Source organism: Schistocerca nitens, chromosome 12, assembly GCF_023898315.1.
Source record: "Schistocerca nitens isolate TAMUIC-IGC-003100 chromosome 12, iqSchNite1.1, whole genome shotgun sequence".
Classification (NCBI taxonomy): Eukaryota; Metazoa; Arthropoda; class Insecta; order Orthoptera; family Acrididae; genus Schistocerca; species Schistocerca nitens.
The window spans coordinates 22,577,965-22,699,860 of NC_064625.1; the positions used below are offsets into that span (position 1 = coordinate 22,577,965).

The 121,896-nt window shown below is 43.3% G+C and overlaps 1 protein-coding gene and 1 pseudogene across 1 annotated transcript; one reads left to right on the forward strand and one right to left on the reverse strand.

The window, feature by feature from the left end:
* The first annotated feature begins 1,423 nt into the window (after positions 1-1,423).
* Positions 1,424-120,746, forward strand: LOC126215329 (putative carbonic anhydrase 3). The gene is made up of 6 exons (XM_049942010.1): positions 1,424-1,478; positions 40,634-40,675; positions 69,217-69,364; positions 80,583-80,688; positions 102,018-102,245; positions 120,516-120,746. The coding sequence occupies exons 1-6, from the start codon at positions 1,424-1,426 to the stop codon at positions 120,744-120,746; spliced, it is 810 nt and encodes a 269-aa protein (XP_049797967.1).
* On the reverse strand, positions 42,367-42,484 carry LOC126215404 (5S ribosomal RNA; annotated as a pseudogene).
* Positions 120,747-121,896: the final 1,150 nt, after the last annotated feature.

Genomic DNA, 121,896 nt, shown 5'->3' on the forward strand with positions numbered 1-121,896 from the left:
ATAGATTTTCCTTCCTTTCTTGGCATTTCTTATTACACTTGTAGTCATTGATGCAACCACTGACTTATGATCACTGATACCCTCTTCTACACTCACGGAGTCGAAAAGTTCCGGTCTATTTGTTGCTATGAGGTCTAAAACGTTAGCTTCACGGGTTGGTTCTCTAACTATCTGCTCGAAGTAATTCTCGGACAAGGCAGTCAGGATAATGTCACAAGAGTCTCTGTCCCTGGCTCCAGTTCTGATTGTGTGACTATCCCATTCTATACCTGGTAGATTGAAGTCTCCACCTATTACAATAGTATGATCACGAAACTTCTTCACGACGTTCTGCAGGTTCTCTCTGAGGCGCTCAACTACTACGGTTGCTGATGCAGGTGGTCTATAGAAGCATCTGACCCACCTTTGATACTTAACTTAACCCAGATTATTTCACATTCGCATTCGCTAATAACTTCACTGGATATTATTGAATTCTTTACTGCTATAAATACTCCTCCACCATTGGCGTTTATCCTATCCTTGCGGTATATATTCCATTCTGTGTCTAGGATTTCGTTACTGTTCACTTCCGGTTTTAACCAACTTTCCGTTCCTAATACTATATGCGCACTATTTCCTTCAATAAGAGATACTAATTCAGGAACCTTGCCCTTGATACTCCTGCAGTTTACCAATATTACGTTAACTTTTCCTGTTTTTGGTCTCTGAGGACGGACGTTCTTTATCAACGATGATAATGTTCTCTCTGGTAAGCCGTCAGGTATTTTATCGTTTCGCCCAAGGGGGGGGGGGTCCCTCTAACCTAAAAAACCCCCGTGTGCACGCCACACGTACTCTGCTACCCTAGTAGCTGCTTCCGGTGTGTAGTGCACGCCTGACCTGTCTAGGGGGGCCCTACAGTTCTCCACCCAATAACGGAGGTCGATGAATTTGCAACCATTATAGTCGCAGAGTCGTCTGAGCCTCTGGTTTAGACCCTCCACACGGCTCCAAACCAGAGGACCGCGATCGACTCTGGGCACTATGCTGCAGATATTAAGCTCAGCTTGCACTCCGCGTGCCTTATTTTCTGGACAGTCTGTATATAAAAGCTCAGTAGCGTTGGGGACTGCTAACAACTGGCTAATCAATGGACTACTGTTTCGATTCTCGCTATGGGCTGTTTCATCGTTTTATTTATTTTTTGTTCATTTCGAATACCTGCTCCATATAAACATAAAATTCATTAAATATAAACCGAAGGTCCCCTTTCCTCTGTTGGATAACTATGGTTCCCTCTACGGAAATCAGATTAGATGTAAAAGTGCACTTGAATTTCCTAATCTTGCCAGTGTGAAGTAAGTCCTAAATTAAACAACAACTCAGTACGTTATCTCATTGCAGGTCCTGACTACGAGCCGGCGTGACTAATTTCTGCAACATGCCGCCACACCAGTGCATCGCTGTTATAGTATGCACTCTCTTCGCTGTCACAGGTAAGACCCTCATCTGATTGTGATGTCTGTAGAATAGAGGGTAGTACCAATCTGTCTCAGTATAAGTACAATACAAATTACATACCGTTACTAGAATGTAGACTATACAAAGTTCTGTCGAAATTGGACCATCTTGCACTTCGTTTCCTATTTTGGTCGTAGCAAAAATTTACACAGTTGTCAGACACAATGGGAGAGAAGTGTTAACAGAGAAATCAGGCCCAGTAAGATATCTCACCGTTGCTTAGTTTAAATGAAAGGATGAACTTTAAATACGAACAGTTTCGTGGTGTTAACTAAGATGTTTGTTGCATCTACATCTCAAACCACCTTGCAGTGTGTGGCAGAAGGTGTTTCTGATATATCCACATATTCTGAGCTTCCTGACCTTCACTTCTCCATTCATGAATAGTTAGTTCATGCGATGAACAGCTGTCAGCAAATATACATATCAGCTCAAGTTTTCCTGATTTTCTCATTGTCATCATTGCTTTACATCTAACCTTTTCTATTTATCAATAGTGTACGCCATGAGCAGCTGTCAGCAAATACACGTATGAGCTCATGAATTGTACATGGGACAAATGGCTGTTAGACAGTAGCCTCTAAGTGATGGACAAGGCCGCTCTGGTGGCATCTGCGGCAAGAGTTTGTTCAGTACCTACAAAATGCCTTCACATATGTCACATGTCAAAATGCCCCATTGTATCTCCTCTATTTCCCCACCAAACCAACCTGCTGCAAGTTCCAGACTGACTACCAATACCCAAGAATCGGTCAGATGATTGATCTGTAAGCAACTTCTTTTGTGGATGGATCACATTTCCTAAAGATTCTCCAAGTGAATCTCAGTGTGGCATGTGCGTTTCCTACTATTTGTTTTATGAGGTAGTTGCAGTTTAGCTCGCTCTGGATGGTTACACTGGATTCCTCCCAATTCTTTTGGTTGCTGATAACGCCATCTCACAAAAGTATGTGCATCTCTGTGTCCTTCACTGTGAATGCTCAACATCTCACGTTGTTCAATGCCCCTTACATACCTTAACAGTCCTGCTAACAACCTTAAACACGACTAACGCTAATGCACTCACAGAGAATTGCAACTCTAATCATTTACATACCTGCAGGTGTGTGCACGTAGGAAGTTACATTAACATATCACCACATCTTCTGTGTGCTTCACTTTTTATGTCAGCCAATGTATACTGTAAATGACGGAATTAATGAGGATCAGTTGAACGCACTGACTTGATATGGTTGTAATATGTGTCACATCAGAACACGAGTCCTATTTTTGAATTGCTGTGTCTACGCAACCATCCATGAAATGCTAACTCACTGATCATGCATAAGCCAAAAACCAATGTTCAGTTCCATTATAATATTTGTTTTTCTGTAGTTTCAGCTATAATAATAGTATTCTACTTTGATTTAAAACTGTGACACCATAACTCACAAAACAAACATTCATAGATGTATTCAGTAATCAGCTTAAAATGTTGTAGATATATCAGATTAAATATACTTTTTGTTCCTTATACTGTAGTTAAAAATGTTCAAGAATACAGAACTTCTCATAAAATGAGAATAAATACTATATTTACAAAGAAAAGGAGATACGCTAATATCTCTTCCATAGTTCTTAAGTTAAATAGACCATGTGGATGTGGAATAAGTCAAAAAGTCTTGAACATAGTTTCATTTAAGAGGTAATAAACTTGTCAGAAAAGATATAAATATACATATACCCTGAGGAGCACTTGATAATTCTAAGAATATTGTAGCCACACATTATCTGAGAGAAAAATTCGTTTACAACATATTACATTGATCAAATTACTGCCCTGAAGATGCACAGAAGTTATATTTTACATACACTACTGGCCATTAAAATTGCTACATCAAGAACAAATGCAGATGATAAACGGGTATTCATTGAACAAATACATTATACTAGAACTGACATGTGATTACATTTTCACTCAATTTGGGTGCATAGATCCTGAGAAATCAGTACCCAGAACAACCACCTCCGGCCGTAATAACGGCCTTGATACGCCTGGGCATTGAGTCAAACAGAGCTTGGATGGCGTGTACAGGTACAGCTGCCCATGAAGCTTCAACACGATACCACAGTTCATCAAGAGCAGTGACTGGCGTATTGTGACAAGCCAGTTGCTCGGCCACCATTGACCAGACGTTTTCAATTGGTGAGAGATCTCGAGAATGTGCTGGCCAGGGCAGCCAGCAGTCGAACATTTTCTGTATTCCGAAAGGCCCGTTCACGACCTGCAACACGCGCTCGTGCATTATCCTGCTGAAATGTAGGGTTTTGCAGGGATCGAATGAAGGGTAGAACCACGGGTCGTAACACATGTGAAATGTAACGTCCACTGTTCAAAGTGCCGTCAATGCGAACAAGAGGTGACCGAGATGTGTAACCATTGGCACCCCATACCATCACGCCGGGTGATACGCCAGTATGGCGATGACGAATACATGCTTCCAATGTGCGTTCACCGCGATGTCGTCAAACACGGATGCGACCATCATGATGCTGTAAACAGAACCTGGATTCATCCGAAAAAATGACTTTTTGTCATTCGTACAGCCAGGTTCGTCGTTGAGTACACCATCGCAGGCGCTCCTGTCTGTGATGCAGCGTCAAGGGTAACAGCAGCCGTGGTCTCCATGCTGATTGTCCGTGCTGCTGCAAACGTCGTCGAACTGTTCGTGCAGATGGTTGTTGTCTTGCAAACGTCCCCATCTGTTGACTCAGGGATCGAGACGTGGCTGCTCGATCCGTTACAACCATGCGGATAAGATGCCTGTCATCTCGACTGCTAGTGATACGAGGCCGTTGGGATCCAGCACGGCGTTACGTATTACCCTCCTGAACCCACCGATTCCATATTCTGCTAACAGTCATTGACTCTCGACGAACGCGAGCAGCAATGTCGCGATACGATAAACCGCAATCGCGATAGGCTATAATCGGACCTTTATCAAAGTCTGTAACGTGATGGTACGCATTTCTCCTCCTTACACGATGCATCACAACAACGTTTCCCGAGGCAACGCCGGTCAACTGCTGTTGTGTATGAGAAATCGGTTGGAAACTTTCCTCATGTCAGAATGTTGTAGGTGTCGCCACCGGCGCCAACCTTGTGTGAATGCTCTGAAAAGCTAATCATTTGCGTATCACAGGATCTTCTTCCTGTCGGTTAAATTTCGCGTCCGTAGCACGTCATCTTCGTGGTGTAGCAATTTTAATGGCCAGTAGTGTAATACATTACATGATATTGTTGATAATATACACATATCAGTCCATTGTTCTAAGATATTCATCAATGTAAAAGAAGGAGTTTAGGCCGTACTTAAACTGAACCTTAGTAGCAGTTAAATTTTTTATGGCTGTGGGCAAATTATCAAAAATGTGTGTTCCTGAACAATGGACGCTTTTCTGGAGCGAAGTAAGGGAGTTTAAATCTGTGTGATGTTTATTCTTTTTTTAAGTCTTTAATTTGATAAGGATATGTATTATTTACGACAAATTTCATTGAGGAACAGATGTATTAGGAAGGAATAATTAGAATTCCAGGTTCTGGAAACAAGTCTTTGCAAGAGGTTTTTGAGTTAACACCGCAACTAATTCACGTTACATGCTTATGAACTCGGAAAACTTTGGTTTGGCTGATGAATAAGCCTAAAAGTGGATCCCACGTGACAATATGGAATGAATTGTATCACCTATGTCTCACAACATTTCGCACTTTAGATAAAGGTTTGCTTAGGGACATGAGAATTTCTACTGTATGCTACTCCAAACTGAATATTTTTATCAGCTTGCAGTCCAAAAAACGTAAGACTTCCAAAACCTCTTCTATCTGCCTCTTATTATATTTTAGATATACACTGTGAGGCACTCTCTTGTAGATTCTGAACTCATGTAGTCTGTATTTTCAAAGTTATGCCATAAGAAAATGGCTAAGAACCATTAATTGATGTCTGTGAAAATTCCATTAACCTCTTCGATCTTGATATTGAGTTCCATTAGATTACTTGTCTGCCCGTCCACGAAGCCCTGCCGAATTCGAAACTCTGTGCCAAGCAACAGATTGGCCTCTGTGTTCAAAGTACTGTCTAACGACATGCCTTGCACTACACAAGCAAAGACAGGACTACTCAGCAGATGAAAACACTGACTGCAGAGTCCTTGAGCCATACGAGCGTTTGGCAACCCGCATGGTGATAAAAAAACACGAACATTGCGTGTAACAGATAGCCTCCAAAAATATGCTCAAGTTCATTTAAAATGGCAGAATCTCACCTCCAGAAAATTATAAATGAAAAAATTGGTACCAACCTCACGAAAATCACAACCAGAACAGACTGATACCACATCGCAATAATAAATGAAGAGACTGATACTCCACTTGAATAAAACCTATACTGAACAAATTGCTACCGCTGATAACATTATAGGTTTCTACACAAACTTCCTATACACATAGGATTTTAATGCACAACAGATCCATGTGCCCCAAAAGTTCGTGGCCCCTTCCTTTAACCCGCACAACACCAAGGGAGGGAGGTAGTTTATGCCCACCTTTTGAAAATATTATAATATAGTCAGTTACCTTATATGTTAAAATTTTGAAGAAAAATATTTATTGTTTTTAATGAATTCTTATACAAGATTCTATAGACGCTTAAAAATTTTCAGTTAAGCTGTCCCCAAAAATTTAAGTGTGAGTAGTAGATGTCACTTTCCACAATGTATGTTATTCAATATTTTCAGTTCCAAGACCTTAGTTAAACATAAAAAACTCTATAAAAAGTATGTTGTGAGCAAAAGTAAGAAGAGTGAACGAAGTCTGCCTTTTAAAATACTTTTTGTGGCGGTCACAAAGTATCCCCAGCTTGGTAGTACATTTTATTGAAAATGCATTGATATTGCCAAGAGTGTCTGTACTTTTTTGTAAGTATGTTCTTCTCATAAGCCAACAATTAAGGGATTTTGTTTTTTTATTAACTTTCATTAGGGTGACCATAAAGTACATCCTCCCATCCATCCCTTGATAATGCATAGTATGGAAAACACATTGGTATTGCTTTAGTTAACAGTAGCGCTATCACAAGGGGAAGATAGTGACCCGCACGAGACTAGCAAACCTGATACATTTCACAATAAAATACTAACTATGCCTGGCAGACAATAAGTTTCTTGAACTCAGAACAAATTTTAGGATTCTCTAGTGCCTTTGCTATTTTCACCAGATATGTGTGGGACGTCATGTCCTTAATTGCATTAGCTATGTTTATGTTTAGCGATATTACTATCTATTCTTCTGTCCTAAATTACAGTGCTGGCTGATGAAAGACGCGTGCACGGAAGAGGAAACTCCAAAGGTCCCGGTGGTTATCGCTTGAGTGAACTACGTAAGTACACTATTCTACAGTAGAAGACTGCTCTCCACTCTTGTTGTAATCACCCTGCTATTCGTCATCATTCCACGAGCCCATCATTTACATTAAGATTAATTTTAGAAGACACACTGAAAAAAGGTAAGCCGACATTCATGGAATTTGCAAATTTAGCAAAAGCTTTTACAGTGTTAGGTGACATTCTGAAGATAGTGGAGATAAAACACGGAATGTGAAAGTTTGTCTACAACTTGTACAGAAGCAAGACTACATGAAACCAAAGTTTTTGGGAGAAGAGTGAGACTGGGTAGCAGCCTCACCACAACGTTGTTCGTTCTGTGGATTAAGTAAGCAATAAATTAAATCGATGAGAAACAAAGGAAAGGGGATTATAGTTCAAGGAGATGAAATAAAACCTACAAGCACAGGCTGTGACACTCAAAAGAACCTGGAGAGAAAAATAACAGTAGATACAAAGAAAAATGCATCACATTGTAGAGCATCTGAAAGAATTTATATTCCCGTGTCAGTAGTGCCAAGTATAGTCGCCAGAGTGCCGCATGGTCGCATGAAGTGAAAATGGCGACTCCACAGGAGCGCCCGCAAGCAGTAGTGTGGTTTGCAGAAACAAAATCGTCGATTACTGTACAAAGAAGTTATAGACGTGTGTATGAATGTGACCCACCTGATGTGAAAACAATTAAGGAATGGTGCAGGAAGTTTCTGGCAACACGAAGTGTTCTGAAACATTCCGGCAGTTTCAGAAGACATCAGACAAACGTTTCCCAGAAACCCACGTAACTCAATTCGTTAAGCATCTAGGCAACCTGATGTACCTCGATCAACATTGCATCGTTAGTCCACCACTGTCTTCGTATATGTGCTTACAAAGTGCAAATTCTGCAACATCTGACGCCGAACGACATACCACGCCGACAACAATTTCCTGGGGATATGCTGCAGCATATTGATATGGATGCCAGCTTCGTGGAAAGATGTTTATACTCAGATGAGGCAACCTTTCATCTATCAGGAATGGTTAATAGGCATAATGTTCGGATTTGGGGTTCGCAAAATCCGCGCTTTGTCAGTGAACATGTTCGTGATACCCCTAAACTAAACGTCTGGTGCGTGATAATGCACGACAGGATTGTTGGGCCGTTCTTCTTTGCGGAACAAACAGTGAATGGGTCCGTGTATCTGGACATGTTGGAGCAAATTATGTACCCTCAGATACAAGACTTGCAACCCAGCATCATTTTTCAACTAGATGGAGCTCCATCGCATTGGTCAATGGCTGTTCAGAAGTTCCTGGATAAGAAATTTCCCAGTAGTTGGATCGGACACGGAGGACCCACTGCCTGGCCATCACGTTCACCTGACGTTATGCCGCTTGATTTCTTCATGTGGGGATTCGTGATGGACCGTGTGTATGCGACGAAAGTGGACAATATTGCTACGTTGCGACATTGCATCACTAATGCTATTGCAACAATACCAGAGGAAATGTTATAAAGAACTTGGCAAGAAATTGAATATAGACTCGATATTCTTCGTGCCACAAATCGTTCACACGTAGAGATTGACTGGTGATAAACAGATAAATTCTTTGTCATGCTCTACAATGTGGTGCATTTTTAGGTTTGAATGTGACACCTTGTATACAGGGCGGTCCATTGATTGTGACCGGGCCAAATATCTCACGAAATAAACGTCAAACGAAAAAACTACAAAGAACGAAACTTGTCCAGCTTGAAGGGGGAAACCAGATGGCGCTATGGTTGGCCCGCTACATGGCGCTGCCATAGGTGAAACGGATATCAACAGCGTTTTTTTAAAAAAGGAGACCCCCATTTTTTATTACATATTCGTGCAGTACGTAAAGAAATATGAGTGTTTTAGGTGGACCACTTTTTTCACTTTGTGATAGATGGCGCTGTAATAGTCACAAACATATGGCTCACAATTTTAGACGAACAGTTGGTAACAGGTAGGTTTTTTAAATTAAAACAGAGAACGTAGGTACGTTTGAACACTTTATTTCGGTTGTTCCAATGTGATACATGTACCTTTCTGAACTTATCATTTCTGAGAACGCATGCTGTTACAGCATGTTTACCTGTAAATACCACATTAATGCAATAAATGCTCAAAATGATGCCCGTCAACCTCAATGCATTTGGCAATACGTGTAACGACATTCCTCTCAACAGCGAGTAGTTCGCCTTCCGTAATGTTGGCACATGCATTGACAATGCGCTGACGCATGTTGTCAGGCGTTGTCGGTGGATCACGATAGCAAATATCTTTCAACTTTCCCTACAGAAAGAAATCCGGAGACGTCAGATCTGGTGAACGTGCTTCGACGACCAATCCTCCTGTCACGAAATATGCTATTCAATACGGTTTCAACCGCACGCGAGCTATGGGCCGGACATCCTACATGTTGGAAGTACATCGCCATTCTGTCATGCAGTGAAACATCTTGTAGTAACATCGTTAGAACATTACGTAGGAAATCAGCATACATTGCACCATTTAGACTGCCATCGATAAAATAGGGGCCAATTATCCTTCCTCCCACAATGCCGCAGCCTACATTAACCCGCAAATGTCGCTAATGTTCCACTTGTCGCAACCATCGTGGATTTTCCGTTGCCCAATAATGTATATTATGCCGGTTTACGTTACCGCTGTTGGTGAATGTCGCTTCATCGCTAAATAGAACGCGTGCAAAAAATCTGTCATCGTCCCGTAATTTCTCTTGTGCCCAGTGGCAGAACTTCACACGACGTTCAAAGTCGTCGCCATGCAATTTGTGGTGCATAGAAATATGGTATGGGTGCAATCGATGTTGATCTAGCATTCGCAACACCGACGTTTTTGAGATTCGCGATTCTCGCGCTATTTGTCTGTTACTGATGTGCGGATTAGCCGCTAGAGCAGCTAAAACACCTACTTGGGCATCATAATTTGTTGTAGGTCGTGGTTGACGTTTCACATGTGGCTAAACACTTCCTGTTTCCTTAAATAACGTAACTATCCGGCGAACGGTCCGGACACTTGGATGATGTCGTCCAGGATACCGAGCAGCATACGTAGCAGACCCCCGTTGGATATTTTGATCACAATAGCCATATATCAACACGGTTTCGACCTTTCCACAATTGGTACACGGTCCATTTTAACACGGGTAATGTATCACGAAGCAAATAGAAAATGGCGGAATGTTACGTGATACCACGCACTTATACGTTTGTGACTATTACAGCGCCATCTATCAGAAAGGGAAAAAAGTGGTCCAACTAAAACATTCATATTTCTTCACGTACTACACGAATGTGTAATAAAAATGGGGGTTCCTATGTAAAAAAACGCAGTTGATATCCGTTTGACCTATGGCAGCGCCATCTAACGGGCCAACCACAGGGCCATCTGGTTTCCCCCTTCAAGCCAGACGAGTTTCGTTCTTTGTTGTTTTTTCATTTGACCCTTATTTCGTGAGGTACTTGGCCCGGTCACTATCAATGGACCACCCTGTATGTACAAATGTGTGGCATCTTTTCTTTTGGACGTGTCAGAGACTACGTGGTATCTGCAGCTATGAAACATATTATGTAGCAGGACATAGGTGGGGATTCCAGATAGGTGATGCTAGATGGAAGTGTGTCATGGCCAGGGAGCATGCTCAGACAGTCCATGCAGTTGCGATAAACACTGCTTCTGGGTGGTGCAGTGGTCATCGCAGCTGCCTAATAAGCGGGAGGTCCCGGGTTCGAATCCCTGCCCAGCACACATTTTTTCCCCGTCGCCGCTGATTCCACATAAAGTGCCGATGCAGCAGATACCAGTAGCCCCTGTCCTTACTGCCCCCATCCACCTCCAATTTACATAAAAATTACGTGGTTTGTCGATGGCATCGTAGTTAGGTCCTCGGAGACTTTTGCAGAGGCATGCGTCAATAAAATCTTCTCGGTTTACAATCCGCGTCATTTTGAATAAAGCACTCAAGCTTTCGACAGCTGTCTCCGCATTGCCATCAGGAGTTGAAATCAGTGACTGCCAGTGGGCAGCTTGAATACGTTGAAGCGCCAAAGAAATTGGTATAGGCATGCGTATTCAAATACAAAGGTATGTAAACAGGCAGAAGACGGCGTGGCAGTCGGCAACGCCTATACAAGACACCAAGCGTCTGGCACAATTGTTAGATCAGTTACTACTGCTAGAATGGCAGGTTATCAAGATTTAAGTGAGTCCGAACGTGATGTTATAGTCGGCGAAATAGCGATGGGACACAGCATCTCTGAGGTATTGATGAAGTGTGGATTTTTCCGTAGCATCATTTCATCAGTGTGCTGTGAATATCAGAAGTCTGGTAAAACATCAAATCGCTGTGGCCGGAAAGAGACCCTGCAAGAAAGGGACCAACGATGAGTGAAGAGAATTGTTCAACTTGACAAAAGTGCAACCCTTTCGCAAATTGCTGCAGATTTCAATGTTGGGCCCTCAACAAGTGTCAGCTTGCGAACCATTCAACGAAACATCATCGATACGGGGTTTCGGAGCTGAAGGCCCACTCGTGTAGCCTTGATGACTGTACGGCACAAGGCTTTACACATCGCCTGGACCCGCAACACCGACATTCGACTGTTGATGACTGGAACATGTTGCCTGGTCGGGCGAGTCTCGTTTCAAATTGTATCGAGCAGATGGACGTGTACGGGTATGGAGACAACGTCATGAATTCACGGACTCTGCATGTCAGCAGGGGACTGTTCAAGCAGGTGGAGGTTCTGTAATGTTGTGGGATGTGTGCAGTTTGAGTCATATGGGACCCCTGATTTACGTCTTGATACAACAGACAGGTGACACGTACATAAGAATCCTGTCTGATCACCTGCATACGAGGTGTGGCTAGAAAAAAACCGGCCTAGTACTGGTGAAACAATAAAACGAATGCAATAAGGCTGAAAGTCGCGTGGCCTGTCACGTGACTCTCGCTCCGCCTACTGCTCGAGTTTCATCTGCCTCCTGCACTCAGTCTGCCCGTGGCGTCTGTTTTAAGTAGTTGACGCGTTGTCTGTGCGTCGGAAAATGTTGAGTGTACAGAAAGAACAGCGTGTTAACATCAAATTTTGTATCAAACTAGGAAAATCTGCAAGTGAAACGTTTGTAATGTTACAACAAGTGTACGGCGATGATTGTTTATCGCGAACACAAGTGTTTGAGTCGTTTAAACGATTTAAAGATGGCCACGAAGACACCAGTGATGACACTCGCTCTGGCAGACCATTGTCAGCAAAAACTGATGCAAACATTGAAAAAATCGGTAAACTTGTTCGACAAGATCGCCGTTTAACAATCAGAGCAGTGTCTGAGTTAATAGGAGTTGACAAGGAAAGCGAGTACGGAGAAAACGGAACGATTTGTGGAGAAAAAAGTCATGGATCCTTCACCAAGACAATGCCCCAGCTCACAGTGCGTTGACAGTGAAGACGTTTTTGGCAAAACACAACATTCCCATCTTAGATCATCCACCCTACTCACCTGATTTGGCCCCCTGTGACTTTTTTCTTTTCCCTAAAGTCAAGTCAGCTTTGAAAGGAACTAGATTTGAGACTGTTGAAGCAGTAAAAGAAAAAGCGACGGAAGTAATGTATGGACTTACCGAAAATGATCTGCAGCATTGCTATGAACAGTGGAAAATTCGTATGGAGCGGTGTAGAGACCGAGGAGGAGAGTACATTGAAGGAGATAACATGAAATTGTAAATAATTGTAAATAAATGTTTTTTCCAGCATCAGTCCGGTTTTTTTCTAGCCGCACCTCGTACATTGATGTCCATTGTGCATTCCGTCGGACTTGGGCAATTCCAACAGGATAATGCAACACCCCACACGTCCAGAATTGCTACAGGGTGGCTTCAGGAACACTGGTCTGAGTTTAAACACTTTCGCTGGCCAGCAAACTCCGCAATCATGAACATTATTGAGCATATCTGTGATGCCTTCCAACGTGCTGTTCAGAAGGGATCTCCTCTTACGGATTTGTGGAGAGCCCTGTCCGTCACTTCCCTCCAGCACTACTTCAGACATTTTTTTTTCTTTTTTTTAATTTATGGGCCTCCTTCCTCCCCTATAGCCCTTCCTTTTCCTCTCCAAGAATGCCGCCATCCGCTAGTGTCGACGCAGCACGTAAAGCAGGGTGCTGTTTGTAGCAAGATGTATTGCCATAAACCGAAAATAAAAAACCGAGGCACACTCTGCTATGCCTCGGGGGCGACGACACACTACTCAGTAATACACCTCTCGCTGCAGGTGTGAAGCAAGTGATGGTTTAGAAACTAAAAAGAAAGAAATAATGAAGGCAAATGAAAAGCATGGACGGCAGCACACATAAATGAAAACTAAACTGGCGAGATAATCTCATCGCCCATAGAATTAACTAAGTAATAATCCTCTAAGATTATTTACGTGGTTTCTGATTTCCCAATCTTTAGAACTAACCAAAGCGTAAAAAAGACTGAAAATGAAAAAAAAAAATGAACAGATCACACACAAAAGAAAACTAAACTGGCGAGATAATCTCATCGCCCATAGAATTAACTAAGTAATAATCCTCTAAGATTATTTACGTGGTTTCTGATTTCCCAATAATTTCCCATACAAAGTTCACACAATTCCCATGTTATCAATTGTCATATCATTAGTAACATAGAATAGTCTACTCTAGTGATGCCCAGAGGGCCAATGTCAAATCTGGGGTATAGGCAAGTCCAGGGTAGTTTGAAGGCCGAGTGACATAGCTCCAGGGGTAAACTCAGGCAATTCCAGGACGAGGTGCCTTAGTCAACCCGGAACACCTTTTGATACCCATGAACCATTGCAACTTTCAGAAATCTGGCAAAGGTAGTGGTATATTTCCGGTCAGATTCCGCCAGGCGATGCTGGCTCCACAGGTAGTCCATGAAAGAGACAGCATCGGTGAGGGAAAGGTCATAGATCGTGAAAATGGTGTGGCCCAAGAGCCACACCATTGCGTTACGTCATTTAGTCGATTCCATGCCACGTCGTGCTCGCGGAGGCCCTACACGACATCAGGCACGTCTACCAGTCTCTTTGGCTCTTCAGTGCAGGTGTAATGGCAGCGTCTGTAACCTTCCATGTAGGGTCGGAGTGACGCCTGCCAGGTGGGCAGCTCCTAGCGGCTCCGTCCCGCCGTCGGATGGAGTGACGTCGCGTGGCACGAGCGCCGGGCGGCACGTTTGAAACTGCCGCTCCAGCGTCCCTACAAGCGTCAAGCCTACGCCAATACTTCCGCTCAATTTCCGAAGCCCGCCCCCATGCCCTATTAAGCGTGTACCCTTGGCCTCTGATAAAACTGTTGGTTTTATTCTAATTTTGGGTATAAAATTCGATTTGAAAAAACGAAAGTTTTGCCTCTGACCACATAATACTCGGAGTCTGTTATCAAAGGAGCGGCCGCAATTTTATTGAGGCTTCGTAATTATATCAGATTATGTTTGGTTTGTGGGGCTCTCAACTGCGCGGTCTTCAGCGCCCATACGAAGTCCCAATTTTTACACTGTCCAATTTGTGCACAATCAAATCTAGCCACTGTCACGAATGATGATGATGATGATGATGATGATGATGATGATGATGATGATGATAAAATGATGCGAACAACACAAACACTCAGGCCCCGGGCAGAGAATATCGCCAATGCGGCCGAGAATCAAACTGGAGACTCCGTCAGCCAGAGCCATCAACGCTAGCCACTAGTCCATAAGTCCATTTTTACACTGTCCAATTTGTGCACAATCAAATCTAGCCACTGTCACGAATGATGATGATGATGATGATGATGATGATGATGATGATGATGATGATGATGATAAAATGATGGGGACAGCACAAACACTCAGGCCCCGGGCAGAGAATATCGCCAATGCGGCCGAGAATCAAACTGGAGACTCCGTCAGCCAGAGCCATCAACGCTAGCCACTAGTCCATAAGCTGCGGACAATTATATCAGAGACAGCTTTGGGCAACAAGTGAACAGAATCGATAATACCTTGAAAATACACTACTGGCCATTAAAATTGCTAAACCAACAAGAAATGCAGATGATAAACGGGAATTCATTGGACAAATATATTATACTATAACTGATATGTGATCACATTTTCAAGCAATTTGGGTGCATAGTTCCTGAGAAATCAGTACACAGAACAACCACCTCTGACCGTAATAACGGCCTTGATACGCCTGGGCATTGAGTCAAACAGAGCTTGGATGAGCTGTACAGGTATAGCTGCCCATGCATCAAGAGTAGTGACTGGCGTATTGTGACCAGTTGCTCGGTCGCCATTGACCAGACGTTTTCTATTGGTGAGAGATCTGGAGAATGTGCTGGCCAGGGCAGCAGTCGAACATTTTCTGTATCCAGAAAGTTCCGTAAGGGCCTTCAACATGCGGTCGTGCATTATCCTGCTGAAATGTAGGGTTTCGCAGGGACCGAATGACGGGTAGAGCCATGGGTCGTAACACATCTGAAATGTAACGTCCACTGTTCAAAGTTCCGTCAATGCGAACAAGAGGTGACCCAGACGTGTAACCAACTGATGCGACCATCATGATGCTGTAAACAGAACCTGGATTCATCCGAGAAAAAGACGTTTTGCCATTCGTGCAGCCAGGTTCGTCGTTGAGTACACCATCGCAGGCGCTCCTGTCTGTGATGCAGCCTCAAGGGTAACCGCAGCCACGGTCTCCGAGATGATAGTCTGTGCTGCTGCAAACGTTGTCGAACTGTTCGTGCAGATGGTTGTTGTCTTGCAAACGTCCCCATCTGTTGACTCAGGGATCGAGACGTGGCTGCACGATCCGTTACAGCCGTGTGGATAAGATGCCTGTCATCTCGACTGCTAGTGATACGAGGCCGTTGGGATCCAGCACGGCGTTCCGTATTATCCTCCTGAACCCACCGATTCCATATTCTGCTAACAGTCATTGGGTCTCGACCAACGCTAGCAGCAATGTCGCGATACGATAAATCGCAATCGCGATAGGCTACAATCCGACCTTTATCATAGTCGGAAACGTGATGGTACGCATTTCTCCTCCTTACACGAGGCATCACAACAATGTTTCACCAGGCAACACCGGTCAACTGCTGTTTTTGTATGAGAAATCGGTTGGAAACGTTTCTCATGTCGCCAACTTTGTGTGAATGCTCTGAAAAGCTAATCATTTGCATATCACAGCATCTTCTTCCTGTCGGTTAAATTTCGCGTCTGTAGCACGTCATCTTCGTGGTGTAGCAATTTTAATGGCCAGTAGTGTAATTTCGGCCATAAAATACAGTTTGAAAAATCGAAAGTTTTGTCTCTGACCACATAATACTCTGAGTCTATTATCAAAGAAGCGGCCGAAATTTTATTTAGGCTTCTTAATTATATCAGATTATGTTTGGTTTGTGGGGCTCTCAACTGCACAGTCTTCAGCGCCCATACCAAGTCCCAATTTTTACACAGTCCAATTTGTGCAGAATCTAGCCACTGTCACGAATGATGGTGATGATGATTAAATGATGAGGACAACACAAACACTCAGGCCCCGGGCAGAGAATATCCCCAGTCCGGCCGAGAATCGAACTGGAGACCCCGTGACCCAGAGGCAGCAACGCTAGCCACAAGTCCACGAGCTGCGGACAATTATATCAGAGACATCTTTGGACAACAAGTGGACAGAATGGATAACATCTTGAAAATAGGTTGATGAACATCAAGGAATGTAACACAAGGATAATTCATCTCTTCGTTCATCATTCTTCTGATTAGTTTGCTGCAGCCCATCGTGAATTCTCTCCTGGGCTAACAGTAATTCTCTGAACCTATGTCCTCAATTACTTCCTTGATGTTTTACAATCTCTGTCTTTTCGTATAATGTTTATCTTCTACTGCTCCCTGCAGTACCATGGAAACACAGATGTTACATCATCCTCTCCCTCCTTCGTATCAGTGTTTTCTATATATTCCTTTCCTCGCTCAAACTGCGGAGAACCTTCTGATTCCTTACCTTATCAGTCCACCTAATTTGCAACATTCATTCGTAGTAACACATCTCAAACGCTTTGATCATCTTATTTTTCCATATTTTCAAAATCTATGGCTCATTTTCATACTATGCAGCATCCGAAGTTAAATTTTCTTCCTCACATTAAAGCCTATGTTTGAGAATAACAGACTTCTCTTGAGCAGAAATTCCCTCTTTGCCTGTGGTAGTCTGTTTGTTTTTGTCCTCTTTGCTTTGTCTGTCAAATGTCTTATTGCTCCCAAGGTAACAGAATTCCTTTTGCTTCCAAGGTAACAGAATTCCTTAAATTCATCTACTTCGTAGTCCCCAATTTGGGTGTTAAGTTTGTTGCTAATTGCACTTCTTCTGCTTCTCATTACTTTCATCTTTCTTCGGTTTGCTCACAGACCATGTTCTGAACTCATTATTCTTTTAATTCCATTCAATAGTCCCTGTAGTTCTCCTTCACTTTCAGTGAGGATATTGACGTTATCAGCGAATCTTATCACAGACATCCTTTCATCTTGAATTTTAATTCCACCCTTGACTATTTCTTTGATTTCCTCTATTGCGTCTTCGGTGTGTAGACTGCACAGTAGAGCAGAAAAAGACATGATGTTTAACTCGAGAACTGCGTTTTCATGCATCCATTCTCATTGTTCTCTCTTGGCTCTTGTACATGTTGTACACTACGCGTGTTTTTGTATAGCTTACTCCTATTTTCCTCAAAATTTCGAACATCCTGTGCTATTTCTCAATCTCGAACGCTTTTTCCAGATTGAGATATCTTATGAAAATGTCTTGATTTTTCTTCGGTCTTGCTTCCATTATCAGGCACAACATCAGAACTGCCTCTCTGGTGCGGTGCGGTTCCTGAAGTCAAACTTATTGTCCTCCGACAGAATATGAATTTTCTTTTCCACTCTTCTGAATATTATTCTTGACAGCAACTTCATTGCATGAGCTGTTAAGCTGATTGTTCGATAATTCTCGTACTTTCCTGTCCTTGCCATATCGGGATTGAGTGGATGATATTTTTCCGAAAGTCTGGCGGAACGCCTTCCATATCTACTGCTTCTTCTTCTATTACGTCATCACACGGTTCCTCTCCATCATGGAGGCCTCGAGTGCTCTCTTTCCACCTAATCTCTCATTCCTCTGTGTTGAAACGTGGATTTCCCATGGCACTCATGATATTGACGCCCTTGCTTCTAATGTCACCGAAGGTTGTTCTGACTCTTCTATATGGTGAATCTGTCGTTCCGATGACCATTCATTTTCCGATTTCTTCATATTTTTCCTGCTGCCATTTCGCCTTGGCTTCCCAGCTCTTCCTATTTATGTCATTCCAGAGTAATTTACATTCTTGTCTTTCTGTATTCCCCTGAACATTTTTGTACTTCCTTCTTTCGCCTATCAATTGAAGTATTTCATCTGTTACGTGAGGCTTCTTTGCAGTTAACTTTCTAATACCTCTGTTTATCTTCCCGACATTTATGGCGCCTCTTTTTAAAGACATCGCTTCTCTTCAAGTGAACTACCTACTGTCGTATTGCTCGCTGCAGTATCCACACCCTTTGCGAACTTCAAACTATTTCATCATTCATCAGTACTTTAGTATCACACTTCCTTTCGTACTGGTTCCTCCTGACGAGTCTCTTAAACTTTATCTGCCCTTCATCATTGCTAAACTGTGATCCGGGTCTGTATCTGCTCCTGGGTATGCGTTACAATGCAGAGTCTGATTTCAGAATCTTTGATCGGGATGGAGTCCAGGTGGAATCTTTCCGTATTTCCAGACCTTTCCAAACTATGTCTTTTGCTCGTGTGATCTTTGAACAGTGTGTTCGCTATTACTAACTGAAATTTATTGCAGAACTCAATTAGTTGTTCCCCTGTCTCATTCCTACTGCCAAGCCCATATTCTCCTTTAAATAATCCTTCTGTTTGTTCTCCTACAATAATATTCCAATCCCCCACTATTATTATCACCTCCCGTTTCATACTCAGCGTCCCTTTCAGTACCCTCATATACACTGAGTAGCCAAAGAAACTCGTACACCTGCCTAATATCGTGTAGGGCCCCCGCGAGAAAGCAGAAGTGCCGCAGAACGACGTGGCATGGATTGGAATAATGTCTAAAGTAGTGCTGGAGGGAACTGGCACCATGAACCCTTCTCGGATGTCCATAAATCCGCAAGAGTACGACGGGGTGGAGATTTTTTCTGAGTAGCAAGTTGCAAGGCGTCCCAGATATGCTCAATAACGTTCGTGTCTGGGGAGTTTGGTGACTAGCAGAAGTGTTTAAACTCAGAAGAGTGTTCCTGGAGTCACTCTGTAGCAATTCTAAACGTGTGGGGTGTCGCATTGTCCTGCTAAAATTGCCCCAGTCCGTCGGAATGCATAATGGACATGAATGGATGCAGGTCATCACACAGGATGCTTACGTACGTGTCACATATCAGACTCGTATCTCGACGTATCAGGTGTCCCATATCACTCCAACTGCCCACACGCCCCACACCACTACAGAGCCTCCCCCAGCTTGAACAGTCCCCTGCTGACATGCAGTGCTCATAAATTCATGAGGTTGTCTCCATACCTGTACACGTCCATCCGCTCGATACACTTCGAAACAAGACTTGTCCGACGAGGCAACATGTTTCTAGTCACCAACAGTCCAATGTCGGTGTTGATGGGCCCTGGAGAGGCGTAAAGTTTTGTGTCTTGCAGTCATCAAGGGTACACGAGGGAGTCTTCGGCTCCGAAAGCCAATATCGATGATGTCTCGTTGAGTGGTTTGCACGCTGACACTTGTCGATGGCCCAGCATTGAAATCTGCAGCGATTTGCAGAATGGTTGGACTTCTGTCCCGTTGAGCGATTCCCTTCAGTCGTCGTTGGTCCCGTTCTTGTAGGATCTTTTTCCGGCTGCAGCGGTATCGGAGATTTGATGTTTTACCAGATCCCTGATATGCGCAGTACACACGTGAAACGGTAGTACGGGAAAATCCTCACTTTATCGCTACCTCGGGGCTGCTGTGTCCCATCGTTCGTGCGACGTCTATAACACCACGTTCAAACTCACTCACATTTTGACAACCTGCCATTGTAGCAGCAGTAACCGATCTAACAACTGCGCCAGACAGTGGTTGTCTTATATAAGCGTTGCCGACCGCAACGCCGTATTTTGCCAGTTTACATGTATGTGTATTTGAATATGCATGCCTACACCAGTTTCTTTGGCGTTTCAGTTTTATATACATAGTCGAATCTGGTGCGAACAAATCTATGACTACACTGTTCGCAGTAATTCACTCTCTGCCCTATCTTTCTAGTCATAACGAATCCTACTTCTGTTACATCATTTTCTGCTGCTTTTGGTATCATCCTATATTCGTTTAACCAGAAATCCTTATCTCCTGTCCATTTCACTTCACTGCTCCTCACAGTATCTAGACTGAGCCTTTGCCTTTCCATTTTCAAATTTCCTAGCTTCCCTACCACAATCAGATATCTGACATTTCACCTGGGTATTTCTTTCTGTGCTGTGTACAGTCAACATGTGGTTCACACAGAGCTGTTGAAAGAGAATCTTTTTCGCCCATCCTGCTGAAAAAACCCTTTGTCTATGTGATTATACAATGGAATCGTATTCGATGGTAGATGCGACCAGCACATTCTACTCTGACTGAAGATTTCGCTACGAAGAGAGTGTCGGCGAAATTCGTGCCGAAAATGCTGACGGCAGAGAAAAAGCAACTTTGTGTTAAAGTCACAGAAGACACGGACTCCACAAACAGTGACCCCGACTTTGTGAATACCACAGTCACTGGTGACAAGTCGTGGGTGTACAGGTATGACCCGGAAGCCAAATCCCAGTCGTCACAGTGGAAGCATTCCTCGTCACCGAGACCGAAGAAGGCCCGCCAAGTGCGCAGCAATGACAGATTGATGCTGACCGCCTTTTTTGACGCCTGCAGTGTGGTACACCACTGGGTCACACCATCACCGAAGAGTGCTACAGGGATGTTCTCCGTCACCTACGTGATGCTGTGCAGCGCAACAGACCGGACTTGTGGTCAACAGAAAATTGGCGCCTCCATCATGACAACGTTCCAGCACATTCCTCAATTGCTGTGCTTCAACAGGCTCCTTACTCTCTTGATATGGCCCCTTGTGACTCCTGGCTGTTCCCCAAACTCAAGAGGCCACTGAAAGGAATGCGATTTCAGACAAAAGAGGTCATTACGGTAGCAACGACAGTTGAGCTAAACTCCAAGCTTCCAACAATGGCGGCACCACGGGGAGAAGTCTGGGAGTCCCAAGGGAACTAGTTTGAGGGTGATTAGGTGTCCACCACTTCACATAAGCCAATTTTTTCCCCCTGGCTAAAGGTCAGATACTTTCCTAAAAGATCTTATAGTTCGACGACCATGCACCTTGCAACAAATGAAGATCTTTTACCATGCAGCAGGTGATATTTGCAGATCAATGGAGTTTATTTAATGTTCTAAGAATTTTATCTCTTCATCAGGGTACCTTCCATTCAGAAGGCAGATGCACGCAGCGACTGTTATATTGACTTGTAAACAATAGACTTCAGCTATCAGCCGTCCTTTTTAAATTTTATTGGCAGATCTAGATTTCAGTTGGCAACTAGCCATTCTCAATGCTAAGAATACAAGAGGTACATAGTTAGATGATGTCACAAAAAAGTTGCAGTTAATGGCTTAACTCATCTGGTTTGTATATTACATACCACTATCATTTTTGATCAATGCATGTAATGCCTGTTGGTCAGGCTTCGTCCACAGTTCATTGAATACTACTGTTTGTGGAAGGCAGGCTGTATGGAGAACATCGATTGGTTACAATGCGCCATCTATGTGAACTTCGTATAAACCTCAAGTTTAATTACATAAAATGAAACATAAGTAAAACTCTTACACAGTCATCCGACTTATTTCATATTTATCATCAAGTAATAAAGTTTCCATGTTCACTCCTTGTGAGTCCGTTATTATTATTAAAACATTTAAATAGGTCAGGTGGGTAAAACTTTTTTAAATTTCTTAAAAACATTTTTTTTTATTTTGTAAAATACTAGAAGACACGTGCCGTATGCATCTATTACTTGATATGGCTTGAATATATTTATTTTTATATTATATCTCCCTTTATTAAAACATAATAAGTACATTGTTCGTCATATTTACAAAGTAGCTCACACAGGATTATACATAGTTCACATAGATGACGCCTTGTAACCAAGTGATGTGTTCTCCATACAGCCCGCCTTCCGCAAACAGTAGTATTCAATGAACTGTGGATCAAGCCTAACCAACAGGCATTACATGTATTGATCAAAAATGACAATGACAATGGTATGTAATATACAAACCAGATGAGTTAAGCCATTAATTGCAACTTTTTTGTGACATCATCTAACTGTGTACCTCTTGTATTATTAGCACTGAGAATGGCTAGTTGCTAGCTGAAATACAGATGTGCCAATAAAATTTAAAAAGGACGACTGATAGCTGAAATCTATTATTTACAAATTTTATCTCTCTTGAAAATGGAACTTTGTGTCAGTTTCCTGTTGCTTTGATTTATAAATCCATTTAACTTGTAACAAATTTTTGATAATACTCCTTCCTAATTTGATATTACTTACTGTTTATTGGTATGTAGTACATGGTGACTATTATTGAACATGTGAAAAAAACGTAAATTAGTTACAAACTACGGGGTGCACACACTTTATGAAACATGTAAACATCACTGAAGATATTAGGATTTAGGTTATGACATGTTTCATATGCCTGCCGTCATTGGCATTGATGTGATGCAGACGAACAGTGTAAATCTGCGTGACTCATTGAAGTGTCGGAATATCGTTGCTCTCGATGACCTCCTGAATGTCTGTTTTCAGCTCAGCAATGGTTTTGGGGGTTAATGCTGTAACCTTTTCTTTAATATAGCCCCACAAAAGGAGTCGCATGTGTTCAGATTCGGAGACTGGGCCAGCCAATGGAGGCCCATTCCAGTGGCCTTTGCGTACCCCAGAGCCACAAATGCTATTCCCAAAGCGCTCCTCCAGGGCATCAATTACTCTCTTGCTTCGATTGGGTGTAGCTCCATCTTGCATGAACCACATCTTGTCGAAATCAGGGTCAGTTTTGATAATGCGGATGAAATCATCTCCCAAAATCTTCATGTACTGTTTGGCAGTCATCGCGCTGTCAAGGAATGTCGCACCCATTGGTCAGTGACTGGACATGTTGAGCATGAAGAGACTTCTCAGTCCCCCAAATGGCCTAATTTTGCTTACTGACGAGCCCATCCAAATGAAAATGGGCTTCGCCGCTCAACCAAACCATATTCACATACTAATTACGATCATGCCCCGCGGCCTACCATGCAGTTTGAACTTCCTAATGCGAACCGTTCAGAAGCTATGACGATTTTATTTCATATCGTTTAATAATTGTCACCCTCTGTATTAAAAAGATAGCACATAGAAATTAAATATAGTATTGAAAAGATTTTCTCGGTTCCAGTACTTTTAAATTTGAACAAAATATTTGTTCCTAGGCACATAACTATCTCATATATTGGACCATGTTTTCTCATTTGGAAAAATCTTGATTTTTCTGGATAATTTTTGTAACTTGTTCTTAAATAGGAAAAAATTTTCCTAATGTCCTGCAAAATTGTATGTACTTGGGCACGAACCATCTTCTAGCTTCTTAGACCATCGTTAGGCGACAACTGAATGTCGCAAATACAGATATTGGGTGGCTATAATTGATCTGATGATGTTTTGAGTGCAGCAGTGTGGGTTGTATACATCATAGGACACTGAAACATTGTAGGTACCTGTATGTTCACTAATCGGTGCACTCACGTAGTATTCTGAAGAAAGTAATAGTTCACTTCTCTGCCACCAGGTGAAAATACGGCACTGCAAGTAGTCAGAATGTAAGATGTTTCCTGTTTTGACGTCAGTATGGCGTTCGTCACTTGGCGATATTTGTTGATTTCTTTTGTGAAGTGATTGTTGGTGGAAAAGGGTTAAGAGGGTTGAAGTTTTCGGTACGAAACGCAATAGCTAGTGAGAGGAAAACCTGTCCAGTGATGGTAAAGTTATTTTATCAGAACGGCAGCATTAGCCTCGCGAGGATATCGCCGGCAGAAACAGCTGCGAAGAGACCCCTTTCTTAATAAATGGGCTAAAGAAATTTGGAGATACAGGTGATCTAGGTGGTGCAGCAGGGAGAGGGAGGTGGCCTATTCCTATGGCACTTGTTCAAAAAATGGTTCAAATGGCTCTGAGCACTATGGGACTCAACTGCTGTGGTCATAAGTCCCCTAGAACTTAGAACTACTTAAACCTAACTAACCTAAGGACAGCACACAACACCCAGCCATCACGAGGCAGAGAAAATCCCTGACCCCGCCGGGAATCGAACCCGAGAACCCGGGCGTGGGAAGCGAGAACGCTACCGCACGACCACGAGATACGGGCTATGGCACTTGTTGATGGAGCTGCTGTAGCTACAGCCGAACGTGCAGCACATACCGCAGATTCCGCTGCCATTACTCGAGATGTGACAGGGGAATTATCTGTCCACTGGTCAAGGGTTCAAAAGACTTTGGAGTGCATTTTACACTGGTATTCCTACAAGATTCAGAATTTGCACCAAATGAAGCCCCAAGATGGGCTACATCGCTGTGACTTTGCCCTTTGTTTGTTTGGCACCCAATGAAATGAATGACATGTGGCTGGTGGTATTCTTTAGACGGACGAGGCACATTTTACTCTGCACAGAGCCATAAATGCACAAAATTGTATTATATGGAGTTCTGCTCCACCACATGTTGTGCAGGAATTTCCATTGCACTCAAGTTATGTGACTGTGTGGTTTGGTTTCACAAGCTTCTTCATTCTTGTTCCGTTTTCCTTTGATGAGATGACACCTTGCACACTTGTTAAGTGTGGAGTGACATCTGCATGTTATCAGGACCTCCTTATGGAACATGTGGTTCCGGTTTTCCAAGACTGTAACTGTATCCACACCACTACTTTCATGCAAGATAGGACGACTCTACATATCGCTTACCATGTGAAGTTTTTGCTTTGAGAAAACTTCAGTCAGAATCATCTCTAGACTATTTCTAGATGTGTGGCTTTCCAGATCCCCTTATTTAAATACACACATCATAAAAAGTTTTGCATCATCTCGGTTCCGAGAGCTCTGGAACCTGTACAGAAAATTGGAATAGAGATCAAAATAAATATCATTTGCGCCCTTTTTATTGCCCATGAAAGCCACACATTGCATGTTGTACCACCATACAGCGAGACCTTGAGAGGTGGTGCTCCAGTTTTCTGAACACACCGGTACCTCTAATAGCCAGTAGCACGTCCTCTTGCATTGATACATGCCTGTATTCGTCGTGGCATACCATCCACAAGTTCATCAAGGCACTGTTGGTCCAGACTGTCCCACTCCTCAACAGCGATTCGGCATAAATCCCTCAGAGTGGTTGATGGGTCACGTCGTCCATAAACAGCCATTTTCAAACTATCCCAGGCACGTCCGATAGGATTCATGTCTGGAGAACATGCTGGCCACCCTAGTCGAGCGATGTCGTTATCCTGAAGCAAGTCATTCACAAGATGTGCACGATGGGGGCGCGAATTGTCGTCCATGAAGACGAATGCCTCGCCAATATGCTGCCGATATGGTTACACTATCGGTCGGGGGATGGCATTCACTTATCGTACAACCGTTACGTCGCCTTCCGTGACCACCAGAGGTGTACGTCGGCCCCACATAATACCACCCCAAAACAGAAGGGAACCTCCATCTTGCTACACTCGCTGGACAGTGTGTCTAAGACAGTCAGCCTGACCGGATTGCCTCCAAACACGTCTCTGACGATTGTCTAGTTGAAGGCATATGCGACACTTATCGCTGAAGAGAACGTGATACCAATCCTGAGCGGTCCATTCGGCATGTTGTTGGACCAATCTGTACCGCGCTGCATGGTGTCGTGGTTGCAAAGATGGACCTCGCCATGGACGTCAGGAGTGAAGTTGCTCATCATGCAGCCTGTTGCGCAGAGTTTGAGTCGTAACACGACGTCCTGTGGCTGCACGAAAAACATTATTCAACATGGTGGCGTTGCTGTCAGGGTTCCTCCGAGCCATAATCCATAGGTAGCGGTCATCCACTGACGTAGTAGCCCTTGGGCGGCCTGACCGAGGCATGTCACGACAGTTCCTGTCTCTCTGTATCTCCTCCGTGTCCAACATCGCTTTGGTTCACTCCAAGACGCCTGGACACTTCCCTTGATGAGAGTCCTTCCTGGCACAAAGTAACAATGCGGACGCGATCGAACCGCGGTATTGACCGTTTAGGCATGGTTGAACTACAGACGACATAAGCCGTGTACCTCCTTCCTGGTGGAATGACTTGAACTGATCGGCTGTCGGACCCCCCTCCGTCTAATAGGCGCTGCTCATGCATGGTTGGTTTACATCTTTGGGCGGGTTTAATGACATCTCTGAACAGTCAAAGGGACTGTGTCTGTGATACAATATCCACAGTCAACATCTGTCTTCAGGAGTTCTGGGAACGGGGGTGATGCAAAACTTTTTTTGATGTGTGTACTTGTGACTTCTGTTTGTGTGGTCCATGGAAGATTTTATCTATCAGTGATGCATCCAGACTCTTACTAAACTGAAGCATAGCACACGATGGCATATCACACTGATTACACCAGATATGCCACAAGCAACTGTCGAACATGCCATGTTACGGATGCAGCATCTTAATGAGTTGTGGGATCATACTGAATGCATATTGTAACTTGTGACCATACGCTACTATGTGAGCCAGAACCACGGTTATCACAGCACTTCCTTCCCTTTTCCTGCATCCACACGACATTCTGACTACCTACAGCGCAATATTTTTCCCCGTTAGCCGCGAGGGATTAGCCGAGCGGTCTAGGGCACTGCAGTCATGGACTGTGCGGCTGGTCCCGGCGGAGGTTCCGAGTCCTCCGTCGGGCATGGGTGTGTGTTTGTCAGGATAATTTAGGTTAAGTAGTGTGTAAACTTAGAGACTGATGACCTTAGCAGTTAAGTCCCATAATATTTCACACACATTTGAACATTTGTTTTTTCACCCGTCGGCGGGAAGTGAAACTAATATTTTTTCAGCATACTGCGCGAGCGCACCGATTAATGAACATATCTACGACGTATCAGCATCCTGCCATGTATACAGCCTACACTGCAGCACTCGCAACACCGTCAGATTCATTATAACCACGCAATATAATGATGTTGATTCTGAAGGAGTTAAGTCGTCGATTTTTGTTTCCATGGCAACAGTAAAGACGTTAGCACCTGGAGACTTTTACCTAACACTTTCATAAAAACAACATACTGAGATGAGGTAATCCCTGCAACTTTCCAGCACCCATACAGCTATAAACATCCAGCTCTCCATTCGTCGGCGCATCGCCTCATATCTGTTCCATTATCTGAATCTGCATCTCAGATATAACTACAGACTATCATCTCTGGCAATGGCTGCAGCTCTTCCCTGACTGATAAAGTTCTGGGAAAAAAGGAAACGCGTAAAATTGCACCACTTCTGTATGCTGGCCAACAGGAAGTAATTAGCAGTTTTACAAGCTGGTGCAGTCCCATACATTGTCAAGACTTCAGACAACGTATCGGAAAAATTAGTATTGCAACTGCAGTACAAACCTTAAGTTTGTGCTAGTAATAGCACACTACATTTTTATTCTGTAGTAAAGACAAGTTTGGAATTAAGTAGGCTTGGTGGAGATGTTTGTTACTCGGAGATTTATTCCACCTAACTACCATGGAGACTAAACCAAATGCTGTAATATGATTAAAAATAAATTTGATTGTTGTTGGTAGGTATCATTGGCAGTGGTTGGTCACATGAGAGCAGGGATGCAAAAGAAATTACGAGGGTCACTCCAAAAGAAATGCACACTATTTTTATTAAAATCCATCTTTTATTCTACATGTTTGAAAGTTTTACAGTGTGTAGATACATCCTTTAGGAACGATAGTTTATTTCTCCACATAATTTCCATCCCTCTCAACTGCCTTACGCCATCTTGGATCCAGCGCCTGTATACCCGCATGGTAAAATTCTGGACCAACCTGTTGGAGCCACTGTTTGGCAGCGTGCACAAGGAAGTCATCATCTTTAAACGTTGTTCCACGAAGAGAGTCTTTCAGTTTCCCAAAGGGATGATAGTCACATGGAGCCAGGTCAGGACTGTAAGGCGGGTGTTTCAGTGTTGTCCATCGGAGTTTTGTAATCGCTTCCATGGTTTGTTGACTGACACGTGGCCGTGCATTGTCGCGCAACAGCAAAACATCCTGCTTTTGCCGATGTGATCGAACATGACTCAGTGGAGCTTGAAGTTTCTTCATTCTCGTCACATATGCATCAGAATTTATGGTGGTTCCACTTGGCATGATGTCCACAAGAGAGTCCTTCGGAATCGAAAAACACAGTGGCCATAACTTTTCCAGCAGAAGGTGTGGTTTTGAATTATTATTTTTTTTTGGTGAATTTGCATGATGCCACTCCATTGATTGCCTCTTCGTCTCTGGTGAAAAATGATGGAGCCATGTTTCATCACCTGCCACAAATTCATCTCCACCGTTCTCGTACTGTTCCAAAAGTTCGGTGCATACCGTTTTTCTTGTTTCTTTGTGAGCTACTGTCAACATCCTGAGAACCCACCTGGCACAAACTTTTTTTAATGCCAACACTTTCAGTATTCTGCAAACACTTACTTCCCCTATCCCATGCGTCTGTCAGCAGTCACCAATTCGTTAACTCTCTGCACATTGTCTGGAGTGTGCAGTACGAGGCCTGCCGCTGCGAGGACAATCCTCAATATTGCCGTGCCCGCTTTCATCATGTAACCTGCTTGCCCACCGACTAACTGTACTGCGATCTACAGCAGCATCTCCACACACCTTTTTCAACCTCTTGTGGACGTTTCCCACTGTCTCGTTTTCACAGCACAGGAATTCTATGACAGCACGTTGCTTCTGACGAGCGCCAAGTGTAGCAGCCATCTTGAAGACATGCTGTGACGGCGCCACTCACGGGAACAGGTTGAACGAAGTTTGAAAACAAGCGGGAAGGATGTATCTACACACTGTAAAACTTTCACACATGGAGAATGAAAACTGTATTTTTACAAAAATAGTGTGCATTTATTTTGGAGTGACCCTCGTACATTAATTAGGGCGTGCATTGCGCAAACGGCCACCTGACGTTTGTTAAGCGTTGCGAGCATCAGAGACCTGCATACTTCACGAAGACATGTTGCCCTCAAAGATAGTCCACGACGTTCCCGCTATAATCTCTTGTGGGAAGAAACAAATAAACAAAGTAATTTGGAAAGTGGAAAGGTTAGTTGTAACTAAGAAAACGGATATACCATGATAAATTAAATACACTCCTGGAAATGGAAAAAAGAACACATTGACACCGGTGTGTCAGACCCACCATACTTGCTCCGGACACTGCGAAAGGGCTGTACAAGCAATGATCACACGCACGGCACAGCGGACACGCCAGGAACCGCGGTGTTGGCCGTCGAATGGCGCTAGCTGCGCAGCATTTGTGCACCGCCGCCGTCAGTGTCAGCCAGTTTGCCGTGGCATACGGAGCTCCATCGCAGTCTTTAACACTGGTAGCATGCCGCGACAGCGTGGACGTGAACCGTATGTGCAGTTGACGGACTCTGAGCGAGGGCGTATAGTGGGCATGCGGGAGGCCGGGTGGACGTACCGCCGAATTGCTCAACACGTGGGGCGTGAGGTCTCCACAGTACATCGATGTTGTCGCCAGTGGTCGGCGGAAGGTGCACGTGCCCGTCGACCTGGGACCGGACCGCAGCGACGCACGGATGCACGCCAAGACCGTAGGATCCTACGCAGTGCCGTAGGGGACCGCACCGCCACTTCCCAGCAAATTAGGGACACTGTTGCTCCTGGGGTATCGGCGAGGACCATTCGCAACCGTCTCCATGAAGCTGGGCTACGGTCCTGCACACCGTTAGGCCGTCTTCCGCTCACGCCCCAACATCGTGCAGCCCGCCTCCAGTGGTGTCGCGACAGGCGTGAATGGAGGGACGAATGGAGACGTGTCGTCTTCAGCGATGAGAGTCGCTTCTGCCTTGGTGCCAATGATGGTCGTATGCGTGTTTGGCGCCGTGCAGGTGAGCACCACAATCAGGACTGCATACGACCGAGGCACACAGGGCCAACACCCGGCACCATGGTGTGGGGAGCGATCTCCTACACTGGCCGTACACCACTGGTGATCGTCGAGGGGACACTGAATAGTGCACGGTACATCCAAACCGTCATCAAACCCATCGTTCTACCATTCCTAGACCGGCAAGGGAACTTGCTGTTCCAACAGGACAATGCACGTCCGCATGTATCCCGTGCCACCCAACGTGCTCTAGAAGGTGTAAGTCAACTACCCTGGCCAGCAAGATCTCCGGATCTGTCCCCCATTGAGCATGTTTGGGACTGGATGAAGCGTCGTCTCACGCGGTCTGCACGTCCAGCACGAACGCTGGTCCAACTGAGGCGCCAGGTGGAAATGGCATAGCAAGCCGTTCCACAGGACTACATCCAGCATCTCTACGATCGTCTCCATGGGAGAATAGCAGCCTGCATTGCTGCGAAAGGTGGATATACACTGTACTAGTGCCGACATTGTGCATGCTCTGTTGCCTGTGTCTATGTGCCTGTGGTTCTGTCAGTGTGATCATGTGATGTATCTGACCCCAGGAATGTGTCAATAAAGTTTCCCCTTCCTGGGACAATGAATTCACGGTGTTCTTATTTCAATTTACAGGAGTGTATAAACGAGAGGGACATTGTCCTCTAAGAAAGCACATGCTACATCTGCAAGGGATTGCTATTATAGTAGTACTTGGCACCTATTGTTAAATCAGAGAGCACACGAATGACAGTCCCAGACTTATGTGTTTCCTTCCGCCGCATATGATTACACAGCCACCATTCGTGTTCATATTATTCTCCACTATCAGCCAGGCCCTACTACTTACATAAATTTGATATATGTCAGCCACTTCTAGTACAATACATCTGTACTGGAAGCACATCGAATTTGGATACTGGCTTCACTCAGAGTAATCATAAACAGTTAATTTTACACTGCCAGATGGGCCTTTTAATACTGAAACTACAACTGCACTCGTTCGCCTACACAAACGCGAAACAATGAATTCGGATTCTGTTGTCTGCACTCTTCCAGACGGCCATCCTACGTGCAGTACTTTCGAAGACATATCGGAATTTCACACAAGCGCCGAGTCATCTATGAAAACACTTACCTATGACGATGAGGCAGCAACTTGATTGCGGTACGCGGTTCTATCGCCGTTCTAAAGTTTGTCACAGTGTAATGAAATCTTGTACAACGCAAAGTCACTCCCTCACGTACACGTTTATTGGTGTGTATTAATAGCGGAATAAACTGTCGCTATTCAACAGCTGTTCCATATACTCAGAGCAGTGCCTGTAAAGCTTTAGTAGTTTGAAAGTACTTAACGACCGCATACGAGGTCTATTCAAAAATTGCAGAACTTTCTCCACAAAATTTTTCCACGCTTAGCTTTTACTTATTATGCATGGTTTCCTTCGAAATACTCTCCTCCACAATTGATGCACCGCTCCTAAAGCCGTTTCCACTTCCGGGGGCGGTCGTAGTATACGCCCCTTGCTGGATCGCGCGAAGCTCCGTCTGCGTTGCAAATCTTCATCCTGTTTTCAACTTTGGAAACAAAAGTCCGCAAGAGCCAGGTATGGAGAGTACGGGGGAAGTGGCATCACAATGATTTCATTTTTTGTATAATAGTGACGCACCAACAGGGATGAATGTGCGGGTGCGTTATCGTGATTCAAGAGCCATGAATTGTCTCGCCACATTTCAGGCCGTTTCCTCACACTTTCGCGCAGGTGTCGCAACACGTCCAATGGTACCAGTGATTAACAGTTAGTCTCTGTGGCACGAATTTATGATGAATAATAACAGAATAGCAGTGGGAACGAAATGCATACATTCCCTCAGAGAGACGCTCGGTTCTAAATCGATATCAGTGAACACTAAGATGAAAACCTACAACACAGTGATATGCCCAGCAGTAATGTACGGTTCAGAAACATGGAGCATGACTGAGCGAGAAAGGGGAAAAACTATTAACATTTGAAAGAGGAGTAATGAGGAAGATATGGGGACCAGTTTCAGATAACGGAGAATGGAGGAGGAGGAAAAACGAGGAAATCTACCTTCTGGTGCGACAACCAACTGTCCTACAGAAGATAAAGAGCAAAAGAATGCGATGGGTGGGCCATGTAGCCAGTATGCCAGATGGAAGACAGGCGAAGATGGCACTAGCGGGGAAACCAAACGCCAAACGCCCCATTGGACGACCAAGGCAGCGCTGGATGGACGACCTGGCGAAGGACCTAGCAGCCCTGGGGACTGAAGACACCTGCAGGAACCGGACCCAAAACAGGAAGGAATGGAGGCAGTTTTGGAAGCAGCGCGTGGTCTGCAGGGCCTGCGATCGCTGAATATCTATCTATCTATCTAATGCTTCAGAGACAAAGCAAATTATCAGCATGGCTTTGACACTTATCCTGACCTGACGAGCTTTTTTTGGTCTTGGAGAATCTTTCCCGACCCACTGCCCACTGTGAAGACTGCACCTTCGTCTCAACACCATAGCCATGGATCCATGTCTGTCCATCAGTTATGATTCTCTCAAGGAAAATCTCGTCCTCATTTACGCGATCCAAAAGTTTTTCACAGATTACGAGGCGAACTCTTTTTGGTCTCGATTCATGAGCCATGGAACGTACTTCGCAACAACATGATGCTGTGTCAGGATTTCATGACATGATCCAACTCATATGTTACATTCTTCTGCAGTCTCTCGGACAGTCAGTCTTGGATTGGCACGCACGGTTTCCTTGACGACCCTGGCACGAGCGTCGACTGTAAACGTCGAAGGGCGTCCTGAGCGAGGGCCATCTTTAACTTCTGTCCGGCCATTTTTAAGCCGTGTCAACCATTCGCAACACCGACTACGGCTTAAGACTCATCACTGTAGGCTTCCTGCATCATTTGGTGTACCTCTGTAAGGGTTTTCTTGAGTTTGGCGCAAAATTTAATGCCGACATATTGCTCCTCTGACTCTGCCATATCGAAATTCGCAAGTTGTGCGACACAACGTTCTACTCAATACAGCACTGAACAATAACCAACAGCCCGCATCTCGTGGTCGTGCGGTAGCGTTCTCGCTTCCCACGCCCGGGTTCCCGGGTTCGATTCCCGGCGGGGTCAGGGATTTTCTCTGCCTCGTGATGGCTGGGTGTTGTGTGCTGTCCTTAGGTTAGTTAGGTTTAAGTAGTTCTAAGTTCTAGGGGACTTATGACCACAGCAGTTGAGTCCCATAGTGCTCAGAGCCATTTGAACCATTTTTGAATAACCAACAGACATACAACAATGAAACTTCGGGCAGTTACACATTGAACACAGGCGTGCGCAGGAACGTCAACAGCATTTTGCTCCGAGACGCCATTGGCGTGAAATGACGAATGTTCCTGAATTTTTTTAAACATACCTCGTACATTGAATATTTCAACGGAGTGATCAGATGCGGATCTGACCTCAATGACGACCCAAAAATGACTTTCTGGATTGAGTGCGCCAACCTCTAAGCTGGCACCCCTACACCGATGAGTCACTCAATTTTGAAACTAAATCAAACAATATGTAAGTTTCCTCACGTACTGTCCTCAAATACCTTCTTTAGATAATTATTAAATTATATCTTAACCTGAGAGACTATTAGTAATTGGGACTATTTTGTCTCTATGACGATAACTGCCAATATCCCACATCAAAGTCGTACGGGGGTTCTACATCTACATCTATACTCCGCAAGCCACCCGACTGTGTGTGGCGGAGGGTACATTGAGTACTACTATCGGTTCTCCCTTCTATTCCAGTATCGTATTGTTCGTGGAAAGAAAAATTGGCGGTATGCCTCTGCCTGGGCTCTAATCTCTGATTTTATCCTCATAGTCTCTTCGGGAGATATACGTAGGGGAGAGCAATATACTGCTTGACTCCTCGGTAAAGGTATGTTCTCGAAACTTCAACAATCCCGTACCGAGCTACTGAGCGTCTCTCCTGCAAAGTCTTCCACTGGAGTTTATCTATCATCTCCGTAACGCTTTCGCGATTACTAAATGATCCTGTAACGAAGCGCGCTGCTCTCCGTTGGGTCTTCTCTATCTCTTCTATGAACCCTATCTGGTACGGATCCCACACCGCTGAGCAGTATTCAAGCAGTGGGCGAACAAGCGTACTGTAACCTACTTCCTTTGTTTTCGGATTGCATTTCCTTAGGATTCTTCAAATGAATCTCAATCTGGCTTCAGCTTTACCGACGATCAACTTTACATGATCATTCCATTTTAAATCACTCCTAATGCGTACTTCAAAATGGTTCAAATGGCTCTGACCACTATGGGACTCAACATCTGTGGTCATCAGTCCCCTACAACTTAGAACTACTTAAACCTAACTAACCTAAGGACATCACACACATCCATGCCCGAGGCAGGATTCGAACCTGCGACCTTAGCGGTCACGCGGTTCCAGACTGTAGCGCCTAGAACCGCACGGCCACACCGGCCGACCCTAATGCGTACTCCCAGATAATTTTGGAATTAACTGCTTCCAGTTGCTGACCTGCTATATTGTAGCTAAATGTTAAGGGACCTTTCTTTCTATGTATTAGCAGCACATTACACTTGTCTACATTGAGAATGAATTGCCATTCCCTGCACCATGTGTCAATTCGCTGCAGATCCTCCTGCATTTCAGTACAATTTTCCATTCTTACAACCTCTCGATATACCATAGAATCATTCGCAAAAAGCCTCAGTGAACTCCGATGTCATCCACAAGGTCATTTATATATATTGTGAATAGCAACGGTCCTACGACACTCCCCTGCGGTACACCTGGAATCACTCTTACTTCGGAAGACTTCTCTCGATTGAGAATGACAGGCTGCGTTCTGTTATCTAGGAACTCTTCAATCCAATCATACAATTGGTCTGATAGTCCATATGCTCTTACTATGTTTATTAAACGACTGTGGGGAACTGTATCAAACACCTTGCGGAAGTCAAGAAACACGGCATCTGCCTGTAAACCCGTGTCTATGGCCCTCTGAGTCTCGTGGACGAATAGCGCGAGCTGGGTTTCACACGATCGTCTTTTTCGAAACCCATGCTGATTCCTACAGAGTAGATTTCTAGTCGCCAGAAAAGTCATTATACTCGAACATAATACGTGTTCCAAAATTCTACAACTGATCGACGTTAGAGATATAGGTCTATAGTTCTGTACATCTGTTCGACGTCCCTTCTTGAAAACGGGGATGACCTGTGCCCTTTTCCAATCTTTTGGAACGCTACGCTCTTCTAGATACCTACGGTAGACCGCTGCAAGAAGAGAGGCAAGTTCCTCCTGTACTCTGTGTAAAATCGAACTGGTATCCCATCAGGTCCAGAGGTCTTTCCTCTCTTGAGCGATTTTAATTGTTTTGTTTCCCCACAGAAATATCAAACCCGCTCGCTTTGTTACTACCGGAAAGGTATTCCGACGCTGGATTTGTTCTAGAAGCTACTGGAAGCTTTTTACTTTCCCGTGCACTTGGGACTCCGTAATACTTCCCGCCATGTGAACCAGTGTGTCTGCCTGCTCTATGTAATTCAGAGCATTCTCCACAAATAGTTCTGGAGTACGCCTGCCCAATGTCATCGGAGTAATCTCGCTTACATTTGTTTGGATAATAAGGCAAATAAAACAGTTCGTGTCGCTATATGAGCGGCGTGAGTTGCCTAAGTTTAATTACGGGTAAAACCGTTATGCTTTTATTATTATAAATATTGTTCTTGAAGTTTTTAAAAGTAATTGAAAGTGAAAAATGGAGTTGGTACATTTACACAGTACTACGTAACGTAGTTGCTACGTTGCAAGTTGCAGCCTTTGGAAACACTGACTGGTGCGTATGTTGTTGTTGTTGTGGTCTTCAGTCCTGAAACTGGTTTGATGCAGCTCCCCATGCTACTCTATCCTGTGCAAGCTTCTTCATCTCCCAGTACCTACTGCAACCTACATCCTTCTGAATCTGCTTAGTGTATTCATCTCTTGGGCTCCCTCTATGATTTTTACCCTCCACCCTGCCCTCCAATACTAAATTCGTGATCCCTTGATGCCTCAGAACGTGTCCTACGAACTGATCCCTTCTTCTAGTCAAGTTGTACCACAAGCTCCTCTTCTCCCCAATTCTATTCAATACCTCCTCATTAGTTATGTGATCTACCCATCGAATCCTCAGCATTCTTCTGTAGCACCACATTTCGAAAGCTTCTATTCTCTTCTTGTCCAAACTATTTATCGTCCATGTTTCACTTCCATACATGGCTACACTCCATGCAAATACTTTCAGAAACGACTTCCTGACGCTTAAATCTATACTCGATGTTAACAAATTTCTCTTCTTCAGAAACGCTTTCATTGCCATTGCCAGTACACATTTTATATCCTCTCTACATCTACATCTACATCCATACTCCACAAGCCACCTGACGGTGTGTGGCGGGGGGTACCTTGAGTACCTCTATCGGCTCTCCCTTCTATTCCAGTCTCGTATTGTTCGTGGAAAGAAGGATTGTCGGTATGCCTCTGTGTGGGCTCTAATCTCTCTGATTTTATCCTCATGGTCTCTTCGCGAGATATACGTAGGAGGGAGCAATATACTGCTTGACTCCACGGTGAAGGTATCTTCTCTAAACTTCAACAAGCCCGTACCGAGCTACTAAGCGTCTCTCCTGCAGAGTCTTCCACTGGAGTTTATCTATCACCTCCGTAACGCTTTCGCGATTACTAAATGATCCTGTAACGAAGCGCGCTGCTCTCCATTGGATCTTCTCTATCTCTTCTATCAACCCTATCTGGTACGGATCCCACACCGCTGAGCATTATTCAAGCAGTGGGCGAACAAGCGTACTGTAACCTACTTCCTTTGTTTTCGGATTGCATTTCCTTAGGATTCTTCCAATGAATCTCAGTCTGGCATCTGCTTTACCGACGATCACCTTTATGTGATCATTCCATTTTAAATCACTCCTAATGCGTACTCCCAGATAATTTATGAAATTAACTGCTTCCAGTTGCTGACCTGCTATATTGTAGCTAAATGTTAAGGGATCTTTCTTTCTTTGTATTCGCAGCATATTACACTTGCCTACATTGAGAGTCAATTGCCATTCCCTGCACCATGCGTCAATTCGCTGCAGATCCTCCTGCATTTCAGTACAATTTTCCATTGTTACAACCTCTCGATACACCACAGCATCATCTGCAAAAAGCCTCGGTGAACTTCCGATGTCATCCACAAGGTCATTTATATATATTGTGAATAGCAACGGTCCTATGACACTCCCCTGCGGCACACCTGAAATCACTCTTACTTCGGAAGACTTCTCTCGATGGAGAATGACATGCTGCGTTCTGTTATCTAGTAACTCTTCAATCCAATCACACAACTGGTGTGATAGTCCATATGCTCTTACTTTGTTCATTAAATGACTGTGGGGAACTGTATCGAACGCCTTGCGGAAGTCAAGAAACACGGCATCTACCTGTAAACCCGTGTCTATGGCCCTCTGAGTCTCGTGGACGAATAGCGCGAGCTGGGTTTCACACGACCGTCTTTTTCGAAACCCATGCTGATTCCTACAGAGTAGATTTCTAGTCTCCAGAAAAGTCATTATACTCGAACATAATACGTGTTCCAAAATTCTACAACTGATCGACGTTAGAGATATAGGGCTATAGTTCTGTGCATCTGTTCGACGTCCCTTCTTGAAAACGGGGATGACCTGTGCCCTTTTCCAATCTTTTGGAACGCTACGCTCTTCTAGAGACCTACGGTACACCGCTGCAAGAAGGGGGGCAAGTTCCTTCGCGTACTCTGTGTAAAATCGAACTGGTATCCCATCAGGTCCAGCGGCCTTTCCTTTTTAGAGCGATTTTAATTGTTTCTCTATCCCTCTGTCGTCTATTTTAATATATACCATTTTGTCATCTGTGCGACAATCTAGAGAAGGAACTACAGTGCAGTCTTCCTCTGTGAAACAGCTTTGGAAAAAGACATTTAGTATTTCGGCCTTTAGTCTGTCATTCTCTGTTTCAGTAACATTTTGGTCACAGAGTGTCTGGACATTTTGTTTTGATCCACCTACCGCTTTGACATAAGACCAAAATTTCTTAGGATTTTCTGCTAAGTCAGTACTTAGAACTTTTCTTTCGACCATCATCAGTTATTTTGCTCTCATCGACTACTTTAGGTGTCTTATTTCCTAATCTAATTCCTCAGCATCACCCGACTTAATTCGGCTACATTCCATTATCCTCGTTTTGTTTTGTTGATGTTCATCTTATATCCTCCTTTCAAGACACTGTCCATTCCGTTCAACTGTTCTTCCAAGTCCTTTGCTGTCTCTGACAGAATTACAATGTCATCAGCGAACCCAAAAGTTTTTATTTCTCCTCCATGCATTTTAATACCTACTCCGAACTTTCTTTTGTTTCCTTTACTGCTTGCTCAATATACACATTGAATAACATCGGGGAGAGGCTACAACCCTGTCTCACTCCCTTCCCAACCACTGCTTCCCTTTCATGTCCCTCGACTCTTATAACTGCCACCTGGTTTCTGTACAAATTGTAAATAGCCTTTCGCTCCTTGTATTTTACCCCTGCCACCTTTCAACTTTGTCAAAACCTTTCTCTAAGTCAACAAGTGCTAGAAACATAGGTACGCCTTTCCTTAATCTTTTTTCTAAGATAAGTCGTAGGGTCAGTATTGCCTCACGTATTCCAACATTTCTACAGAATCCAAACTGATCTTCCCCGAGGTCGGCTTCTACAATTTTTTCCATTCGTCTGTAAATAATTCGCATTAGTATTTTGCAGCTGTGACTTATTAAACTGACAGTTAGCTATTTTTCACACCTGTCAACACCTGCTTTCTTTGGGACTGGAATTATTATATTCTTCTTGAATTCTGAGGATATTTCGCCTATCCCATAAATCTTGCTCACCAGATGGTAGAATTTTGTCAAGACTGGCTTTCCCAAGGCTGTCAGTAGTTCCAATGGAATGTTGTCTACTCCTGGGGCCTTGTTTCGACTCAGGTGTTTCAGTGCTCTGTCAAACTCTTCACGCAGTATCTTATCTCCCATTTCATCTTCATCTACATCCTCTTCCATTTCCATAATATTGTCCTCAAGTACATCGCCCTTGTATAAACCCTCTATATACTCCTTCCACCTTTCTGCCTTCCCTTCTTTGCTTAGAACTGGGTTTCCATCTGAGCTCTTGATATTCATGTAAGTGGTTCTCTTTTCTCCAAAGGTCTCTTTAATTTTCCTGTAGGCAGTATCTATCTTACCCCTAGTGAGATAAGCCTCTACATCCTTACATTTGTCCTCTAGCCATCCCTGCTTAGCCATATTGCACTTCCTGTCGATCTCATTTTTGAGACGTTTGTATTCCTTTTTGCCTGCTTCATTTACTGGTGCGTATAAAGCTGCGGAAAAAAATATGTTGGTCTGTCAGAGTTAGGTAGTCTGAACATCAGGGAGGTTGGAGATAAGGATGACGGACTCATTCTTTGCTGAAAGTCATGTTTTAGCAGGAAGCAAGGAATATAATGTAGATTGTGAAGTTTTACATACCGTCGTGAAGAGCAGAAAGGCGGCCTTGACGGAAATACTTGACACAGAATACCACCTTGGTATTAAGTGCCTAAACTCAATTTCCTTTTTCCACACAGCTAATTTTTAGTTGTTGCAGAAATATTATACCACAACTGCAAAGTGAACTATATTTATCATCTGATTTCAAATGTAACGATATCCACACAAAAGACTTTATTTTTCGTTTTTTAGTTACATCGAACTGCTTTTGCATGACAGAAAAATGAAAGATTTTGCTTTGTAAACACTCTTGTATCATTTGTATCTTCTGTATAAGCAGTGTCTGCGTAAGTCGCACGTAATTTTATTTGCAGTTGCGATGTTCGCTTGTCACATAACGATGGCCGAAGAAGCCAGAAAACTGAAATGTGAACAAATAATCCTAATTTTCCATAAAATTAGGTGTTTCCTACACGATATTGTTATCACATCTTGCCAAGCACCGACGGCAAATTCACTTAATGTTATGTGTATTAGTCTATTTTCGTCAAATATTATGTGAAAATTGTTGTGTGTGACGTTAGGGTATTTGGAGTTTTGCTGGTAAATCCGAGATCTGGAACGGAATAGTTTGGTTGTAAGCGCATCAGCAATGCTTCTTTTGAATGTACAGCATTACTGCCCAAATTCCAGTAATTATAAGCAGTAATTAGTGACGCATCTTTGTTTCAGTGAAACCATTCAGGGGAGACTTTGGATATGAAGGAGAACATGGTGAGTTATACTTCAGCCTTCCTGCTCGGAAGATCATACGACATATTCAACATTACAGTACATTAGTTCACCTTAGATTGGATTAGACAGAATAGATTACTTTGTTTGTCCCACAAATCAATAACTCCACCTGCGAGCAAAATATCGGAAAAATGCAATGTAGAACACCTATTTGACACACAAAATAATATGTACTTAACATGCACATATTTAAATTTCTATGGCGACTATCATGTCAACACGGGGAAAAAAGTTGTTATTCCTCTTTCCTCGTGAGGAATACGTTACTAGGAACATATGGAATGAGCGCAAAGACTACACACATTATTTTGTATGTGAAAAATGTGTTCTACAGCATTACCACGTGAAACCTCCGTCATTTTCAAATGCAATGAAAGAGAACTATGACGCACAGATGCTTGCGATTTGTGGCATCATGTAAACTAAGTCAGATAGTTTTGTGTAGAAAATTAATACATTTCTAGATGGGCTACTTTCGTAACCCATTAACTGTCTAGAGTTCTAGACTATACTCTGTCTAAACTCATGTTTGAAAGGAGGGGGGGGGGGGGGAAGAAATTGGAATGCTTAGCGCCTACTGTTTCCCACATGAGTTCCTCGCCAGGATCGACCTGTGAAACGTGTGATCTATATTTTAAAATGCCTCCTATTAAGAATAAACACATGTGAACCCAAGTGCTGCAAAAAGGGATTAATTTCTAGGTAAATGCAGGTAAGCATGTACGTTTCTCGTTATATCACGTTGTTTGTAATGTGTAGAATGATAACGCCACGTATGTGACTCTACAAGAAAGATAATCTACTATTTAGCACAATGGATAATGCAAGACTAGGCAAGCATGTCAGGCAAGGCAAGATAATTGAAATCGTAATGAACTATATCACATTCCGTATTCCTCATTCTGGTCAATTCTTTCTTTAGATCTGTTTCCTGCTTAGTGATCATTCAGAAATAAGTGGACGTAGGAGGATGAAAAGCACCAACGTGTGGCTGGAAATTATTTACAGAGACAGTGAGATTCTTTCATCATGGATAGTGACGATTTATTTAGATAAACACATAGGGTAGTCACCAGTAACACTCTGAAGCACATTAATTAAGGGAAATTGATGGTTCCAATAAGAGCAAAGATCATAACAGGCATTAATTGGGGCCGGCCTGAGTGGCCGAGCGGTTCTAGGCGCTACAGTCTGGAACCGCGCGACCGCTACGGTCGCAGGTTCGAATCCCGCCTCAGGCATAGATGTGTGTGATGTCCTTAGATTAATTAGGTTTAAGTAGTTCTAAGTTCTAGGGGACTGATGACCTCAGCAGTTAAGTGCTATAGTGCTCAGAGCCATTTGAACCATTAATAGGGACTCCTAAATTAGTGTTTCCTTGTGGATGTATGGCTGCAAGGGTAACTGAGGTTGGATTCAGGCTGCCATCAGAAATAACAACGTTCTCAAAGAAGAAAGTTGCAAAAGAATAATGCAGTTTTATGCACATTCGACCACATCGTGACCATCTGACCGCCGCATCATCCTCAGCTGAGGATGCGAATAGGAGGGGTGTGTGGCCAGCACACCACTCTCCCGGCCGTTATGATGGTTTTCTTTGACCGCAGCCGCTACTATTCGGTCGAGTAGCTTCTCAGTTGGAATCACGAGGCTGAGTGCGCCCCGAAAAATGGCAACAGCGCATGGCGGCCCGGATGGTCACCCATCCAAGTGCCGGCCACGCCCGACAGCGCTTAGCTTTGGTGATCTGACGAGAACCGGTGCAACCACTGTGGCAAGGCCGTTGCCTTCACTAGTAACACAGGCAGACAGAAAATGGAGAGATCAGTAGCAACCATTATCTTAAGTAGCCGCATATATTTTGTTCAAAATCAGAAAACAATATTCATCACTCGATGCAGAGGTTCGCTTGGGACAGAATCTCATGCACTGCCAAATGCACAGCAGTGTTCTGCAAAAGCTACATCACAAACACATCGATTGCTAGTGGACAAAAGTCGCGTAATTAAACACAAATAATAACCAACCAAAAATGGCATTAACTCTACACAGAACCCTCCATACGGTACATCAGTTGTTAAGAAAACACACTTAATAAAAATTGAGCTCACAGTGCTTAAGGCACACGACATTGGGCATGCTATGTGATAGCATGCTATGTGATAGTCCAAACAAAGCATTGCCATCAGACTAGTCTCACACTCGAAATTAAGTGAAAGGAACGTAATATGGGTTAAAAAAAATGGTTCAAATGGATCTGAGCACTATGGGACTCAACATCTTAGGTCATAAGTCCCCTAGAACTTAGAACTACTTAAACCTAACTAACCTAAGGACATCACACACACCCATGCCCGAGGCAGGATTCGAACCTGCGACCGTAGCGGTCCCGCGGTTCCGGACTGCAGCGCCAGAACCGCACGGCCACCGCGGCCGGCAATATGGGTTATTGAAACGTTTGGATATCATAACTGTTGTTGAAACAGACCGGATTAAACACTCATGCATGTTAAACTAGTACACTCAAACACAGGGTGGGGCAAATAAAACTGGCTGGGAGAACAGTGTTCCTGGGTACAAAGAAACACAGCACAGGAAAGGAAATGCAGTACTAACTCTGGCTACAGCAGATGTTGAAAGTGACCACCATTCGTCTCTAGGCATTTACGGACCTTCTTCAGCAAGTTGCTGAAAGCGGGTCGAAACTGGACTGCTGGAATTGCTGCAACCTCATTCGAAATGTTATCGTGCAATTCTTGAAGACTGTTGTTGTTGTTGTGGTCTTCAGTCCTGAGACTGGTTTGATGCAGCTTTCCATGCTACTCTATCCTGTGCAAGCTTCTTCATCTCCCAGTACCTACTGCTACCTACATCCTTCTGAATCTGCTTAGTGTATTCATCTCTTGGTCTCCCTCTACGATTTTTACCCTCCACGCTGCCCTCCAATATTAAATTGGTGATCCCTTGATGCCTCAGAACATGTCCTACCAACCGATCCCTTCTTCTGGTCAAGTTGTGCCACAAACTTCTCTTCTCCCCAATCCTATTCAATACCTCCTCATTAGTTACGTGATCTACCCACCTTATCTTCAGCATTCTTCTGTAGCACCACATTTCGAAAGCTTCTATTCTCTTCTTGTCCAAACTGGTTATTGTCCACATTTCACTTCCATACATGGCTACACTCCATGCAAATACTTTCAGAAACGACTTCCTGACACTTAAATCTATACTCGATGTTAACAAATTTCTCTTCTTCAGAAACGCTTTCCTTGCCATTGCCAGTATACATTTTATATCCTCTCTACTTCGACCATCATCAGTTATTTTACTCCCTAAATAGCAAAACTCCTTTACTACTTTAAGTGTCTCATTTCCTAATCTAATCCCCTCAGCATCACCCGATTTAATTTGACTACATTCCATTATCCTCGTTTGGCTTTTGTTGATGTTCATCTTATATCCTCCTTTCAAGACACTGTCCATTCCGTTCAACTGCTCTTCCAAGCCCTTTGCTGTCTCTGACAGAATTACAATGTCATCGGCGAACCTCAAAGTTTTTACTTCTTCTCCATGAATTTTAATACCTACTCCGAATTTTTCTTTTGTTTCCTTTACTGCTTGCTCAATATACAGATTGAATAACATCGGGGAGAGGCTACAACCCTGTCTCACTCCTTTCCCAACCACTGCTTCCCTTTCATGCCCCTCGACTCTTATAACTGCCATCTGGTTTCTGTACAAATTGTAAATAGCCTTTCGCTCCCTGTATTTTACCCCTGCCACCTTCAGAATTTGAAAGAGAGTATTCCAGTTAACGTTGTCAAAAGCTTTCTCTAAGTCTACAAATGCTAGAAATGTAGGTTTGCCTTTTCTTAATCTTTCTTCTAAGATAAGTGGTAAGGTTAGTATTGCATCACGTGTTCCAACATTTCTACGGAATCCAAACTGATCTTCCCCGAGGTCGACTTCTCAGTTTTTCCATTCCCGCTAGTATTTTGCAGCTGTGACAAATTAAACTGATAGTTCGGTAATTTTCACATCTGTCAACACCTGCTTTCTTTGGGATTGGAATTATTATATTCTTCTTGAAGTCTGGGGGTATTTCGCATGTCTTATACATCTTGCTCACCAGATGGTAGAGTTTTGTCAGGACTGGCTCTGCCAAGGCCGTCAGTAGTTCTTATGGAATGTTGTCTACTCCCGGGGCATTGTTTCGACTCAGGTCTTTCAGTGCTCTGTCAAACTGTTCACACAGTATCTTATCTCCCATTTCATCTTCATCTACATCCTCTTCCATTTCCATAATATTGTCCTCAAGTACATCGCCCTTGTATAAACCCTCTATATACTCCTTCCACCTTTCTGCCTTCCCTTCTTTGCTTAGAACTGGGTTGCCATCTGAGCTCTTGATATTCATACAAGTGGTTCTCTTCTCTCCAAAGGTCTCTTTAATTTTCCTGTAGGCAGTATCTATCTTACCCCTAGTGAGACAGGCCTCTACATCCTTACATTTGTCCTCTAGCCATCCCCGCTTAGCCATTTTGCACTTCCTGTCGATCTCATTTTTGAGACGTTTGTATTCCTTTTTGCCTGCTTCATTTACTGCATTTTTATATTTTCTCCTTTCATCAATTAAATTCAATATTTCTTCTGTTACCCAAGGATTTCTATTAGCCCTCGTCTTTTTACCTACTTGATCCTCTGCTGCCTTCACTACTTCATCCCTCAGAGCTACCCATTCTTCTTCTACTGTATTTCTTTCCCCCATTCCTGTTAATTGTTCCCTTATGCTCTTCCTGAAACTCTCTACGACCTCTGGTTCTTTCAGTTTATCCAGGTCCCATCTCCTTAAATTCCCACCTTTTTGCAGTTTCTTCAGTTTCAATCCGCAGTTCATAACCAATAGATTGTGGTCAGAATTCACATCTGCCCCTGGAAATGTCTTACAATTTAAAACCTGGTTCCTAAATCTCTGTCTTACCATTATATAATCTATCTGATACCTTTTAGTATCTCCAGGATTCTTCCAGGTATACAACCTTCTTTTATGATTCTTGAACCAAGTGTTAGCTATGATTAAGTTATACTCTGTGCAAAATTCTACAAGGCGGCTTCCTCTTTCATTTCTTCCCCCCAATCCATATTCACCTACTATGTTTCCTTCTCTCCCTTTTCCTACTGACGAATTCCAGTCACCCATGACTATTAAATTTTCGTCTCCCTTCACTACCTGAATAATTTCTTTTATCTCGTCATACATTTCATCAATTTCTTCATCATCTGCAGAGCTAGTTGGCATATAAACTTGTACTACTGTAGTAGGTGTGGGCTTCGTGTCTATCTTGGCCACAATAATGCGTTCACTATGCTGTTTGTAGTAGCTAACCCGCACTCCTATTTTTTTATTCATTATTAAACCTACTCCTGCATTACCCCTATTTGATTTTGTATTTATAACCCTGTAATCACCTGACCAAAAGTCTTGTTCCTCCTGCCACCGAACTTCACTAATTCCCACTATATCTAACTTTAACCTATCCATTTCCCTTTTTAAATTTTCTAACCTACCTGCCCGATTAAGGGATCTGACATTCCACGCTCCGATCCGTAGAACGCCAGTTTTCTTTCTCCTGATAACGACGTCCTCTTGAGTAGTCCCCGTCCGGAGATCCGAATGGGGGACTATTTTACCTCCGGAATATTTTACCCAAGAGGACGCCATCATCATTTAATCATACAGTAAAGCTGCATGTCCTCGGGAAAATTTACGGCTGTAGTTTCCCCTTGCTTTCAGCCGTTCGCAGTACCAGCACAGCAAGGCCGTTTTGGTTAATGTTACAAGGCCAGATCAGTCAATCATCCAGACTGTTGCCCCTGCAACTACTGAAAAAGCTGCTACCCCTCTTCAGGAACCACACGTTTGTCTGGCCTATCAACAGATACCCCTCCGTTGTGGTTGCACCTACGGTACGGCCATCTGTATCGCTGAGGCACGCAAGCCTCCCCACCAACGGCAAGGTCCATGCTTCATGGGGGTCGAAACCGTGATCAAAGTTAAATAAACCCGTATTTTGCAACTGGTTGGCTGTTATTGCTAATCTATAAGTAGGTGTTGCACTCCCAAACAGAACGAGGGAAAAATGACTGTCTATATGCCTCTGTACGAGCCCTAATCTCTCTTATCTTTGTGGTCCTTCCGCGAAATATAAGTTGGCGGCAGTAAAATTGTACTGCAGTCAGCCTCAAATGCTGGTTCTCTAAATTTCCTCAGTAGCGATTCACCAAAAGAACGCCTCGTTTCCTCTAGGGACTCCCACCCGAGTTGCTGAAGGATTTCCGTAACACTCGTGTGATGATCAAACCTTGTTGTTGTTGTGGTCTTCAGTCCTGAGACTGGTTTGATGCAGCTCTCCATGCTACTGTATCCTGTGCAAGCTTCTTCATCTCCCAGTACCTACTGCAACCTACATCCTTCTGAATCTGCTTAGTGTATTCATCTCTTGGTCTCCCTCTACGATTTTTACCCTCGACGCTGCCCTCCAATACTAAATTGGTGATCCCTTGATGCCTCAGAACATGTCCTATCAACCGATCCCTTCTTCTTGTCAAGTTGTGCCACAAGCTCCTCTTCTCCCCAATTCTATTCAATACCTCCTCATTAGTTATGTGATCAACCCATCTAATCTTCAGCATTCTTCTGTAGCACCACATTTCGAAAGCTTCTATTCTCTTCTTGTCCAAACTATCGTCCATGTTTCACTTCCATACATGGCTACACTCCATACAAATACTTTCAAAAACGACTTCCTGACACTTAAATCTATACTCGATGTTAACAAATTTCTCTTCTTCAGAAACGCTTTTTCTTGCCACTGCCAGTGTACATTTTATATTCTCTCTACTTCCACCATTATGTTATTTTGCTCCCCAAATAGCAAAACTCCTTTACTACTTTAAGTGTCTCATTTCCTAATGTAATTCCCTCAGCATCACCCGACTTAATTCGACTACGTTCCATTATCCTCGTTTTGCTTTTGTTGATGCTCATCTTATATCCTCCTTTCAAGACACTGTCCATTCCGTTCAATTGCTCTTCCAAGTCCTTTGCTGTCTCTGACAGAATTACAATGTCATCGGCGAACCTCAAAGTTTTTATTTCTTCTCAATGGATTTTAATACCTACTTCGAATTTTCTTTTGTTTCCTTTACTGCTTGCTCAATATACAGATTGAACAACTTCGGGGAGAGGCTACAACCCTGTCTCACTCCCTTCCCAACCGCTGCTTCCCTTTCATGCCCCTCGACTCTTATAACTGCCATCTGGTTTCTGTAGAAATTGTAGATAGACTTTCGCACCCTGTATTTTACCCCTGCCACCTACCAGTAACAAATCTAGCAGGCCACCTCTGAATTGCTTCTATGTCCTCCCTCAATCCGACTTGATAGAGAAAGAGCTTCAGATGTTGTCAACGTCTCAGAAAACAACTGTGCTGGCCTTAATCTGTTGCCTGGACACTGGTCGGCAAAGATGGAGCGAGAAGATCGATAGTAGGCACTCGATCAAACTCGCCTGTTACGAGAGAGGTCAGAGGCAGACTTGCAAGCAGGAAGCCGCCAACGCCCTATTGACAGCGCGTATTTGGGCCGCCGCCGCTGACCGGAGGGCCTCAGTCAGTGACTAGCTTAGTCACTCTCACTGGCTCGTTCTAGTTGGCATCTTACATTCATTCGCAGAACGGGCTTAGGCTACGACAGGACATAGTGTAATGGCGACATCTGCCACTGAATGTATCAGGATGACCAAATGTAGTGGGAAGACACCTAATGTAGTAGGTGGTTGCCAGAGTTTCCGTATTAAAACTTAGTGAGAACTTTCGAAATGATTTATTTGTTTCCACTACAGTACCCATGGAGAAGAAGTAAAAACTTTGAGGTTTGCCGATGACATTGTAATTCTGTCGAGACCGTAAAGGACTTGGAAGAGCAGTTGAACGGAATGGACAGTGTATTGAAAGGAGGATATAAGATGAACATCAACAAAAGCAAAACGAGGATAATGGAATGTAGTCAAATTAAATCGGGTGATGCAGAGGGGATTAGATTAGGAAATGAGACACTTAAAGTAGTAAAGGAGTTTTGCTATTTAGGGAGTAAAATAACTGATGATGGTCGAAGTAGAGAGGATATAAAATGTAGACTGGCAATGGCAAGGAAATAGTTTCTGAAGAAGAGAAATTTCTTAACATCGAGTATATATTTAAGTGTCAGGAAGTCGTTTCTGAAAGTATTTGTATGGAGTGTAGCCATGTATGGAAGTGAAACATGGACGATAACTAGTTTGGACAAGAAGAGAATAGAAGCTTTCAAAATGTGGTGCTACAGAAGAATGCTGAAGATAAGGTGGGTAGATCACGTAACTAATGAGGAGGTATTGAATAGGATTGGGGAGAAGAGGAGTTTGTGGCACAACTTGACTAGAAGAAGGGATCGGTTGGTAGGACATGTTTTGAGGCATCAAGGGATCACCAATTTAGCATTGGAGGGCAGTGTGGAGGGTAAAAATCGTAGAGGGAGACCAAGAGATGAATACACTAAGCAGATTGAGAAGGATGTAGGCTGCAGTAGGTACTGGGAGATGAAGAAGCTTGCACAGGATAGAGTAGCATGGAGAGCTGCATCAAACCAGTCTCAGGACTGAAGACCACAACAACAACAACAACAGTACCCTGTTCACCTCGGTCCACATCACATGGCCCCAAAATGCTGAGGCCGCTGCCCCAGCGACCTGTGCAAGGCGCTGCTGTGTGTCGGCCATGTAGGACTGCGTCATCAGGGCTGCGCCTGCAGCTGGCTCAGCAGTCTTCTTCCCCGTTGACTCAGCACTGCTCTGCCGGGAGCCGCCGAGCGGCCCGCCGCTTCCTTCCTTGCTGGCATAGCTGAGATTGTGGTGGCCGCAGCCGCCTGTGAGACGGCTGTCCGAATCTGCTGCCCTCACCTCGGAATGTCTCCGGCGTGTGTCGGGAGCCGAGACTACTGCCCGTGGTAGCGAGCCGTAGAGTGGCCCACAGCTGGCTGGCTGCGGACCCCGTGTTGGCCTCAGAGGGCCAAACCAACGACCCACTGGGGACTGGGACACTGGCGCCCTGTCTGTTGCTGTGTGTAGCCCGGAGGTGTGACACGCCCCGCCGTCCAGGAGAGCTGCACACTTGAATCAATCTCGTTAGAAAACGACACCTACTTATACTCAGCTGTGCACCTCTGTATCGCTAATGCGATGCTCCGAGCCATGTACGCACGTCACCAGGGTTGCGCCAGTGGGCCCCTTCTGCCTGTAGCTTGCGACATGCAAACCGCTGCATTTACTGTTTTCAGTGGTTCAATGGCCCTGCGGCCTCCATTCTACTTCGCAACTGCTGGTATGCATAACTCACTGCAATCCGGCCCGCACCTGGCTGTGACTTGCGCTCGGAATATCGCACAAATCTAACTTTCCCTATCCTAAGCGGTGGGGCAGCTTCAATGGTGTTATATTATAGCCAGATTACTGATACTGTCTGCAAGAGGACTATTACGGAAGAGCTTCTACCACAACACATGGACTGTATTGAAAATAAGTAGCTTCCTGATCATGTAATTAATGAAACCTGTTAGTCCATGTGCGCAGTTGTGATGCAGAAAGAGGAAATCAGCCACCAGACATCCTCCTCTCTCTTTCTTTCTGGCACAAAACTCTCCAGTGGCGACGAGGGCACTACAGTAGCGACAAGGATACTACAGTAACTTCACCAACTGTAACAAAAAAGAAAGTTTCATTCTCATCCACTAGTCAATTAATAATCTATCTCATTAAAATTACATACACTATTGAAGATGAGAGGAGAAACATTACCACTGAAGACACTCAGAATTCTTACATCACTCTTAATGCAGACTATTGCAGTTGCTGCTCCATGGAGCCATCTCCACACGTCAACTTTGGATTATGGTCTGACGATGGTCCAGTTTTGGACTGAAATGAATCACCAATAAATGTGATTTGTGTCATCAGGACTGTTTTTATAAGTGCAATTGGCGTTATTAATTACATCTGTTAACTATTTTATGAACTGATACATACATACATACATTAATCCTTGTTCCATAGATCATGAATACGACAGTTTTTGTAATGATGTGGAATGTGACACTTTAACATAAGTTTTCTTTACACGAAATAATTAATTAACCTTTTTTTTACAGTTACTACTCCATATCTAAGAATTCATCTATTGAGTAGAATGAGTTGTCATTCAGAAATTCTTTTAATTTGCTTTTAAATGTTGGTTGGCTATCTGTCAGACTTTTAATACGATTTGGCAAATGACGAAAGATTTTTGTGGCAGCATAATTCACCGCTGTCTGTGCCAAAGTGAAATTTAAACCAAAATAGTGAATATCATCCTTTCTTCTAGGGTTGTAGCTATGCACTTCGCTGTTATTTTTGAATTGGGATGGGCTATTAATGACAAATTTCATAAGTGAATATATGTATTGCGAAGGTACTGTGAATATCCCAAGTTCCTTAAATAAATGTCTGCAAGGTGATCTTGGTTGGGCTCCAGCTATTATTCTGATTACACGCTTTTGTGCAATGAATACTTTCTCTCTTAATGACGAATTGCCCCAAAATATGATGCCATATGAAAGCAGTGAATGAAAATAGGCATAGTAGGCTGATTTATTGATATGTTTATCACAAAAATTTGCAATAACCCTAACAGCATAAGTAGCTGAACCTAACCGTTTCAGCACATCATCGATGTGTTTCTTCCAATTCAATTTCTCGTCAATGCACACACCCAGAAATTTTGAGTACTTTACCTTAGCAACAGATATGGGAATAAAGTCCAAATACTAATGACAGTAGATCAGTAATGAGTAGCATATGATATGCACCAGTCTGACAATAGACAGGTAATTATCAGTGGGGACTGCAAGGGATTTTTATAAGCGAAGTAACGTAACACATTCGTTCAGACCTTCTCCAGAGTCTGCTGGAAAACCAAATTACTTAAAGTGCATAGTGAGAATCATGCGAGTGCATTGTGAGTGCCAGATTTATGGAACGACTCTGATCGACCCATTTCGACATGTCTGGGGTAATAAAAACTACTGCACTGACATTTCGAGCATACATGATGTCTTTCACGTAAGCCAGCAAAAAGAAATCCAGAGCACAGTCTGATGATGGCAGTGGTCCGTTGGTTTGTCCATCACTTCCTATCCATTGCTATGGAAAGGTTCAGTCCTGGAGGTCACGAACATGTTAACTCCAGAGCGGTGGTGAACCATCCTACTGACGATCACATTTGGTAGAATGGAAAGAAACCGAGGGGCAGCAAATTGCTCAGGGGTGTCCAGGCAAACAGTTCCTGTTACTGTTTCCTATGTGGGGGTACTGGTGCAGCTACGCTGCCTTTGATCAGCGCACTTGACACATTTACCTTTTGGCTGTCTCTGATATATTTCTGAAACAATGATAATTAATTGAAACCCTCAGCTGCCAACAGGTATTGTTGATATACCTCGATGCGGGCAGCTGAAAATGTGTGCCCCGACCGGGACTCGAACCCAGGATCTCCTGCTTACATGGCAGACGTTCGATCCATCTGAGCCACCGAGGACACAGATGAAAATCAATGGTGTCTGTTCTTTCGAGAACAGTTACTATCTTCATATGTATATATATAGTTAAAGGCTACCCAGCCATTGACCTTCGTCTGTGCGAATGCGCACAGGTTGGACGAACTCTTACGGGAATCGTCACCTTAGTGTGCGCGAGTAATGAGTGGATGGGCAAAGATCTATTATGTACATTACATATGTAGATTTTGGACAGGTGGGAATGCGGGTCTCACGGGAAGCGCACAAGGGATAAGTCCCTGCAGTTGCGCTATTCATCTGTGTCCTCGGTGGCTCAGATGGACAGAGCATCTGCCAGTTAAGCAGGAGATCCAGGGTTCGAGTCCCGGTGGGGGGACACATTTTCAGCTGTCCCCATCGAGGTATATCAACAACACATGTCGGCAGCTGAGGGTTTCAACTAATTATAATTTATTCTACAGAAGCTGCACGGCCATCAATGGTATCTGTTCTTTCGAGAACAGTTACTATCTTCATATATATGTTTCTGAAACGTCTGGAGACGTTTGGAACCCCAGATACAAATATTGTGCCGATTGATGTTCTCACATGTATGGAACGTTGCTTTGTCAGAGAAAACGAGCTTTCCTAGATGCCGGGGGTTTTGCCTGATCCAAATTCGTGGCGAAGCTGCAAGCCGATCTTTTTCAATGACTAGCCGTTTCACTTCAAGAATTTGTAAGCGTGCAACAGAAGCTGTTTATGCAGCACCTTGTGAACTGCTAAGTGAGGGATGTTTAGCTCTCGTGATGATTGGAAAACTGACTTTGATGGGTTCCTTTGGAAAGTTTCTCTCATCTCCTCTACCATTTCAACACAGATTTGTTTTCTGCCAGAACCTGACTGCCTGTTTACGCTCCAAGTGGCTAGAAATTTGTCACAACAAGTCTTAATCATCTTAATATCTTGTGGCTCCCTTTGAATTTCACGTCGGAAATCTCATTGTACAGAATTGGGTCATTTCGTTCTCACTTACCACATCACACCCTGTACTCTCTGTTGAGGTGTTGGCATTTCTGGTAGTTATTTAACAGTAATTATTTAAGATCTGAAATAAAGAAAAAGAAATCTAATAAATGTAGACAAAACTTATTGAACTGCTTTGCATGATGGAGCCAACAACGAGTATCCACTCTGTCCATTTATACGATGGTGAGTCAAATGAAAACCTAAAATTTGTAATAACAAATCGAAATTTCGTGCCGTTATCCTGTAAGTTGGTAAACGTGCTACCAACAGCGTGCAGAATGGCCTATAGGTGCCAGCACAGTGCAGATGCACACATACCATCGCAGTATCAGTATAAAGATGGCCGCCCCACTTGGGACTTGCACCAGGGAAGAACAGCGTTCTGTTATTCGGTTTTTGCGTAGTGAAGGTGTGAAACCTATTGAAATTCATCGACGAATGAAGGTTCAGCATGTTTTGTCACAGCAGCAAGTTTACGAATGGAGTAGGAAGTTCGCAAATGGTGTGAGTTCAGTGGAAGATGCTCCTCGTCCAGGTCAGGCACAACGAGTTGTGTCTCCACAGAACATTGCAGCAGTTGAAGTCATAGTGAAGGAAAATGGCCGAGTAACACTGAATGACATTGCAGCATGTTTACAGATTAGTCACGGCTCAGCACACCACATTGTGCACGATGTGCTCCAGTTTCACAAAGTGTCTGCAAGATGGGTGCCACGGCAGCTGATTCCTGAAATGAGAGAACGGCGGGTTGATGCTTGCGAAGAACTTCTTCTGCGCTTTGAACGAGAAGGTGATCGCTCCCATGCAAGAATCGTTACTGGGGACGAAACCTGAGTTCATTTCTACCAGCCGGAAACGAAGAGAGCGAGCAAAGAATGGCGTCATTCCTTAATCACCAAAACCAAAGAAGTATCCAACGGCACCATCAGCAGGAAAGGTTGTGCTGACTCTCTTTTGGGACGAAAAAGGCGTCATTTTGGAGCATCACATGCCTAGAGGGACCACTGTCACCAGTGCACCATACACAGATCTCCTAAAAAATCATCTGCGACCTGCAATCAAATCAAGGCGACGTGGATTGCTGTCAGCAGGTGTCCTGCAACATGACAATGCAAGGCCCCACACTGCCCGTACAACAGTTGCAACGATCACAGAACTGCATTTTGAGTGTCTTCCTCATTCACCATACTCACCAGACCTTGCCCCAAGTGATTTCCATATGTTTGGACCACTCAAAGACGCAATGGGAGGAAAGAAGTTCCGTTTTGATGGAGGTACGCCACGCGCTGCATGAGTGGTTGCCCGGACTACCAAAAGAATTTTTTTCTAAAGGCGTTTATGACCTTGTAACCGCTGGAGGACTTGCATTGAGAGTGGGAGAGATTATGTTGAAAAGTGAAACAGATTTGTAACACTTCTGCACAATAAATAATATTTAAAGAAATATTTAAGGTTTTCATTTGACTCACCCTCGTATTAATGTGACCTCCTGTCAAAAGCCCAAATAACCATATTTTGGTGTGCAGACCATTGCGAGGCGTGCATGAAGGGTGTCATTGAGGTTCTGAGAGGCACCGACAGGGATCTGGAGCCAAGCCAACTCCAGTTCAGTTGCCAGCTGCGGTAGGTTTCTCAGTTGAGGAGGTTCAAATCCAGAGGCGTTGGGTGGCCAGGAGAGTACGTAAACTCATTCTGGTGCTCTTAGAACCATGCACGTACAATGCAAGCTGTGTGACACGTTGCATTGTCCTGCTGGTAGATGCTATCATGTCAAAGAAACGCAAACTGCATCTAGGGGTCGAAATGGTCCCAAACGATAAATGTATACTTGTGTTGATCCACTGTGCCCTCAAGAATGGCGAGATCACCCGGGAATGCCACGAAGACATTCCCCAGGGCACAACTGTTGCAGACTTTGACGCTGTACACGCCGATGGCCATCTCTTCGATGGAGCATAAAACGTGAGTCATCTGAAAAGGCCACCTGTCACCACTCGGCGGAGGTCAAGTTGTGATATTGGCGTGCTGATTCCAGCCTTTGTCACTGACGAACAGCAGACAATGGTGCATTAAACATCTACTTTATATATCAAACTTCCTGGCAGATTAAAACTGTGTGCCGGACTGAGACTCAAACTCGGGACCTTTGCCTTTCGCAAGCAAGTTCGCAGGAGAGCTTCTGTAAAGTCTGGAAGGTAGGAGACGAGATACTGGCAGAAGTAAAGCTGTGATGATGGGGCGTGAGTCGTGCTTGGGTAGCTCAGTTGGTACAGCACTTGCCCGCGAAAGGCAAAGGTCCCGAGTTCGAGTCTCGGTCCGGCACACAGTTTTAATCTGCCAGGAAGTTTCATATCAGTGCACACCCCGCTGCACAGTGAAAATTCTCATTCTACTTTATATATCCTCCACTGCTAGTGCTGCCAGCTGCAGTATGTGATTGTTTATTTATTTCTTACATATTCCTATCTCACCATCGTATTCTGCGTATCAAGAGGTTTCATTTGAGCCCAAACTCGATAGGGTAGAGTCAATTTTAGATATTTCCATTTAATCGATATGCAAATCTAATAAATAAATCGCAAGTGCGCACCGAGATTAAAAAGTCGAGGCTGGCGTACACAAACATTCAAGACACGACGGCCACAGGAGTTTTTGTTAGGCAGAGGCAACCAGCCCGCTGGAAAGACCGTAGGAGGGTGGGTTAGCATGCAGCTGTGCCGGCCGGCTGACCCCCCACAGACCAAAACAGTTTTTGCCAGAGAAAAGGGATAATGGCCTGCGTGTTCACCTTAAAAGCAAAACCCATTGTATTGTTTGGGAGAGCTCCAGCATACGCATTTTTTTGATGGACCTAGTGCGCAGTTTCATAGTTCTCACAAGTGGACAGTAAAAGTCTAACGCAGATGCTATATATTTCCGGATTGTTCGGGTTAGCCATTCTCTCATTTGTAAGAGTAACGCTGATTGGTGGACTATTTCTGACGCAATGAGCCAGAGGAGTGAGGAAAAGACAGTGGATGATATACTCTTTCACTTTTTGCGTGGAGGGAAGTCGTTCCGGTGACACTCTTGTAGTGGGAACACGTAGCAGGAGCGAGTGCGCTCGTGCGTGTACGCAGAGAGCGAGGAACAAAGTCTCTACTCAGTACTGCACTGAGAGAGCACCTCTGTCGCTAGCAAAATGTCGCTACTGGCCGAAATTTCAGCATGTACCTTAGATTTCATTTTCGGCAGAAGTCGGGTAAAGAGCGCTTAGTTTATTTATTTTTATTGCACCATTGGCTACCTCAAATAAGTCAGTAATAAATTAACAGACTGAGAATGAGTGATAACTTTTAGGACAAAATCAGTGGCTACAGTGGATTTTTCCTTGCGCTTATTGTCTTCACCATGTGATAAACAAGTATTGGTATATGAGATGTCATGTAATCCCTTAATGTGTGTTTTCTCCTCTTGATGCTATTATATTGGTCTATGACTCAATAGACAACAGTTCAGGCTGTGTGTGTGTGTGTGTATCAGTAACCAAGACAACCAAATTATTGAATGTTTTAAGAGCAACTGTTTCAATAGTCATGACAGTCTACATCATCATGTAAACGTGATAGTGGGCGCAAATCAAAACCAAGTGACAGAGATCGTCGTACGTTAACACGAATTGTGTCAAAACAACGCAAAACTATGGCGGCTAAAGTGTCTACAGAGCTCAGTGGCCATCTTCAAGACCCTGTATCTATCGACACTGTCCGCCAAGAACTCCATAAAGTGACTATTCATGGACGAGCTGCTATACCGAAACCTTTAGTGACGAACACCAACGAATAGAATCGCATAACATGATGCCAGGAGCATAAATCCTGGACGGCTGATCAGCAGAGACACAACGTACGGTCCGACGAGTCAACGTTTTCGTTATTTCCAACATCAGGCCGGGTTTGCTTCTGGAGAACGTCAAAAGAAGCGTACAATTCTGATTGCCTGATTCCAATGGTTAAGCATGGAGGTGGGAGTGTGATGGTGTGGGTATTCTGCTGGTCCCATAATTACTCTCAAAGGCCGTGTTACAGCCAACGATTATGTGAACACTTCTGGTGATCAGGTGCACCCCATGATTCAAATGTTGGTCCCCAACAATGATGCCATATTTCAGGACGATAATGCACCCACTCACACAGCCGGGACAGTACAGTCGTGGTATGAGGAGCCTGCAGCTGAACTGCAGTGTCTTCCCTGTCCAGCACAGTCCCTGGACTTGGACATTATGGAACCCTTGTGGGTGGTATTGGAGTGCGGACTCTGGGGCAGATCTTTGTCTCTCCCTTGTCACTACAAGAGTCAGAAGAGGTTGTGACCAAAGAGTGACATAACACTCCACTGGAGAGTATGCAAACATTATACGCCGTTATCCCAAGAAGACTCGCAGCTGTATTATGGGCAAATGGGGGTCAAAAACTTTATTAATAAACCACTCTGAAGTAAGTACAGGGGTTCACATTAATTTTCAACCCATATATATATATATATATATATATATATATATATATATATATATATATATATAGAGCTGGTTCTTTTGTGTCTTATCTCTTAATTCTGTTTCAGAAGACATAAATATCAAGGATAAGTTCCAGTAAAATTTTTAGATTGTTCTTTTCACTGGAGGTTAAGGTACATAAATTTTGCTTATTTGACCTTGACTGCATTGGACCTGCAAGCTCCCCTTAACAAGAAAACTGTTGTCAATGGTTGAACACAAGGTGGAGTTCATAATTACGTGACAAAGTAGTGTATACAAAGTATAGTTACTGATGAACCTATTTCTGAGTTGCGACAACTGTGGTAGAATCGGTGTAAGAAGATTCCTGACAACTGGCAGCAGCAGAAGGTAGAAACAACAGTCATCTACACTGAAGCATTACATTAGAGACGTGTACAGAATCGCATCACGTGGTTGGTTGATGTAGATGTGCGAAGCGACTGCGCCATGCCCACGGCAGCTGTCAGGTACCTTCTTCCACGGACTCTGCTGTTGACTCATCGCGATGCCTGAGTTGTGCCCTCCGTTTGGCAGGTCCTGTCCACTGGCCGAGTACGTTCCCTGAATGCGGTGGCAGCGCGCAGAGCCCCTTGGATATCGACATGAGTCGAACCGAGTCCCTCGATATCCAGGCACCGCTGCAGGTCCCAGATTTAATGTGGTCTTCATATCAATTTAAGATATTGAATAATGGCCACACAGGTGAGTAACCTCTTCTTCCTAAAGCCTTGTTGACACAGACACGCTGCTGCTGCGTGAAACTGAGTTCAAAAGCCGTGCTGTTAGCCATTGCGTCTGTATTTCTACAACTAGCTCAAAAACCAGAAAAACTTTAAGTAAATGTGGATGAGTAACAATAACAGACCTATAACGTTTGAGTACGTCGTTAGTAGTGTACCGCTTCACCACAGTCACATCGTTTAAATATCTGAATGTAACGCTACAAAGCGATATGCAGCGAAATCAGCATGTGAGAATTGTGGTAGGGAAGGCTAATGGTTAACTTCTGTTTATTTGGAGCATTTTGGGAAAGTGTCTAAACGACACCACACACAGGAATCAAGTGGAACCTGTTCTCGAGTAATGCTGGAGCGTGTGGGATTAGCACCAGGTCGGAATCAGGCGAAGACATGGAAGCAACTCAGAGGCGGGCTCCTAGATTCGAACAACACGCAAGTATTGAGGAGATACTTTGGGAACTCAAATGGGAACCCCTGGAGGAACAACATTCTTTTCGATGAACGCTGTTGAGAAAAATTTAGAGAACCAGCATTTGAAGGTGACTGCAGAACGATTCCACTGCCATGAACATTCATTTTGTGTAAGGACCGCGAAGATACCAGAAATCAGGGCTTGTACAGAGGTATAAGGGCAGTCGTTTTTCCCTAGTTCTACTTGCGAGTCGAACAGGAAAGGAAATCACTACTAGTAGTGGTACATGGTACCTTCTGCCAAGCACCATACGGTGGCTTGCGGAATATGAATGTAGATTTTGATGCAGATGTACATCGGCACGGACTGCAGTTGCGCATGTCATTGCCAAAACTACTTAGTTCCACTACGTTCCATCTTTCACGACACAGAACGTATCAGTTGTGTACACTATGTGATCAAAAGTATCCGGACACCTGGCTGAAAATGGCTTACAAGTTCGTGGCGGCCTCCATCGGTAATGCTGGAATTCAATATGCTGTTGGCCCTCCCTTAGCCTTGATGACAACTTCTACACTCGCAGGCATACGTTCAATCACGTGTTGGAAGGTTTCCTGGGGAATGGCAGCCCATTCTTCACGGAGTTCTGCACTGAGGAGAGGTATAGATGTCGGTCAGTAAAGCCTAGCACCAAGTCGGCTTTCCAAAACATCCCAAAGATGTTCCGTAGCATTGAGGTCAGGACTCTGTGCAGGCCAGTCCATTACAGGGACGTCATTGTCGTGTAACCACTCCGCCACACGCCGCGCGTTATGAACAGGTGATCGAAAGTGTTGAAAGATGCAATCGCCATCCCCAAATTGCTTTTCAAGAGTGGGAAGCAAGAAGGTGCTTAAAACATCAATGTAGGCCTGTGCCGTGAAACTGCGATGCAAAACAGCAAGGGATGGAAGCTCCCTCCATGAAAAACACGAGCGCACCATAACACCACCGCCTCCGAATTTTACTGTTGGCATCACACACGCTGGCAGATGACGTTCACCAGGCATTCGCCATGCCGACACCCTGCCATCGGGTCGCCACATTGTGTACCGTGATTCGTCACTCCACACAACGTTTTCGCACTGTTCAATCGTCCAACGTTTACGCTCCTTACACCAAGCGAGGCGTCGTTTAGCATTTACCAGAGTGTTGTGTGGCTTATGAGCAGCCGCTCGACCATGAAATCCAAGTTTTCTCACCTCCCGCCTAAGAGTCATAGTACTTGCAGTGGATCCTGATGCAGTTTGGAATTCCTGTGAGATGGTGTGGATAGATGTCTGCCTATTACACATTACGACCCTATTCAGCTGTCGGCGGTCTCTGTCAGTCAACAGACGAGGTCGGCATGTACGCTTTTGTACTGTACGTGTCCCTTCTCGTTTCTACTTCACTATCACATCGGAAACAGTGGGCCTAGGGATGTTTAGGAGCGTGGAAATCTCGAGTACAGGCGTATGACACAAGTGACACCCAATCACCTCAAGACGTCTGAAGTCTGTGAGTTCCCGGAGTGTCCCGTTGTGCTCTCTCACGATGTCTAATGACTACTGAGGTCGCTTATGTGGAGTACCTGGCAGTAGGTGGCAGCGCAATACTGCTAATAGGAAAAACGTATGTTTTTGGGGGTGTTCGGGTACTTTTGATCATATGGTGTATGTTAATGGGTTACACCACGAATAGTTTTTTGTAGGACGTTAATGGAAATCATTACAAGAAGAAAGTCTGGCGCAGTGCTGCACCTGAGACAATTCTTCTTGGTATGAGCACTGAACGATTGACGATGTCGGCGTTGCTGACCAAAATATACTCTCTGATCAGAAGGCTCTGGACAACTATTAGTGAATATTAATATAAGGTGTGCGGCTACCCTTCGCCATTAGGACAACTTGAACTTTGCTTAGGACTCTTCAATGAGGTGTGTGAATGTCTACGGAGGAATGGCAACCCATTCATCATCAGTGGCCAAAACTGGAGAAGATAGCGATTTCGGACGCTAGCGTGGGAGCGAAGTCGACGTTGTAACTCACCTGAGAGGTGTTGCATTGTGTTCAGATTGGGGCTCTGGTCAGGCCAGGCCATTTCAGGAATGTTACTGCCTACAAATCATTGCCTCACAGATGCTGCTGCATGACAGGCGCATTGTCATGCTGAAAGAAACAATCATCATATCCGAACTGTTCCTCTGCTGAATGCAGAACACAATGCTGCCAAACATGTTCATATTCTTGCTCATTCTGCCTTTCCTTAAGGACAACAAAAAGACCACTCCTTAACCATGAAAAACGCCCCCATACTGTAACATCATCTCCTCTTTATTCCACTTTTGTCATTGCATGTGACAGCATGTAACATTCTCGAGGGACTGGTTGAACCTGAGCACTTCCGTCACATTGCCACAGGATACAGTGTGGTTCACCAAGGGAAATACTCGTTTCCTGTCATCCACTGACCGTTGGCGTCGCCATTTGCACCACCTCAAACACCGCTTGACGTTGACTGCAGATATGTGCGTGTCATGAGGAGTTGCTCGACCACTGTGCCACATTCTTTTCAGCTCCCTACGCTCAGTCATTGTGTCAGCTGGACTGCTGGCAGCGCTTTGGAACTCAGGAGTGGTTCCTCGCGCTGATGTACTGCTATTTTTTACAATTACCCTCCGGAATGCTCAACGTCCCCTGTCCGTCAGTGTGTGCCCGGTGTCGGCTCAACTGTGGTTGCTCCTTCCCGTTTCCACTTCTCGCTCACATCACCAACAAAAAATGGTTCAAATGGCTCTGAGCACTATGGGACTTAACATCTATGGTCATCAGTCCCCTAGAACTTAGAACTACTTAAACCTAACTAACCTAAGGACGTCACACAACACCCAGTCATCACGAGGCAGAGAAAATCCCTGACACCACCGGGATCACATCACCAACAGCAGAAGACTTTGGCAGCTTTAGAAGGGTTGAGATGTCCCAGACAGATTTATTACTCAGATGACATCCAATGACCAGACCATGTTCCGAGACACTGAGCACTCCTGATCGACCCATTCTGCTGTCTTCGCTCCTCTGATGACAATACGACACTCCCCACCACCTTTTCTACTGGCGAGTCCGTCTCTCATCCCAACTTGAAGCAGTTCTGCCTTCCACAGGGGTGTCTGGAAACTTTTACGCAGGGTTGTAGAATCTTTAAGAAATAATAAAACTTACAAGTTTAATGAAGATTCTTTACAGCAGCTGAGAAGCTCATCTGCAGAAACCAGCACGGTTTTAGGAAACAGCGGTCATGCGAGACACAGCTGGTCCTCTTTGTGCATGATATACAACAGGCTCTAGATACCGGCTCGCAGGTTGATGCCATATTTCTCGACTTTCGAAAGGCATTCGACTCAGTTCCGCACTGTCGCTTGCTCCAAAATGTGCGCGCTTACGGTCTATCCGATGACATAAGCGGTTGGACAGAAAGTTTTCTGACAGACAGAGAGCAGTATGTCATGCTGAATGGGGAGACTTCAACAGAAACAAGTGTAACATCAGGTGTGCCCCAGGGCAGCGTAATAGGTCAGCTTCTTTTTACGATTTGCATAAACGATCTGGTTGATGGTATTGACAGCACCATTAGACTGTTTGCCGATGATGCTGTAGTCTACAGGAAAGTAGTATAACACGAAAGTTGTGAATAAATCAATGAGGGTTTACAGAAAATAAATGTGTGGTGTAATGACTGGCAGCCATCTCTCAATATTAGAGAGTGCAACCTACTGCATATAACATGGTGAAAATCCCCAGTGATGTACGAGCACAAAATAAATGCCCAGTGTTTGGAAGCGGTAACATCCGTCAAGTATCTGGGCGTGACTATTCGAAATGATATCAAATGGAATGATGAGACTACACAAGTAACGGGCAAGGCGAACTCTAGATTGCGGTTTATTGGTAGAATCGTGAAGCGATGCAGTCCTTCAACAAAGGAAATTGCTTAGAATACGTTAGTTCGTCCACTCTTGGAGTACGAGGTGCATTCAAGTTCTAAGGCCTCCGATTTTTCTTCTCCGGACTGGAAAGAGATAGAAACATGCGCATTGTTTTAAAATGAGGCCGCGTTCATTGTCAATACGTCCCAGGGATGGCAGCACCGTACGGCAAATGGAATTTTACCGCCAGCGGCGAGAATGAGAACTGTTTTAAATACTTAAAATGGCGACGTTTTCCTTACTTGAACAGCGTGCAATCATTCGTTTTCTGAATTTGTGTGGTGTGAAACCAATTGAAATTCATCGACAGTTGAAGGAGACATGTGGTGATGGAGTTATGGATGTGTCGAAAGTGCGTTCATGGGTGCGACAGTTTAACGAAGGCAGAACATCGTGTAACAATAAACCGAAACAACCTCGGGCTCGCACAAGCCGGTCTGACGACATGATCGAGAAAGTGGAGAGAATTGTTTTGGGGGATCGCCGAATGACTGTTGAACAGATCGCCTCCAGAGTTGGCATTTCTGTGGGTTCTGTGCACACAATCCTGCATGACGACCTGAAAATGCGAAAACTGTCACCCAGGTGGGTGCCACGAATGCTGACGGACGACCACATGGCTGCCCGTGTGGCATGTTGCCAAGCAATGTTGACACACAACGACAGCATTAATGGGACCTTCGTTTCGTCGGTTGTGACAATGGATGAGACGTGGATGCCATTTTTCAATCCAGAAACAAAGCGCCAGTCAGCTCAATGGAAGCACACAGATTCACCGCCACCAAAAAAATTTCGGGTAACCGCCAGTGCTGAAAATATGATGGTGTCCATGTTCCGGGACAGCGAGGACGTAATACTTACCCACTGCGTTCCAAAGGGCACTACGGTAACAGGTGCATCCTACGAAAATGTTTTGAAGAAAAAATTCCTCCCTGCACTGCAACAAAAACGTCCGGGACGGGCTGCACGTGTGCTGTTTCACCAAGACAACGCACCCGCACATCGAGCTAACGTTACGCAACAGTTTCTTCGTGATAACAACTTTGAAGTGATTCCTCATGCTCCCTACTCACCTGACCTAGCTCCTAGCGACTTTTGGCTTTTTCCAACGATGAAAGACACTCTCTGTGGCCGCACATTCACCAGCCGTGCTGCTATTGCCTCAGCGATTTTCCAGTGGTCAAAACAGACTCCTAAAGAAGCCTTCGCCGCTGCCATGTAATCATGGCGTCAGCGTTGTGAAAAATGTGTACGTCTGCAGGGCGATTACGTCGAGAAGTAACGCCAGTTTCATCGGTTTTGGGGTGAGTAGTTAAATAGAAAAAAAATCGGAGGCCTTAGAACTTGAATGCACCTCGTATTGTTCGTCCGTATGGGACCATTATCAGTTGGGTCTGATTCAAGAGATTGAGAAGGTCCAAAGAAGTGCGACAAGATTCGTGACTGGTACATTTAGCCATCGCGAGAGCTTTACGAATCTCAGAGAAAGTTTGAAGTGGGATACACTTGCAGATAGACGACGGGCTAAACAGAAGGAGCTGCTCACTAAATTCCGAACTCCAATCTTCACCGAGGATGTATATATATTATTACCATCAACTTTCAAATCGCGCAATGGTCAACATTCAAAGATAAGGGAAATTAGAGCTCGTACTGAGGCGTTCAGACAGTCGTTTTTCCCTCGTGTGATCTGCGAGTGGAACACAGGCGGGCAAATATGACTTTGGCGCGAATTCGGCACTCCGTCACACACCGCTTGGTGGCTAGCGGAGTATATATGTAGATGCAGAAACTTTTGCAGATTTTCTTAAGCCAATGTGAATCCGTACTGAAGACTGACTTCAGTGAGCTGTCCAAATGCAGAAGCTGCAGGAAGTGAGGTGGTACAGTGGTCAGTACACTAGACTCGTACTGCCGGAGGGGACTGGGGTTGTGTGACGGGGTTCAAATTCACTTCCAGCAATCCTGATTTAGGTTTTCTGTGGTTTTCCTAAATCGCTCCAGGCACATGTCAGCGTGGTTCCTTTGAGAGGGCACAGCCGACTTCCTTTCCCACCCTTTTGTAATATGAGCTTGTGCTCAGACACCTCGATATCAAAGTGACGTGACACTGTAGTTATCGTTCTGCATCTTCCTTTGCAGAAGCTGCCCAGAGAATACAATAGGATAAAAACAGTGCAAATACGAGGGTCTTTCTCCCAAAGAAATGCACACTATTTCTGTAAAAATACAGTTTTCATTCTGCATGTGTGAAAGTCTTACGGTGTGTAGATACATCCTTTCCGCTTGTTTTCAAACTTAGTTGAACCAGTTCCCTTTAGCGGCGCCTTCACAGCATGTCTTCAAGATGGCTGCTACATTTGACGTTCGTCAGAAGCAATTTGCTGTCATAGAATTCCTGTGCTGTGAAATCGAGACAGTGGGAAACATCCACAAGAGGTTAAAAAAGGTGTACGGAGATGCTGCAGTCGATTGCAGTACAGTTAGTCGGTGCGCAAGCAGGTTACGTGATGAAAGTGGGCACGGCAATATTGAGGATTGTCCTCGCAGCAGCAGGCCTCGTACTGCATACACTCCAGACTCTTGCTTGTGTCACACTAAGCCAAGTGGAACCATTATAAATTCTGATGCACATGTGACGACACTGAAGAAGCGTCAAGCTCGACTGAGTCGTGTTCGACCACATCGGCAAAAGCAGGATGTTTTGCTGATGCACGACACATGTCAGTCAATAAACCATGGAAGCGATCACAAAACTCGGTTGGACAACACTGAAACACCCGCCTTACAGTCCTGACCTGGCTCCATGTGACCATCATCTCTTTGGGAAACTGAAAGGCTCTCTTCATGGAACAAGGTTTGAAGATTATGACTCCCTTGTGCACGCTGCCAAACAATGGCTTCAACATGTTGGTCCAGAATTTTACTGTGCGGGTATACAGGTGCTGGTTCCAAGATGGCGTAAGGCAGTTGAGAGGGATGGAAATTATGTGGAGAAATGAAAATATTGTTCCTAAAGTAAGTATCTACACGCTGTAAAACTTTCAAACATGTAGAATAAAAGATGGATTAAAAGAAATAGTGTGCATTTCTTTTGGAGTGACCCTTGTAGCAAATTTGATATTCACAATGCAAAAAGGTTGATAAGTGGTTGGTTGGTTGATTTTTGGGGAGGGGATCAAACACTGTGGTCATTGGCCCCATTGGATAAGGGTAGGATGGGGAAGGAAGTAGGCTGTGCTCTTTCAAAGGAACCATCCTGGCATGTGCCTGAATCGATTTAAGGATATCAAGGAAAACCTAAATCAGGATGGACAGACCCGTATTTGGACTGTCGTCCTCCTGAATATGAGTCCAGTGTGCTAACCACTGCGCCACCTCGCTTGGTGCTTAACTTCGAGAGGTTCTCTTGAGTAACAAATCGAGCATAGGAACCTGTGTCAGGAAACATCATCCAATGGCGCTGGAGAGTTTTGAAGTTATAGGCGCTGGCGCCTGCTACTAGGCTACCCTGTCGACAACAAATGTGTCTGTGTGCAGACGGACCATAGGCAGAAAGTCTCACAATGTTGTTTGTTGTTGAGTGATCAGGAATGGTTGCCACAATCGCAAGTGAAGAAATGGAGATAGCTACTGCATAGACAATCGTGGACTTTGGAATGTAACTGGATACTACAGGGAATAGGAATAAAAATCTTTACTTGCCAATAAGGACCCTGTGTGTTCTTCATTTTAAATTTCGGAGGACGACAGCGCGAAAACTTCAAGGCAGAAAAGAAACTTGACACATGTCACTGGTAAGAGCATTTTTCCAAGTTTCAAATTTTAATTCTTGTAGTGACATAGTTGGAGATCCCATGTCCAGTAGACAGGCGTGTCATAACATTTAGAGAAACCATCCACTCCGTACTGTCACTCAAAGTATCTAGCTGTAGACAGACAACTCTGCCCACAGATTTCCAAAGTGGGCTGTAGTCGCATCTTTCCAGGTTCTCCACACATAATGACGTTTGTCACATCACAAACTGTGTCCATACTCAGGATCCATAGAGTGAGTCAAATACTTGAGGACATGCTCTATCCACTGATATGTGTCTGCTTTCTGCATGTCTCATAATTCCTGCGCAATCGTCTTCAGAAATTCAGGATGCATTTATGAATGACCTCATATGAAGCATTAGATGATTTTCATGGAAATCGCTTGTAGTTGAGTTGGTACCGTGTTAATTTACAAGTCTCTGGTTCTGTTCTCACAAACAGCATTTTTCCCTGTAATTTAAATTTTGTGTGTACTCGTATTATCAAATCAGTGTGTTAACAAACAAATACGGTGTAATTTTTTTAAAATAAAAGTAAAATATTTTTGTTTTTTATCACTAATGCCATGATAATATGTGGATACACTATCAGTTGCAATTTGGTGCAAAAATGTAAAACATAAAAGAGTAAATAAAGTATTGTTTTTATTTATGCAGAGGGTGTGCCAGAAATGTTGCGACAAACTTTGAGAGGTTGTAGAGGTTGTCTTGAGTAACAAATCGAGCATAGGAACCTGTGTCTGGAAACATCATCCAATGGCGCTACAGAGTGTCGAAGTTATAGGCGCTGGCGCCTGCTACTAGGCTACCCTGTCGACAGCAAATGTGTCTATGTGTGCGGACGAACCATAGGCAGAAAGTCTCGCAATGTTGTTTGTTGTTTAGTGATCAGGATTGGTTGCCACAATCACAAGTGAAGAAATGGAGATAGTTATTGCATAGACAGGCCTTGTCTCTTACAAATACGATGCACTGTTGCCTTGGTGGATCACAGTTTCAGATATAGGTTTCCATCTACAATCAGTTTTTCTCCTGGAACCCTCTTAAATCTCCAGTATTTTTCGGTACAGAGGACAAAAAAAAAACTGCAAATGGAAACTCGTGTCTGAAACTCTCATCCACCATCGCATCCATACGAGACAAGACCTGTCCACGCAGCAGCTATCGCCATCTTCTCCACTTGCATCATGGCAATCAACTACAATCACTGAGTAACAAACAACATTGCAAGACATTCCCCCTATGGTATGTCAGCGTATAAAGTCCCGTTTGCTGGCAAAGGGATGGCCTAGCGGCAAGCGCCGGCGTGTATAACTTGGACGCTCCATAACGACATTGGAGGACGTTTCCAGATTAGGGTTGCTGTCGTCTACTTGTCCCTGACGACATCCTCTACTGCCTCTGGAAGTTCGTCGCAACATTTCTGGGATGCCTCTATACTGCATAGTATTATTGATGTATATCGTTGTTGTATGTATGTTGTATGTTAACCGGGGACCTAGAAACGATGGAGAGGCTCCGTCCGCGCCACAGCCACAGTGGTCCACAACCCCACGACGAATACCATAGTCCAAGTTCACCCCTCGACCGCCCCAGACCGAACCCAGGGTTATTGTGCAGTTCGTCCCCCGATGGACCCCCCAGGGAACGACTCACACCAGACGAGTGTAACCCCTATGTTTACATGCTAGAGTAATGGTGGTGTACACGTACGTGGAGAACTTGTTTGTGCAGCGACCGCCAACATATTGTAGCTGAGGCGGAAAAACCAGTCTGCATTCGTCGAGGCAGATGGAAAACTGCCTAAAACCATCCAAAGACTGGCCAGCTCACTGGACCTCGACACAAGTTCGCCGGGCGGATTTGTGCCGGGGACCAGGCGCTCCTTCCCACTCTGGAAAGCCACGCATTAATGGCCATGTATACAGTTTGTTTCTTAACAGTGAGGGGTGTTGTATGCCTGCATCAAACTGAAATTTATTTCCAAGTGATTATAGAACGCAGAACATAATTAAAAATAGAGGATGCTATTTTGATTGAAAAATTTTGACACAATTCTTGTTAATTAAGATTTTCATTTGATAAAAAGTATGAATAAAATTAAATAAAAATAAAAAGAAGGTATTACTAGCGAGAATCGAACCATCATGTTCGTGTTTACTGAACTAGTAAGCTACTGAGTCAGATATCGCCAATTTCATAATGTATGTCAAATGCTTTCTGTTCAGCAGCACTCGAACATATCCTAATCTCTGTAGGTGATATTTCTGAGGTCTTTTGAAGAATATGTCAGACTGCTTTAGGAAACTGATGTCTGAATACTGTCACGAGTGTGTGGCCTTCTGCTTTACAGTGCAGCTGCAGCCAGTGGATCCAGCCTCTGTGGAGAACACGCTCCTACGAGGTGGTCCGCTGACGGGCGAGTACCAGTTTCTCCAGCTGCACTTCCACTGGGGTGAGAGCGATGATATGGGCAGCGAGCACGCTGTTGATGGCTCCTAGTAAGTGGCAGCGTTAACAGAACCTTCACATACACCGATGAGCCAAAACATAAGACCACTGACCACCGCGACTTTGTATGCCTTGTATGCCTCCTGGTGGCTTTGCAGGCACGTGACGCGGTAACAAGAGTATGTGAGCAGAGTAGACACAGATGGGGGATCACCCTAGCGAAGACATGGACTGCAAATGCTTAAATCCACTGTGACAAATGGTAGGTTATTATTGTATTGAGTCTACGAAGGAGTAGCTCGTAAACGGCGAAGCTGATCGAGGAGTGAGGATCTATGAAAAGAGGTAGAAGGACAGTGAAACTATCACTAGGCGCTAAATGGTTGGATGTCTACTGTGTAACGTGATCTGTGGCATCTCTGCCGAAAGAGCACAATGCTGGTGCACACACAAGTTTTACAGAGTACACCGTTCATCGTGCATTGTTGAACATGGAGCTCCGCAGAGGACCACCCCTACATGTTTACATGTTGACCCAACGACGGTGTCAGTTACGATTGCAGTGGGGCTGGACCATCGGGACTCGGCCGTCGATCAATGGAAACGTGTTGGCTCTTCGGGTGAATAACATTTTTGCTATACTGGGTCGACGGTCGTCTCCAGAAACGCCATCATCGAGATGAACAGTGGCTCGTAACGTGCAGCGCGCCACGGTAACAGGCTGGTGGGAGCAGTATTGTGCCATGGGAGACATTCTCGTGCGCTTGTATGGGACATGTGGTAGTAATCGAAGACACGCTGACAGCTGCAAAGGACCAGCATCCGTTTATGCTTGACGCATTCCCCAATGGCGATGTCATCTTTTAGCATTATAATACCCTCTTAGCCAGAACTGTGCAACAGTACTTTGAGTAACATTATAGTGAACTCACGTTCATGTCTCGACGACCAAATTCACCTGATGAAAATCCTGTGCAACCCATCTGGGTCGCATTCAGGGGCCATCACTGCCTACACAGATATACGGCCCATTATTTACGCGAAGTATGTGACCTGTGTACAGACATTTAATGCCACATACCTCCACAAACCTACCAACAAACAACCGGTCTCTTATACGCAGAATCAGTGATGTTCCAAAGCTATCAAGCAGGTGGTCATTATGTCTTGGCTCATGAGTGTAATAGCAGTGGACGCCTGAATATGGAAATGTTGTGGTCTTCAGTCATAAGACTGGTTTGATGCAGCTCTGCATGCTACTCTATCCTGTGCGAGTCTCTTCGTCTCCAAATAACTACTGCAGCTTATATACTTCTGAATCTGCTTCTTCTATTCATCTCTGGTTCTCCCTCTTAGATTTTTACTCCCCACACTTCACCCCAATACTACATTGACGATTCTGTAAGGCGTCACTGTGTGTTGTATCAACCGACTCCTTCTATTAGTCATGTTATGCAACAATTTTCTTCTTTCCCCAACGTAGTTCAGTCCTCAGTCATTCGATCAATCTATCCAGTCCTAGGTTTTATTGCACGTGATATATGTCAATTTCCAACCAATAGCTCAATACATACTATCAATACTAGGAATAAGAACAATCTACGTAAAGACCTGAAATCACTTACCTTGATCCAGAAAGTGGTCCAATATGCAGGAACACACATTTCCAATAAATTGCCAGCAACCATTAGAAACTTCGTTTCAGATAAAGCACGATTTAAAAAGAGTTTGAAAGACTTTTTGATAGGCAGCTCCTTCTACTCTGTAAATGAATATCTTAACAGGGACAGTTAGTCCAGCTTAAGTAAAAACGTCTGTTAGATTTCTGTTTTGAAGTCAAGATAAGATATTTTGAGCATAAATTTATTAAAAGTACATAACTATATTTCATCCTGACAGTGTATTAATTCTGGAAATATTAGCTGTTCCAGTTTACTGCAATATATTCACCTGTTTTGACATCTCCTGACAGATGACCAGGGCAGTGAGCAGTATATACAAACATTTTATGTTTTTTTATTATACTAGTTTTACTTTGTTTCAAGACATTATTGATTCTGTTCAGCCGTTATTCCAAGTCCTTTGCCACATCAGACACCATTACAGTGTCACTGGCGAAAACCAAATGGCTATAACTATGTATTATTTTTTGTGTGATCAGTACAACTCCTGGTCACACGGACTATATCTAACAACATGCCAAGGATACGAAAGGATATGTGCAATTATCGAGTCAAGAACATTAAAAAGGCATATTCTGCATCCTAGAATTGCTTTTGGCAAAGCATGCACATACACAAGGTCTTAACACATAAAAATAGTCCCATAGGTATCCAGTAGCACAGACCCAATTGTTTGGAAGATGTTCATTTAAAAACGTCCAAACCCTCATACCCCAATGTTCAGGTGCCTGATCATGGTCGAAGATGTAATTAATCTGTGGAACCCAGATCTATCTGTGGCACTAGTTACTGGTCAAGCACGTCTGCGTAATTGTTTGTTGAAACCTTTAGCTCACTGAAGAAAAATGGACCATACATGTTTCAGTGCTGACACCGCTTCAAACTTGTCAGTTACGCTGATGCTCAAACTCGTAGGTAAAAATACAAATCGAACTTATTGGAACTTAGTTTGACGAGTTTTGTTGCTCAGCTACCGACCTGATTATAAAGTTAAAGGATTGATACTATGCAAGAAGTGTCACAATACCCACTTAACATCCATTCATATTCCACTATTGATGCAATTATAACAGTTTTGCCCAGATATAAGTTTTATTTATGTCAGTAACATGTTTGATGTTACACAAATTAGGTAAATTCTTACTTTAAATGTGGTTGGTTGGTTTGTGGGATTAAAGGGACCAGACTGCGATGGTCATCGGTCCCAACTTTAAATCTGGTGTTTTTGCAAAATCTGAATAACAATCTCGCAGATATACAGTTTCTGACAGAAAGATGTGTACACTCTTTGTCAGGCTCTATCGATATTGTCGTTCGATTTGAGTTATGAGTGTGTTCTAGTATGGTCTTTGGTTCAACAGATGTTAGTATTTTCATCTCAGTATTGGGAAAACAAGATGCCTGGAGCACGATTGACATTCGAGCAACGAAACTGTATTGTGAATTCGTTTTTCAAGTTTGATAAAGCCGCTGAAGTGTAACGCCAGTGGAGGCGGGAGTTTGGAACAGAACCGTCAACCCTTCTAATAATCAAATGCATCACTGACAAGTTTGAATTGCATGGAACGATTTGTGATAATCGCAAAGGAAGATCAGTAAGACAGTGTACAGCTAGAAGTCCCGTTTCGTCGGCTCTCGTGTTAGAAACGTTTGTTAATTCTCCACAGAAGTCTGCTACGCAATGTGGACGTGAAGTGGGAGTAAGCAGTAAAAGTGTGCAAAGAATTCTGTAAGCTACAAAGTGGAAAGTTTACATTCCACGATTACTTCACGCGGTTAATGACGACGATCCTGATCACCGAACGCAATTATGTGAATGGTGTCAGCAAATGGTAACTGATGGCGAACAATTTGTGGCGGAGGTAGTGTGGAGTGACGAGGCACCGTTTAAACTTAATGGAACCGTGACTTGGCATAACAGTGTATACTGGGCACCGGAAAAACCGCAGGTTTATGTGGATAAAGCGGTCAATCTACCAGGGGTCATGTGTGGTGTGGACTATCATCTAGGGGCTCAGTAGGACCCTTCCTCTTTGATGCAACTGTCACGGAGAAGTTTGCCTGAAAATGTTATGCACATCGATTTTGTCAGGTGTACGTGCGTTTTATGGAGCTCATGAACAGGCCTTCTACCAACAGGACGGGGCGCCACCACACTACCACCTAGCTGTACAAGCTCTCCTCGATGACAATTTTCCAGGGCACTGAATTGGATGAAGAGGGCCCACTGAGTTCCCTCCAGTGTCACCAGATCTAACACGTACGTACTTTTACTTGTGGGAAGTTGTGAAAGATAATGTCTATCGACGTAAGCCACGCACGCTGCAAGAAGTTCGCCAGGAGATTACAGCGACATGTGCAGCGATCTCCACTGTGACATTGACTGACATATCTGTGGCGCCCGCTCGTCGTTCTGTTACGGTGAACATTTAGAAAATTTAAAGTAACCATGTGCTAAGCTGAAGGTTCTACAACATGTGTGATCATTTATTAACTATAAAATAAATACATAAGTAATACTTTTCGTTCCTTAACCCTTTGTTGCCGGACGGTACTTAAAAGTACCAGTAAGTTTGGACTCTCATTATTTTCTCGTGGTGCAGTTTCGTGATCTGAGAGCTTGTCGGTACGTAACAGTAACTCTGCTCTACTGTTTCATAGATGTTATTGTGCAATACATAGACCTCTCTGGCGGTCAGAGCTTGAAATTGTTTTTCGCGCGCTGCTGTGAAAACAGAAGATTGTATGTGCTTGTTTCCATGGTGTTGCCTGAATTTGTGCGCAATTTATTGAAACTTCCGTTGAGTTTTCCATTGTACGTACTTACCTTCTTTGTTTTTTTTGTAATAGTTTGAAGCATTACGTTACAAGTGAATGAGATAAAGTGGAAAATATAAGGTGGACTTATTAGTACCGTCAGGTTGTGCGAACATTTTATTGTAGCAACAATGCGTCACCTCTCACTAGTTGTTCTGTCCACTTTTTCTCACACAGAAATCCGTAAATACATTTGCCTGTGGAACAATTAGAACAAACAGGAAAGGTTTGCCAGGGAATTAACCTAAAGGAAAATGTCTAAATCAAATCACAGAGAGTCATCTTTAGAACTAACAGTATTTCAATAGAAGGAAAATACAGTAGTGTATTTTGCGTCAAACTTTACAGTAGTATATTTTGCGTCAAACTTCCATGGCACTGAACAGAGCGTAGTGACAAGAAAACAGAAAGATGGAACTAGTATGACTATACCATGTCCAGTTATTTTATGTGATTACAATAAAACATGGGTGGTGTGGATCATGCAGACAGATTACGTTCAACTTATGGTCTTGACAGGCGATCAAAGAAATGGTGGCACCGTCTCTTCTGGGGAGCAATAGAAATTTCTTTTGTCAATGCTTACGTCATTTTCAGTGATCTACATGGGGCACTGCCACTGCTGGAATTCAGGCGTGATGCGGCACTAGGGCTAATGAATGAACAGCAAGTGTCAAATCTCAAAAAGAGAAACTCTGGTAAAGATGAAATAACTCTCCCAAAGAGAAGGAAGGATAACTTTTCTGTTCTGAAGGATGTACGTCTTGGCAACCGAGGACACCATTTTGTAGTGTTCAGTTGTAAAAGAGGACGATGCGAAATGTGTGCGAAAAATAAAATTCAGTCGAGACCACATTCACAATGTAGTACATGTAAAGTGTATTTGTGCTGCAATATGAAAAAGAACTGTTTCCTACAATTTCATGAGGTATCACTAAATATGTGATATGTGTATACTGTCAAAAATGTATAGCTAAGTTACTATGTATTGTGAAGCTGCTCTAGAATAAATTTATGCGAAATTAAAAAAAAATCAGAAATATCATATTTCTGTTAATTAATTTTCTAATGTAAAAAATTTAATATTTATGTGGAATAAGGTACAAGTCATAAAAATTGGAGCATTTTTCTGCGCATGTTGTGATTCTGTCCATGGAATCTGACGGTACTTCTGAGAACCAGGAGAGAAAAAAGTTGTAAAAAATAAAATAAAATTTTACAAAAAATCCTAGCGTCATTTGAGGCCACAATAGCATAAATTCTGCAAAGAAAATGTTAAAAAGTAATTTTTTTCTTATGTCAGGAAACAAAGGGTTAAAGTGTGTGTACATTTTTCTGGCGGTCACTGTATTTTGTAAAATACAAAATATGAAATGTTATATTCAAAATGGTGCTCACATATTTAAGTGGTGTCGAAAATTTGACTTTCTGTAAGAAATTTAATGTAAGGAACTTTGAGTTGCAGTGGTTTGATTAATTGCTCTTTTGTATAAAGGAAGCTTACAGAAAGTGCCTGACGCTGTTTTTCTTGAATATTAAACCTCCATCCTCCCATTGCTGTTCAGTTTCTTGAGGCCATGGCGTTGGAATCTTGACTTCTCCTGGTGTTAGGTGCCTTCTTCGTCACCATCTTTCTTATTTCATTGAATTTGAGTGGTGAATCCTCTTCAAGTTGACTTTCCCAGATATAAGCTTATGCATTACAACAGCGGAATGTCTTTCAGCTACAGAACCCAGACTGACGCAACCACATGCAGAATATTTCATCTCATTAGACTTGGAAGTGACTGACACATTGGGTTTTTATCGCTAAAGGCAGAAAAAGAGATACTGTGATCCAATTGCTCAGATGAGCAATAAAATTTTGTAATTGGTGTGGTACAACCCCCATCAGTTTGGCACACAGATTTTGCAATAATTTGCAAAATGTGAGAAACTGGTGAGTGAATTTTGACACTAATCAAAGCATAAAAAATGAGAGCTAGTTTATGTGTTAAAATCAACTCATCAGCACATTCTTAGAAATATAAAAGGAAATTGAAACTCTCAGAAAGCATATTCTAGTAGACAAATAAACAAACATGAATTAAATGAGAATTGTTCAGTCAGTGCAGATCTTGATCAGTTGTGTGCTTCAGGTAAATTACGTTCAAAATTAAGGTTTGAATGAGATTTTCTAAAATGTTTATAGTTAATGCCTTCTTGTATATTACAATTTGTTTCATAAATGTAAAATTGCTTAGTTTGACTTATAGGACTATTATAATTATGCTTGAAGGCCAATGTTAACCACATGAAAAGTAAATGTGATTTGAGTAAGAGCAGGAATAAATGTGCACATAATATACAGGTTGTTTCACTAAATGTGTTTCCCTCTGAAGTTACAAAGTAATAGGCGACGGAAATATTTATTGCTGTAGGTCACCATAAGAAACTTACACTGTCTGCATAGCTATCAACATAGTTTATTGTGTTATTATCCAAAGATTAACATCAAAAAGATATAATTTTTTAAATGGAACAATAGTTGTTTCTATCATGCACTGAAATCAATAACACCAGCTGTGTTTATATCAATTTAAATTATAGCCCTATCACTTTTAGTTTTGGAGCTATAACCCTTCAGAATTTCAGGGGCAGATACCACACACGCTGCACATAATACGATGCGCCTTCTAAATGTGGTGCGGCCTAGTTGCAACGTCTCCAGTGTCACGAAGCGAGAAGCTTCCTTGATGCGCTGTTCGACTGCCAGCTGTCGCCACACACGGTCGTATACCCGAGAGTTCGAGCCACACAAACAAATGGGGCTCAATATACCACAGTTACTGATATCACATGAAGATGGCATACACGAACAACGAGTATGTTGACATGTTGCTGATGCTCGGTGAGTGCTGACACGATGCCACTGAAGAAGCCATGGCGTACACCATGAGATATCCCAGGAAAAGAGCTCCGACAGCCATTACGTTCTTACATGCCGAACAATGACTTCGGGAAACAGGCAGCTTGGTAATGTGCCGCAGTAACAGACAACGAACTGCAAGAAGTGAGGAGATGGAGGTGTTTGTTTTAGCTGCAGTACATCACGATCCTCATGTCAGCTTATGAGCCATTGCTGCAGTCACTGGTGTCACTCTCATATCTGTGTGGCAATTAGTACACAGCCACAGGTTTCACCCATACCACCTATCACTGACCCAGGAGCTGCATGGGAACGATTTCATTCCCGGTGGGGTTAGGGATTTTCTTTGCCTCGTGATGACTGGATGTTGTCTTCTGTCCTTAGGTTAGTTAGGTTTAAGTAGTTCTAAGTTCTAGGGGACTGATGACCATAGATGTTAAGTCCCATAGTACTCTGAGCCATTTGAACCATTTTTTTGGAACGATTTCTGTGCGAGAGTTACATTCTGTGGCCATGTTGCATTTCACGGTGGAGTCTTTACAAGGTGTTATGTTCTCTGATGAGTCCACATTCACAAATTATGGTGCAGTGAATCGCCATAACATGCACTACTGGGCTGCAGACAATCCTTGGTGGGTACAAACTATCGACCGTCAATGTAGGTGGTCTATTAATGGATGGTGTGGAATCCTTGGGGATGAAATCATCAGTCCACACTACTTCCCAGGTACACTGACAGGTGAGTTATATAGCGCGTTTATAGTCGACAGTTTGGGTGGTCCCCTTGTGTGTGTACACGCGAGAGTCCATATGTGGACGCAGAACAAAGGTCGTCCAGCCCATTCTGCGCGTGCTGTTGTGGAAGAACTAAACAACATGGTTTGCAGGATGTTGGTTGGGGCGCCATGATGCTCATTCATGGAGCGCAAGGTCGCCCAATTTAACACCATTAAGAGTTCTTTTGTTGAGGATATCTAAAGGATCGTGTTTATGTCACTGAGCTCACATCCCCAGAGGATCTAAAACGGCGCATTGAGGACGCATGTTGTTCCATGACACCGGCGATGTTACATCTCGTCCGCAGATCCTTTAGAAGGCGCATTGCATTGTGCAGTTAGGAACATCTCATTTAAATCAACTTCCCACCGCCAGAACATCCATCACCCACCACACAGCCATGTATTATGTACAGCATGTGGTATCTGCCCCTGAAACTTTGAAAGGTTATAGCTCCCAAACTAAAAGTGATAGGAATGTAATTTAAATTGTTGTATACACAGCTTGAATTACTGATTCCAGTGCATGATGCAAACAACTATTGTTCCATTTCAAAAATTGTATCTTTTTGCTGTAACTCTTTGGATAATAACACCATAAACTATGTTCATAACTCCTACCACAATAAATATTTCTGTTGCCTATTACTTCATAACTTACAGAGGCAGAAACATTAAGCGAAACACCCTGTAATTAGACATATAAAATTTGAACTCCTTTGGGAGATCAAATTTTTAAGAAGATCTACATAAATCATGTACACACAAACTTATGGAAGAACATCAGTGTAGCTTACTAGAATAAGCAGCTTTCCTGAAAGCAACAGTGATTAAAGCAATAAATTAGTATACGTGAAAAACTACTATGCTTGTTGAAAACAAGCTATGCATTTTTCTCAATTTTGTGTTCTTTATTCTTGCTAAAATGTTGAAGTAAGGTTTAAATTTGAAATTTCCATCCACTACATTCTAATTACATGATACTTTTATGCACAATCTGTATTTTTACCACACATAAATAAATTCAGAAGACAAAATTTCAGTACACTGCATATTTGTGTTTGCAAGCATTTCAACTGATTAGCACTCCCCTGAGTTACTATGTCTGCGAAAAGCTTTGCTTTAGGGCTTTTTCCACTAATTCACAAGGTATGTCATCATCATACTCCTCTATCCTAGCACACTGCATGTCATTAACTTCAGTTCCTTTACTATTACCGTTAATATTAGATACACTTTCAGCTGGTTTAATGGTCACGTCAAATCTGTGATCATTCCACTCATGGTTACTATTTTGAAACTGAATCTCTACATTACTTAAATTTTGGTTACTATTACTCATATTTTCTTTAAAATAGTTATCAAACCTCTTTTTATACTTTTTCCACCACCCTATATACAGTTACCTGCTTATCGTAGTCAGTCTTTCTCAAAAGGACTTAATAAGAAATTTTCCTAAATTCATCCAGATACTGTCAAGAAACCTTTCACCTTCTGACATACCAACATCTGAATTTACACATAGTGAACTTTGCTCAGTATTTAAATGATCTTCACTTCCATTTCTATCAGAAACATGATCTCAGTTAGGCATTTTTAATTTGACAAACGTCAAATAACACACATTTCCTTAGAATCCCCTACAGAATCTAACAGCCTTACAATGTCTGAGACATCATTTTCTTCATCTCCTAACATTATCTCTTCACTGAACGAGCATAATAACCCACTTCTTCTTCATCTTCAACTGTCACCTCTTCAGCATCTTCATTTGCCAAATTACCTTTCAGGAAAGCGTCAGTTAACTTATTGTCTACTTTGTTCTCAGCTTTCTGCTCAAATATAACTAATTCTCTACAGTCCTCACCTTCTAGTCCACCACCAAATTGTTGACTGAACAACTCATGCAACTCTCCCATCTTTCAAACAATAGTCATCACATTTCGTTTCTTTACTGCTTTAATCGCTTAAGTGTTCTTTCCAAAACTTCTCCAATAGTTTTCATCAGTGGTAACTGTATACATTTGAAAGATATCCACTACACTGGCATCATCATAATTCTGATTTTAACATTGATCACTGTCAGTGGTCCCTGCGTTATCACATCAAACTCTCACATTATAGACCACTAGCGGATAGTCTTGAGTTTTACTAGGCCATTCTTTGCACCATTAGGTTTGAAAGGTTGTTGTGACTGACAGTACTCTTGCCATTGTATATCTCTATTTTCAAACACTTGATTACTATTCTATCTAATATCTAGTCCTGGTTACCTCACATCTGTTCTCTCTCTGACTGGGAATTTCTGTAATTGTTGCCAGCCCTTCTACCTTGGTTATTATTATTGTTGTGATGACTGATATTTCCCAAGTTAGGTCTCCCACAGTGAAAGTTTTGTGTATGTGTTCTCTCATAGATCGCTTATTCAATTTCTCTACATGCCTAAGGGATTGGTCAACAGAATCATCACAGGTGTAAACCAAGCCATAATCAGTCCTTTCAGGTAACCTCCTCTGGCTACCAGTCTGATTATAAAGTGATAGGATCAGTATCTTGTAAAAAGTGTTACAAGGTACAACGAAGAGTCGAATTCCGAAGAGCAGATAGGCGTAACTGCAATGGACTTTACTAGACTGGGTCACATCTGTCTGCTTGGCCTCACTGTTGTGAGCAGTTTGCTCCACATCACATGCTGCATGCATCCCTGATGGCGATTGTCAGTCACGATTTGTAATACCAGTGAGCCTCTATCGATTTTGCACATTGACAGGGATATTAAAAATAGCAGTTATATAAACTATGCATTCCTGAACATTCAATTTTGTATTTTTTGTTTACATTACGTATTACAATTTTTACTGCTCGATTTCTCCAACACTCCTTTGGACTATAGTACTTATTTCCAAAAACTGTTTACTTGCTTGCTATTGTCTTTGATTGTGCTATCAACATATTCTCCAGTGATGCCCTCACATGATGGGCAGTACGAAAAAAAAAATACTAGTAGACTGTAGCAGCAAAGTTAATGTTTGTACCAGTTTATCTTAAAACTCATGATGAGGCAATATCTTTCTTCTAATTTCAGCTATGCTATGGAGATGCATATGGTATTTTCAAGAAAAGCAGCGCGTGGCAAGGAGAATTCCTATAGGGAACATGGTGATGCAGCAGTATTGGCGGTCTTCCTGGAGGTATAAGTGTATCCTATTAGGTGTAGTGTTCTGGTGTTCTTTCTACAGATCCCTAGGGAGGTGATGCTCATCAACATAGAACATCATAAATGTACAAACCTATTTTTATTCAAAGATCATCACAAATCCTGTGTGTGTGTGTGTGTGTGTGTGTGTGCACAGGCTTTGTGATATATATATCTGTGTGTGTGTGTGTGTGTGTGTGTGTGTGTGTGTGCAGGCTTTGTGATGATCTTTGAATAAAAATAGATTTATATATATATACGTGTGTGTGTGTGTTAAACCTACAACTAAATTTGTCATAGTGATAGTATGATTAGATTTGAGAACATATAAATATTTCCATTATGTAAAAAAATAATTCATTGATAATTAGCCTCAAAAATTGTATATTATTATCCAGGTTGGTCATAGAGGTCGGTGGGAGGTGGGGGCTGATATGGAGGTCCAAGAGTGAGAGGAGCAAGGGAAGCAGAAACAGATAAACCTGGGCAGGTATATTCGAAGATCAGAAGCTGGGAGGGCAGTAAGGAGGTAAATATTATTATCAACATCAGTTAGATGTGGAACAGAAGTGTATCTATCAGGTGGTGTAACATTTGTATATCCATTTTGTAAAAAGTTGAGGGAGTTGCTTTTCTCTAAGCTCCACTTGATATTTGAATAACTTACTGCTCTTCTGTTCAGGTACCTGTAAATATTCATTTCTAGTGAGATGTTCATTAATGGTCCCTTAGGAATAAAGTATGGAGTAGGTATAAAAATCCATGGTGAAGGAATAAAAACTTTGAGGTTTGCCGATGACATTGTAATTTTATCAGAGACAGTAAAGAACTTGGAAGAGCAGTTGAACGGAATGGACAGTGTCTTGAAAGGAGGGTATAAGATGAACATCAACAAAAGCAAAACGAGGATAATGGAATGTAGTCGAATTAAGTCGGGTGATGCTGAGGGAATTAGATTAGGAAATGAGACACTTAAAGTAGTAAAGGAGTTTTGCTATTTGGGGAACAAAATAACTGATGATGGTCGAAGTAGAGAGGATATAAAATGTAGACTGGCAATGGCAAGGAAAACGTTCCTGAAGAAGAGAAATTTGTTAACATCGAGTATAGGTTTAAGTGTCAGGAAGTCGTTCCTGAAAGTATTTGTATGGAGTGTAGCCACGTATGGAAGTGAAACATGGACGATAAATAGTTTAGACAAGAAGAGAATAGAAGCTTTCGAAATGTGGTGCTACAGAAGAATGTTTGAAGATTAGATGGGTAATCACATAACTAATGTGAAGGTATTGAATGAAATTGGGGAGAAGAGAAGTTTGTGGCACAACTTGACTAGAAGAAGGGATCGGTAGCACATGTCCTGAGGCATCAAGGGATCACAAGTTTAGCATTGGAGGGCAGCGTGGAGGGCAAAAATCGTGGAGGGAGACCAAGAGATGAATACACTAAGCAGATTCAGAAGGATGTAGGTTGCAGTAGGTACTGGGATATGAAGAAGCTTGCACAGGATAGAGTACCATGGAGAGCTGCATCAAACCAGTTTCACAACTGAAGACCACAACAACAACAACAACAGGAATTAAATATAAAAGTTCATGATTACTTCCTATCTCTTGTATCATATGCTCATTTTAAATAATGTTATTCCCAAAGGTAACTTTAGCTGTACCTACAGAATGTTCTTCAAACTTTGTGTCCCATTTGCTCAGTGTGAAAACTGCCAGACTCATTGTAAGACATTTTGTAAACAACTGCAGTTAAAAACCTTTCTACGAAATAAACTCGATGTGAAATCATGTTATATAAATATTTAAAAAAATTAACTCTGAAAATCCTAGGTTTACATGAAAACATGAATTTAGCTGGGATTGTAGAACACACGCATTCGACTTCACCGATATTCGAAATCAGTCAGCTTAATTTTTTTTTTTTTGCTAATGGAAGTGTATTATTTATTACAAAGGAAGATAGTTACCGAAATTTTATTTTTCAAATATATGCAAAAAATTTAACTATGGAAGGGTTAAATACACTCGATTTACTATTTTAAGTTTCAGATCCACGAGGAAATTATGAATGTACGAGTGATGTTATCACTTACTGCCATAAAGTACCACCAAGATTAGGACGTAAAGAGTAGATTTAAATGCCACAAGAGGGTAACATAAGACAACTGAAGAGATCAGTTTTGTGGACTTCTCCCAATATTGAGACCCTCGATGTAGCCTCTCATAACAGCATGTTTCATACAAATCCTTGGTGGGTTTGTGAGCTTGGAACATGGTTTACTTCCCCTCAGCTATCAAACTACTACCTTTTTCGCAGTTGATGCTTTTGGGAATAAAAACATGTTCTACATAACTTCACAAATCACTCAGCATTATAGACACATCTCTTTCTACCAAGAAAAACATGCAGCCGAAAGCTAACTGCTGCAAAGTAGTATCGACCAATGTGTCTGGGACGGTAAGTGGTAACGGAAATGTGTTATTTACAACACTGACCTACTTTCAGATACTGCGTTCTTGCAGTCCAGCTGCACATTCTCAATGTGTTAAGCTTGCCTGCCTTCGTATGAGACGCAGTTGTTTTTAAGCTGCACTCCCATGTGCCCATGTAATTGAACCTTGCGTGAATACAATAGTAACTCTGAAAAAGGTTGGAACGCCGATAAAGAAAGAAGAAACTAACCTGGTAAAATCAAATATATTACTGAGGGCACTTCTCCTGCAATTACGTTGGTGTACAGACGTTACAACACTTATGCAAAGCTGACAGTATCACTCATCAGCATTGAGGGAGCTTGCAAGACTAAAACCAAATACGATTGAGAAGATAATCCCTCCATATAAAATTAGTTACTAGCAGCTTAAACCACTTTGCTGCCCTGCCACAAAGAAATAAACACAGACCACCAGGATAGTTTTAAAAACAGCATACAATAAGTCACACGATTAGATGGCAATCAGCGACAATCTACAGCAACTCTGAGCTACTACACAATCACAAATTAGCAACATCCAGCTTACTGGTATTGGGTTGACTGACATCATACACACATCAACAACAGTTTTGGATCATCCCTTATTTCGGAATTCAAGGCATAAAAACAAAAACTGACTCTCAGGCATGTGTATATATTCATTCACAGTGTTACAGATCACCGAATGAAAAAACCAAAATCATTTATATAACGACAAAATCGTAGGATTCCCATGGGGGGTTGTGTCCTCGGAGTCTTTCGCGATGGCATACATGAATGAAACGTTCTCGGTTTACCAGCCACGTCATTTCGAATAAAATCCTCGAGCTTTCGATGGCCGTCTCCGCCATCGTCGTCAGGAGTTCAGTGACTGCCGGGGCTGCTACGGTTTCTCGCTTATATAGGCATGATGACATCAGCAGCAGCCAATCAGAGAGACCCAATGTGGCGCGTGAGCTTAAGTCGACCCGGGCAGCTAGCGGAACTATTGCCTGTGGCAGCACTGGCGACGTGAGGTGGCGCCAGGGGCAGGCACCACGTTTGAAACTGCCGCCCCCGCGTCGCGCATCCGTCTCTGCTTTCTTTCGACGTCCAACGCCCGTCCCCATGCCCTGCTGAGTGTGTATCCCTGGTGTCTGTTGAAACTGTTGTTATTTAAACGAATCTCGGTCGCTTCCTTTATAACGGAGTCCCAATATGTAGATGCATAAGCCAACAGTTTTGTATTTTCGAACTGTATTTTATGTCCGTTTATGCATGAGCCAACACTTTTGTATTTTCGAACTGTATTTTATGTCCGTTTATGCATCTACATATTGGGAGTCCGTTATAAAGGAAGCGGCTGAGATTCATTTAAACAACAACATTTTCAACAGACACCAGGGATACACACTCAGCAGGGCATGGGGGCGGGCGTTGGACATCGAAAGAAAGCAGAGACAGATGCGCGACGCGGGAGCGGCAGTTTCAAACGTGGCGCCTGCCCCTGGCGCCACCTCACGTCGCCAGTGCTGCCACAGGCAATAGTTCCGCTAGCTGCCCGGGTCGACTTAAGCTCACGCGCCACATTGGGTCTCTCTGATTGCCTGCGGATGATGTCATCATGCCTATATAAGCGAGAAACCGTAGTAGCCCCGGCAGTCAGTGAACTCCTGACGACGATGGCGGAGATGGTCACTGAAAGCTTGAGGATTTTATTCAAATTGACATGGCTTGAAAGCAGAGAACGTTTTACCCGTAGGGTGTTTTTCACAACATTCCTGAGCAACTTCAGTACGTGGTGGAACGTTCCCTCGCAGGCTTGAGTGCATTGTGGAATACCATCGATGAGGTCTTAGAGCCAGCTCTGGTCCACACTGTCCCACTCTTCAGGGGCGATTAGCATAAGTCGCATGGAGCAGGTGATCTTTGTCGATGTCCTACAAGAGTTCGTTTCAGTGCCTTGGGTTCATCTCCTGGGAACAAGCTGGCCTCTCCATTCTGCTCATGCGAACATAGTGAAGGAGTGTGTTCGCGAGAACAACACGATGAGAAGACACGTTACCACCCATTAAGCTGAAACTGTCACCAGAACGGTCAGACTAGTGTTTGTAGAATTTCATCCCTGAGTGATGTGGGCCTCAACAACCATAAGAGGCATTCCGTGGCGCCATTTAATGCCATTCAACAATAGCACAACACACCACCTTGTTGTACGTCCGGCACACAGTAACTTTGGAAATACCAGGCTGTCTGCAAACACGCTGCCTGCCATTATCAAGGTAGATACACATCCTAGTTTCGTCCGGAAACAACACCCCATACCAGTCCTGGGGCATCCGTTCAGCATGACTTCTTGCACATCTCTAAAGCACTGCGTGGTGCTGTGGTGTACGACATGGTTCTTGCTATCACTGTGTTACAGAGATTCGCACCTTGCAGTCGTCTCCTAATAATTTGATGCGATATATGACATTCTGCAGCTTCTTCGAGAGCCAAATTCCATTCTGGATCGTTCATCCCATGGTTCCTTTGACTCGAAAGTCGTAGATACTGATTGTCCTGTGCACTTCTCGAACGTGGATAACATGCATGGTGTAAGCCCTCAACACTACCTGTCAATTGGAATTATCCCACGCCCGCTTCACATCACTTTGACTCTGGTGCACACGTCGAGCAACTTCCCTGGTTGAGAAGCCGTCTTCATGCAACGCAATGATGCAGACCCAATCACTGGTCGCAGTTGTCGTTAATGGCATGACGATATTCATCCTGAAATGCTGGAATCCATCGTAGTGCGGCATTCTACCCCACTCTTGATAACTGTGTATGTTTTCGAAAAAAGTCAATATTGACCTTCCTAACGCAGTAGCAAGACACCTGTAGGACATCCCAGGGTGATGCAACACTTTAGCTGATGTGTATTGATGCGCCATAAGCGTTGTTCAGTTAACCTATCTCCGTTTACGTTTATGTTGTTGTTGTTGTTGTTGTTGTTGTGGTCTTCAGTCCAGAGACTGGTTTGATGCAGCTCTCCATGCTACTCTATCCTGTGCAAGCTTCTTCATCTCCCAGTACCTACTGCAACCTACATCCTTCTGAATCTGCTTAGTGTATTCATCTCTTGGGCTCCCTCTATGATTTTTACCCTCCACCCTGCCCTCCAATACTAAATTCGTGATCCCTTGATGCCTCAGAACGTGTCCTACCAACTGATCCCTTCTTCTAGTCAAGTTGTGCCACAAACTCCTCCCCAATTCTATTCAATACCTCCTCATTAGTTATGTGATCTACCCATCGAATCCTCAGCATTCTTCTGTAGCACCACATTTCGAAAGCTTCTATTCTCTTCCTGTCTAAACTATTTATCGTCCACGTTTCACTTCCATACATGGCTACTCCCCATACAAATACTTTCAGAAAAGACTTCCTGACACTTAAATCTATACTCGATGTTGACAAATTGCTCTTCTTCAGAAACGCTTTCCCTCCCATTGCCAGTCTACATTTTATATCCTCTCTACTTCGACCATCATCAGTTATTTTGCTCCCCAAATAGCAAAACTCATTTACTACTTTAACTGTCGTATTTCCTAATCTAATACCCTCAGCATCACCCAATTTAATTCGACTACATTCCGTTATCCTCGTTTTGCTTTTGTTGATGTTCATCTTATATTCTCCTTTCAAGACACTGTCCATTCCGTTCAACTGCTCTTCCAAGTCCTTTGCTGTCTCTGACAGAATTACAGTGTCATCGTAGAACCTCAAAGTTTTTATTTGTTCTCCATGTATTTTAATACCTACTCCGAATTTTTCCTTTGTTTCCTTTACTGCCTGCTCAATATACAGATTGAATAACGTCGGGGAGTTTAAGTGTATAGATATAGTAACTATCTAAAATATAGTTTGAAGCATTTATTTACAATCAGACATATTTAACGTCAAATGAACAAAGGCAGAGCTTATGATGTGATTAAAGTGGACTGCCATCTGACATACCCTGATCACCAGAGACGTTATGACCATTACCCATTGCGATGGTCAGATGCCACCTGGAGGCGTTGTGGGCAAGTGGCACGGTAACAGATGTATGTAAGCGAAGCAGACACGGATGGGGGGATCACCCTAACAAAGATATGGGCTGCAAATGGGGAAATCCATTGAGATAAGCGACTTTGGCTAAGGGCAGATTATTATTAGTCAGACACTGAACGTGTATCTCGAAAAAGGTGAAGCTGGTCGAATGTTCACGTGTTACTGTTGGAAGTATCATGGATAAATTTATCTTTAAAAGTGAAAGTGACTAACCAAAATTGTTTGCTTTCTAATTAGTGAAAGTATCAAAGATAAAATCGTTCCAAATTAATTATTCAACCAATCTGTATTTGACTGCGTCTGCGAACTTGTCTCTTGCACTCCTCCATTTTTGCCAGTAATGAAACATGTATTTGACTCAGCAATCAAGTTTAAGAGAATAGTGCCGTTTGTGCAATGGCATTAAGGTGGTACTGAAAAATTAACTTTTGGCTCTGATGTTTACTTAATGAAATTATATTTTGCCTCAGGGTACCCTCCGCCACACACCGTCAGGTGGCTTGCGGAGTATGGATGTAGATGTGGATGTAGAATAATGCCAGTTGTGCAAATGGCATAAAAGTAGTTATTTGAAATACCTTTGCTCTGATAACTATAGTTATACCAAAATCGATATCAAACCATGAACTGCACATATATATTGCATAGAGGCCTCATTTTCTTTGCGTTCTTTCATTGGTGGGTAACTTAACTTTACTACTCATTTTCATATTCAATACAAGCAAAGAATGTGGATTATGATTCAGTCTGTTAGATTTAAACACAATTTATATATTGTTAAAATTTTAAGTCATATACAAAAACTACCATTTCCAACATTTTTGTAGCAGGAATCACTCTTACAAAAGAATTTTACAAAACGCTTACTGCGTCAAACCTTGGACATACAAATACTAACTCTGAACATTAACTAACAAAAACCATTTTGAAATCATTATACATCTTCTTTCATTTACGTTCTAAAGTTTGCTCAGAGTAATTGTGCAGTGCGAGTCCTACCTTAAAGCTGTCACCACATGTCTGCTTCCTCTGGGCACCTAGCTGCGACTCACGAGTTTTTTACTGCACGCGCCCAGCTCTCTTAACCATCAAAGATCCTCCTACTCAAAGATATTATACTCATTCCACCTTGCCGGTGGCAACTACCGACTTTATTTTCTGGATCTACCCTGATCAGACCTTAGCAGATATCTTTCACTGTCGTGAGCATCTACAAACAGAAATAGGACAGTGAAACTACCACTAGGGGCTAAATGATTGCACGTCCACGACTCGCCACAGAACGTGAGGTTCGGAGGCCTGTCTGGTCTCTAACGTAGGACAGATGGTGATCCGTGGCATCTCTCCTGAGAGAGCACAATCCTGGTGCTCGAACAAAAGTTTTGGAGTACACCATTCATAGTACACCGTTGAACATGGAGCTCTGCAGCAGATCACCGCCACGCGTTCACGTGCTGGCCCAACGAAATCGTGAGTTACGATTGCAGTGGGCATGGTGCCATCGGCATTCGACCACCGATCAATGGAAACATGTCGGTTGATCCGGTGAATCACGCTTTTGCTAGAGAAGGTCGCTGGTCGTTTCCACAAACACCATCATCGAGGTGAACGGCGGCTCGAAACGTGCAGCGCGTCACGGACACAGGCTGGTGGGAGCAGTATTATGCTATTGGAGACATTCTCCTGCGCTTGCCTAGGACCTGCGGTAGTAATCGAAGATACGCTGACAGTTGCGAACCCCCTGCATCCCTTTATGCTTGATGTCTTTCATCTCTCAGCAGTATAATTATCCGTGTTTCGGAGCCGGAACCGTGCTACAGTGGTTGCAGGTGCATTATAGTGCTCTCACGCTGGTGCGTGGGAGAACAAATTCGCCTGATGGAAATGCTATGGAACACATCTGGGTTGCTATCGGGGGCCATCACTGCGTACACGAATCGGCAGCCCGTTATTTATGCGAATTACGTGACCTGTGCGTAGACACCTAAAGCTACATACCTCCAAAAACCTACCAACAAGCTGTCGGATGCCAGATGCGCAATATCAGTGATGGATCAGAAGGACAAACAGGCTATGAAAGAGGTGGTCATAATATTTTGGCCCATCAGTGTAAGTCCAACGTAAGCGATGTCTCAATACGTTCGCGGCTACAGAATGGTCTGTCGGTCGTGCTTATAACTTTTGTGACTTGTATGAGATCTGAGCTGGCCGAAGTGGCCGAGCGGTTCTAGGTACCACAGTCTGGAAACGCGCGACCGCTACGGTCGCAGGTTCGAATCCTGCCTCGGGCATGGATGTATGTTAGTTAGGTTTAAGTAGTTCTAAGTTCTAGGGGACTGATGACCTCAGAAGTTTCCCATAGTGCTCAGAGCCATTTGAACCATTTTTTGGAGATCTGACAACCCTTTTGCCGATGATTTTACTATCAAAACTATAATGTTTTACGTCGCTTCCGCCAGTGGCAAAATCTTCTGAAATAATACTACAAGGTGCTTGTCATCTGTGCAAAGACTTGTACAAAAGCAAAAGCCTGTCTTTAAACCTAAAATTTTGTCATTATAACACCGTAATTAGACCGTCAGCTTTGTATGCATCAGAATGTTTAAACATGACGAAGACAGGACCACTACGAAAACTTGAAATAAAAGACCGGAAAATTTTGAGGAAAATCCTTGGCCCTATCAAAGAAAATGGAGAATTCCGCCGAAGACACAACTGTGAATTACACGAGCATACAGAAGACATTGCTACCAGCATGAGGAAGCGGAGAACGATGTTTTTTGGTCATCTGGAAAGAATGAACCCCCAAAGACTTACTGATCGCATACACTCATCAATTTCAAAAACAAAATCATATTCAAAATGGGCAAGCCAAGTTAAAAAGGATTTACAGGAAGCTGAAATTTCATTTGATGACATTCAGGATCGATAAGTTTTCAGAGAAAAAGTCTAAATTACTAAAAACCTTATTTCGCTTACTACGCCAGTTCCACGTCCTGCCTCCAAATGGTCAAAACAGAGAAAAGAAGCATAGTCAGCCTAAATGAAAATCTACTGGCAAAAGAGGAAAACACAATCAGGGAGGAGATAAAAATCTTCGTGATCCATAGCAGGCCGAAACGATAGCAAAAAAAACTCAGTCTATTTATACTCCTATAAAATGTGTTTCTATAATGAACTGTTTTTCTTTCCTTGGACTCGTTCATCTGCGTCTCGCCAAGGGGTGTCTGTCTGAGAAATTGCGTCCAATTTTTAGACTGTGTATTTCGTACTCTTCTGCTGGCTTCGCCTAAACTTTCCATCGACATGTGCGAACCGTGCTATGACGACTCACCATACCTGAAGGGGATCTGCCTCCCCACCTGACGACAATGTTCCTGCCTGTGTATGGTAACACGAATTCTGATTTCAGTACTAAATTAAAACTGAAATATCTCGTCGTCTACAACTCTGATCACCACGTGGTTTTGCGCAGTGGTTAGCACACTGGACTCGCATTCGGGAGGACGACGGTTCAATCCCGTCTCCGGCCATCCTGATTTAGGTTTTCCGTGATTTCCCTAAATCCCTCCAGGCAAATGCCGGGATGGTTCCTTTGAAAGGGCACGGCCGATTTCCTTCCCCATCCTTCCCTCACCCGAGCTTGCGCTCCGTCTCTAATGACCTCGTTGTCGACGGGACGTTAAACACTAATCTCCTCCTCCTCCACCACGTGGTTTTCACCAAAGGGTCTTTAATAAGTGACCACACCCACACACCTTCTGCTCCAATCTCTTTCTCCTGTTACTCGATTCACACAAGTACTTCCACAATGATCAAGGTCAGTGGTTGCACATACAGAGTGCGTTCCATAAGTAATGCGACCAACTTTTTTCTGACGCAACGGTACGCCACAGCGTGTTGTAACCGGCTGGGCTAAGTGGAGGGGGTTGTTAGCTTCAAAACGCTATTTGTCTCAATCGGGTGCGAGCTGCCGGAGAGCCAGGACGTGCGTTTCCGTCAACCCCGCTTTGAGTTTATGTAACACGGCACAGTGGATCATTCAGTAGAGCAACGGTACGCTATCAAATCTTGCGTTAAACTTGGTAAGTCCGCCGCCGAAACGTTTCCATTACTTCAGCATGCCTTTGGGAGTGATTGCTCGTCCAGATCACAAGTTTTCCGATGGCACAAGTCGCTCATGGAGGGCCGAAAGGAGATCACCGACGAACCTCGCAGTGGACGGCCATCAACCGCACGAGTCGACGAAAATGTGACGCGTGTGCGCGATTGTTTGAACTCTGACAGAAGGCTGAGCCTTCAATTGATAGCACAAACTCTACACATGTCAAAAATAACCGTTTTCCGCATTGTGACCGAAGATTTGAACATGAGATAGGTGTGTGCCAAACTCGTCCCAAAAGTGTTGACCGACGAACACAAGCACATGCGAGTACTTCGGTGCCGAGAAATGTTGGAAATGTGTGAAAATGATCCTCATTTTTTAACCTCAGTTATCACTGGTGATGATTCGTGAATTTTTGAGTATGACCCTGACCCAAAAAGGCAGAGTTTAGAGTGGCACACCCCATCGTCGCCCCATCCCAAGAACGCACGCATGAGCAAGTCCAGGATCAAAACTGTGCTCGTTGTCTTCTTTGACGTCGCATTGTCCACCACGAATTCGTACCTACCGGGACTACAGTGAACTCGGCTTTCTACTTGGAAGTGCTCAAAAGACTGAAAAGGAGGGTCTCGCGCTGCCGAAGCGACATCAAGGACACGTGGAAAGTTCACCACGACAACGCGCCGAGTCACAGCGCCTTCACTGTCAACGACTTCCTGGCCAGGACCAAGACCCCATTGGTTCCCCAGCCTCCCTGCAGTCCTGCCTGGCTCCTGCTGACTTTGTTTTGTTTCCTCAGTTAAAAAAAGTCATGGAAGGAAAATATTGGGACATGACTGAAAGCATCCAGGCGCATGTTACATCAGCTCTAAAGGACATTCCGGAAAAGGCATTCCAGGATGCCTTCCAGGCATGGAAACACCACCTCCAGAAGTGTATCGACGCAAGAGGGTCCCATTTTGAAAATGGTTTTATTATTTGCACGAATATATTCAATAAATGATTTTTTATGAATTTGGTCGCATTACTTATGGAACGCACCTAGTATCACTGCCACATCTCAGACTGTGAGGGAGGGAGGAGGAAGTGTCGTAGCTTGAGGGGTTCGACCATACACTTGGGCGCTGCTGGTACAGAAGAACATGCAGCTATAAATGCGATCACAGACTGTCAGCTGACAATTCTAGAGTAATACATAGCCACTATACCATTTGGACCTGGATATTACTTCAACATACGTTATTCTAATATTGTACGCAGTCATTCTTGTTTGGTAGATCCATTGTCAGACGGATGTTTTATAGTGGTACAGACAATGTACAAACGATGGATGAGCTTAGATGAGCTATTCTGCCTTTAATGTCTTGTTGCAGTGAGGATTGCTTAATCATTATGCTTTATTGCATGTCTTCTTACATTCCATATTTTACACGATTTTGTTTTTAGATATTGTTATTCTTTTTAAGAAATAAGGGGCGTTATTAACACTTTGTTTTCTTAACGTGTATATAAAGCACAACATTGACCTTTACTTTAAGTACATGTCACATCTACTTTGGTAAGCAAACTTGGCGACTCAGTGCCATGGTTAAACGGCTGCCTATAATTTAAGGTTGTGCTTTGCATAATGCGTTTGCTGTCATAGGCTAAAAATATTATGTAAACGTTTCTCAAAGAATGTTTTGAGTGTGTACTGTGTTCATTTGACTGTAGCGTGGCCTGACGATCGTACTTGGTACGGAAACTGGTAGTCAGTACGCTAAATAAAATAATGACTGTAGACTATAAATAAAATAGTGACTGTAGACTAGTATGCTTTTTATGTCCTCTTCGCTTTTCCGTCATGTATTACTTTGCGCCCAAAGTTAGTAGAATTTCTTCGCTTGGTCTACTTCGTAGTCCTCGATTTTGGTGTCAAATTTGTCGCTAATCTCATTTGTGCTATCTCTCATTATTGTCAATCCATATTCTGTGCTCATTGGACTGTTTATTCCATTCAACAGATCTTCACCTCCACTGGGGCAACGTCGTCAGCAAATCTTATCATTGATATCCTTTTATCCTGATTTTTAATCCTATTGCTCGATATTTCTCTTATTTCCGTCACTGCTTCTTCGCTGTAAAAACTGAACAGTGTGGGAGAAACGCTAGCTTATACCCGTTTTAATCCGAGCACTTCACTCTTGGTCTTCCATTCATCTTGTTGCCTCTTCGTTCTGTTACACGTTGCATGTTACCCATCTGTGCCCACAGCTTACTCTTGATTTTCCCGAGTGTTTCGAACATTTTGCACCATTTTACTTCGTCGATCGATTTTTCTAGGTGGCCAGATCCTACGAAGATACCTTGATTTTCCTTAGTTATTAGTTCTACGAGGGTGAATCAAATGAAAACCTTAAATATTTTTTAAAATATTATTTACAGTGCAGAATTGGTACAAAGCTGTATCACTTTTCAACATAATCTCCTTCACGCTCAATCCAAGTCCTCCAGCGCTTACAAAGTGCATAAATTCCTTTAGAAAAAATTGTTTTGGCAGTCCGCGCAACCACTCACGCACCGCGTGGCGTACCTCTTCATCAAAACTGAACTTCTTTCCTCCCATTGCGTCTTGGAGTGGTTCAAACATATGGAAATCACTTGGGGCAAGGTCTGGTGAGTATGGTGGATGAGGAAGACACTCAAAATGCAGGTCTGTGATTGTTGCAACGGGTTTCGTCCCCAGTAACGATTCTGGCAAGAAAGCCACCTTCTCGATCAAAGCGCCGAAGAAGTGCTTCACAAGCATCAACACGTCGTTCTCTCATTTCAGGAGTCAGCTTCCGTGGCACTCATCTTGGAGATGCTTTGTGAAACTGGAGCACATCATGCACAGTGCGGTGTGCTGACCCATGACTAATCTGTAAACGTGCTGCAATGTCATTCAGTGTCACTCGGCGGTTTTCCTTCACTATGGCTTCAACTGCTGCAATGTTCTGTGGAGTCACAACTCGTTGTGCCTGACCTGGAGGAGGAGCATCTTCCACTCAAGTCACACCATCTGCGAACTTCCTACTCCATTCGTAGACTTGCTGCTGTGACAAACATACATCACCGTACTGAACCTTCATTCGTTGATGAATTTCAATAGGTTTCACACCTTCACTATGCAAAAACCGAATAACAAACGCTGTTCTTCCCTGTTGCAAGTCGCAAGTGGGGTGGCCATCTTTATACTGATACTGCACTATACTGCCACCTACAGGCCATTCTGCACGCTGTTTGTAGCACGCTTACGAACTTACAGGATAACGGCGCTAAATTTCGATTTGTTATTACAAATTTAAGGTTTTCATTTGACTCACACTCGTATTATCGAGCACAACGACAGGGTTGCCCCTTGGCCCCTTCACCTAACTGACCCTCTGTTTTCCATTCTTCTGCATATTATTCTTCTCAGCCACTTGGTTGCACGTGCTTGCTAAGCTGGTTCTGTGGAAGTTTCACACTTATCTACTCTATGTTCAGAATTGTGGGAATGGTATTTTTCCGAAAGTCTGATGGTATATCTTTGGACTCATTAATTGTAAAAACCTGTTTCCAAGTCTTTACTGATGCAATTATCCATCGTGTTCTATCCTGTGTGAACATCTTCATCTCTTTTTAATTACTGCAGCCTGCATCGTCTGAATCTGCTTACTGTATGTTCAGGTCTTGGTCTGCCTCTACAGCTTTTGTCCCCGACACTTCCCTTCATTATAAAATTGATGACTCCTTCATGCTTCAGAATACACCTTATCAACTGATCGCTTCTTTAGGTGAGGTTGTGTCACAAACTTCTTTTCTCCCCAATTCAGCTCAGTAGTTCCTCGTAACTCACCCATTCTACAGTGAGCATTCTACAGTGGCACCACATTTCAAAAGCTTCTACTCTCTTCTTGACTGAACTGCCTGTCTCCCACATTTCACTTCCATACAAGACAACACTCCGGACAAATACGTCCAGAAAAGACTTACTAACTTTTAAATTTATCTGATGTAATTAAATATTCCTTGAGACACACGAGTCTCAACATTATCTAGGACAATGACAAAAGTTGAAGAAATGAATTACATTTGTGCTATTCCTGGGACTTGAATCTAGGTCTCCTTCATACTAGGCAGACGTGCTAGCTTCTACAACACCATAACGGTATCAGTAACACACCTGCACGGATTATCCTAGTCCAATGCCATTCCTAACACGAACTTCATTTCACACCTTCAGGCTATTTTCTCTTTCATACATAGTCAGTATTGCCAAGGCACTCCAGTATTAGAGTAGCACCCCAGCTTTGATGTAATGGGGAAATCCTGTCTGTACCTCAGCAAAACTTATGATTTAAGAAGTGGAAAATAGGCTGAAGTCGACAAGTGAAGTTTGTGTTAGGGAGCGCACTGGAACTGGGTAGTCGATGGAGACATGTTACCTGTACTGCTACACTGGTGTAATGGCTAGTAGGCACAAGACATATGTTCAAGTCATGGCCATAACACAGATTTTAATTCATTTCTTCAGCTTCTCTCATTATCATAGATAAAGTTGCGACTCATATGTCTCAAGCAATACTTAGTTATATCAGATCTATAAATCACCTATGCCTGAGGTACAGGCAGGATTTCCCCATTACTTGAAAGCTGGGATGCTATTTGAATTCAAATTTATTTTCTTTGTTAAAAGGTTTCTCTTTTTAGATAAGCTTCACTTGCTATTCTCAGATGGCATTGTATACGGCGTGTAACGAAATGGTATGGCCAAACTTTCAGGTCAAACTCCTCACGTAGAGGAATAAAATACGACGTAAGGGCATGTGTCTGTAAATGCTTTATTTCCATGTTAGAGCTCATTTTCTTTAATCGTTCATATGCACACCATTCATGGTCAACACACAGAAATAGAACGTACCAGCATTACATGAAATGTTTTTCTTGCATGAAATGTTCAAAATACGCTTTTGGCTACGTTTGCTTAGGGTGTACAGTCAGTCGTCATGCTTAGGTTCACAGCCAGTTTATGTTGTTCCAATTGAAGGGAGGTAATGTTGACATGTGGCTCACTTCACTGCTTGTGTTGACATGGGGTTGACTCCACTGCTCTACTAGCATCAAGCTCATGGGGATCAACAGTTTTATGTTCGTCTCGGTATTGGTTTCTGGTACAGTGCAATGGAAGTGTACTCAATGTGTGACCTGAGGTTTTCCCGGTGTACAGGAATCTTGAAAATTTCTCGGGTATTCAGCCGGGTAGTGTCGTCCAAGAGGCGCGATATTTCGGCAAGCCGACTTCTTGCCATCTTCAGGCGTTCTTGGTGTCTGATTCATCTCTGATGGATGCCGACTTTACATAATATCCGCCCCTCTCCCACAGCCTCCGTCTGGGCGCTTCCGAGTGGTGCGCGGCCGGTGGTGGGGGAAGGACGGCGCTGGGTGGTGGGGGAAGGGCGGCGCCCCGCGCTCCGCTCAGAAAAGAAATGTCAAGTGCCGTGTAAACAGGAGATCCAGTGTTCGAGTACCAGTCGGGGCACACATTTTCAGCTGTCCCTGTTGATATTTATCAACCCCAGTAAGCCGCTACAAAGGTCTGGATGCCACTGTAATTTCCTACTTCTAGAGCTGCAGATCACCAATGGTGTCTGTCCTTTCAGACACCATATAGATGAGGCTTGCCGGCCAGTGATCATCTGCAGTGTGGACGCACTCTCATGGCTCAAACTCTTACGGGATTCGGTAGACTGACTGCCGATAGTAATGAGTGTAGTGGGCAGGGGCACTACAAATGTAGTGTGTGGACAGTAAGTTGTTGAGTGGTACTTAAGTAAATAAATTAGTGAAATCAAAGTGAACTAGAAATTAGAATATAAATGAAAAACTTGGTTTAGTTTAGAGAGTTACATACTCGCAAACAGCGGGCCGAACAGCAGAACAGAAGAGACAATGACCGTGAAGTCAGCAAGTTCCACATAAGCGGGCGCTGTCGATTCAGCCGTCAGGGCATCGCCCGACCGGCTCACGTGTTTCTCAGTTGTCGTATGTGAGCAAAGGCCCTCGCCTACATCCCAAGAGCCAATGACCGACGTAAAGAAGATTCTTCGAGAAGCTATTCAACGTGACAGAAGAGGCAATGACCGGCTCACGTGTTTCTCAGTCATCACATGGGATCAAAAGCCCTCGCCTACATTCCAAGAGCCAATGACCGACGTTAAGAAGATTCTTCGAGGAGCTTCTCAACGTGACAGAAGAGGCAATGACCGTGAAGTCGTTCACCTCCAGTAAACTGAAGTGAATAAATACGCGAGACGCAGTGGGCCAGACAGATGAAGACAGACGGAGACGGAGTCGAAGACGGAGACGGAGACGGAGGCGGAGACGGAGACGAGAGACGAAGAAGACGAACAAGTGAAGAAGCGTAGCAGTAGTTTTCAGTCAGTTTTGGTGCTGAAGACCGTCATGCAAGAAGAGACTGCATCATGCACAGACGCACCAAGTCCGCCGCTGTAATGGAATAGCAAGCAGCAGCCGCGGCGCCAGAAGACAGAAGTTAAAAGGTATTTGAAGTCTGGTTTTTACATACCCGGGTGACTCGTGAGGACGGGAAGGAGACGGCCTCACATCAGCAGTCACCTGTGAGCTGGGATGAGGACCTGAAAGCCGAAGACTGGCAAGCGGGAGTCCGTGGTTCGAGTCCGCCACACTGGCCTTCCCCCGCCGCGCCGCTCCGCTGGCCGACGCAGAACACACGCGGCCGCTTAGAGAAGAGAAACACTGGGACGCAACATCCAAGGTATCACCATCCGATGCACGATTTCGCTCGCAATAATTAAACGGGCCACCTCGCGCTGCGCGTCTCCAGTCAACTGGGCGAGACGGCGACACGAGATACACACCGCTACGCGTAATCAGACGCCGCCGCCGCCGCTGCCGCAGCAGAAGACTTCACAAACGACACAGCTGCCGCTCTCCGAACCAGAACATTCCGTAAGATACAGATGTACAAATCTTCAATAAAAGTTATCTTATGTAAAAATGATGTTTCATTCGACCTCATACCCGAGCCAAGGAAGAACCCACCCTGCCCACATGTTGTGAAGAGAGAAAAGTTAATTTAATATTTTCACCCTGACAGAATGCTTTAGAATGCTCATCCTGACAATTGACTTGCATCAAAAGAGAAAACCCAGTTACATTTAGTGACAGAAGTGTCACATTTAGTAACACAATTGTTACACAGGAGATCCAGTGTTCGAGTACCAGTTGGGGCACACATTTTCAGCTGTCCCTGTTGATATTTATCAACCCCTGTAAGCCGCTACAAAGGTCTGGATGCCACTGTAATTTCCTACTTCTAGAGCTGCAGATCACCAGTGGTGTCTGTCCTTTCTGACACCATATAGATGAGGCTTGCCGGCCAGTGATCATCTGCAGTGTGGACGCACTCTCATGGCTCAAACTCTTACGGGATTCGGTAGACTGTCTGCCGATAGTAATGAGTGTAGTGGGCAGGGGCACTACAAATGTACTGTGTGGACAGTAAGTTGGGAATGTGGGTCTAACGGGGAGCGTGCTAGAGATACGTCCCTGCAGTCGCACTATCCTTTGTGTCCTCCATGGCTCAATCAGACAGAGCGTGTGCCACGTAAGCAGGAGATCCCGGGTTCGAGTCCCCGTTGGGGCACAGATTTCCAGCTGTCCTCGTTGCTATTTATCAACGCCTATAAGCAGCTACAAAGGTCTGGATTTCACTGTAATTTCAACTGTATCTGTACCATGTGCAACGTGTGTAGACACCATAATCAGTAGATTTTTCTGCACTTCCGCGAATAGTTCATTCAAGAATGGGTCAGCTCTCAATTTCGTACAAGTGTAGTCTTCACAAATGGGGCTTCATTTCACCATGATCAGATTATAAATTTTCACAATCAGCACATATCGGTTGCCGAGAATACTCACGAAATTGTGGGATCACGTCACCAAAATAGATTTTTTGTCGACGTTCTTCCAACAAGACTGAACAGAGAAACTTGCCAAGTTTTCTTAGAGAAAAAATCTACCCGCTCTTCTAGAACAATTGCCTGAGTGCGACAAAACATGTGCTTCATGCAAGGAGGAATTCCACCTCGTTTCAGGGTCAACGTTTGTAGGCTTCTAAATAACAGATTCATTGACAGATGTATAGGCAGAGGCGGACCAATTCCCTGGCCCCATGCTGTCCAGGCCTAAATGGACTACACTTTTATTTGTTGGGACATTTGAGGGCTCATGTGTACGGAAACATGGCACAAGGTGTACAGAATCTGTGTGCCCATATTGTGGAAGGCTATGAAATGTATGATTCTCCAGGTATACATCAGCCCATCAGGGATTGGATGCAATCATGGGTTGAAGCATGTATCCTCGGTAACGAAGTGCATTTATAAAATTTCATTTAGGAAAGTGTTACATACTGTGCTGATACGTTTTGTCCTAAGTGTTCCCCATAATTAACGTGATTATGAAGAGGTGCAGGAAATGAGAGTTTCTGGACCCAAGTCTGTATAACGTGTGAGGAGTGATTCCCGCAAGTTTGGCCACCTCTTTTTGTTACATCCTGCAATTCGTCTTGTTACATCGTCCGTTACATTGTAAGACAAAGAAAAGACGCACCGAATTATCCAAATGGAACGGAAATCGGTACGTGTTATGGGCATGCACAGACGGACAAATGAGTACAGTTTCAGAAAAATTGCATGATTTGTTCAGGAGAAAGAACTTCAAAAATTGCACAACTTAATGTGTTGGTCCTCCTCTGGCCCATATACAGGCAGTTATTCGGCTTGGCTTTGATTGACAGATGTGTTGGATGTCCTCTTGAGGCATATCGTGCCAAATTCTGTCCAATTGGTCCGTTATATAGTCAAAATCCCGAGCTTATTGGAGGGCTGTGTCCATAAAGCTCCAAATGTTCTCAACTGGCGAGGGGTCTGGCGGCCTTGCTGGCTAAGGTAGTGTTCGGCAACACGAGTAAAAACTAGCTCCCATCTTGTGCGGGCAGGCATTGTCTTGCTGAAATGCTACCCTAGGATGGCTTGCCACGAAGGGCAACAAATTGGGGCGTGGTATTTCGTCGACGTACTGCTCTGCTGTAAGGGTGCCATGAATGAAAACCAAAGGGGTCCTGCAGTGCAAAGAAATGGGACCTGAGACCATCACTCATGGCTGTCAGAGCGTACTGCAGATGACAGGCAGGTCGGTATTGCATTACTGCCTAGAGTGTCTCCAAATACATCTTTGGCGTGGAATGTCATTGAGTAGATGAGGATTGTCTTCGCTGATGAGGCACACTTAGAACTGAGCCCCCATGACCAGCAAAGATGTCTCTGGCGACGCCTTGGACAGTGGGGGGATACCAAACTTCCTATCGCCTGCTATATGGCCCGACAACCAGGAGTTGATGATGACGGTATTTGGTTTGTGGGGCACTCAACTGCGTGGTAATCAGCGCCTGTACAAAGCCCCAATTTTTACACAGTCCAGTTTCTACACAGTCCAATCTAGTCACTGTCACGAATGATGATGATGATGATGAAATGATGAGGACAATACAAACGCACAGTCCCTGGGCAGAGAAAATCCCCATCCCGGCTGAGAATCGAATCCAGGACTCCACCATCTAGAGGTGGCAACACTAGCCACTAGACCATGAACTGCAGACTCACACACAGCCAGGAGTGATGGCCTGGATTGCCAAATTCTTTTCTTAGAACGACCCCTTTGGTTGTCATCTCTGGCATCCTTACACCACAGTGATGCATCAACAACATTCTGTACCCAGTTTTGTTACCCTTCAAGGCAAGCCATCCTGTGCTCAGATTTCAGCAGGATGACGCCCACTCGCACAAAGCGAGAGTGTCTACTGCTTGTCTTCGTCCTTTCCAAATACGTTGGCCAGCAAGGTCGCTGGACCTGTCCCAGTTGAGAAAGCTTGGAGTATTATGGGCAAGGCCCACCAGCAGTCTTGGGGTTTTGAGGATTTAATATGCAAAGTATACAGAATTTGGCATGATATCCCTCAAGACATCTAACAGCTCTGCCAATCAGGACCAGAGGTAGACCAACGTAATATTGACTTGCTCAGTTTCCCTTTTGAAAAAATCATTTAATTTTTGTTACACAGTGCAATTTCGTCCTCTATGTGTGAGGAATATGTGTGAGGAACGTTTCCTGTACATTTGGCCATCCCTTGTATTTCCTCTCTTTAGTTGTTGCTTTGTCAAGTCTTTTGCTGTGCAAACAATAGACTAAAAGTGAAATGCCATGGTAAATAGTACGTTATTGCTTACCACATTCCAATGTCGAGAACTATTAGTTACTAGTGTTACACTTGCATTTTGGTGTCTGAAATAGTGTTACTGTATCCTTTCAAGGAACGTGCTGATGCCGAGCCGACTGTTGTGACCGAACGGTTCTAGGCGCTTCAGTCTGGAACCGCGCGACCGCTACAGTCGCAGGTTCGAATCCTGCCGCAGGCATGGATGTATGTCATGTCCTTAGGTTAGTTACCTTTAAGTAGTGGTAAGTTCTAGGGGACTGATGACCTCAGATGTTAAGTCCCATAGTGCTCAGAGCCATTTGAACCATTTGCTGATGGCGAGCTTGTTTGTCTCAACAGCTGGCTGACGATAACAACCCTGCACTAAAGCCCGTGGTGTCACACCTGCCACAACTGCAGGAGGTGGACTCCGAGGTGCACCCACAGATGTCCATGTCTACCGCAAAACTGGTTCCCGAAGAACGGGGCAGCGTGCTGGTGTACAATGGGTCGCTCACCACGCCACCGTGCTCGGAGACCGTCACCTGGATCATCTTCCGTCAGCCAATCACTGTCTCTTCCTATCAGGTACTGCAGCATGTGTGGAATCGCCAAGACTGTTAGCCAAATGTGGCAGATCAAGACAGGAGGCACAGTGGGGAGGTGCGTGCAGACTGAGTTTTTTCCATCCAGGTTGCAGGGGAACAGTAGCACAACCATAGACAGTATTTTTATTCATTCATCATCACTAGATGGGCATTCTGCTAGTAAATGGGTGAATTGCCTGTCAGGCCATGATGTACAAATTTTAACACTAAAAGGCTTTTATATTCAAACAAATGTCACAGATAATTACAAACAATGTAGGAAAGCTAAACCAACAGCAATAGAGAGCTTTTTGAGAGTTTTCCATTAGAATGTTCTAAACGGGGTACTAGCAGTAATAGGCAGCCTGGGTGGCTGATTAGAGGGATAAGGATATCATGTAGAACAAAGCGAGAACTACTCCAAAACGTTAGAAGTAGCACATTACAAACAGTATTGTAAGGTGCTTAAAATGTTATTAGGAAAGCCAAAAACATGTAGTACTCAAACAGAATAGCTACGTCACAGGATAAAATTAAAACCAGATGGTCAGTTGTGAAGGAAGTGTCTGGTCAGCAGCACAAGGTCGATGATATAAAGTCAGTTTGTAGCAACAATATTTCTGTTACTGATAAATCAGATATATGTACATCATTTAACAACCATTTTCTGAGCATTGCTGGTGAATTAAATAAAAATTTAGTTTATATGGGGAATCGTATAACTCTGTTGGCAAATGCCTTTTCGAGATTGATGTTTAAAATACTCCTATGTGATACAGAAAAGGGGGAGATTGAGTCAATAATTAAATCACTGAAGACTAAGGACACTCATGGATATGAAGGAGTGCCCAACAGAATATTAAAGTACTGTGCTGCACATGTTAGCGCTGTATTTAGCCATATTTGTAATTGTTCCATTGGGAATGGTCAGTTTCCTGAACAATTAAAGTACTCAGTAGTAAAGCCGCTTTATAAAAAGGGAGAAAGGGATAATATAGATAATTTTAGACCCATTTCCATGCCACCAGTGCTTGCAAAAGTTATTGAAAAGGCTGTGTATATAAGGATAATTGATCATTTTATATCACACGATTTGCTATCAAAAGTTACTGTTCGGCTTTAGAAGTCGTTTAACAACTGAAAATACTATATTCTCTTTTCTCTGTGAGGTACTGCATGGGCTAAACCAAAGGTTTCGAACGCTTGGCATATTTTTTAATTTAACTAAGGCATTTGATTGTGTTGATCACAAAATATTGCTCCAGAAGTTGGACCATTACGGAATATGGGGAGTAGCTCACAATTGGTTCACCTCTTACTTTAGCAAAAGGCAGCAAAAGGTCATTATTCACAATTTTGATAACGGATGTCATGTGGGGTCTGAGTGGGGTACTGTCAAGTGGGGGGGGGGGGGGGGGGAGTGCCACAGGGATCAGCGTTGGGACCACTCCTGTTTCTTATTTACACGAATGATATGCCTTGTAGTATTACGCGTAACTCTAAAATATTTCTGTTTGCTGATGACCCTAGCTTGATAGTAAAGGATGTTTTCTGTAACACTGGTTCTGTTTCAAATAGTGCAGCTCATGACGTAAGTTCATGGCTTGTAGAAAATAAACTAACGCTACATCACAGTATGACTCAGTTTTTACAATTTCTAACACACAATTCAACAAAACCTGACATCTTAATTTCACAGAATGGGCATATGATTAGTGAAACTGAACAGTTCAAATTTCTAGGTGTTGAGATAGATAGTAGGCTGTCATGGAAAGCTCTTGTTCAGGATCTTGTTCAAAGACTTAATATTACCATTTTTACTATTCGAATGGTATCTGAAGTAGCTCTTCCCATTCTCAAAGGATATTTTCGGCTCATAAATGGGCAGTTTGGGTAATAAGTGGTACAAGTTCACGAACCTCTTGTCGACCCCTGTTCAAGACACTGGGTATTTTGACATGGGCCTCTCAAAATATATATTCCTTACTCTCATTTCTTGTTAACCCCTTTTCAGTAATCTAGGTATTCTGACATTGGCATCTCCAAAATATATATATTATTTACTGTCGTTTCTTGTTAACAGTGTCAGCTTATTCCCAAGAGTTAGCAGCTTTCACTGAGTTAATACATGACAGAAATCCAATCTGCATTTGGATCCGACTTGCTTGACTCTTGTGCAGAAGGGTGTGCAGTGTCCTGCTGCATCCATTTTCAGTAAACTACCACAAGAATTCAAAAATCTTAGCAGTAATCCACGCACTTTCAAATCGAAACTGAAGAATCTCCTCATGGATCACTCCTTATATTCTGTTGAGGAGTTCCTTGAAAAATTAAAGCTGATTCCTATGTTGTATTATTGATCGCGTTTACTGAAACTTATGGCTTGACTTTTTTGGGTTTATAAACATTTTATTTTATCTGTTATTAATTTTATGTTGTAATTTCATGTACTGACACTTTCTATGACCTTGGAGATTTGCTCCTGAATTTGGTCCTATGGAACTAGATGTGTAAATAAATACATACATAAACACTTTACTTTTAGGCCTACTGGCACAATTAAACTTCTTTTACTGGATAATGTTAAGTAGAAATTGAGAACTGGACGATGTGATAAGGAATTAAAAGTGCATGAATCTACTACTACCAATGTCCAAAAAAATAACTGAAGAAGAAGCTGAAAACTAGAAACAGGGATCTGAAAACATATGGGATGACAGCATAATGAATTGGAAGTGCATGTATCCATTAATAATCAGCTGAAAAACATCACCTCAGGAGACATGAGATGTTGCATATGGAGGAGGGGGCACAAATAAGGTGATGTGGTAAAGAATTAAAAGTGCATGCATCTACTAGTACCAATCTTCAAAACCTCACCATAGAAGAAGCTGAATACTGGCATTAGAGATATAAAAACGTATGGGATTACAGGGTAACGAACTGTAAGTGCACACCTTAAAACATGGCCTCAGGAGGAGCCGGAAGTGGCGCATGGGGGAGTGGCTACAGATGGGGTGTAGTGATGAAGTATTTAAAGTACGTGCTTTCACTGCTATCCATACTAGAAAACCACAGTAGGAGAGGCTGGCAGTCACATATAGGGTTAGGGACACACATGGAATGATGGTAAAGAAGTGGAAGAAATGTATCCACTACTGCTCATTGTAAAAGCATTAGACCAGGAGAAATTGATAGCAGCATATGGGAATGGAGGCTTGCATGGGATGATGAAGAGAAGAATTGGATGTTCATGTGTCCACTGCTACTCACCTTGAAACTGTCACTTCAAGAGATCCCAGAAGCTTCATACATGGATGGGGACACACAGGGGTGACATGGTTAAGAACTGGAAGTATGTATGATCATTACTACTCATCTTAAAGTTTTGATCACAGGAGAGGCATGAAGCTACATAGGATGGCGGGATCAAGAATTGAAAGTGCATGTGTCAAAAGGATAAATTAGAAGATGCAAATGGGATGACAGTCTGAAGAATTGGAAGTGCATGCATCCACTACTAACCATTTTAGAGAAATTACCTCAGAAGAAGGCAGAAGCATCATAGGAGAATGCATAGGAGGATGAGGTAAAGAACTAGAAGCGCATGCATCCACTTCTGATCTCCAGTACATCACCACAGGAGAAGCTGACAACTGGAAAATGAGATCTGAAAACATGTGAGTTGACAGAGTAATGAACTGTAAGTACATGCATACACTACCAACCATCTTAAAAGATCTATGAAACTGTCTGCAGATGTTGTTGTCTATAACGAGATCGCAATGTCTGATAAATGTAGCAAAATAAAGGCTGACTTGCAGAACTTCTCCTATCAAACACTGTCTACTTTAGTCAGCTAGGATATAACTCAGACAAAAGCAAGTGAATTCGCTGTTGTTGGTTTTCGGTTAAAGTTCCCATTTATAAACATACTGAAACATTACACCTATGTCTTCTATTAACATGTCTTCAGTGACCATGATTTGTTTGTGCTGTGCTGCTATAACCTAATAATCAGCTTAACCAAACTTACTGTGCTGAGTGGGTGGCATATCTGCAATATACAAGCTAAATAGCAGTGGCGCTAGGACTCAGCCTTGAGGTAATCCATTGTTGAGGGTTTTCTGGTTACTAATGATATAGCCTAAGGGTACCTGAAATGGTCTATCAGCCAACATACTGTTAAGAAGCTTTATTATTCTTCTGCAAAACATTACATGGAGCAGATGATACACAACACCCTGTCTTCACATGGTATAGTAAGCTGAAGACAGCTGAATAAATACAGTAGAGGTCATTAGTTGTTTCTGGAATCCAACTTCTGTGTAGATTGTAAATGAAAGTACCTGATTCATACAGCTACTATTTGGTCAGAGTCCGGCCTGTCTGACAGGCATCGTTCAAAGTATCTCCATATGTATTCTGTTATACAGCAGTCTCTGAAGTAATTTGCACATATAACTGGTAGTGTCAGTCTATGACTATAGCTTCCAGTAAAGGTCTCACCCTTCCAACATACAGATTTTTTGTGGAGATTTTTAAAACCATAATACCTCAACCTCTTTTTTTTTTTGGCTAGAAGCAGTTTGATGCATACTCCAATAGTACACCACGCGATTTTTGAATATCCCTGCAAAATGTTTGCGTGGAGTATACATAATTTTTAATCTAGGTGAATTTCGAATTCCCCCATAACTTTTCACTATTATTTAAAGGATATGTTTGACGCTTTCATTTTCAAATTACCTTTCCACTTTAACCCAAGTAACGTGGCCTGTGACTATACTGCCGTCGCAAACAACATAATATTGGTAGAAATCGGAACTACTATTTTACACTTCATGTTAAGCAGCCGAACGATAGTATACTATGCGCAACTCGCTCCAGTGTGACGAGGTGACTGGAGGGAGCTACAGTGGAGCTCTTGTGACAATGGTGATGGCTGATCGGCTCTCCATTGTGTGGAATTTCTTTAAAAATAAAGACACCAAATTCCTATCCATTACCAACATAACACAAGTGGACAGGTCCAAACTTTGGGGAACTGCACTTAGGAGGAGCAGCAGGTGTGTGATGTCAGTGGCTATCTTTAATTCTGTAAGCGACCTGACTATTAAAAACAGCCGCACTGGTCTGAGTGAATAATAACTTGGAGGAAACGTGTTAAGTAGGTCAGCAGACTGGATAGTACATGTAGGGTGAATAACATGTTTATTCCGCCAACATGCATAGACTGGCAGGCATGACACACATGGCCCTGCAGAGGAAACAAACAACTTTTGTTTTGACTCTGAATAGCAGGCAGGCTTGAACCTGCATGGGGGAAACCCATTATTTGTCTTGGGTGAGACAATGTTCTTTGTCCTAGAACTGATATAGGGGACCAAAACCAATTGTCCTAGAACCGCATGCTTATACTGGAAACAGGAAAACATCATTTGTCTAATAGGCAGGCTTGGACCTGCATGAGAAACAAATGAAGTTTGTTTCAGGTGTGTGATGTCAGGGGAAAACTGACGAAATCTGACAAGAGTGCAGACTGTGCATATATTAGAGTGTCTGTTGTCCTGAATTCCAACAGGATATTGCATCATCGTGGATTTCTCACTAATATTTAGGGCACTGGTCCTACTTCCACAGTGATGTCATAGGGGTGGGGGAAGATCCACTAGCATAATTGTGCTATTTTTTAATTTCTCGTTAAATTTTGAATTTCCGACCAAATTTTGAATTCCTGTCAATTTTTGAATTTTCCTGTGTTTCATACGTAGGGCAATTGGCCAGTGTCAGAGGGGGGGGGGGGGGGGGGGGAAATCCATGACATAGTAGTGGAGAGGCAGGGGAAAATCTGGCAATAATGCGACCTATAGATGGATGAAGAGGCACATCAGCATTGCGTGCCGGGATATAAACTGAAGTTATTCTACTACTTTGGAAGTAAAATAACACGTGATGTAAGAAAGAAGAAGGGCTTAAAAAGGAGACTAGCATAGCGAAGAGGACATTCCTGGCCAAAGGATGTCTATTGGTATCAAGGCAAAAATCAATGAGTATGTATGTTCGGGGCACAGCGTTCTATGGAAGTGAATCGTGGGAGTAGGAAACCGAAAAAGAAGGGAATCAAAGCGTTTGCGATGTGGTGCTGTAGAAGAATGTTGAAAATCAGATGGGCTGATAAGATAAGAAATGAAGAGATTCTCCACAGAATCGGCGAGGATAGGAGCATGTGGAAAATATTGACAAGAAGAGACACGACGATAGGACATGTGTTAAGGTCTCCTCCTCATTTAACTTGCCACATACGTATATGTAGGACTTTACCAGTAACAACAATAAAATATATAAAATAACTGCAACAACTAAACCTGGGAAAACGCTCGTCGATTCGATAATTGATGTAAAATTTTGCCATTGTGTCTGAGAGAAATATTATTTTATACTCGTACAACATGCTACAATGTTATAGGTGATTCAATTTAATATGTGTATTTCACTAAATTTTTCATGTTGCTTTCAAGACTCTTCGCTTTTTTTCTTCTATGACGTGCAATTTTCTTCATAATGAGATTCAGTTTATTTTAGTTGGAGGTATTTCATTGTAACCGAAAGCTGGCAACTGAAAATGCACAGCTTTTGTGTGAGTCCGATAACTGGGCAAAGGTGAAGCGCTGGAAGGTAAAGGTTTTTGCCAGATTGCAGACATTTCGTGCCTTGCGCCTAGGACCGAAATTAGCTAGTGGAGGGGAAAAAAGCTTTCCAGCCCTATACATCAAATTCAGATTAGTAAAGCCCTTTGCAGGCGCTCTTTTATAAAGTGAATACTGGTTTAATTACCTTTGTATGTAGATTTCCCTTCATCAGTCAAGAAACACTGGAAGCGGAAATTGTTATTGGTCCTCAAATTGATAAACTGATGAAAGATCACGAATTTGAGAATACCACGAATGTTGAACAAAAAGATGCATTGACTGCCTTCAGGCCCGCTAGTGAAAACTTTCTAGGGAATAAAAAGCATACAAATTACAAGAGCGTTGTTTAAACCATTTTGAAAAATGTGCGGAAGTTGGGTTGTTAACACACTCAAATATTGACTACTTTTTTGAAAACGTAAGGCGTTAAAGTGGAGAGCGAGGAGAAAGCATCCACCAGGAGCATAGGGAATCGTAAAAGAGGTAACAGAGAAGGTGGAATGAAAGTATGACGTCAGACTGCCCGCATATCGTGGTCGTGCGGTAGCGTTCTCGCTTCCCACGCCCGGGTTCCCGGGTTCGATTCCCGGCGGGTTCAGGGATTTTCTCTGCCTCGTGATAGCTGGGTGTTGTGTGTGATGTCCTTAGGTTAGTTAGGTTTAAGTAGTTCTAGGGGACTGATGACCATAGATGTTAAGTCCCATAGTGCTCAGAGCCATTTTTGGACGTCAGACTACTGCTGGATGTTGAAGAAGGACAGTAAAGGTCAAAGTTCTGCGAAGATATGAGGAAGAGAAATATGCCCCTTCTTCTTGTTCTTCTTTTTCCTCGCCTTTGAAGCGATTTTCCGGACCAGAAGCATCATGAAGTCTGAAACAAAAGGATCCACTCGAAATGCGATAAGAAAGGAAAACTGCAACTACCCTCTTTTGTAACTGAAACTGTTGTGAATGCTAATTATTTTTGCTGTAAATGCAGTCATATTCATTGACTTTATTATAATAAATGAAAACGAGCTCCCAGCCGAAAGGTCATTGTTGGTTAATGGTGCACTTGGTGACGATTGATCATGTACATAGTTAATGTTCTTACAAAAGAAATTATTCTGTAAAAATTAAGATGCAGACTCGACTTTTTTATAATTAAAAAACTACCGATAGAGCGCATAACGCACTCGACCATTGCTTCACCAACCAAGTCGCTCCCAGCTTAAGTAAAAGTGCCAGAAATTAATTGCACGATCTATTCAAAACAGGAGAACTGAGAGTTTTTTCGTTTTACTGAGAAAAAATGTTTATAACGCAATATTCCAATTGTTATTAGCAAATAAATACAGCGAGTACAACTTAACATCCTTTTCGTGTCGATACCACAACGTGAAGAAGAAACAATCTAGTGTCTCATTTTTCACAAGGAAAATAATTACAGTTATCAGAGAAGAAAGATTGGAATAACACAGGGGTCTCCAAACTTTTTAGTCCGCGGGACACATTGACTCCTCCACGAAGTCATAAGGGCCAAGATCTACCTAGTGAGATTAAAGCACCCTAGCTCTCCATGATCACCGTAATGTAAGGCTAAAGGAAAGATGAAATCGCAAAAATCTAAGGTTGTGGGAATAGCTAGCACTGAAACGATCTACGATTTTTATTTAATTACATAATTTTGATTGATGGACGTACCTGACCGAAATTCTGGCGTATTTTATTCTGGCGAATTTCACCGACAAAAAAGTATGTCACTACACATTCTTCACCAAAGCGTCCTGCAAAGTTAACGAAATCTCAAAATCATTGTTAGCAACATTATTACTACAAGACGTAACAGAGGTAGAGTATGTCAACATACTGTTATTTCAAGTGGCGCAACAATAAGTTTAGTTACGTAGTATTGTAGCGAGTAGCGGAGCCAATGTCGCGGTGTATTGGTCGCGATAGGCCTCAAAACCCAATTGTTGGCAGTATAGGCACCACCTCAAATATCTGGCGGGCCGGATACCGGGGGTGTCCGGCCAGCTAGCGCGGGCCGGTTTGCCGGCTCTCGCGGGCCGGTCTAGGCCCGCGGGCCGTAGTTTGGAGACCCCTGGTATAACACATGGAACAGATGTAATCTCCAAAAAATTACAAATTAAAAAATATTAGTAACCGTTACTTAGCAGTCCATAAGTAGGAATATCGTTTGACATTGTTATTATCAAGCCCCTCTTAGGCACCAGAGTTCATCCTCACGTCTTTATTAAAAGACATATCATATTTTATCCCACGTCTGCATGGGATCCACATGTTAATCTAGATTTGGCAATGTTAGGGGCAGAGGGTCACCAGATGCCCTTCCTGTCTCAGTCCCTTCTCCACCCCAGACGAGATGTGTGTGCCCGTTCTGTCTGCATCTGGTGATATCCTCCCTGTGAAAGTTTGAGAACGTTTCCTAAATGTTTGTGAATCATGTGGCCGATGCAGTAAATCAGTAGGGTAGACTGGGCGAAACGTTCCCTTGCTGCGTAATGGTCACGCTCTCTGTCTTCAGAGTTAGTGCTGCCATGCAGCGGACAATTCGTGAATTAAGAGCTCACATGAGTCTAAGGTTACACCAGTTAAATGGTTCCGCCGTGTGTTCTGCAACAAGATTTACAGAAGAAAACTTCGTTTTATGCACTGTTGATCTAAGGTAAGTTCTAAATCTGTAATTGTTTATGTCACGCTGTAAGCCTATAAAGCGAGTCACAAATATTTCGGCTTTTAAGGCAGTTTATGAGGAAGTTGTATTCGCGTTGTTGTTAGCATACAAGATGGCGTTCTCCCGCAATGTTGTTGCTATTGCAGGACGAGTATTTGGGGCAAAATGATCATGTAGGGGGGATCGTTATCCCCGTAGGGATCATATTACCCCATTAATAAACTACTAAATATAAATAAGCCTACTTATATATTTTTATGCATGCGTTTACTTAATGACATACTTAATTGTTCACTTTCATGCGATTGTTTATTTAAGTGTTTCAATTTTCAGATTCAACAATGGTGCGAACTTACGTTCGGAAAACTGATCATCGAAGCTGGTGTGTTGAAAAAGTGGAATGCCTGCAAAAACAGCAAGTAGGAATTTTAATGTCCCTAGAGCGGCACTAAAAAGAAGAGTAACAGGAAAAAATACATCTGCTGTGCAGCATAAGAAAGTCTTACAAAATTATAAAACTGTTTTCACTCAATGCCAAGAGGAGGAACTGGTTAACGATATTGGGGATATGGAAACAAGATTTTATCGTCTGACAACAAAAGATGTGCGCCTCTTAGCATTCCAATTAGCACTGAAAAATGGTATATCGCATCCTTTTAGCACAGAACTGGGTATGGCTGGAGAAGATTGGTTAGCTGGTTTTCGACGACGACATCCAGAGCTCTCTCTCAGAGTTCCAGAATCAACATCAGCTGCAAGAGCTCGTGCATTCAATAGGCCTGTAGTGACGATTTTTCAAAATTCTTGGGGAAGTAAATTCTGATCAGCCATACCCTCCTCACAGAATTTTTAACGTCGATGAAACTTCTATTGGAACAGTTTCATCTAGGAATTCACGAGTTTTGGCGAAGAAGGGACGACTACAAGTAGGGCGAATTGTGTCTGGCGAGCGTGGTGATGATGAAAGCATAGTTAACTGATGGAGCTCCGCCTGGAACTATTTTTGCCTGCAACTCTAGTGCATGGATGAGACTCGAGGTGTTCGAGGATTGGTTTCAGTATTTTGTGCAACATGCAGAACCATCTAAGGATGATCCAGCACTGCTAATGAAGGGTGAACACCTCAGTCACAAGAAAAATTTGAATGTGATTGAAGCTCCAAGAAAAAACTTTGCTACCATCATATGTTTACCTCCTCACTGCACACACAACCTCCAGTCACTAGATGTGTCAATAATGTTTCCTTAAAGCCCACATTATGACAGTGCCCCTGGAGAAATGGCTTAACATCCACTCAGGGAGGGTACCCACATTTTTCCAGATAAGTCAGATTTTTGGGGAGGCTTACCTCAAGGCATGCACACCAACGAATGCTATAAATGGATTTAAGGAATGTGGGATATATCCTTATGACCGAGAAATCTTTACTGGTGCAGACTTTATAGCTGCAGAAACTACCGACCAACTAGATCAGTCAAATTGTGAAGCAATGGAAACTGAAAGCAGTTCTAAAGTCTTAATTGAAGAATGCACACCCCATGCACAGTCTTCTATCAGTGAGGAATTAGGGTCTCCAGAGCCTACAATAGATGAAAATCACTCAACAATCACAACTTTTATTGAATCTGACCTCCCACATTTAGATATTTCCCAACCAGGACCAAGTGGAGAGGGCGCATCTTTATGTAGAAAAACATCATTTGGTTCAACATCAACAGCCCAAATCATTACAGTTCCCAAAATGAAAGGACCAAAGTGTTCTAGGAAGAGGCAGAGGGGTGGCGCATCAATACTGACTAGCAGTCCATATAAAAATGCCTTAGTGGAGGAAAAAAGAAAAAAAAAGGATAATTTACAGAAAGGGAAATGCCTACAAAGACCTAAACGTAAACAAGTTCATGTAAAAACATCTGATGGCTCCTTTCAGAGAAGAAAAGAAACGTCTAAGAAGAAGGGAGGGTCATGCTTGCAAGAGAGTTGTGAGAATGACGATGCCAAGGTTGTCGATGGTAACCCAGAGTGTATTTACTGCAAAGAAACTTTTCTATCTTCGTTAACTGTTGAAGATTGGATTATGTGTCAGGGCTGTAAAAACTGGGTTCGTGAGGAATGTGCTGGAGTTGACGATGATGATAATGACTTCAATTGTGATTTTTGTAGAAACAGAAATGTTCTGGCAATAAAAGGAAGTTGAATATGTAAACAGCTTTGTATTCTTTTTGTTCAATTTGTATTTTAAATGATAGCCTTGAATATTTTATTTTTTAATTTTGTGACAGTGAATCAAAATTTCATTTCCCCTTAATTAAATGCATTTATGTAAAATAATACACTCCTGGAAATGGAAAAAAGAACACATTGACACCGGTGTGTCAGACCCACCATACTTGCTCCGGACACTGCGAGAGGGCTGTACAAGCAATGATCACACGCACGGCACAGCGGACACACCAGGAACCGCGGTGTTGGCCGTCGAATGGCGCTAGCTGCGCAGCATTTGTGCACCGCCGCCGTCAGTGTCAGCCAGTTTGCCGTGGCATACGGAGCTCCATCGCAGTCTTTAACACTGGTAGCATGCCGCGACAGCGTGGACGTGAACCGTATGTACAGTTGACGGACTTTGAGCGAGGGCGTATAGTGGGCATGCGGGAGGCCGGGTGGACGTACCGCCGAATTGCTCAACACGTGGGACGTGAGGTCTCCACAGTACATCGATGTTGTCGCCAGTGGTCGGCGGAAGGTGCACGTGCCCGTCGACCTGGGACCGGACCGCAGCGACGCACGGATGCACGCCAAGACCGTAGGATCCTACGCAGTGCCGTAGGGGACCGCACCGCCACTTCCCAGCAAATTAGGGACACTGTTGCTCCTGGGGTATCGGCGAGGACCATTCGCAACCGTCTCCATGAAGCTGGGCTACGGTCCCGCACACCGTTAGGCCGTCTTCCGCTCACGCCCCAACATCGTGCAGCCCGCCTCCAGTGGTATCGCGACAGGCGTGAATGGAGGGACGAATGGAGACGTGTCGTCTTCAGCGATGAGAGTCGCTTCTGCCTTGGTGCCAATGATGGTCGTATGCGTGTTTGGCGCCGTGCAGGTGAGCGCCACAATCAGGACTGCATACGACCGAGGCACACAGGGCCAACACCCGGCATCATGGTGTGGGGAGCGATCTCCTACACTGGCCGTACACCACTGGTGATCGTCGAGGGGACACGGAATAGTGCACGGTACATCCAAACCGTCATCGAACCCATCGTTCTACCATTCCTAGACCGGCAAGGGAACTTGCTGTTCCAACAGGACAATGCACGTCCGCATGTATCCCGTGCCACCCAACGTGCTCTAAAAGGTGTAAGTCAACTACCCTGGCCAGCAAGATCTCCGGATCTGTCCCCCATTGAGCATGTTTGGGACTGGATGAAGCGTCGTCTCACGCGGTCTGCACGTCCAGCACGAACGCTGGTCCAACTGAGGCGCCAGGTGGAAATGGCATGGCAAGCCGTTCCACAGGACTACATCCAGCATCTCTACGATCGTCTCCATGGGAGAATAGCAGCCTGCATTGCTGCGAAAGGTGGATATACACTGTACTAGTGCCGACATTGTGCATGCTCTGTTGCCTGTGTCTATGTGCCTGTGGTTCTGTCAGTGTGATCATGTGATGTATCTGACCCCAGGAATGTGTCAATAAAGTTTCCCCTTCCTGGGACAATGAATTCACGGTGTTCTTATTTCAATTTCCAGGAGTGTATATTATCTAAGTACATTGCACAGTAAAAGTTGAATAACATATGCATTTAATTTACTAAAAAAAAACAAATTACAAAGAAAGGCAGTGAACTGCAAATTATAAGCCAGGTGATCATTTTACCCGAGAGACCAGGGGCAAAATTATCCTATACATATAACAAGTAAAATATGCGCAAAACATATACCCAACGGATTTTATAAAATATTTTGAATGTTACCCAGAGTAAATGGACGGTCTCCTTAAAGGGATCAGTTTGCCCTGGTCTCCCCTACCAGCACAGTATTCACCCAGTCAGATGTGGGAAACCACCTAAAATCCAAGTTGGCTAGCACACCAGACCTCAATGTTAGTCTACCATGTAGATTCTATCCATCTCCAGCGTGTCTCCCCGAATCTTGGAAGCTGTGTGGATATCCAGACAGATCAAGTTTATAATTTTTTATTATAACGCTAATACTGCATGCAAAAAGTATCAGTTCTTCTTGTTAACTGTTAACTGGGAGTCATATACATTATATATATTACAAGTAGAAGTAGACCCAAAGTTGAAGCCTGTGGTACTCTCTTTGTGATCTCTGCACAGTCACTAAAATTTTCTGTGTCCTAAACACATTGTCTGAATTATTTAGCAGAAAATTTTCCATTCTCTTTGTTGAATATGATTCACACCAATAGGGTGAAAATCCATCAGTTCATAGAATTTGCGTTTTTTCAAGATTTTAACATGATCTATACAATGAAACGCCTTCCAAAGATAAAAAGATACCAACTGGCGATATTTTATTATTTAAGGCTTGAAATATTTGATGAGCCAATTTACACACATGAGCCGAAACATTATGATCACCTACCTGGTAGATCGTTTGTCCATCTTTGGAATGAAACGCAACACTGATTCTATCTATAAGGGATCCGACAATTGTGTGGTAGGTTTATGGAGGTGGAGGTATGTGTCATTAGATGTCTACACAAAGGTCATGTAATACGCGTAAATAACGGACCGCTGATTTGCGTACGCGGTGATGGCGGCCGATAGCGACCCAGCTGGGTTCCATACAATTTACATCAACGTAACTTCACGACAATGCCCCTCAAACCATTGTAGCACGGTTCTGGGTTCGAGACAGGTACAATTATACTGGTGAAAGATGACATCGCCATCTGGGAAAACCTCAAGCATGAAAGGATGCATCTAGTTCGCAGTTGTCGGCGTGTGTTAGCACAGGTTCCACGCAAGTGCAGGAGAATGTCTCGCATAGCATAACACTGATCCCACCAGGCTGCGACCATGGAGCATGTATCGAGGCAGTGTTCACCTCGAGCACGGCTTTTGTGGAGACGACCATCGACCTGGTCTAGATCTACATCTACGTGATTACTCTGCTATTCACAATAAAGTGCCTGGCAGAGGGTTCAATGAACCACCTTCATGCTGTCTCTCTACCGTTCCACTCTCGAACGGCATGCGGGAAAAACGAGCACTTAAATTTTTCTGTGCGAGTCCTGATTTCTCTTATTTTATCCAGTTGATAATTTCTCCCTATGTAGGGGGGTGCCAACAGAATGTTTTCGCAATCGGAGGAGAAAACTGGTGATTGAAATTTCATGAGAAGATCCCGTCGCAACGAAAAACGCCTTTGTTTTAATGACTGCCACTCCAATTCACGTATCATGTCTGTGACATTATCTCCCCTATTTCGCGATAGTAAAAAACGAGCTGCCCTTCTTTGTACTTTTTCGATATCATCCGTCAGTCCCACCTGAGACGGATCCCACACTGCACAGCAATACTCCAGAATAGGGCGGACAAGCGTGGTGTAAGCAGTGTCTTTAGTAGACCCGTTGCGCCTTCCAAGTGTTCTGCCAATGAATCGCAGTCTTTGGCTTGGCCTGGTGTAGCAAAAATGTGATTCGCCTGAAGAGCCGACACATTTCCATTGATCGATGGTCAGTGCGCACTACAATCATAATCAGCGATATCTTCGGATCAATATGTGACATTTGGGATGGTCTGCTGTAGAGCTCCATGTTCAATAGTGTACAATGAATGGTGTGCTCCAAAACCCTTGCGCATGCACCAGCATTGTTCTCTTTTGGAAGAGATACCACAGATAAACATCTGTCCTACTCTGCAGAGCAGACAAGCCTCCGAACCTCACGTTCTGTGAAGAGTCGTGGACGTCCAACCATTTAGTGCCTAGTGCTACTTTCGCTGTCCGTCTACCTTTTCCTGTTGATGTGTAACAATACGAGTCAAGATAGATATAACGGAACTTGAATAGCGTATTTGCCTCTATTGGTTACGGTAGAGAGATCGATCTTTCGGTCCTGTCTGTATATTTATATATAATATTGCATGAATAAAGGCTGGACGAGTGTAAAGCTATCGTTAAAAACGCACGCCACGCGATTTGTTACGATTTGGTCGGTCATAATAATAATAACATGCATTTGAATACAATTAAAATATAACCGCGATACCTGTTTAATGTTATTGGAAATAATATGTAGTAAATTAATGAGTAAGGTAGCCGATCCTATAAGAAGAGGTAAAATTGGGCATATTGAGGTGTTTTGCTTTATATCGACGAAGCCGATGATACGGCGTCATTGTTTTTCCTTTACTCTTAGATATAAAACAAGTAAAGAAGTGCTAATTGTTCGTAGTGAAAAAATCATAGAGTAAATATCTCTGGAGTGAGCACTCACATTCGCAGAACAGATTTAGTGTTGTCAACATACATTGTCGGCCTGGTCACGTGATCTCGGGACGTCGTGTGTTTGTTCGTATAGCGCCCTGTATATTTAGAATGTCACTACATCCCTAGTACAGACGGATTCTTTTCGTACGTGTCGTGGATTATTTATATATGTTGCGAAGACATTTTAACAGTATCCATTTGATACCGGGAATAAACCAGCTACGTAACTTTTAAAGGCAAGTGATACTGCATTCTGCTTCTTTGCGATAGGTGTCACAGTTCAGATGGACTCGATTTTTGGTAGTTTTCGGTATGATACGGTACTTTATAGTATTAAAGAGCCTGACGTACCCCTTTTTGCAGTGATAGTCCTGCAAAACGACTTGACAGTACGTTAGTACTTTCGCAAGTGTCCGAAAAACACCGAATTTACCACACATTAGCGATTATATCCCTGCTAATTCGTCCTTTTTTCTTGTATTTCTGCGTATTTATTTTCTCGTTTTTACGACCTAAAGCACAATTTTTCTTACTGGTGGCACTTTGAGGTATTTATTTAACGCATTTTAAGTACTTGCTCCCAGTTCATTAAATAAATAGTAGACGGAGTAATCTATATACATAATTGATAAGTCACTGATAAATGCATGGAGGATAGTATTTACTGAAACAACTAACCTTTCCATTTCCTGTTCCACTAGGAAATTTACGAGAGGAAGCGATTGTTTGTAAGCTTTTGTACGAGCCGTAATATCTATTATATAGTCATAAAATCGTAGAAAAAATAGGTCTACAGAATCAAGTCTTAATTATAATGCGTTTCGAAATTTTTAAACGTATACAGTGTCTCTTACTAAAATGAAAACTATTATTAGATCTATATGGAATGTACCCATGAAAAGTTACTGTCCCTCCTTTCACATATTTTTCTTTCCATTCGTAGCAACAACGTAATTCACCATCGCTATTAGACTATCAACAAACGGTGAAACACAACAAAAACTCTTGGTATTATAAACTTCAAACGCTGCAAAAAGCACACACGCACAGCGAAGTCCCGAGATCACGTGACAATCCTGGTTTAATGTTGACAACATGCGCAGAACGCAATGCTCACTCCAGAGATATTTACTCTATGGAAAAAATATAGGGGCTTGTTTTAAATAACTACGGTATACAATCAGAGTAACAAAAGGACATTTAGTTATACGAAATCACGGATAGCGAAGTGTGGTCATTAAATTGAGTACACCTACAGGGCGGTCAATTCCGGGATAAATCTATAGGCATCTCACGAGGGACGCGGTATTGAGACCGTTTTTTTTTTTTTTTTTAATTATATTGCGGAGAGCTAGCTCCAATTTATGAAAAGGAGAAAAACGTTAACTTTTACGCGAACTCTTAATAATTGCGGATCGGAGAGAAAAGTGTGTAATTGTCTTACGCCTAATAAACATTCGTGGAGACGGTGGCTAAACAAGAAGAGTCAGTTACAAAATACTGTATCATTATCATTGACTGTTGGTGTCGAGCAACGAAAATTGTTCATCAAAGGGTTTCCATGGAAGTTGAGAGTTAGGGTTCAGGCACTCGCATATACTCCACATCAAGAGTGTGAATGAGTGGTGAATGCGAAATAAAACTGTGAACAAAGTTACGTTAAATAAAACAGAAGAAACAAGACGTTTGGTCCTATCTGTTATTATTCCATAAACTGTAACATTTCTTATCGTTGTACGAAGCCTTTATAGACAATTTGCTTCGAAGGGATCTCGTTACGAGTTAAATTCTGGGGACCTGGTCAAGAGGGGGTAGTTCGTAGATCCTAACCAGTGCAGCTATTCTGAAATCAGGTGCTACCGTGACCGTTGTGTGTTGTCAATGACTTAAGGTTACCATATCTCATGCTCTAACATCGACGCGCCTTTCCACTCGGTATAACGGTGCCTCACGGCATCAACGACAACGCCGACGACGAAGGAAGATACGGTAGAGATGTTCACGACAGTAGCACGTGAACATTCGACCAGCTTCGCTGTTTTCGAGGCACTCGTTCACGGGCTCTGCGTAATAATAATCTGCCCTTTGTCACGGTTCATATCTTCGCTAGGGTGATCCCCCGTCCGTGTCTGCTTACATTTGTTACAGCAACGCCACCAGGCAGCATATAACGTCACAGTGGGCAGTGGTCATAATGTTTTGCTGATCAGAGTATAAGTAGCACTATAAAAACACCGAAAAAAGTTTCTTATTTTGTGAATAATTCTGACGTTTCAGAAGAGAATTAGAGTAGTCTTTAGACTCAGCATTGAAAATTGATTCTAGGACACCTACTTTTGAGAAATGATGTGAATATTTTTAAGTGCATGCTTACGATATTATAAGTATTTAGATGAGAAGCATTTTTGGAGACGTGTGACTCACGCTGCTCCTCTCCTCTGTGGCAGGTGGAAGGCTTCAGGAGAGTGAAGTCCCCAGATGGACAGCTGAGAAAGAACAGGAGGCCGGTGCAGCCGCTCAACCACCGGACAGTGTACACTGTGTCTCCGAACCGCAAGTTCACGGAGAGCGCCACAGCTCGCAGTGTGTCTCCAGAGCCCAGGTTCAGGGAGACCACCACACGATCCGGGCTGTGCTTCCTGTGTGCGCTGCTACTGCACTCCATGCACTACCTCTAGCAAAGAACTTCAAACAAGTAGCCAATAAAAATTACGTGCTGAGGCTCACAAAAACTCAGTTTCTAGAGTGCAGTCTCCCAGGTATCAGGGGTACAGTTTACAGTGGTACTCCTCTCCACAATATTGCCCAAGATCAATCACTCAAGGCAGCGACTGTGCCTGTATGACTAATTTATATCTGATCTGATAAACTGCTGGAAGAGGAATTAGTACATCCTTTTAGAGGTTTACAAGTCACTCAAAATATGTTGTTGTAACAGTTGATATGGAGTGCATGAAATGCTGCGACTTGCATATCAACAGCACAAGGAGTTCTGAGTTACCAGGTATAGACCCACACTGAAACACCCATATTAGAACATGGTGTAGCCTCCAAGTGCAGCAATGCAGGTGCTGACTCTGACATCAATAGATCATACAGATGGTGAATAATGGCTTGGGATACGTTATTCCATGCCTGCTAGACCTGTTGATGTGGTTCCGTAAGACTTGTTGGTTGACGAGTCACACAAGCCACTTCTCGTCCCATCATATCCCACAAGTGCTCGATTGGACACTAGTCCGGGAATCGTGATGGCCAGGGAAGTTGCTGCCCGTCTTGCAGAGGATGTTACGTTTCACGGGCAGTGTTTGGACGAGCACTATGCTGTTGGAACAATCCATTACCTTCCTGTTGCAAGAATGGCAGAGGAGCGGCTCTAACAACATTCTCCACGTTCTGAACGCTGCTGGTTGGCGTTCCCTCCAGAAACACCAAAGGAGAACGACAATTGTAGCTTATCGCGCCCCTGGGGTCGGGCTAGTGTGGCTGGGATGAATATACTCTATCAGACAGCGCTCACCACGTCTACATCGTATGTGCAAACACTGAACACTTGCATGCACACAGAACATGCTTTCATCGCTGAAGACCAAGGCGCGCTATACCCTCTTCCCTGTGATCCTCTGATGGCAGCTGTCTTCCAAACGGTCGGCACCAGTCGAGCCGTGCTCGTCGATGCTGTGGTGCGAGTGAAAGACGGGCTACAGGTGTGCGTGCCAGTAGTCACACTTTGTAACAGTCAGTGTTGCCACGTATGGGCTCGCAAGCCCTCTGATCTGTGCTGTGGTTATTGTTGTTGTTGTTGTTGTGGTCTTCAGTCCTGAGACT

What these genes read in the sequence shown, in the direction of transcription:
- LOC126215329 (XM_049942010.1), top strand. Translation starts at nt 1,424, where the DNA reads ATGCCGCCACACCAGTGCATCGCTGTTATAGTATGCACTCTCTTCGCT. An exon ending in TGGATATGAAGGAGAACATG is followed by an intron (nt 40,676 to 69,216) that starts GTGAGTTATACT and finishes TCTGCTTTACAG; the next exon opens with TGCAGCTGCAGCCAGTGGAT. An exon ending in TATTGGCGGTCTTCCTGGAG is followed by an intron (nt 80,689 to 102,017) that starts GTATAAGTGTAT and finishes TTGTCTCAACAG; the next exon opens with CTGGCTGACGATAACAACCC.